At 41.6% G+C, this 130053-nt stretch overlaps 2 protein-coding genes and 1 long non-coding RNA gene across 8 annotated transcripts; 1 reads left to right on the forward strand and 2 right to left on the reverse strand.

Moving 5' to 3' along the window:
• Nucleotides 1–847: 847 nt before the first annotated feature.
• Nucleotides 848–12458, reverse strand: LOC146350003 (uncharacterized). Its single transcript, XR_014789152.1, has 4 exons — nt 12372–12458; nt 9972–10119; nt 2403–2481; nt 848–999 (listed from the first exon to the last, which is right to left on the reverse strand). It is a non-coding gene; the product is annotated as an uncharacterized LOC146350003 (long non-coding RNA).
• A 2461-nt stretch (nt 12459–14919) lies between these two features.
• On the forward strand, nt 14920–44261 carry TAB3 (TGF-beta activated kinase 1 (MAP3K7) binding protein 3). Of its 3 annotated transcripts, none has more exons than XM_084843972.1 (7): nt 14920–15052; nt 24182–24369; nt 25718–27176; nt 36812–36972; nt 38146–38239; nt 38754–38837; nt 42812–44261. In XM_084843972.1, the coding sequence occupies exons 2-7, from the start codon at nt 24268–24270 to the stop codon at nt 42958–42960; spliced, it is 2049 nt and encodes a 682-aa protein (XP_084700098.1). In that variant the 5' UTR covers nt 14920–15052; nt 24182–24267; the 3' UTR covers nt 42961–44261. The 3 variants fall into 3 exon arrangements, with proteins under 3 accessions (XP_084700098.1, XP_084700096.1, XP_084700097.1); XM_084843970.1 differs by having other exon boundaries at nt 42785–44260; XM_084843971.1 differs by lacking the exon at nt 14920–15052 and adding an exon at nt 23603–23990 and having other exon boundaries at nt 42785–44260.
• A 2309-nt stretch (nt 44262–46570) lies between these two features.
• Nucleotides 46571–113148, reverse strand: LOC146350005 (uncharacterized). Of its 4 annotated transcripts, XM_084843974.1 has the most exons (13): nt 112555–112840; nt 104198–104303; nt 89620–89762; nt 86842–87543; nt 86638–86756; nt 81493–81660; nt 78937–79024; nt 77217–77392; nt 68398–68605; nt 66278–66400; nt 60565–60724; nt 53338–53574; nt 46571–48554 (listed from the first exon to the last, which is right to left on the reverse strand). In XM_084843974.1, exons 4-13 carry the CDS (start codon nt 87497–87499, stop codon nt 48497–48499), a joined length of 1995 nt encoding a protein of 664 aa, XP_084700100.1. In that variant the 5' UTR covers nt 87500–87543; nt 89620–89762; nt 104198–104303; nt 112555–112840; the 3' UTR covers nt 46571–48496. The 4 variants fall into 4 exon arrangements, with proteins under 4 accessions (XP_084700100.1, XP_084700099.1, XP_084700101.1 ...); XM_084843973.1 differs by lacking the exon at nt 89620–89762 and having other exon boundaries at nt 112555–112826; XM_084843975.1 differs by lacking the exons at nt 46571–48554; nt 89620–89762 and having other exon boundaries at nt 52524–53574; nt 112820–113148.
• Nucleotides 113149–130053: the final 16905 nt, after the last annotated feature.

The raw sequence follows: 130053 nt of genomic DNA on the forward strand, positions 1-130053 counted from the left end.
GCAATATCTGGAGGATCACGTTTCCCACCCCTGCTCTAGTCTTTCCTTACTCTTTCTCCGACTTGTAATTCTGTCTGGTGCTATGGGGAAAAGAACAACGGCAAAACCACTACAGGAGCTTACAGGGTTTCCTAGCTGGGTGAGTGTTTATTTGTTGACTGTGGCTCTTTGATTAACAAAAGATAATTACTGGAAGACGAGCAAGTTAAGTTCCACAGTCCTCTTACCTGATTGTATTATATGAGCTGAAGTGTGAAATAAAGGGAAAGAAACTGGAGAGGATGTGTGGCTAATGGTTATAGAACCAATTTTGTAACTAATATTGGGGTTTCCACCTCATAAAATCTAATGGAAACAATGGGGAATGTCTCATTAGCAGCTCCATGAACGCATTTGGAGCTTGCAGTCCAAGAGAGGGATGAATAATTAGACAGAGCCAAGAGTAGACTTTTAGTCTTCTTGTGTTTTATGTGGAAGCAATTTGCTACTCTCTTTAATTTGTTATGGAATATAATTAGAGACTGGTTTAGGGCATGGAAAACAAAAGTGGTCTCCTTGGAGTGCTGTCAGCACTTCAGAATAAGACACTTATGTCCAACCTTATTTATGTTCTCATATATGTGCTATAAAGTCCCAAAATGTCCTGACTTAGCAAAGCATCACACTGTGGCTGAGCAAAATACACCTTGTGTCAGCTATTTATACTCATTTACTTTGACAGAATATTTCAGTGCTATATCATTATACTGTCCACATCTCTGAATTACTGCAGGTGAAATAATTAACAGTGCGAAAATGTTCACCTGCAAACCAAACTTATTATACCTTAAATCCTTAAACATGAAGGTTGCACAATTATGAACGTATTTATTGTTGTTTGAGTAGTCCTCTTCATTAGGTGAGTTTTTGGGGTGGAGTTATTCTTATCTAATTGTTATCGCTCTGGGCCTACTGACGCTCTCTTCCTTTTTGTCCCTGCTGATCGTTTTCGGTTGTAACCTGGAAAGGAGGGAAGGAGATAGCAAAGCAGGACAAATTTAAGAGACTGCAGCTCCATCGTCTATCTATGTCCTGGCTGGCTTCCCTGCTACTTCTGCTCACAGCCTTTGCTAACATAAGACAATATTTTAATCCTGCTCATACCCCTTTTCCTGGTGACCTCCACTTGCACTTCCAATTGGGCCAAACTAAACTGACATGGAGGGAGCAATTCCATGGCCACTAGACAGCAGCTAGACAGTCACAGGATAGCTGGTTTTTCAGGAACCAACCTCAGAGCCTGCACTCTGAGGTTGGTTCCTGGAGAACTGACCTCCACCAACTTCTGTGCTGCCTCGGAGGAAGCGCAGAACAGCCCCATCCTCCACACTCACAAGAGGAGCGCAGAGCGGCTGAAAGGGGTGTTCCGGAGGGGGCTCTTCCGGGCTAGGGAGGGCAGAAATGCCTGTACGATACATCCAATGTGTCGTACAGTAGCCTCTTCTCCTGCTCCACCCTTCCACGGCTAGACAGCTGCAATTGGCTGTCTAGCCAGAAATGCAGGGCAAGAGAAGCATGGAGGGAACGATCCCCTCTGTGCTTCTCCTGCCCTGCTTTGGATAGGTGGTCACCTCCGAGTTCGGAGGTGGCCAACTATCTGAATAAGATTGCACCCTAAATGTATTATTGCATTTAACATGCACATTTCTTAAAAATGCAAATAGCTGCCACCGGGGGTGGGGCAGAATTGGGATCAGGGCAGGTGGGAAGCGGGAGTTTAACCCTTTCCACCCTATGGTTCTCTCCCTCCCACCTCAATGCTGCAACTTACATAGGGAGGATTTACACTATATTATGCTATTTACAGTACTTTTCAAATTAGGAATTAAAATGTGGATGTCTTAACAGTTCAGTGACAGTCCTTTCTCATTTGAAGGTATGAATGACCTCTGATAGAAGAATGCAGAATGCTCTGTGACGTATGGCCAATGTAGTGGTAGAAGTACATAGTTCCACATCACTTTTCTGTGCAGACTCCTTAAATGCTCTGCAAACGTTCCTGCCCAAGTAATGTCATTTTACATAATTTATGCCCCTGTACAATAATGAAGACTTAATGTACAGTCTTCATTAAGATAATGGCCTGGCATAACAGGATCCCAGCTGCTATGGGCACAAAGTGTCTGCTTTAGAGATAATTGTTGATACTGGGCTCTTTGTTAATTACACAAACATATACTTCTCAGTTCAGTTAACCACCCTAACTTTCCCTGCTGCTGTTCTCTCATCCTAAAGTTTTCCTGTTCCAGTCTTGCAGGTCTCTCTTCTGCTGGGAAATCCTTTTTAATTCATTCTACAGCACAGAGTTTCAAAAGATTGTGTGTGCAAAAGTGTTAGCTGGCTCCCATGAAGATTCCACATACAGTTTTCTGGCTGGAGTGTTGTCTGTACTCTATTCCAACAGAGCATGATCAGTAGGACTTCTTGCTCTCTGAAACAAACCTGAGAGATCACAGATATAAGATGGGCAGGAACAGTAAAATGTTGGCTTTTGAAAAATGATAGTTGGGAGAAAAGGAGGGAAAGAGAGGCTGACAAGACTGAGTAAAAGCTCTTGAAAACAGTAGCAGTCAGGGGGCTTGGCTTTTAGGGCGTTCTGGATTGAGTTATAAAATGTGACTGATACATTTCATTCACACCAACTCGCAATTAATTTGTTGGGACTTTCAGTAACAGCTAGAAAGCTTGTAGCTTCCTTGTGGTACCTGAAGCAGCGGGGAAAGTGGGAGCTTAATTGGGGTCTTTCCTTCATAAGCACAGCAGATATGCAAACAAGATATGTAAGTATCTAACGTCACTCAGGGTGCAATCCTGTGCATATTTAGACAGAAAAAAGTCCTACAACTCTCAGCGTTCCCCAGCCAGCATGGTGAAAAAAGTCCAGCAACTCCCAGCTGGCTGGGGAAAGCTGGGAGTTGTAGGATTTTTTTTCTGCCTAAACATGCATAGGATAACCTTGGGCCTCAGTATGTAGATTTTGTTAGAAACAATACAAATACATTGTAAGTATCACAGTTAATCATATAATAATGTATTTTTCATCTTGTGGATAATGAGAAGGGGGGTACTTAGAAGGGGGGGTACTTTCTCATTTTTTCTGTGAAGGGTTGTTCCCCCACAACATACTTTTGTAATTATATATCAAGAGTGAGCAACTTGTGACCCGCCGAGGGGTTGGATTCAGGATCTACCTTTCTCGTGACCTTTGCTCATGGAGGGGTGCTCTGCCCAGTTTGGATTCCCCCATGCCACATCTCACCCCATTCAGCAGGATTTCCTGACTCTCCATGTAGTATTTTCAGGGCCTGGAAGGGCTGCCATAGCAAGGAGTGGATGGGGAAGTCCACTTCCGCCAGCGCAATTGATCCAACTTAATCTGAATCCAAACCCAGATGTTTTGGCCTACAACTCCCACCAGCTCTAGCTAGCATAGCTAATGGTGAGGGATGATGGGAGTTGTAGGCCAAAACAACTCATAGAATCATAGAATCATAGAATAGTAGGGTTGGAAGGGGCCTACAAGGCCATCGAGTCCAACCCCCTGCTCAATGCAGGAATCCAAGTCAGAGCATCCCTGACAAATGGTTGTCCAGCCTCGTCTTAAAGGCCTCCAGTGTGGGAGAGCCCACCACCTCCCCAGGTAATTGGTTCCATTGCCGTATTGCTCTGACACTCAGGAAGTTTTTCCTGATGTTCAGCCGGAATCTGGCTTCCTGTAACTTGAGCCCATTATTCCGTGTCCTGCACTCTGGGATGATCAAGAAGAGATCCTGGCCTTCTTCTCTGTGACAACCTTTCAAGTACTTGAAGAGTGCTATCATATCTCCCCTCAGTCTTCTCTTCTCAAGGCTAAACATGCCCAGTTCTTTCAGTCTCTCTTCATAGGGCTTTGTTTCCAGTCCCCTGATCATCTTTGTTGCCCTCCTTTGAACCCTCTCCAGCTTGTCTGCATCCTTCTTAAAGTGTGGTGCCCAGAACTGGACACAGTACTCCAGATGAGGCCTAACCAGTGCTGAGTAGAGGGGAACTAGTACTTCCCGGGATTTGGAAGCGATGCTTCTATGAATGCAGCCCAAAATAGCATTTGCCTTTTTTGCAGCCACATCACATTGTTGGCTCATATTCAGCTTGTGATCGACGACAATTCCAAGATCCTTCTCGCTCGTAGTGTGGTTGAGCCACGTATCCCCCATCTTGTAACTGTGCATTTGGTTTCTTTTTCCTAGGTGCAGAACTTGGCATTTGTCCCTATTAAATGCCATTCTGTTGTTTTCTGCCCAGCACTCCAGTCTATCCAGATCACTTTGAATTTTGTTTCTGTCTTCCAAAGTATTAGCTATCCCTCCCAATTTTGTGTCATCTGCAAATTTGATCAGCATTCCCTGCACCTCCTCCTCCAAGTCATTAATAAAAATGTTGAAGAGCACTGGGCCCAGGACTGAGCCCTGCGGTACCCCACTCGTTACCTCTCCCCAGCTTGAGAAGGTCCCATTGATAAGCACTCTTTGAGTCTGAACTGAAGGGCCACAAGTAGCTCACCCCTGACATTGTATATGTAAGGGTAGCATGCGATGATACTTAGATTCCACGGATACAATCCGTGGTAGATCTGAAACCATGGTTATTGGTGTGGCAATACAGTGACTGGCATGACTAACTAGTAACTAGTTATGTAGTTATGTGGGACTGCCCAGAGAGCTTCAGCTATTGGGTGGTATAGAAATATCTTAAATAAAATAAAACCTAAGTTGTCGGACTTAAATTAACAATAGTTTTGTGACTGGCTGTTACTTGTAACAACTGGGGTGCTTCCCCCACCCCTTTAAATATATTTGATCTAATTTCAGGCTTCTATAAGGAAAAGGGGAAAATGTGACTATAGATCACTATGTAGATCCTATGACTACTTGGTATGGCAAACCCAGTAGGAGAAACTGTTAAAGAATCTGGCTTGGATCCTGAAAACTGTGAGTGGAAGAAGGCTTATGGAAAGGTAGTATCCCCTCTTCCCTCCTTTAGCCTCTGTACCCCCTAAAAAGCATATTCAGAGGGTTGGAGACTCTCCTGAATGGTGTAGGATGAGATGTGGGGAGTGGGGGAGAATTGGCCAAAATTGGGCAGAACCACAGTGCAAACAACCCTTTCAAGACTCCTCCCCTCACTCACCTCTTCATGCCTGTGGAGTGTCCAGCCTGTCTGATGGCAACTCTGATATCTACCTCCTAAAATGTAATGTCTATGATGAGCTTCTTCTATGCACATCTGCCTACAGTAGCTTGTCATTGCACCTGCTCTTCACTTGTTAAACAAGTCTGAGTAGGCCATGGATGGTAACTGATGCTTAGATAAGGTCAGTACAACTGAACAAATACCAGCTTCTCCATGAAGAATGTTAAGCCCCAGAAACAGTTGTACCAGATGCTGTTCCCAATTAAATCTAAGCAGCAAAACTCGAGGGGGAAAATATTTAACTTATCTCAAATAGGTGACAATTCACCCAGTATGCTTGTTTAAATGTATTTAATGTTCTAAAGCTTGATTTTGCAGTTATTCAGTGGAGTATTATTCTCTAGCTACCTCAAAGTACATATATCCAGCTTGACAAAACAATAGTATATAGATGCTGAGGAAGAGAGCACAACAAACAGATTTTGCTAAAGAGCTCTCTCAAATAATAGACACAGCAGGATTACAGTGTAGAACATCACAAACAGAATACATTTTTGGGCTTAAATCTGATATATTTTCAAAGATACTTGTAGGGAGGATCTCTGTGTGTCAAAGAGGGCATAGTGTCGAGCAGATTAGAACACCTAAAAGGGGTAGACTCTTCCACAGAGGCGCTGTGGGTGACAATACCAGGCTCCAAAACTAATTTAGTGCTAGGAATGTGGTATCATCCCCCCAACTAGAATGCTCAGGGTGATCTTGACATGGAAAACTAAATCAGGGAGACCTTCAAACGAGGAAGTGTTGTAATAATGGGTGACTTCAATTACCCCCACATTGACTGGATAAATGCATATTCCAGTCACAACAAAGAGGTTAAATTTCTCGATGTCCTAAACAACTGTGCATGAACTGTTCATGTCCTAAACATGAACACTTGGTCATGGAAACAGCCAAAGGGGAGGCGACCCTGGATTTAATCCTAAATGGTGTTGCCCAGGTCCTAGTACGAGATGTTAATGTTGTTGAACCAAATGGAAAAAGTGACCACAGTGCTATCAGATTAAATATATATTTAAATGGAAAATTGCCCACGAAGTCCAACACAGTCACATTTGACTTCAAAAAAGGAAACTTGTATAAAATGAGAGAACTGGTGAAAAGGAATTTGAAAGGGGGAGTCAAGAGGGTTAAATCCCTTCAATATGCTTGGAGGTTACTCAACCCCACAATAATAAAAGCTTAGCTGAAATGTATACCACAGGTTAGGAAAGGTAGCACCAAGTCCAAGAGCTCACCGGCATAGTTAACAAGCAGTGTCAAGGGAGCTATTAGAGAAAAGAAGGCTTCTTTCAGAAAACAGAAGTCTTCCCCAAGTGAGGAAAATGAAATGGAGCACAAGTCTGCACAAAGGTGATGGCAAACAGGCAACAAGAGATGCAAAGAAGCATTTTGAAGAGCATATTGCTAACAATATCAAGGCCAACAATAAATAATTCTTTAAATATATCAGAAGCAGAAAACCAGCTAGGGAGGCAGTTGGACTGTTGGATGACAATGGAGTTAAAGGATTACTGAAGGAGGACAAGGAGATTGCAGAGAAGCTGAATGAATTCTTTTCATCAGTCTTCACTGTAGAAGATATAAGACAGATACCTGTGCCTGAACTGATGTTTTCAGGAAGGGAGTCTGAGGAACTGAGGCAAGCGGTGACAAAAGATGAAGTTTTCAACCTTATTGATAAACTGAAAGCAAATAAATCACTGGACCCAAATGGTATCCATCCTAGAGTTCTCAAAGAAGTCAAATATGAAATTGCTGATCTTCTAACAAAAAAATGCAACATGTCCCTAAGATCAGCCTCTGTACCAGAGGACTGGAAGATGGCCAATATAACACCAGTTTTTAAAAAGGGATCCAGGGGGATCTAGGAAGTTACAGGCCTGTTAGCTTAATGTCCGTTCCGGGTAAGTTGGTTGAAAGCATCATTAAAGATAAAATTAGTGAGTATATATAAGGACAAGCCCTGCTGAAAAAGAATCAACATGGCTTTTGCAAAGGTAAGTCCTGTCTCACTGTCCCTTTAGAGTACTATGACAGTGTCAATTAACATGTAGACATTGTTTACTTGGATTTCCAAAAGGCTTTTGACAAAGTCCCTCACCAAAGACTCCTGAAAAAACTTAGCAGTCATGGAATAAGAGGACAGATCCTCTTATGGATCAGTAACTGGTTAAAGAATAGACAGCAGAGAGTAGGAATCAATGGTAAATTCTCCCAATGGAAGGAAGTAAATAGTGGGGTCCCACAGGGATCTGTACTGGGATCAATGCTTTTCAACTTGTTCATAAATGATCTGGAATTAGGAGTGAGCAATGAAGTGGCCAAGTTTGCGGATGACACCAAAACTATTTAGGGTAGTTAAAACAAAAAGGGATTGTGACGAGCTCCAAAAGGATCTCTCCAAACTGGGAGAATGGTCATCCAAATGGCAAATGTGGTTCAAAGTAAAGTGATGCATGTTGGGGCAAAAAATTTCAACTTCAGTTATAACCTGATGGGATCTGAGCTAGCTGTGACCAACCAAGAAAGAGATCTTGGGGTTGTGGTGGACAGCTTGATGAAAATGTCAACCCAATGTGCAGCTGCTGTAAAAAAGGCAAACTCCATGTTAGGCATAATTAGAAAAGGAATTGAGAATATAATGGCCAATATCATGCTGCCTTTATACACATCTATGGTGCAACAACACCTGGAATACTGTGTACAGTTCTGGTCACCATACCTAAAAAAAGATATTGGAGAGCTGGAAGAAGTGCAGAAAAGGGCAACTAAAATGATCAAGGGGCTGGAGCATCTCCCCTATGAGGGAAGGTTACAACAGCTGGGATTGTTTAGCTTGAAAAAAGGAGGGTAAGGGGCGACATCATAGAGGTGTACAAAATTATGCATGGTGTGGAGAATGTGGATAGGGATTTTTCTCCCTCTCTCAAAAACTAGAACGCGGGGTCATCCCATGAAACTGACTGGTGGGAGATTCAGGAAAGATAAAGTACTTCTTCACACAGTCCTTAGTTAAACTATGGAATTTGCAACCTCAAGATGTAGCGATGGCCACCAATTTGGATGGCTTTAAAAGGGGATTAGATAAATACCTGGAGAAGAAGACTATCAATGGCTACTAGCCCTGATAGCTATGTGCTACCTCCAGTACCAGAAACAGTATGCCTATGTACACCAGTTGTTGGGGAACATGGGCAGGAGGATGCTGTTGCACATGTGTCCTGCTTGTGGGTTCCTGGTTGACAGCTGCTTAGTCACTGTGTGAACTGAATGCTGGACTAGATGGACCCTTGGTCTGATGCAGCATAGCTCTTATGTTCTTATGTTTCTATTGCATTACTGGACAAAACAACAATCTCTGCTATGATGCTGGGTGTTTTTTTTGTTTCTGAACTCTGATTCCCATAACATCGGGAGTTTGCTCTCACTTGCTGTCTTAACAAAATCTAATGAGGAGGCCAAGATGCTCTAAGACCATGCTCCCCGCACTGAATTCTCCGTATACTCTTAAACCAAGATCATACTCAAGCAGGTAAAAATGTACTAGCTAAGTTAGAATTACTTTATTGTTATTTGGAATCCTTTCTGTGCAATTGTTCCCATCCCTGGTTCTTCCTGTTTCCCCAAATAAACTCTTTTTTATACTTGAACATTCGGCTGTGTGGTTTTAAAAGGGAATTTCTCACTAAAACCATCCCCATGTGCAGCACGGTACAATTGCAAAGCTACCCCTTGCGTTGTAAGGATTTCCACAAGGTTTTTGTTATATTCTGTTCTGGGCTTTGGGCAAGAAAATTGAAAGCGCCTTTCTTTTTATTTTTTTCCAAAAGCTGGGCTGAACTGAGGGTTCCTTGGCAGAAAGACTTAGAACTCCACGAATGGCTGGTCAGACTACAGTGTGTCAGGACATTCAACCTGACTGCTGACAACCTATCATAATTTTGGGGAGGGAAATTCTTGTAAAGATGGAGTCCACCCGTAAGAAAAGTCATTCCCTCATCCTAGATTTGTAACAGTACCCTTAATTGACACAAAAGTATGTCTTGTGTGATATGGACTGGGCCTAGCTGTCATAAATAGATGAAGTAAACATCTTTCTGGATTGTACCACTTCAGCCCATAGGAAGTGCTTCACATGATCCAATCCTCCTACATGCCAATAATTTACAAAATAAAGTACCAACATAGAAACTAGCATGTAAAGGAGGAGGTTTCTAGCCTTTTTAATGGGGAGGTATTCCACTATGTGAGTCCCAACCTGCAGATGGAGATCATACAGTTCAGAAAGATTACTTCAACTTCTGTTTGTAATTAGGTCCCTGAGTACTTAAACTCTCCTTCAAAATAACCTTATAATGGAACTACACTCATTCTAACATGTTACTTATTATATTTAACTGTTTTGGACTTGCCAATAATATAGTACAGTGTGGCCCCTAGTGAATGGAACAAGTCATTAGTAGGTGAAAATAAGCAGTGAGGTCAGTGTTGGTAAAAGAATGCAGAAGAAGTCTCTTTAGTTCTTAAGCGGTGAGACCATAGCTCAATTATAGGACACATTTTTTGCATATCGAAGGTCACAGTTCCACCCCTGGCATCTCCGTTTAAAAAAGGATTAGGTAGCACAGCTGTGAAAGACCCAGGCTTGAAAGCCACTGCCAGTCAGAGTAGACAATACTGGGACATGGGAGGAGACTGACCTGGTATAAGGCAGCATCTGTTGTCCAATATACCTTTGTACATCCATGCATTTGTTTGCAAAAGGTTCCACACACACTGGGAATGGGTCAGGAATCATAACTTCAAAACTCTACTCCACCTCTATAGCAGAATAGCTGCTTCAGGGGGCTTTGGCAAAAAGTGAGATATAAATTTAAGTATACATGTGTTAATTTGGGACAGTTGCTAATGGTAGGCTTATGGAAGCAATCGTTTCCCATAAGTGGCAATGGTGAAGGGAATATATACACATTTTGTTTTTGCCATGATAAAAAAGTATCACCTCTTTGGATAGAAGAACTTGCATTCACCACACAGGTAATCCATATTTTTAAATTTTGGAGTAAAATTACTGCTCAGGGAATAGATATGAAATTTAGGCCTAGTACCAGTGCCCCCCCCACCCCCCGAGCATTTAATACACTAACTCAGAAGAAACCGTTAAAAGCCAATAAACAGAAACACACAATAGTATTAACTCTATCCCCTTACTGAAACATTAGTGCTATACTAATCTCTCATTGAAATATCCATGATTTGAAATTAGTTTTCCATTGGCATGAATATACTGATATAGCTATTACAAAGCTGATATTCTATACAGCATAGCTGGACACGTTCAAGGCCCCACCCTTCAGGAAGGCCTGTTGCCACAATTAGGTTGCAGGCACAAAAGAAATGCTCTTTTTCCTCCAAGTTAATGATTTTCCCTGTCTTGTCCACATCTATGCATGTGGATCATAAGGTACTTGCTCAATGTCTTCCCTGGCCCCCAGAAGCAGCACTGCTATCATCATCTGTCCCTTAGATGTCTTAAAATTCTCAGTTGCTTAAGCCAGCTGACTCACAGGTTGTTGGTTTAATACAGAGTATAGTAAGTCAGCCAGCTATATAGAGATTTATATTACGTAAATCATACAAACATTTTATAAGCAATATATTTTATTAAGAACTTGGCACTGATGTGTTCTAGACAAAGCAGAATACAAGAACTCCAAATGGCAGCAGAAAACAGATTTCATATATTATATGTAACTTGTTCCATTTATGTTGTTCATTCCCTAATGCACCCCTTAAGTTTTAAACACCGTATTTGTTGTTTTCATATTTCATAGGCCAGAATCCAAATAACTCCATCCATTGACAGAAGGCTTTCATCAGCAGAAGGGTGTGTGTGTGATTTTCAGCTATTCACCCTCCCTCTGGGGTGTCCTCCAGGTCCGGAGCACATTAAGGATGTGTGTGCAAGGGGCTACTGGGTGGGGTGGGGAAATCACTGAAAATTGCATCCCCCTGTTCTTTTGATGAAAGCCTTCTCTCAACCAATAGAATTAGTTGGATTCTGCCCTTAATACATTCAGGCTTGTCAGATTTGCATTCGAAATGTATTATTTTCTATAGAGTATTTATGGGTTTTAAATAGTTTCCCAGGGAATACACAGCATAAATTAGTTTGAGGTGTCAAAATTGCCTCTTTTGGGGGGCTGTCACATCATTCAATTTAAAATAGTTGCTCTCCATTAAAGTTTTAGGACTGACTGAGCATCATCATCAACATTAAGCCCTCAATACTCCTCCCACCAGGAAGCAGAGAGAGGTCTGCCATCTAGTAGAAGTGCACTCTGCATCCTCCGATATTGCTGCAGGGGCCCACAATGAATGATGAATATGTAGTATAAAATTGTCTGTAAGTGATGAATATAGAAAAACGTAAAATTACCATATTATCCGAGACAGAGAGAGAGGAGCAGAAAAATAAAAAGCTTGCCAATGCTGCAAAATGAAAATACAATTTTAGTCGGCAAATGACAAAAGCAGGGGACTATTGGAGGGCACCATAAATCACTTATCAAGAGGGAGGAAAAGACATCCTATGATCTGAGGCACTGGGAAAGGGCACTAGTGTTAGCACTCTTTATCACACGGTTTGGCCTGATGTGGCTGACTTCCTTTCCTTTCCTTTTTAAAACAGCTGTTGCAAGAAGGCTGAGCCGGATCGTGATTATGTGCAGGCCAAGAGAAAGAAAGAAAGCTCTGAGCTCTGCAAGAACTTCCGCGCCGACTGGAGAAAAAGAGAGAGTAAGGGCGCAATCCTATGCATGTTTAGAGAGAGAAAAGTCCTACAACTCTCAGCATTCCCCAGACAGCATGGGTGGCTGGGGAACACCGGTAGTTGTAGGACTTTTTCTGCCTAAACATGCATAGGATTCCGCCTTAAATATACTTTTGCTTTGCTTTCTTTAGAAGAATAAGATCTGCAAATGAACTGAAGCACAGCACGGACAATACAAACCATGAGCCTGAAGGCTGAATTAGATTAAGCTGACAACGAAATAAGAAAAGATGCCTCCATCCCAGCAGCAGGACGTTCAGTCTCTCACCTTTTTCGCATTCCTATCATCCTCTCGGTACCATAGAGTTTCAGGTCTATTCCCCATCCCAAACGCGCTCACAACAGCAACTGCGACATCCACTCACATCCGGGTATCGCAAAGGATGACGGGCATTGTAGTCTCGATAGCGGGCAACGCGCTAGTAACTTGGTCCATCTGAAACTACGATTCCCAGAAATGCCAAGTTCCCCTTCCTTCTATATTGAGCCCGCGTTGACAAAACCCAGGAATAGGCCCGCCGTCCCTTTCTGCCGGACTACTCTGAGTCGCAGGGCCATCGCCAGTCTTTAAACGGCCTCCCAATCGTTCCTCAGCTGCTCGAGCTTTTCCATTATATCTCGCGATATTTTCTCAGCTGGGCGGTGTCATATTGGAGGAGAGCAGCCGGATACAAGGCCGCGGGCCTTAATGATTTTTGACCTGTACTTCCGATTCCTGATTGCATTTCTAAGAATGTTTCCCACAATGCAGGGCAACTTTAGTTAGAATATATGGAAATAAATGTAAAGAACAGAGCAGGCAGCTAGCTAGAGGTTTCCTTACGCCTCCTGCCATAAAACGTGGAAAAAATAAAATCGGTCTTTCTTTTTTCCTGTCAGGATTCATATAATCCGGGGGCGAGGGAAGCTTTTGTGCCTTTAAAGCTACCTGCGTGATTTGGGAAGGTTAGACCTGTTGGATTTCTGCCTGCTGTAAGACTGAACGCACAGGCGCCCTGACTCCACCCCACCCCCTTCAACCTTACGATCCTTTCAGCCGGGGGGGGGGGTGGATGTTTTTAAACCACTGCAGCAAGAGTGAGTTTGTAACTCATGTGCTTTATTTAAAAACCGTTGGGACCGGTAGGTATAACATTTCCCATCACTTAGCAAAGCTAAGATGATTGTTCCATCCACTGCCATGTAACGCCAACCTGTGTGTATGTATATCTATACCTGCCTGACAAGTGAGGATCACACCTCGTGCATCTGATATCGTCCGTTCTACTTCACTAAAGCTTATGCTATATTTTAAAAAAAAGTTAGTCTTTTAAGATGCAACAAAACATAATAGCTTTAAGGAAAATTAAAATAATCAGATAAATGTAAACTAATAAAAAACTAATTTACCAGTAAATATACAACCTCTGTAATCCTCATCATGCAGCTAGTAGTTGAATGCATGTTTGTATAGATAATAATTACTGGTAAATTGATGTTTTATTACTTTACATTTATCTGACTGAGTAAAGTATATTATCCCAGGTATCTCTAAATTTGTGTGTTTTGTTTAACAGGTTCCATATAGGAAGTTTAACACCATGAAAACATTTTTTAGTAGGGGCTGTAATTGCTGCTTATATTTTTTCCACTGAAAAGAACCAGTTTGGCCAAAATGCGTTTGGGACATAGGCACTGAATATTTGCGCAGCCTTTTGATTTGGAAATCAGTGTTGTAACTAGGCATATGTGATATATTGATCAACTCTTAATTGTTTTACATTTTGTGTAGAATATCAGTACTTATATTAACGTTTTGTCATATTTTTTACACACAATTTTCCTTAGACATATTATTTTTTTGTGTGTGTTAGTGGTTAAGGACAGAACCATTTTACTGGTGTTAGTCTTTAGGATGCCACAACTCCCTTAGTTGCTTTTGCTGTAACAGACTAACAGGGCTACCCTCTTAAAATTGTATCACTCTCATTAAATTCCTACCTGTCGTGAGACCTTTTTAAATACACAGGATCTTTGCTGGGAACAAAAGTTATTAATTCCAGGGGTAGGCAACCTGATGTCTTCCTACGACTCCCATGATCCCTTAACATTGGCCATGTTGTCTGTATTTATGGGATTTGTAGTCCAAAACATCTGGAGGGCACTAGATTGCCTATCCCTGGTGCATTCTGTCATGGTTATTATTGTTATTTATAAACCCAGGCTCCCTTTCTATCCTAATTATCTTGAAGCCGTGCAGTAAAAGACTCTGTAACCTTGCCAGCGTTATTTATTTAATCTGATGTATTAATAATACTTGTATACCGGTTGATATGACAAAATTTCCAAGTGGTTGCTTAGGCTGCAATCCTACACCCACTTACCTGAGAGTACGCCCCACTGAACTCAATGGGACTTACTTCTGAGTAGACATATAAAGGATTGCAAAGAGAATTTTGGTCGACCGTTATTGGTCGTTTATGACACCGATTCCTATGTCCTTCTACCACTCTTGCCCCGCACATGGAGGCCCCTCGGAGCGTCAATCGCGGCTCGGAAGTGAAGCGCGCGCAGAACTCGTGGTTATCTTACCAAAACCAAAACCCCTCCGTGGGGAGGCGGAGTAGCGGGCGCCCAGCTAGCCTGGCTCCTCCTTTCGCTTCAGCCAGTTGGGCCTTCGGCAGGCAGGCGGGCCTTCTGCCTGACACGGGGCGGGCTGTGCAGGCTGGATCCCGGAAGCGCTTTACGGCCCTGTCTAGCGCGCTGGCCCGCCCCTTCCCTCCACTCCCCCCCCACGCGCTCGCCGGCACCACCCGGAGACGCCCCCCTCGCCTCGCGTAGACGGGAAGGGGGGCCCGCCCCACCCCCACGGAGCGAGGCGGGCTGGCCGCCTCTGCTTCCCCCGTGCCTGGGGGTCGAGTGGGAGGGAAGCGCGAGATGGTCTTGCTGGAACCGCCCCGCCCGCGAGCGGTGAGAGGGGGAAGGGCCCGGGGTGCCTGTGGGCGTCTGTGGAGGGGTGGAGGGAGGGAGAAGGTTGTTGGCCAAACGTGACAGGCCGGGGGAGGGGGTTGCGTGTGCACGCCGTTAAACGGGACACAGGCGGCTGGGGGAGCGTCTGGGGTTAGAGCGGGCGCGGGGGGGTGGTGGTGGTGACTTTTTGTGGTCTGTAAGGGGCGTTTAGTGGCCGGGGGGTGGGCAGTTGTTGTGGACAGGCGACACAGACGTGGATGAAAATCTTTCATGGGGTGGAAGATATGAATAAGGTTACCCTGACTGGCGCGCGCGCACCCCCCCCACCCGCCCGTATAAACAAATGCAAGATTAAAGATAAACTTTATACTCCCCCACTTTTGTTAACGTTATAAATTTAGCAGGATTGCTGTTCTTCAAGGTACGGTGGCTTTATGAATAAGATGAGGTTTGAAGCAAGGAGGGATAAATTCGGGAGTGATGGTGAATCATTTCTTGAGGCCTGTAGTGGAGGGCCAGTAGTTGTGATGCAACCCCCCTTCCACTTGTGTGCACTCACACACACTGAACCTATTTTGCTTGGATTTCTTTATTCTTGTGCAAATAGATTTGATTCCCTCTGGTTCTGAATTATGAAATTGGAGACAAGGTAAAACATCAAAAAGGGTGTGATGGGTGTGAGTCCTTTTCTCTACGCCTACATGTAAAACTTTTTGACTGTTTTGGATGCATATCCAGGTTGCTTAGATATGCTACACCTATGCATGTATTTGTATAGCTGGGATGTGGGTAGTGCCACAATTATGGTATTGTTACTGTTGTAATGTACAATAGTTGCTTCTTCCTTTGGCATGTCCTAGCACGGTGACTGCAGTATGATGCTGCTTCTTTGGTTTTGGCAGCTGTAGAAATAGAAAATCTGACTGATAGCAAGGCCTTGGCAACGTATTGAAACTTTGTCTTGCTGAATTTTAGATCACTTTTACTTTGATGTGTGTGCATTTAGAGCATATCTTTTCAAAAGAGGTCAGAGTAAAAGCCTATATAGATGATTAAAAAACACAGATATTTTTTAATGCTGTATTTGCACTAGCCTGGATCCAGTGTTACTTGGTTATATTTTGTTCTCCCATAATTAAAGACAGCAGGGTAAACTTGCTGCCTGTGGAATTGGTATTTCACCACAAATCAACATGAAATGGGGGCATTGTGGCAGAATGCAGGTGTCAGGAAGGGGTATTGTCTGCTTGGTATTTGCCTCTTATTTTTATTTTACTTCTTGGTAAAGCCACCTGGTAAATAAGTCAACAAAAATAATTGGCCTATCTCCCCATACATACCTATGCTAGTTATTTGTGGCAGGAACGGGATAACCAAAACTTGTAATGCTCCCATGCCTGGTAACCCAGTAAAAATTCTCATACGCTACAGGCGAATCGTTATTATGTTTAAGGGGCTCTCTCACTGCAGTGATACAGTGGAATACTGCCCAGCCTGTAAAGTAGTAAAATGATGATTTAAAAAACCCTCTATTGCAAAATGTGGTAGGCAGGAGGACTGAAAAGTTATATTACTTGTTGCTTGTAATGTGAGAGTATTGTAGATGATAGCAACACTTGCACAGAACTAGCTGAGTGGGAAAACCTGCATTTTCCCATTGACGGTGTATTAAGTGGTAGGCCGTCTTGAGCGCCATTTTAGCCACTTTGATTGCTATTTCCTTGGCGGAAAGCCTAAATAAATAAATAGGAAAATGTTATTTCCTCAAAACAAAAGCACTATCTGGAGGAGAGAGATCATTAGTCCCCACCACATGTACATTAAAAAAAGAAAATAAAATAATAACTCAACAGTTACAAAGAACAGATGCCTTTGAAAAGAATTGTGTAAATTCAATAGGTCTGTCAATGGCTATTAGCTGCAATAGCTGAACATGGGCCCTTCATGTTCAGAAACAGCTTGCCTCAAATTTCAGCTGTTGGGGACAAACAACAAAATGAAGACTGCCACTATCTCAAACTGCTTGTGTGCTTCTTGGCTGCTTTCAGTGATGGTGCTAGGTTTGATGGGCTGACTCAGCATGGGACCATAAGTAGGCTAATATTTAGCCAGTGCTGTGGCAGATTATGCAAATATATAATTTTGTGTGAGTCTGTGTGTGTGTGCACATATATATATTTCTATCTCGCATGCTGATAGCTTTACTTTAGGCTTTATGCATATATGCATAATATATAATTGATGCTGTGGTACCAAATTAATGAGCCACAAAATTTAGTTCTTAGTGCAGTTAGACAACATACATTGCAATAGAGATCAGTACTGATGATGGTATTGGAAATGTAGCACAAGCTGCAGTTAACTTCTATATTTTGATGGGCTTTGATGGGCCTCTGATGCCATCTGTGCATTTTCTGATGCGAGAATTGAAGTGGAAGCTTTGCATCTTCCTGGGACACACAAAAGATGACAGTAAATAATGGGATGTAGCCTTCATTAAACTGAGTAAGCTTTTAACTAAAGTTTTTCCGCACAAACCATTATATCTTTAGCCCTATGTCTTGTGTGACCTTTTTCGTTTTCATCAGTGTCTGGCAAGCAGAGAAGCCTAACAATCTCTCTACCCAGCTGTTCATAAGCATGCTTTTTCTAGGTTACTTTCTAATTTTCTACTATGGCTCCTTTGTATTAGAAGCATTAGAATACATCTTGATCCATCTTAAATTGCTGTACTTTATTCTTGAGAAGCTGCCTTCTAGTGAATAGTTCAGGGACAAGAAGCATGTAACATGTGGGACTTATATTCTTTAAGAAGCAGGGGACAGCCAGATGAAGATTGGGGGATGAATGGTAAGGGCAGATCCCATTCTAACTTCTGTCCCTGGTGACAGAGACAAGCAAGGGCAGTCATGCTGGCCAAATGAGATGATCTTGTCATGATGTTCCAGTGTCCTGGGTCATATAGAATACTTGGGGTTAGCACAGACATTGCACTACATATATTTATGATTAGCACTTACCATGGTATATTACCTTAGTCAGTAGTTAAGATCCCAAACATATAGGTCCAGTTCAGATGTAACTATAAGATAGGGTTCCAGGGGAACCTTGGCATATCGATTGTGAGCAGCGTGATTGGACATGCTGCCTAATTGCTCCTGCTGCAAGCAGGAACAGCTAAACAAAACATAGGCCATCTGTCCATGGTTTGTTTATTGTTATGTGCAAATTGAGAACTCTGGTTTGTTTCTCCCCCAGCGAGCCAGAATCATAATCCATGGCCAAACTGGGCCTATAGTGAAACAAAACTGTAGCTTACCAATCTAAGCTTTCCCTCTTGAAGATAGGTACAGGGAGATTGTGGGATTTGCTTGTCACCTTGCAAAATCACTTCAGATTATGGCTTCACATCCTGGCTTGCAGCCAATCCTTATCCATGGTTTAGATCAGAGTTGAGAAACTTGTGGCCTTCTGGACATTTTGGCCTACAGCTACCATCAGCCCTGTCCAGCATAGCCAATGGTGAGGCATGGTGATAGTTGTGGCCTTGCACATGTTTTGGCCTAGAAGTTGCTCACCCTTGGGTTATTCAGATATAATTATTAATAATGGTTATATCTGTGTAGGAAGCTTTCTCCTCTTATTCTCCAATTTGCCTGTATCTGCTCTCATTCTTAATGACGAGATGGGAATGAGTTTTGCCCTGTCATTTTTCCAAGCCCTTAATATTCTCTTCTGGGACTCCCCTTCTCCCAATTATAAAATGCAGAATTCAGATGATCCCAAAGTGAGGGATTATGTGATGCTTTAATTGTACACGGAATGGTTGCTTGTGCAAGTGCACCCATGTCTGAAAATCTGACAAATAATGCCAGAACTAAAGTCCAAATGGGTGTATGTCAGGGTGGGCCCAGGCACCCTATATAAAGGGTTACCCCAACCTACCGAGTTATTATTATCTTTGTGCCTCACCATTTAACTATTTACTTTTGTTAGGTTAACAGAAAACAGTAGAAATATTTAGAAAATTAAATTTTACTAGCATGCTCTACAAATGCTTCATTCTTTGACTGTGAGGTGATTTGGATGTAATGGCAAATTGTGGCTTAATTACCCCATGATTTGCTATCCACAAGCAGGAGTCAGCGAGTGTGCTGCCTCCTGCGCACTCTCACATCTGCTTTTAATCAACAATTTACAATTGGCAGAGTCATAGGTTGTGAGCGAGATGTGCAACCCAGAGGTTAGGGGCTAAACAACCCAGCAGTTAACCCAACAACAAACCACACATTACATTTCATGGGAACTGAGTTAATATGCTACATATATTATATATGTTTTCTGACTTATTGTGTAATCTGTGGATGAGATTTTGTGGTTGTGTTATTGGCTCTGGCATGTTTCTAGTTCTTATGACACATGGAACTGGTCTGGATTATGGTAGGTTGATAGCGGTGGCCTCATATCCTCAGAGGGGGCCAACCATCTTGAGTTGGAATTCCATCCCTGAGTCCAGCGTAATTATGTTTATTATAACAAGACTTTTGGTGGATTGATTCAATATTGCAGTATTTGCAAATAACAGTTTCAGAATAATAATAATAATAACAACAACAACAACACATAGAGTGAAAGCAATATATGTCCGCTGTAGTCTGGCATCCATGAAAATCATATGTGAATTCTCTTAATGAAATACAGCTAAAATATGAAAAATCCTTTGCAGCACAATATTTGACTATGAGGTGTCAATATTTTACATATTTCCAAAATGATATTTCATGCTGAAGAAGTCTTCAAATCCCATTGGACCTAAAACTAGCTTGGGGAACTGGAATCTGAATTGCCTGTGCCACAGCCAAGTCTGAAGACTTTACCCTGCTCTTCAGCTGAAAAAGATCCCAATGTGGATCCTTGTGTTCCTCTTTGCATGCCAAGTGTCCAATTTTGTGATGTGCCGCTTAGAAGCAAGGCAGCACTGTGCCTACAAGAATTAGACATGCCAAAAGAAGGGAGTCTGGCTCTTATGGTTTTGTTGCAAAATGCTGTCTTTAGTCACATTAGTGTAATATTATGGGGAACATGGCACCAGCACTCTGGACCCTATGGAATGATTGCTAGTCCCTGTATCTACATTGTTGTCCTGCTTTTATGATGGCCTGTAAGGACCAATTGACACAATTATATTTTTCGATTTACATTGTGGGATTGTTGTTAGAAGTGATCTTAATTGGAAATGCAATATCTGAATTGCTTCTGCATATCAGTTGTATCCTTCTTAATGGTTTTCTGGATCATAATTCAGCATTCACAAATAAGTAGGAAAGCAATTAATGTTTAGTTTCTTTGTGACCTTATAGGAAGTTGATTTTTGTGCATTTGTATCCCCATGTGTTTTATATTTGTAGAAGACTAATGGTGTGTATGTTTTTTGCATACTGCGGAAGCAGATGTACTTGTGAGGGTTCTCCAGTAACAAGATCCTAATTATAATCTTGCCTGAAAAATTCCATGCTTAAAACAAAAGCCGTTTTAAGGCTATACTAACAATTCCTTCTTGATTTTGGAAACCATGTATCTTTTTAATACTCAGAAAATTGCTTGATTGAGAGATCAAGTGTGTGTCAGTGAGAAATGGATATGGTGCATATAATTGTCTGAAAAGAAGCACAGTTCTAATGTTACAGAGGAACATGTGGTATCTTTTATTTGAATTGCACAAATATAGCATTTCTCTTTTTCAGCAAATGACCTATTAAAACTGGAATTTATCTAGGCTAGATCCTTAAATGATTTTGCCCCGCCCCCAAACTCACACAAAGAATGTAGGAGCATCTTCAGTAATATGCAGCCAATGTTTGAGGGCAACTGCTATGCTACTCACTTAGTGGTTGCCCTCAAGGTATTGATCTACATTGGAATGCCAATTGGAATTATGGCCTGCTGAAGGCTCCAGTGGAGTTTTCATACCTACAAAGATTTTCTTTCTCTGTTGACTGGACTGTCAATTGTAAGGGTTGTGATGTGTGTCCCTCCATAGCTAGAAGTGGTTGAACCATGTGTCATACCACAGTGCAGCTGTGGTTGTGCCCATAAATAGTGTTGCAGTAAAGTTTCTCAACCGCATGTCTCCTTGCTGCTTATTATAATGTGTGGTGGGGAAGATGCATATTTGGAAATGCATCGGGAAACATGATTGGCCAAGCTTCATGTTTAAGCATGTTTTTAGTTATATGTTGTACCTCCATGTGTTGTACTTGCTGCAAAGACATGTAATTGGCTCATGGGAACTCATGTGTCCTGTAGTGCGGGGTAGGCAACATGATGATAACCAGATGTTGGACTACAACTCACATAAGCCCCAGTTAGCATGGCCAGTGGTCAGGGATTATGGGACTTATAGTCCAAAACATCTGGATAGCGTCACATTGCCTACCCTTGCTATAATGTGCGAGGTGACCCTTAGAATCATGAGTGTTCAAGGTGTAGGTCACTGTGTGTGGGTGTGGTTGAGTATGATCCAAGCTGTTAAAGGCTTTTAAGGTTAACATGATCACTTTGACAGGCATCTGGCAAGTGCGAATCAGTGTAGTTCTTTCAATATAGGGATTATGCCTTCACGCTATTAATAGTTGAGTTGCAAGTAAACTCAGTGCAATATAATCTTAATGCTCTGTGTTTGTGTAATTTATCACATACCTGTAATTAGCGATAATACTGGTAAGTAATTTGGAGATCTTTCCAAAAGTATGGTTGTACTGTAGGAAAACTGTACTTTTCATAGTTGGAGAGAATATTGTATAGACAGTTAAAAGTGGAGTTTGTGTGAACCAAATGAAAACGAAACGTTATAAAGATGTTTATGATTATATATTAATTATTATATTACATATATTATCTATAGTATGTAAGTCTAGGTTTCATTGTCCTATTCTACAGTTGATCAAACAAATTGTTCTTCAAACTTAACCTTGAAGACATGGAATATAGCAACATGCATAAATGTCAGTGCAACTGTACTAGTGCAGCTAGCGTTTGTATGCCAGTCAATTGATCATCAGTTATTTGACTATGGTCAAATATTCCATGAAGCCAAGAAAGCCACTGTGTGGGTGACAGCTTATCTTTTTTATTTCACTATGGTGCCCCCTAGCCCTGCAGTAGTCAGGGCATACAACCTGAAAGCAAAAATGATCATGCAAGTAGAGGTGAAAAATTATTTGAAGCTGACGATGCTTGAAGAATTGCCAGCATAGCACAGCTGTTTTTAACAAATGGAGTGTTGTTATTTTTAAATGCTGTTTCTGTTTAATTTTCATTTTTTAAGATCTGTAATCTGACCCTTGTGTTCCAGGATAAAAGCCAGAGCAGAGAATTGTTCAATGAATCTCTCACTGATAGGATAGGAACCTTACCTAATTTAGTTAAGTTTTATAATAATGCTTTGCAGTATGTAGAAAAGTAAACTTGATGGTTAATGATTACTGTGAAATTTGTTTTTCAAATTGGCGTTAAGTGTAAGACCTATCACTTTTGTTGTTTAATGAAATTCGTGCTTTAAAAATCTTGACCATTATTTGACAGTATTTGACTGGTCAGTTGACCCCCCAAAATGTAATAGTGAAATACAACACAGTGTTAGTTACACTATTGTGCGAACACACCTGTAGTTCTAAAATTTTAGTGTAAAGAACCTGAGCAGTATGGTTGCCACTTGGAAAGTAGTAGAGAAGAGTCATGGTATGAGGGAAAAAGTAGTGATGTTGTTAGTGCATGTCCTGTCCTCTTTCTGTGGATGAGCTGTCCTCTCCCATCTTGCATGGTGCACAGAAACTTAAAACCACTTTGCTAGTAGGTGTAAAACGCAGTAGGAAACATAATCCACACCTTTCACCACCATGACTAACAAAAAACAAAATGTCCATTGAGAGGAGGAATCTGATTCCTTTCCTCCATGCTATTTGGAGGGTTAATACACATTACAGCAAGAGGACTCAACAAAAAGATAAGCATCACCAAATATGTGCTATTGCTAATAAATACATGAGAGTGTTATATGGTGAAAAGGAAATTAGTGATGGACCTCAGTACTGAAAGTACACAACCACCAAGCATTACAAAATGTTGATACCTACAACAATACCTACAAGCTTGACTTTTTTGTTCAGTCTCAGCCATCGGTGTTCAAGGTACACCTAGTCATTGTTAAATCAGGAATGGTGTGCTGTGAGATTACCACTCCTGACACCATATAGATAGCAACATACTGATTATACTAGCAGTTTATTCTGATTTGGTTGTCCAGTATAGCTTGACTGTTCATTGGTGGATAACAATCTGCATTTGGCCTTCAGCGTGGTACAGGTCATGTGGATCATTTGCAAACTGGCAGGAAGTCAATATATTTTAAAATGGCATATACTGTTTCTAACATGTTCAAAGCACCTTTCAACTGTAGAGAAAGAAAATTAAATAAAAATGAGATAAAAATGAAATATACAATGTTTTAAGTCTTTCAGAAGCATCCCTCTACGGGGAAGTCCCAGAAGCAAGATGAAAAGGGAAGGTTTTACAGCCCTTTCAAAAGCCACGCAAAGAAGATAAATTCCTTAATATAAAATTATCCCATTAGTGTCTCTACAAACAGATCCTATGGTACCATCACTATTTTTCTGTGCAAGTAAATCAGGAAAATAGAAGTTGCCATTCCTGTTGGTTTTGGAGCATGTTAGGAGTGTGATTTACTGCATGCCTCTCTCTCCCTTGTCTCTTGAATAGAGGGGGAATCTTATGGTGAGGATTGTGGTGATGTGCTTTCCCAAAGCTCTCTTGCTAGAAGTATAAGACAGAGCTGGTATATTTTTCAAGGGAGAGCTCTTGTCTGATTTGCTTGAAGATTTTTTTCAAGGATGGAAAGAGAAAGTTCTTTCCCTTTCAGGTATGGTACTTAGAATATGAGTTGTAATTTATTCCTTATGTCCTCTTATATGTTTCAGTATAGCATTGAGCAAAGCGGGGAAGGTACTTATGAAATATAAAATTGGGATATTGGCATATATATGTGTGCAATGTATGTGGTTTTCTAATTTTCTTCCTAAAAGTTTTCTTCATTTTACTATGTATTTATAGAAGATGCTGGAAGCATCAGAAGATCATAACCACTGGGAAGCTTGATTGCTGTTTCCTGAGAATCTTGAGACTAACATCAGTCTGGCATGGCGCAGGGCAACCAGCAACTTGACATGCAGGTACTCCATGACCTTCGGCAACACTTCCCTGAGATTCCAGAAGGTGTGGTGTCTCAGTGCATGCTACAGGTAAGTTTTCAGAGATTCAACAATCATTATTTTTTTACTTTTTAGACTCCAATGTGACAAGCTAGTAGGATCCAAGCATTACTTTATCCTTTTTGTTTCTGAAGGATAAAAGTCCTCTCCTTGTGGTGGGGGAATGAAAACTAATTTATTCTAAACTGTTTATTCCAAATGTTTCACAGCAGTACTTCATTTTACATTGCCACATCTTTAGGAAAAAGTTATTACCTTTTCACACATAAAATCAATTCTGCTAGTATGGGTTGTGCCTGTCCTGTTTAGCTGCACTGGGATTTTTAACCAGACTAAAATGGTGCTAGTGGTGTTGATTTTACTAGTGAAAAAGTAATAACTGTTTCCTAAAGATATGCTAACATTAATGAAATACCACTGTGAAAATATTGCTTGGCAATTGTATAGATGTCTGTCAATGAGTTGTGGAGGGAAGGGATAATGTTTGAATTAAAACAGGTTTTACCTCCTTGTTAAGCTACTAAAGTGAAATTCTCTAGTAGCTGTCAAAGTTCCAATAAGAGGGGGAAGAAATACATTTCTAATCAAGGAGAGTAGAAATACTGTAATTCCTATTTTCTCAGTCACTTATCAGCTTTTATACTATTTATAGTTAAACATTGCTTAATACAGAGTAGAAGGTAAAGAGTTTCCCCAAATACATCACTAATTCCAAGAGTCGGGTCAGAAATTTGAGAAGACTGAAGAAACTGTACATCAAAACACAAATTCAAATACATATTTTGATCCCTCTCTCCCAAATAGGGAAGATAATAATAGGAATAACAAATATAGTGCAAGTAAAAAAGGAAATGCTGTGGTGATGGTAGGTGTGTGAGCCTGAACCTTAAGAACTAGATGCTCCTGCCACTGGATTACTTGAGAATGATAATTTCTAATAATGTCTCGCCCAATTTAGTATACTGGAAGTATTGGAAACTACAATTTCCATGAGTCTCTGAGGCAATGGATGCTCAGGGGCATTGCTCTGGAAAAAAAAAAAAAAAAAGATTTACAATGGATCACAATAAGGTGTTAAGCTTGATGCTGTTGCATACATGCAAAAAAAGACAAATACCTATGAAATGTTCTTCATCTCAAAAGGGTGCTCTTTTTCTTAAAGACCCTTGTTTTATTCATACGTAAATTTATTAGAGTAAAAATCATATGATTATTCAACCAAGACTTTAAGTTGGGTAACAGCTCTGCCTGAAATATAATACCGAAGACTTGTTCGAGGTAGGCTTTTTTATGATTGACATGTATGAATATGGAATTATAGTATAGTTTGTCAAACTCATTTACTTTATAACACTTAACATGTGCTAATTCTTATTAGAACAACAACAACCTCGATGCTTGTTGTCGAGTTCTTGCACAAGAGAGTAACAAGTACCTGTATATGGAGTACCACAGCCCAGATGATCCCCGACTGAACAGGAATCGCCTTCTGCATATTAACCTGGGTATCCATCCTCATGCCAGCTATCATGGAGGGGATGGAGCTCAACTTAATGGTGGTCGTACACTGGTACATAGTTCAAGTGATGGACATATTGATCCACAACGCACAGCAGGTAAACAGCTCATATGCTTAGTTCAAGAACCACATTCTGCTCCAGCTGTTGTGGCAGCTTCTCCCAACTACAATCCATTTTTTATGAATGACCAGAATAGAAATGCAGCTACTCCCCCTCCGCAACCACCTCAGCAACCTTCTTCCATACAACCTGGAATGAATACATCTGCTATGCAAGGTCCTCCTCCTCCTCCTCCATATATGCACATACCTCGGTACAGCACAAATCCTATAACTGTTACAGTGTCGCAAAACCTCCCTTCTGGACAGACTGTGCCCAGAGCTTTACAAATTCTTCCTCCGATTCCAAGCAGTCCTTATGGGAATCCTGGCTCTCTCTACATTAGGCAGACATCTCAAGGTTCTTCAGGACGACAGACTCCTACTCAAAATACACAGTGGCATTCATCGCCACAAGGTCCAGTTCCACATTACAGTCCACATCCATTACCTGTCTATCCACATCAACAAAACTATCAACCTTCTCAGTATTCTCCCAAACAGCCCCAGATTCCTCAGTCACCTTTTCGATCACCACCTGCTTCTCAGTGTCCTTCTCCTTTTGGCTCACCTCAGCATCAAGTTCAGCCTACTCAGTTAGGACATCAAAGTTCCCATGTTTTTATGCCTCCTAGTCCTTCAACTGTTCTACCCCATCCTTATCAACAAACGCCCCAGACGTATCAAAAACCAGGTGGACACTCAGTAGCTTATCTCCCATATGGTGGATCTACCTTATCTAAAGGCTCCATGAACAAGATAGAAATTACCGTTGAGCCACCACAAAGACCAGGGACTGCAATTAATAGGAGCCCTTCGCCTATAAGTAACCAACCATCCCAGCGGAACCAGCACCCATTGTATGCACCTGCTACTCCTCCTTCAAGTTCTCCTTCCAGAAGTATGTCAGGTCAGCCCAAACCTCCTTATAGTGTTAATCCTGTATATATAACATACACGCAACCAGCTGGACCTACAGGTGTACTTACACAGTCCCCCCGGGTAATGGTATCTCAGCCAAATCCAGCAGTTTTTAAAATCACAGTAGGCCGAGCACCAGCTGAGAACCTTTTAAATTTAGTGGACCAAGAAGAGCGTTCTGCAGCACCAGAACCTATCCAGCCCATTTCAGTTGTACCAGGATCTGGAGGTGAAAGAGGAAGCCATAAGTACCAGAGGAGTTCCAGTTCTGGATCGGATGACTATGCTTATACTCAAGGTAAACTTACTGAGAATTACTGAAGCACGCAGTTCAAATACTTTTTAAAAATACCATTTCTTTAGCTTGTGTCCCTAAACTACTAATGATCTCCCAAATTCAAAAGCCAACGTGAAATATCATAGTTTTTTTTAGTATGGATTGGTTAATAACAAATGCATATCATCTTGTCCCATGAGAGAGAAGATTGAAGAAGCATATACTTCTGCAGTTTACTCATTTTGGTTTCTGCAGCAGCAAAGAAGGTGTCAGTGCTTAATGATTGCTGTGTCAGTGTAATGTGGCATGATGTTGCACCACTCTGATGTCATAAATATATTGCGTTGATACGGTGTGGTGGTTATTGCAGAAGGTAGCTGCTGCTGACATACAATGCATCACATAATGCTACAGAAATGGACGGGGTGTGGGACTGGATAGCACTGATGACTTGACTGAATGCCACACTGAAGTAACATCTGGCATTATAGAGCTAACACAGCCCTACATATGTCATATGTAGTAAAGTTCTTGCAGTGGCCTACAGACAGGCTAGTAAGAATTATTTGCTGTAGCATTGCATGCTGCTGAGGCTTTGTCACCACAAATTACTGTGGACTCTCAAAATTAACTTTCAGATGGAAGAAAAGGAAATAATCTGAGGTTAAATAATTTTTTTAATGTGTGTGGTTTACTGTTACTTGTTTCTTGTGTGTTCTTCATGTACACCAGAATGCATCTTCTGAGGAGTTGGATACTGTAGGACAAGCACATAATAGTTGCTTTATTAAAGTGGGTTGTGGAGGAGCAGAACATGCATAATTGTGTTTGATCATCCTCCCCATTCACAGTCAACAAAATAGAGACTAGTAGTTCAAGCTATTATGGCTTTATTATGCTAAAGGCAAGCTTTTCCACAATGCAGATTCAAGGAAGCTCTCAAACTGCCCCAGGCTCTAAACGACTCTTCTAAGATCTCTATTGGGGAAGACAATCTGCAGGGTAGCGAAGTTGTCATCAATTTGCATATGAACACCGATGGTCAAACCTGCCTAAGGGTGATGCCCCTCCCTTAGGATGGCTCCCTTCTACGCTGGCTTCGAGGAGTGGCTATCCTGGCAGAGCATCTTAGCCCTGTCCCTAACTCCACCCACTTTGACTTGTGACATGCTTTGGTGTCTCTCAAGTCGCACCTCTCTTCCTCGGAAACTTGGGTTCTCACGGTGGGGTGGGGAGGCAGCGACTTGTCCTTGGCCATCTGTTTGTCAAGGCCTTTGGACGATTCACTCCCAACACCTGAGGGCTCTGGGGGAGGTTCCTCCCCTGTTCTCTGATCTAGCTGTTTCAGCTCTGATTCAGAATTGCAGTCTTCAGAAATCTCAAGGGGCCTGGGCTCAACCCTGACAATAATAAACCTATTTAACACTTGTAACTGTCTGATAATCTACTTTTCCCCAGGCTGCATAGGAAGGATTTGTTCATTGTAATGTTTGTTACCTAGCAAACAGGAAGGAGACAAATGGATATGTGCTGTAAATAAATTTAGACTAGAAATCAGGATTCTACCTCAGTAGTTGGGTGGCAGCTCCCTGAGGTCTATACAGAAGGGCCCGGTTCAGTCCCTGACATCTCCAGTTAAAAGGGTCAGGAAACCAGTGATGTAAAAGACCTCTGTCTGTGATCCTGGAGAGCTTCTGTCAGACAAACCAGACAAAAAATTATATTTTTATTTTCAACATTTTTATTAATAAAGTTCTCAGGGCAGTTAAAGACTTAAACAGGTTAAAGATAAATAACAAAGTGACAATAAGATATGATGTAGCATAAAAACTAAGAGAATAAAATAATAAAAACTAAAGCAAATGTTAAGTTTCAACAGCTTTAAAAGACTTGGGAAAACAATAAGGCTCTGAAAATATGATAAAGAAAGTGCAAGCCGAGCCCCTTTGGGGAGGGCATTCCATAGCCAGAGTGCCACTACTGAGAAGGCCCTTCCAGGGGACGAGTGGTATAATCCACCCCACGTCCCCTGGGAGCAGGGTAACTGGAGAGGGGCCTTCAAAGTTGATTGAAAGTTCTGGGTTTGTACATATCGGAAGAAGTGATCCTTCAGGAACTGGTAGTAGCTTCAGTACTGGATTAGATTGACACCTATTTAGTTTTGGTAGCAATAGGCCAAGTTAATTTTTTTTTTAACAAAATGTGACATAGTTGATTCTGTAGTCAATCTGCTAAGACTGTGAAAATGTAAGTGTTCTTAATTTTTTTTTTACCCCACTTCTTAAATCTTTATTGGCCTCAGGTTGTACAGCAGCAAGAGATTTTTGCTTGAGCTTCTAAGGAGTTGCTGCCTGGCATATTGAATATCCTTGGATAGATGGACCCACTGGTGGGGCTCATTATAAATTAGAATTTGTATGTCTTCTGTAACAAGCAAGAGGAGCTAGGAGTGCTGATGTATTGTCTTCAACTATAGGAAAGTCTGGACAGCAAGACACTGACTGAGATCCAGACTACATTAGGTGAACTTGGCTCCCATTGAGCTAAATGAGACCCAAGTTGAACTAAGTCTTGAACTAACTTGCTGAATACTGTTGTTGTTGTTGTTCAGTCGTTCAGTCATGTCCGACTCTTCGTGACCTTATGGACCATAGCACGCCAGGCCTTCCTGTCCTGCGCTCTCTCCTGGAGCGTGCTCAAGTTCATATTCATTGCATCCGTGATGCTATCTAGCCATCTCATCCTCTGCCGTCCCCTTCTCCTTTTGCCTTCAGTCTTTCCCAGCATCAGGGTCTTTTCCAGGGAGTTTTCTCTTTGCATTAGGTGGCCAAAATATTTGAGCTTCAGCTTCAGTATCTGTCCTTCCAATGAGCACTCAGGGTTGATTTCCTTTAGGATTGTCTGATTTGACCTCTTTGCAGTCCAGGGGACTCGTAAGAGTCTTCTCCAGCACCACAATTCGAAAGCATCAATTCTTCGGTGCTCAGCCTTCCTTATAGTCCAGCTCTCACAGCCATACATTACTACTGGGAAAACCATAGCTTTGATTATACGAACCTTTGTCGACAAGGTGATGTCTCTGCTTCTTACTATGCTGTCTAGGTTTGCCATAGCTTTTCTCCCAAGGAGCAAGCGTCTTTTAATTTCATGGCTACAGTCACCGTCTGCGGTAATCTTGGAGCCCAAGAAAATGAAATCTGTCACTGCTTCCATTTCTTCCCCTTCTATATGCCAGGAAGTGATGGGGCCAGATGCCATGATCTTCGTTTTTTTAATGTTGAGTTTCAGACCAGCTTTTGCACTCTCCATTTTCACCCTCAACAAGAGGCTCTTTAGATCCTCTTCGCTTTCTGCCATTAGGGTGGTATCATCTGCGTATCGGAGGTTGTTGATAATTCTCCCGGCAGTCTTAATTCTGACCTGTGATTCATCCAACCTTGCGTTTCTCATGATGTACTCTGCATATAAGTTAAATAAGCAGGGCGACAATATACAGACTTGTCGTACTCCTTTCCCAGTTTTAAACCAATCGGCGGTTCCATGTCCACTTCTTACTGTTGCTTCTTGACCCTTGTACAGGTTTCTCAGGAGACAGGTAAGGTGGTCTGGTACTCCCATCTCTTTAAGAATTTGCCACAGTTTGTTGTGATCCACACAATCAAAGGTTTTAGCGTAGTCAATGAAGCAGAAATAGACGTTTTTCTGGAATTCTCTTGCTTTCTCCATGATCCAGCGAATGTTGGCGATTTGATCTCTAGTTCCTCTGCCTCTTTGAAACCCAGCTTGTACTTCCGGTAGTTCTCGGTTCACATACTGCTGAAGCGTAGCATGTAGGATTTTGAGCATCACCTTGCTGGCATGTGAAATGAGAGCAATTGTATGGTAGTTTGAACATTCTTTGGCATTTCCCTTCTTTGGAACTGGAATAAACTGACCTTTTCCAGTCTTGTGGCCACTGTTGAGTGTTCCAAATGTGTTGGCATATTGAGTGCAACACTTTAACAGCATCGTCTTTTAGGATTTTAAATAGCTCAGCTGGAATACTGTCCTCTCCGCTAGCTTTGTTGTTAGTAATGCTTCCTAAGGCCCACTTGACTTCACTCTCTAGGATGTCCAGCTCAAGTTCAGTGACCACACTGTCATGGCTATCAGGGACATTCAGATCTTTCCTGTATAGTTCTTCTGTGTATTCTTTCCACCTTTTCTCATCTGCTTCTGTTAGGTCCCTGCCTTCTTTGTCCTTTATCATGCCCGTCTTTGCACAAAACGGTCCTTTGAGATCTCCGATTTTCTTGAAGAGATCTCTAGTCTTTCTAGTCTTGAAGAGATCTCTAGTCCATTCTGTTGTTTTCCTCAATTTCTTTGTTCATTTAAGAAGGCCTTCTTGTCTCTCCTTGCTATTCTCTGGAACTCTGCATTCAGTTGGGTATATCTTCCCCTTTCTCCCTTGCTTTTCGCTTCCCTTCTTTCCTTCTTTCCTCAGCTACTCGTAAAGCCTCATCAGACAGCCACTTTGCTTTCTTGCATTTCTTTTTCTTTGGGATGGATTGAGTTGCTGCCTCCAGAACAATGTTACAGACCTCCGTCCATAGTTCCTCAGGCACTCTGTCTATCAGGTCTAATCCCTGAAATCTATTCATCACCTCCACTGTATATTCATAAGGGATATGATTTAGGTCATACCTGAATGGTTTAGTGGTTTTCCCGACGTTCTTCAATTTAAGCTGAAATTTTGCAATAAGAAGCTCATGATCTGAGCCACAGTCAGCTCCAGGTCTTGTTTTTACTGACTGTATAGAGCTTCTCCATCTTTGGCTGCAAAGGACACAATCAATCTGATTTCGATATTGACCATCTGGTGATGTCCATGTGTAGAGTTGCCTCTTGTGCTGTTGGAAAAGAGTGTTTGCTATGATCAGCGTGTTCTCTTCGCAAAACTCTATTAGCCTTTGTCCTGTTACATTTTGTACACCAAGGCCATGCCTGCCTGTTATCCCGGTGATTTCTTGACTTCCTACTTTAGCATTCCAATCCCCTATGATGAAGAGGACATCTTTTTTTGGTGTTAGTTCTAGAAGGTGTTGTAGGTCTTCATAGAACCGATCAACCTCAGCTTCTTCAGCCTCAGTGGTTGGGGCATAGACTTGAATTACTGTGATGCTGAATGGTTTGCCTTGGATTCGTACTGAGATCATTCTATCATTTTTGAGATTGTACCCCAGTACTGCTTTTCCCACCCTTTTGTTGACTATGAGTGCTACTCCATTTCTTCAAAAGGATTCTTGCCCACAGTAGTAGATATAATGGTCACCTGAATTAAATTTGCCCATGCTTGTCCATTTTAGTTAGCTGATTCCCAAGATGTCGATGTTCAATCTTGCCATCTCATGCTTGACCACCTCCAGCTTGCCTTGATTCATTGATCTGACATTCCAGGTTCCTAAACAATATTGTTCTTTACAGCATTGGACTTTCTTTTCACCACCAGACACATCCACAGCTGAGTGTCCTTTCGGCTTTGTCCCAGCCGCTTCACTCTTTCTGGCACTACTTGGAAATTCCCTCTGCTCTTCCCCAGTAGTATATTGGACACCTTCCGACCTGAGGGGCTCATCTTCCGGCGTCATCTCTTTTAGCCTTGTGATACGTTCCATGGAGTTTTCTTGGCAAGAATACTGGAGTGGGTTGCCATTTTCTTCTCCAATGGACCACATTTTGTCAGAACTCTCTGCCATGACCTGTCTGTCTTGGGTGGCCCTGCACGGCATAGCTTATGGCTTCAGTGAGTTACACAAGCCCTTTCGTCACAGCAAGGCAGTGATCCATGAAGGGGAATTCTGTAACCTTGTATAAATATGTATATTTATTATACTTGTACCTCATCCTTCTGCCAAAAACTCAGAAAGGCTTACACAGGGTTCCTAATACCAAGCAATGATAATATTTTGAACTATAGACTCGTGTACTGTTTCATAGACAAATGACATATTTTCTGCTTCCAGTTAGCCCCAGAGCTAATGTACTATGTAGTAAAAATAAATAAATAAATAAATAAATCCAAATTCTGTGCCAAAACCCAGTTTTTGTGACTTGCAACAATTATTTCAGTTAAGCCCATTTGCATGATTTCTTTTGTTTTTGGAAAAATTATTCCGCAACTTATGCTAGTTTGCATAGTTTTTTTTCTAGTAGTTATGGGGGAGAACAAGGAGCTGTTCAAAGTATGGAAGTCCTGCTCTCTGACCACCAGAAAACATTTCAGTAAGTTCTCTGGGGTCTGAGATTTCACCAACCATTGCCCCACGTGCCTTTGAACATATCTGTGCAACACTTAAGATGCATTCTCATGTACAGATACTTGGGAATAAGCCCATTGAACACAGTGACCTGGTTTGCACATAATGCCAATTCATGGGTTAAACAACGGATGAATTGGTGGGGCCACACAAGAGCAAGTTAGTGTGCTGCCTCACACCTGGCGACTCACACCTGGTCGCCACTTCCGCTTTGCTAAACAACCCTGAGTTGCTAGTCTTGACGTCCAAAACTGGAACTTTGTGTCATTGAGGGGTAAACAACCCAGAGTTTTAAACTGCCAACAAACTATGAGTTCAAATTCTGGGTTGATTATCTTTCAGCAGCCCAGAGTGTCAGGTTTGGACATCAAGACTAACAACCAAGGAATGGGGCTTTGCAAAGCTGAAGCGGTGAGTGTACGGGAGGCAGTGTGCTCACTTGCACTCGGCCCCAACAACCCATGCGGATTGTTATTACATGCAAACTGGGCCAGTGGGACATAGTCCATTTATAGGATTGCTTTTCTTCATATTTGAAATTTTGGGAAGATGTATTCTGTAAACAATACACATGATGTGGCTTTTCTACAGTCCCTTCAATGATGACAGAAACAAAATTCAAAGTGATCTTGATAGGCTGGAGCACTGGGCAGAAAACAACAGAATGAAATTTAATAGGGATAAATGCCAAATTCTGCACCTAGGAAAAAGAAACCAAATGCACAGTTACAAGATGGGCTATACTTGGCTCAACAATACTACAGGCGAGAAGGATTTTGGAATTGTGGTAGATCACAAGCAGAATATGAGCCAACAATGTGATGTGGCTGCAAAAAAAGCAAATGCTATTTTGGGCTGCATTCATAGAAGCATAGCTTCCAAATCCCGGGAAGTACTAGTTCCCCTCTACTCAGCGCTGGTTAGTTACTCAGCACTCCTCATCTCGAGTACTGTGTCCTGTTCTGGGCACCACACTTTAAGACGGATGCAGACAAACTGAAGAGGGTCAGAGGAGGGCAACAAAGATGATCGGAGGACTGGAAACAAAGCCCTATGAGGAGAGACTGAAAGAACTGGGCATGTTTAGCCTTGAGAAGACTGAGGGGAGATATGATAGCGCTCTTCAAGTACTTGAAAGGTTGTCACAGAGAGGAAGGCCAGGATCTCTTCTCGATCATCCCACAGTGCAGGACATGGAATAACGGGCTCAAGTTACAGGAAGCCAGATTCCGGCTGAACATCAGGAAAAAATTCCTGACTGTTAGAGCAATATGCCAATGAAACCAACTACCTAGGGTAAACAACCTCTAGCGCAACACCAATAGGGTATGCTAGTGTGATGGGTTTCCTCAAAAACCCTTCTGGCTTTGCACTGGAGGTCGCGTATGCTAGTGCTATGTCAATAGTGTAAGTGGCAGTGTTGGATAATGTCCAATGTCTTTAAATTTTTACAAGTATTTCAATAAAAAATCTACATAATGTAACATTTATATCATGTTACGTATCCTTTAATTTCCCCCCTCAAATGTGTCATGTCAAATACTTGTGGTGTATTGGGACAAACAGTTAACATGGGGTACTTTTTTAGCTTTGTTTACTAAATACAAGTAAAATAAACATGAAAAATTAGATCTCTCCAACGCAGGCGTGGGCAACTTGTGACCCTCCAAATGTTTTAGCCTACAGTCCTAGCCAGCATAGCCAGTGGTGAGGGATGATGGGAGTTGTAGGCCAAAATATCTGGAGGGCCACAAGTTGCCCTCCCCTGGTCTAGGGCATCAGAACATTTTCCAATGCAAACTGAAAAATTTCCTAAGCAAATTACCCTATGCAAACTATCCTGATTTGCAATGGAACATTTTCCAATTCAAAATTTTCCAGAATACTCACATCACTGACTAACCTGGATTCTTAGTATAATCTTCCATTGGTTCAGTGTAACACTAATACACAAGAGTCCTTGATTCTTCACATAGCCCTTTCTAAGTAGAAATCTCAACCTACAAGAAACTCAGGTGTGCCTTTCCTCCACACTTGTTACTACTTATGGTAAAAAATGAACTGGGCTATACCATGTGTATTTGATGCAGGGTCTCCGTAGTCCTGCGCTCGCTCTCTCTCTCTCTCTCTCTCTCTCTCTCTCTCTAAGTCTGGGGATAGATTGTAGGACTGGGGCGATCCCACACTGGAACAAATGAGGTATAGCTCATTTTACTTCTGGATTCAGCATTCCTTCTTGCATACTTGTGGAGAAGATACATGTGGATAGATAACAAAGTAGAATGCTGACTAGGGAATGGGTGAAGGATGCCTAAGAAAGAGGCACACAATACCAGGATATATCAAGGCAAAGCACTGAGAAATAATGTACTATATAATTTTGCTGAGGAAGCAAACACAGGAGTGTGACATCACATTTTAGGCAGTCCCCATCCCCTTTTATTGCACATTCCCACAACTTTGCCACCCTTTCTCTCACTCCAGTATGTGATGTATTGTGTCGGTGAATTGTTGGCGTGACTCTAGACTGCTAACTGTGGCATGTACTACCAAATGGGAGCCAGTCCACATTGGAGTCCTTACAAGGGATATAATGTGCAGTGTGTGCATCTGTTGCAGTCCATTGACTGGTCATCTTCGAAATGCCTTTCTAAAGGAGAAAGTGGAATTGTGAAGAAAGTACTAAAAAATGAGGATAGGACTGAACGGTTAAATGAAAGATTAAGGGGTTAGTCAAGAAGAGGTCAATTTTTTCATATGAAAGCTCTGGTAACTAATGAGTCCTCCTCTAATCTCAGTCTCTTGGAGTTTATTAGTTTGATCTTTGAGCACTGATTTTGTAAACTGGAGACAAAACCTGCTTTTCCAAAGAGTGAAAGCAACTTTTCAGAAAGGACTGCATTTTCTATAGTAATTCAATTCATTGTATCAGGTGACTTAATTAATCAGAAGCAATGAAGACTATCTTGTAGTCTAGTGTCTTAAAACGTTTGTCTTTGGATTTTAGTCTTGCCAGTGCACTGTTGATACAATGAGATTGCCATTTCACCCTGAGAAGCTTTCTTCTTGTACAGGTGCCTTTTTATTTTTGAGTGGACAAAGAACAAAAACAAAAAAGAAGCAGTGGCCAGAAATGGTAATATCTTCATGTTACTGTCTAAAATGATTTTTATGGTGGAAGAGCTTTACGTCTTGCAGTTATAATTCCATTGGCATGAAGCATCTCTACACTGATGTTTGACTACATGTTTATGGTCACTTTCTGTTCTTAGAAAGGTCACTTGTATTTGTTGCCCAAGTTACAAGTTTGGTTCCTCAGTTTCGTGCTTTGCATTGACTTTGTTCCCTGTACTACATTAGCCTTGTTATTACACCAACGTGCAAGGATGGAGAGGCTAGCAAAGGAACTGAAGTTTGAAAATGAGGAGCTTGAGAAGCTTAAAGGTGAAGTGAATGGCATGGAACATGATCTTATGCAAAGGCGTCTGAGAAGGGTGAGCTGTACAACCTCGATCCCAACAGTAAGTAATGAGTTTTTACAATATTTATATTAAAATAAAATCTTAGTTTCCCTTTTTGGCGATGACGAGGATTCATCCAGCTTGTTTTAAATCCATCACTTCTATATATAATACATACTGCCAGATTGGTTCAAATAACCAATCCCCTTTTGCAGCCTCAAAATTGCTCCATGTTCTTTCCCAGACCAGAAAGAGTGTGGTAGTGCTACCTCTAGCATTAGTTATAAGTGCACACCTACACTTATAAGTGCACTACCTACAGTATGAAGTCCCCACATCAGCAATATGGTGGTCTGTTCAGCTGGAAATAAGGAACCTTGGTTGGAAAGAACATTCTAAGGCTGAGACAGGAAGTTTACGTTTGTAATCCCGGAACAAGCATTGCTATGGCTGGGAAGACGGATTAGTGTAAGGAATGGGACATCTGACTTGATTTAAATTTTGCAACACTGCAGTCTACAAGTTTTGAGGTTTTCTTTATTGTGTTTTCCAACATCCAAATTATATATGTATGTTGCTAACTTGATAGTTGCTTTCCTTCTGATAAGGAGCATGTGTTTCTTAAACTGGTTTTCATATCCTGAAAACCCATTTTGGGCTCATAACACAAGTGAATCTGTTCTTTGCCTTAAAGTGATGGAATCTTTCATGAGCTTCATCCGGGTGCCCATATGCAAGCTAATTATCACAACAAAGAACTATGCATAATAGCTTTCAGAGAACATCTATGCTAAACTAGTTTGAAATTGAAACTTGTTTAACTATCGTGGTTTACCTCCAAGAGATTCTTGGAAATGTACTACTGTGTGGTGCTGAAACTCCTGCTAGTGATGTCTATAGGGTGGACTGATTTTAAATTAAGGTGATTTAAACCAGCAGTTTATCCTGATTTAAACTACCAAGAAGATAGATTTAAATTATGTTTCCCACATGTAAATTATGTTTTTCCTGAAGAAAAAGTTCATACTAATTGATTTCTATAATAATGAAAACATACTGGGTTTCAACTTAAAACTCTGGTCAATACCTTTTGCACTATGCAGTTACATCTGCATAGAGGTGTGGGGGTCAATTAATTAATAGGTTTCTGTTTGGTTCTATGTCTGTGTGTAGCTTAACAAAAATGGTTGTGCTGACTTTCCTTCCATTGCTATTTTTGGTTCTGTTTACTAGCCTGAGGAGATGACCAGATTGAGAAGTGTGAACAGGCAGCTCCAGATAAATGTTGATTGTACACAGAAAGAAATTGACCTCCTTCAGTCTAGAGGTATATACTTCTAATACATTTCTTTATCAAAGGTATATTTGTTTGGAGCTGTATATTTGGATGTAAGTGGTTTCTTGCATATTACTGACCTATCCTATAATTGCTGCAGAATGATAGATATCCAGTTCTGTTTTCTGTTTGTCAGTTATGCTGTCAGTAATGCTTCTGGATATTTCAGTCTTCAATTCCTAGTAAAAAGAAAGGTAAAATTTAAAACTGAGAACATATTTGCAAAAGCTAATTCTGGCAGTATTTCAAGGAATTGCATTTTGGTGTTAATTTAGGTATTAAAATTGCAATCGATTCTTTGCTATAAACTCACACCTACCAAACAGCAGGACATCTTGGCGGGAAAGTACAAGTGAAGACCTGTGGGAGTGCAGGCTTCACAGTGTAGGCTGTAAAATACCACACGTTGAAAACGTGTATCTTTAAATAAGGCTAGTAACTTCCATAACCCCTTAAATACTTCTCTTGTTCTGATGGGGCATAATTTTCTGTCTTATATTAATAGGGAACTTTGACCCGAAAGCCACGAGTAACTTTTATGATAACATAGAACCTGGTCCTGTTGTGCCACCAAAGCCATGTAAAAAAGGTGAGTCACCAGTTAAACATTCAAGATTTAGTTTCTAAAAACTTAGTGCTGAGGCATTTTTTATGTTGCAAGAATTTTAATGTGCTCTATCCAATATTAGTCTTATTAGCAAAGTTGTTGGATCAAGATATACATTTTGCCTTCCATTATTTATACCCTGTACAAGGTGAGCTAAAAAAAACCCCACTAGGCCAGATCTGTTATGATACAGCAGTAGTAATACTGGCAGTCAGAACAGTCTTAATGTGTTGGGAAACAGTCACTATATTACATTTATGCATGATGTGGAGTCCTGAGAAGCAGCACATTTTTAGTTTTATGATTGAGGTTTCCTGGATAGGTCCTTCCTGATTAGGAGGTTTTTGTACTTACAATCCTTTATGTATCTTAAGGGGTTTCTCTCACACCTGCCATGATTCTTTCAGCTTGTGCAAATTAATATTTGATCCTCTTAATGCTGTAGGTTTAAAATGTAGCCTTCCCCTCCCCAGAGCTGGTGCTTTCTTTTGGTCAGCAGTTTGGGAGAAAACAATAGAACCGTAGCATCTGTGTAAGTGCCCTAATCTTTCCCTTCTCCCCTGCTCCAACATCCTAACTTTTAAAGGTGGCCATCATTCTGTATTTCCAGGCTAAGAAGAACTCTCCATTGGGCTCCTTGAGTAGAACTCCTTGAGTAACATGGAGGGATTAAGGGACACCAGAACAGGAATTAATTGGCAGAGCCCAGGTGGCTAGTTCTAATTAATTTGTGATGAAGCCAAGAATGAATTAATCTTGTTGCTTCTCCTCTCTCTGCCCCCTCCCCCCACCCTTTCTGTTCATTATGGTGCAACAGGTCTTATAGAAATTAGAGTTCACTTAAACTCTTAACATTGTGGCACTGTGGCTCTTTTGGGCAAACTTCAATCTTTGGAGAAAGATAGCACTGCTTGAAAATAAATCCATGAAGTGTAATTGCCAAAAGTCAGCCCTCTGGTTATTTTCAGATGAATGGAGGGTGTACATTTTATAAACTAAGGTACCTTATTGTTGTTGTTCAGTCGTTAAGTCGTGTCCGACTCTTCGTGACCCCATGGACCATAGCACGCCAGGCCTTCCTGTCCTCCGCTGAGTGCTAAAAAGGATATACTGAAGAATGTTGGTGGCTTTCTGCCAAGAATTAGAATCATAGAATGATAGAATAGTAGGGTTGGAAGGGGCCTATAAGACCATCGAGTCCAACCCCCTGCTCAATGCAGGAATCCAGTTCAAAGCATTCCTGACAGATGTCCAGCTTCATCTTGAATGCCTCCAGTGTGGGAGATCCCGCTACCTCCCTAGGTCATTGGTTCCATTGTCATATTGCTGTAACAGTCAGGAAATTTTTCCTGATGTTCAGCCGGAATCTGGCATCCTCTAACTTGAGCCCATTATTCCATGTTCTGCACTCTGGGATGATCGAGAAGAGATCCTGGCCTTCCTCTCTGTGACAACCTTTCAAGTACTTGAACAGCGCTATCATATCTCCCCTCAGTCTTCTCTTCTCAAGACTAAACATACCCAGTTCTTTTAGTCCCTCCTCATAGGGCTTTGTTTCCAGTCCCCCGATCATCTTTGTTGCCCTCCTCTGAACCCTCTCCAGTTTGTCTGCATCCGTCTTGAAATGTGGTGCCCAGACCTAGACATAGTGCTCCAGATGAGGCTTAACCAGTGCTGAGTAGAGGGGAACTAGTACTTCCTGGGATTTGGAAGCTATGCTTCTATGAATGCAGCCCAAAAGAGCATTTGCCTTTTTTGCAGCCACATCACATTATTGGCTCATATTCAGCTTGTGATCTACCACAATTCCAAAATCCTTCTCGCTTGTAGTATTGTTGAGCCAAGTATCGCTCATCTTGTAACTGTGCATTTGGTTTCTTTTTCTTAGGTACAGAATTTGGCATTTATCCCTCTTAAATTTCATTCTGTTTTCTGCCCAGCACTCCAGCCTATCAAGATCACTTTGAATTTTGTTTCTGTCTTCCAGGATATTAGCTATCCCGCCCAATTTTGTGTCATCTGCAAATCTGATAAGGATTCCCTGCACCTCCTCCTCCAAGTCATTCATAAAAATGTCGAAGAGCACTGGGCCCAGGACTGAGCCCTGCGATACCCTGCTCTTTACCTCTCCACAGTTTGAGAAGGTCCGATTGATAAGCGCTCTTTGAGTCTGATTCTGTAGCCAAATGTGGATCCACCTGATCATTGTTTCATCTAGCCCACTTTGAGCTAGTTTGCTCATCAGGATATCATGGGGCACTTTGTCGAAAGCTTTGCTGAAGTTGAGGTATATTATGTCCACAGCATTCCCACAGTCCACAAAGGAGGTTACCTGATCAAAAAATGAGATCAGATTCGTCTGACAGGATTTGTTCTTGACAAATCCATGTTGGCTTCAAGTAATCACGGCATTGTTTTCAAGGTACTTACAAATTAATTGCTTTATAATCTGCTCCAGAATTTTCTCAAGGATTGATGTCAGACTGACAGATCTGTAGTTCCTGATGCCATCCCTGCAATTCTGTGCTACCTGCCTGTACTCTCCCTTTGTAGTTTGGCCTTTCTTCCACTATCTATATGTGTCCTTTTTTTCTGGTCATCTCTAAGCTTTTTGTGAAGCCACATTGGCTTCTTGTGTTGTCTTCCATCTTTTTTTCTTGTTGGAATTGTCATTGTGCCTTTAGAATTTCCTTTTTTAAAAACTCCCACCCATCTTGGACTCCTTTTCTCATTAGAGTTGTTTGCCATGGGACCTTATAATTGTTCTGAGTTTATTAACATTGGCTTTCCTAAAATCCAGGGTACACGTTTGGCTACACTTGGCTTTTGCTTCCTTTAGAACTAAGAACTCAAGTATAACATGGTCACTTTCCCCCAGAGTTCCTGTAACTGCTACTTTATCCACTAATTCATTTCTGTTGGTTAGGATCAAGTCAAGGATAGCCAATCCTCTAGTTCCTTCCTCCGCTTTCTGTAGGAGGAAGTTATCAGCAACACAAGTAGCTGTATTACCTTCAGTAATGTGATAGTACTTTGACAATGTAGTATGCATGTTTAAATGCTGATAGGGTTAGGGTTAGGCTATAGAATACACAGGACACGTGTACATACTTTTCTAACCATTCATTTTGCTAGCATACTAAAAAGTGCTAACTATTGGGGGGGAAATACAGTTAAGTATTTTGTGAGGAAATGAGCATACCTAAAAGAGAGGTGCTATTAAAGCCCCTCTTGATATCCTGGAGCAAAATTTGAATTTGCTGGAAAGCATAGGTCAGCTGAAACAGCAAAGTATCCAATGTCTCTTTGACACGTAGTCAAATTTCTGTGCTTACACCAAAGTCTACTGTGCCAAATTAATTCTGTTGGATTCATGTAAGTGTCAACACAATTGCTTGAAACGTCAAGATAAAATTTTCCTATGGAGTCAAGATGAAAGTAGCATAGCATAGACCTTTTGTAGATGTTATAATAATTGATATAGTAAAAGGGTATGGCAGCTGTAATGTTCTGGACCAAACTTGACATTGAGGTGACCATAGCATTTTTGTGTTTCAAAAAGCTGTCGTGCATAAGAGCTAAGATAGTGCAATAAATTCTGTAAGTAGTGGCGATACACATACAGAAGCTGCCCTAGCCCAACCCATCCTGGCATAGAAGTGTAAGAAGCAATAAATGCTACTCTTTGATGTTAACCTGTACCTTAATAGCCATGTCTGTTGTCAGATTAGACCCCCAAACAATCTGATATGCTTTGTCATGACATAGAATTTAGAACTATAACTGAATTCATGTAACTGAAATATTGTGTCTATCTTAGCCCTCACTGGGAACAAAGGTAAAACAGCATGTGGATAAGAGTCTAATTACAAAATTCTTGAAGCTTCAACATTTTACTATGCATGATTTTTGTGTATTTAAAACTATAGAGTTTAAAAGAAAATCATTCTCTGTAGACCATCGGAACAGTTCCAAGCAAGCTCCACGATCACAGCCAAGAGATGAAGACTTTGAAGGAGCTCCATGGAATTGTGACAGCTGTACTTTTTTGAACCACCCAGCACTGAATCGCTGTGAGCAGTGTGAAATGCCGCGGTATGCCTGAATCCATAAAGGTCTGCTTTGAATTAAAAATGGGCTCTTGAGCACACAGCCATAGAAGGAATATGAGGCACCTTTCAGTCCATCTACTGGGCGTCTGACAGCCAATCATTCTTAAATTATAAGGGAGAAATCCCTCTTCCCGTCATGCTGCACTAAATATTAGTTTGGGAAAAAAATACTCTTATCCCATTCTGGTGAGCAAGGCTGAAAGGACTTCCTAAATCCTAAATGGATTCCCTCCATGAAGAATGTATACAAGAAAGCAGGTGATTGCTGTTCTTCTAGCCCCTATAATTACATTTGCTGGGTAGTAGCCCTTATATATATATATTTTTATAAGCATAGAACTATTACTTTGTAGTGTGAAGTGTTACAGGTATCCAGACAAACTGTGAATTACCAGAGCTGATAATCTGGCCACAGCAAGCTGGAAATGAAAGGCTTCCTGTGCTTCCAGATTGTAAACTACTGAAAAAGAGTGGGGAGGGAATCAAAGAGCAAAAAAGGTATTTGTAAATGCTGCTTTTTTCAGGGTAATTTAAGTCTACACAATTGCTGTCTTGAAATTGTGAATCATGGTGAGGAGGGGGAAGTACTGTATGAGCCTTATTTATAGAGTACAATCAAAGGTGATTTTACAATCCCTTTTGCTTGTACAGCGCTCACCAAGTCATGTTAACACTGGTAATTAAGTAATTATACCATATTACAGAGGAAAAAATAGCTGCATGCTTTTATTAGGCCTTTGTGTTTTAAAGCTAAAAGTAAAGTATGCTTTTATAAATGATGTTCCCTTAACACTGTGCTTGATGACAGTAGAGCAGACGTATGCCAAATCCAGAACTGTTACAAAATCTCTTTGGAAGATTTGAGCTCAGCCATCGTTATGTATAAGAAGTGTTTGCACCCCGTTTTTTAAGCCTTTCAGCTTCCAATTAAGTGAAGAATTCATGTTTACAGCACAGAAGGTACTTTGTGCCCCCATTCTGATTTAGCTGAAAACTAATAATCAATATTAGCTCTTCAATAAAGGTTTATTTGCACATTGTCAATAAATCAGCCTGTATTAACTAATATGAGTGGCGTATCTTGAAATGTTGCACACTGCATTTCCTTTTTGAATTTGGTCAGTTAATGGACATAAAGAATACAAAAAATGGAACTGTACTGGTACTTTTATGGATCTGATTATTATAAAGATGCTTGATTTGAGTGCTTCAGGATGCTGAAATAAAGCACTCTTTTGTGAAGATTTCTTGGTTTTGAAGGAGTCATTCTAAAATAAAATTGTCAAGAACAGTCAGGATGTTTTTTTCTCACTGATAAATATTGGGACAGTGTATTTAGCTTCTTACACACTCAAAATGTGTTACTCTACATCCTTGCAGCTTTTTCATCTTACCCATGTGAATTTTCTCTCATTGCTTGTTATGTATAGATGATACAAGTTTGCCATTCAAAGTGGAATTTATCTGGTGTGATGCTGAAGTCTTGCTTCATACATTTAAGATCTTATACAAGCTAATATCAAGCAGCAAGGAGCACAATGAAAATAAAGGAATCAGTATTGAGATATTTTTGTTTTAAAATCCTGATTTTTACAGTAATAAATATGATGACCTTTGAATATCTGAAAGAAACGTTAAGAATTCTGCTTCCCCTAGACAAAGGTTGATTATGAAATTCTTCTATAAAATGAACAAAAAGAGATGAAATACTTCAGGTGAAGTATTTTGTTTCTTAGTTACCAGTTAAGTAACATCATGTCTTCAGTTGTTCAGTAACATTTGTCATGATTTCCTATTGATGCTTTTGCCTTTTTTTTGAATGCACGTTCTTGTTGGCACTTATTTGTGCTGCTATTGGCAAGGAAATCGTAGTAATCAAGTTAAGAGTAGAAGTAGCATGTTTGAAAGGTATGCACCAGTTTTTCACACCAGTCTGCAGCCTGTCATTTCTGGGTGCACTCCGCCGTTGCATACTTCCTGGAGTCAGGCAACACAATCAAAATTCCTATAGGACCTTTGTATGTGCACGCATCTGTGAACACACAGGGGTTTTCTGTTTTGTTTTGTGAGTAGAGAATGCTCTACACATGTGGATTGACCTATTGTGTGTACACAGTATTCTCTGATTCATAGAAGATAACAGGAAAGCCATATACATCACAGTATGGCACTCTGGATCTGTGGAGTTGTTGTTGTGGAGACCCATTTTCTTTTACTCATATTTTTACCTGCGGAGTAGAAGACAAGGTCACAGTTTATCGTGGGGAAGATAAGATGATAGCTAGTGATCATGTTGATTCAAATAAACTTAGAACTAATAAGTTACTGTCACTTGTTGATTGTGCAAAAATACTGTTGTACATGTTTACTTGTAAATATCCTTTCACACTGTAATACTGATGATAGCAATGAGATTTATTTTAATTTGTACGAATTGTATATGAGTATTCAGTTTCAACTTCCATTTGGAAACCACCTGGAAACCTAAAATGGGTTTAGGTTATGCCAGAGTAAATCCTAACTGCATAAAACGTTCAGTTAATGTGCTAACACCTTATATTGCTTGACATACAAAATGCACTGCAATGTATACAACTTTGGAATGTGCACATCTGTGTGGTGGGATTTTGAGGCCATCATGAATTTTAAAAATGCACTACTTTTTAATAATTGACCTTTCCCTTGCGCATAGTACTTGGGTAACCTATTTGGATGCTACATATTCAAGACTGTCCAGGTTCTCCAAAATACTTCTTTATAAATGCCTATTTTATATTGAACTGCTATTAAGATGCTTCCATTTCACATATAAAATACAAAAGCCCCTCCAAGGTTTGTTCAGTAGAATAGCTTGTGGAAAAAGTAAAAATGTAGCAAACCAGAATTAAATCCTGTACTTGGATATATGATGGAACTATCAAGCTAGCTTGTATACGTAAGAAGGGAGGGGCTTAAGAAGGTAAGAGAAAATGTTTTGTGAAATAGATCAAATTTAAAAGTGTGTGTGTCTGTGGTGTGTATGCATTTTCCTTACGGCAAATGTGTGGAGCAGGTATAATTTTTAAAGAGCTGGTCTCAGTCATGCTACTAAGTCATGTGTTCTCTCAGTTACTGTATTTTCCAGTTATGTACCCTTCCTTTCCCCTGCCCCTTTGATTGTAAACTTCTTTAGAATAACTTGGATTTTGAAATTGGGAAAAAGTTTAAAAATGTTTTAAAGAGAACATGAAAATATTAAATACTCTGAATAATGGGATTATGACCTTGGATAACACAAGAAAAATGTAGTGTAGCTTAAAATGTGAAATCAGTTTATAGTATAGTATGACATATCCAGATGGGTTCTCAGTTCCTCTGTTACCTGCTCAAATGCTATGAGTCTACAGAGAGAGATGAAAATGGGCACATAAATAAATGCATATTATAGCCAACACTGCCTCTGTGTGCTATATCTGTTTTTCCAAATAACTCTTCAAATTTGCTGGGCATCCTTGTTTCTGCTATCAATGGGAGGGCCTCTTGTTTTTTATTGCCCAAAGGTCAATAGAGTTAATGCAATATTTTAAAGTTCTCAAGACCTTTGAACAAGTTTTTTTTTAAATTGTGTTAAGTGATAAAATCAATGTATCTAATCTATATTTTCTGCGTTGTTGAAATCCTGTTTTTTCATTATAAAGCAGAACCATGATCTTTCTAAATCCTGTAAATAGGGTGTTTCTTACAGTCTAGATTGTGTATGCTTTGAATGGAAACTATTATTGCAAGATGAAATGTGTAAAGGCATTAAGAGGCTGTGCACGCATGGTACCTCCAAATGACATATACTGAAAGCTACAGTTGCCTAAAAAAAAAAATCAATAAACTAAGAAAATGTAATGTTCTGCATTTGTTCTCATATGTAGAAGGGAAACTTCTTAAAGTAACTTTCTTGTTTTGCCATCCAGTCTCTCAGCTTAAAATAGGATATTTCCTCGTAATGTACTGCTATATTGAGAGAGAGAGAGAGAGAGAGAATGTATATCTATATAGTACATATTCCTTTTGGTGAGCATTTTATTAAACTTCATCTTGTAAGGAAAAAATGTTTTGCCCTTGTCAGTCTTCAGTGTGAATCCTTGCCAGTCTGTCAAAGACAAAATTCACTATCAGGATATCTTGCACAAATGATGGCTTAATGCTGCTGAAGATTAGATGTTTTTGGATTATGGCTTTAGATGCTAGAGAACTCTTTGAGCTGATGTCCAATATAGAAATATTATAGTAGTTCACACCTGATCATGTTTCTCGATGCCAAAATGGCAGTTATATCATGCTTCTTAGATTGTCCCAGTAAGAATTAATTTGGGTGGCTATACAAGAAAGGGCACCTTATCTTTTCATAACACTTTTAATATTTTGCTTTGTAGTCTTCAGGCTTTCCCATTTCAGTCATGAAGTGCAACTTAACCCAGTACCAGTTGTTTCTAGTTGTTGCAGAGATAACTCTGGCCTTCAGCACGGGTGAGAGCAAGTGAGCCATGGAATCCTGCACTCTTTTCCACCAGCCTATCTCCCTTAAGCATGAATTCCACCCCACCACCCCCTGCCCTAACTATGGTCCCTCCAAAACAGGAATTGAAACCAAGCTTATTTAGCTTTTATACTGTAAGACTTTTATCAGATTCCAGATTTAATTTGATCACTTGTGTGTTAATTTTTGACAGGACTGAGGTAACTTAGATAATGTTAACTCCAGCTTGATGATGTGTGATTATAATGTAATGCAATTATCACCAGCAAATAAATTGTTGTAAAAGTTGTTCGCCATGCAGTAGATTAGGCTAGAGTTTGAAAAAAGGAATTACTAGCTCTGAGTGTGCATACAACACACACCAATGTGTATAGTCTTATGGACTCTGTTTCTCTAGTCTTCAGATGTATCTTAGCTTTAAAGAACACAAATGCATGTACCTTACATTACCTTGACAACTGTATTTCCCTTAGCTTTTTTTGAATGCAGGAATAATCCAGTGCCTCTCCATATGTAGTTTGATTGTTACTATAGGCTACTTCATAGAGAAATTACTGTACATAGATAGCGCAGGGACACACTTGCCTCTGACCACATGGGAGAAAACAATTTCTGCAGTCATTGCTGCATTTTTTAATGGTCACAATCCCAGAATCACTACAGCTATATCGGTGTACTACCTTCTTCATGCATTTTATTCTCCATGTGAATATGTGAGCAGTCATGAGCTTTGAACAGCATACAAGAAGGGAAAAATGGTTCAGAACCAGTTCATTGGGGAGTCTATCCCTGACTTCATTCCAGGTGTTCCCTGTTTGCTTTTACATTTATAGTACAATTATTGTTTTATTTTACAAAAAATAAGATATTAGAAAATGCTTAATTAGACCTTGAAAAAAATAGTAGAAAATACATTGCCTGACTATTGAACAGAGTTCTAGCCATTTTGTTTCTTCTTCTCAGCAGGGGTACAACATGTATGAAGGCTTTAAAAATCCACGTGTTCATCATTCAAAATGTTATTCCCAGGCAATAATGACTTTGCTGAAGCTAACAAAAACTCCTTTGTTAGGTTCACTGGAAAACAAATATTGAAAGTCAGTAAATGTGCACATGGCCTGATGGCATGACTTTTAATGAAATAACATTAATAGACCCATAAGAGGTTACCAACACACTAAAACTAGCATTTGAAGCTTAGACACACACAACCACATTTGGTTAAATGAACAGAAATCTGCTGCTAGACACTGTTTTCCATTTGGATTCTAAAAGGCCATGATTTAAAGACAACTGAGGTCTTTTCCTTTGATAGAAGCCCCTTATTGGAGGGGATATTGTTGGACTCTGCTTAGAAAAGTAACAGCTGCTGCACATCCCCTGTGCAAAGTCCCTATCTGGAAAATTTCTAAAACCATAGATCCATGGGAGTGCTCTGTAGTTATGATGTGTCACACAATTGGTTAAAAACACAGAGTTGGATCCAGAATTATACTGGGTCAACCATTCTGACTGGAGTGGACTTCCCTACCTTATTCCCATGGCAGCCTCTCAGAAATGCAACATAGATTTGGAAGACCCTGCTGAATGGGGGGAGGTGTGTTGAAGGGGGAGGGTCCCGTGTGTTGAAGGGGGGGGAGGGTCCCCCCCAAACTAAGCAGAGGGACCTTCTGCAAACAGAGCCCTTCCTGGTGCAAAAGGTCTGTTCTCATAGATGGTAGAGCCTGGATTCAACCTGAACATTATACTCCAAATTGTAGTGATTGCAACTGAATTTGGTGTGGAGGATCGTTTGGCTAAGAGTACACTGTCAAGATGTTGGAGAAACAGATTTAAATATTGTAGGCAGGTGTTTTTTCTGAATGTTTTCAATCTTTTTTTTTTAATTGATTGGGGAAACATGGTTAAGTTCTGTGCAGAGGTGTAGCCATAGATGTTTTCAAAATTAAATGTGTGCCTTTCATTTTCCTCTTGTCAAATCTGCTGTGTAGTTCTGATTTTCAATTCATATCATTCTCAGTGAAGATACACAGAGATGGTACTTATCCATCACTTTAGTAGTGGTTACCATCCTCTCCAAGGCCTGCAGCCTCCTCACTATTCTCCTGTAACTCGCTAGTTACTTTATTCATAATGTTATTAAAATTATTTTAACAATTCCAGGTTGTGCTGCCACGCTTCTGTTTTTAATTTCAGCATGTACGTAGCAGCTAAAGGAGCAATCCTATGGCTGCTAGACGGCCATAGGATATGCTGTTTTCCAGGAAGGGACCTCGGAGCCCATGCTCCAAGGTCAGTTCCTGGAAAACTTACCTCCCCCCATATCCACGCTGCCTTGGAGGCAGCGCAGAGAAGCCCCATCCTCTGCTTTTGGAAGAGGAGTGCAGAGCGGCTATAAAGGGGCGGGGCTAGGGGCGTTCCAGGGCGGTGAGAGTGGATCTGCGTGTATGACACATCTTGTGTGTCGTACAGCAGCCTCCTCTCTCACTTGCCCCCACCCCACGGCTAGACAGCCAAAAATGTCTGTCTAGCAGAAAAAGCAGGGCAGAAGAGGCGTGGAGGGAATGATCCCCCTGTGCTTCTCCTGCCTTGCTTTGGATAGGTGGTCGCCTCCGAGTTCGGAGGCAGCCACCTATCTAGATAGGATTGCACCCTAAGTTTCAGTAATTTCTTCCCAACCATCTGTACACACTTAAATATAGCAGTGAAGTACACAGACTCCAGAGTGATGGCAGCGGAGAGTATAATAGTAGCAACACGCTCTTCCTTGGAAATAGAATTTTTCTATTTCTAGCTGGCTGGCAGTGTGAGGATAACAGATATGGCTGGACTGGGTGGCTGAGGTTGGAGCAGCCTGTGAAGGGATGGTTTGGGGGATGAGCAAGGGGCAGGCTTTGCCTCTGCTGAATTCCTTCTCTGCACTGGCGTTTTAAAACAAAACAGAACACAACACAGAGGAGCAGCAGTGGAGAGATGCACTGAGGAAAGGTTAAGGAGTGGCATATCCCCTTTTGTGCCATTGTAAATTGTAAATTCCCTAGGGATTAGAGGGTTGGAAAGGATTAGATTTCCATGGCAGGAGAAAGGAGAGGGCAGCTATTTAAAAGTTATTAATATATAGCCAGAGCTGCTTTAAAGTAAAACTGCTTGTCTTAATTATGTTGTTGACAGTGAAAGATGATCTTTTAAAAAATACTTTCCTTAACACCTTATTTTTGAGAGTTCTTGGGGAAATCAAATTCGTAAAGAAGAGCACCTTCATATTGAGGAATTATGTGATGGCTGAAGTTAACTTGAGGAGGTGTAATTCAGTGTATTTCCTCTGGAAATTCTAGGATTTAAAAACTTCTGGTTTAAGAGAGAGAGTTCAGGTTTTTCCAAATTCACTCATGTTCCAAAATGCATGGATGTTGTACACTACGGATCTTGTCTTAACTTGCATGCTATGTATGTAGTACAGACATTGTACTGTCTTGCGATTTGCACTCTCTTACAACTTAGGCTCCATGTACCCACACTATGCTTTTGTCTTGGAGCCCCAATCTTCTTCCTCTGCAGGGGGGAGTTGGGCATCTCACTGCCTACTGACATTCTACTTTTCTAATATGTTTCCATGTGGGTGGGGAAGAATGGCATTCTTGGTTGACAGATGCTGTGGAAGAATGAAGTAAAATGAGGGGGAATTGAATATAGGGCAGCCAGACATGAGGCTAGTGTATGCAGGTGGCAGGGCTCAAGTCCGGTGGTGGTGGGGGGGATAATGTGATCATAAGGAGGATATACCTCTACTCATGGTGTATAAATGGGGAAAGACAAGAGCTGTGTAATCTGGTACAACTGGCTGACACTTGACTTTTGTACGACTTAGCTAAGGGAGAGGTTACTCTCCCCAGTGCGGGTGTTGGAATGAGAGAATAAGAATGGAATAACAGGGAAGGAGCTAGGAAGAAGACGTGGAATGATAAGGAGTGCTCCTATCCCTCCTTCCAGTTACCCAGAAACTACTCATTCCACTGTTTTTGTCATGGCATTCATCTACTATTCCACCTAATTAATTGCTGCTATGCCCACTCCCTGTAGTCTTCACTTCACATATTCACCACCATCTTGTCTTTCCCCCATCCCCAAAATTCAGTTCTATTATATTCTTTCCAATCACTTAATGGGAACTGAAGATGACAATAGGATTTATTTCTCAATCCATTCTTCCAATGGGCATTCCATGTAATTAATTTCAACTTGTAACCAAATTCCTAAAACATTATATAACAGTGACACTAGAACCTACAGTGGATTGGGACTGAAAGGCCAGGGCAAAATGTGGATGCATGGAGAACTAGTTGTATGCAAACACAGTATGTGAAGTGGTACAATATCTTTACTGCTTATATGGCATGCAAGACAAGTCAGGAGCCTTAACTTAAAATGCATGATTTTTGGAACATAAAGTGACATTGAGAAAGCTATAACTCTCTCAAACTTTTTTTAAAATCCTAGTTTAAATATATAATTATATTTAAACTTGACTTTTTCTGTGTATACCTGCTTAAGCTGTCTTTCTATTCTGCCTAATGCGTAAAACTGGTCCAGTTATGGTTACTACTCTGCTATTTTACTTACTTTCGACATCTTAAGTGGACCAATATAGCAACATCAATCAAAATCATATTAGAGTAAGATGTCACTTGTTACCTTAACACTAGACTGTATATTAACAGTATTTCTTACAAAGCCTCCTGACCTCAATGTTTTATGAAATTCAGGGATCAATTAAAGCAATTGCTCTGGCTAAGAAATTTGTCACTACAGGGTCAAGTAGCCAAAATGCAAGGATAAAATTATTGGTGACTTGGATACCTTTACAAATAGGTATTGTAGTTACAGAGCCACTTAGCTCAAGCTTTGTTTTCTCTAGCAAAACTCACTGCAATTTTGTTCTTTGGAATTTTCATAACTTCCACAGGAAAGTCCTATTGGGTAGAGGTTAAAGTGGGCAAGAACATACATGTATGGAATTAGTGGAATACCAGCCAAACATCAAATTCTGGGAATTATTTTACTCACATTCATTGCAAAGCATAGCACCAGTGAAAACTGTGGGAGTTTGATCAAACATTATTTCCATCACCAGTTTTGAGTAAAGCATTTAATACATATAATGCTCTATGAGAGTAATGCTTTTGTAATGTTTAATTACAAGACATTAATGCTTTATCATTCTGAATAAGGAATTCAAGGCATGGTTACTGTTGAATAGAGGTTAATAGAGTTGAAAGAAATCTATGAATTTCAAGACCAAGGTTGGGGATGAATCATGATTTTCCATATACTTCTCCCTCCCTTGCAGTCTAGTTCTTACCATGATGGGATAATGCAATGTACTTGCATTTACATTGACATCATTGTTTAATGCCACGCCACATAAGCAATGGCTAAATTCTGAGAATCTCTTTATCAGTAAAGAGTGAACTTGAGTTGTAGTTAACTGCTGTTTTAATATGCTGTTCCAATTCTAAAGAACATGGCACTAACCCTCATCAGTTATTGATTCATGCTGGTCAATGGCATCTGATTTGGAACTATTGGACTAACCATTTGTACTGGCATATTGATGTAGTGTTGCTTTTTGTGCCATGCTTCTACAGCAGTTGGTCTGTCGTAACCACACTTTTGTTGGCATGCATGTTGTGATGAGTTATTAGTTGTATATCATGCATTTGGTATAGATAAAATGTTCAACATGATGGTGACTAGGACTGTAGAATTTACTTTATTTCCTTTCTCCTTTCCTTGGGAGGAGCTGGAGAGTCAAAAACAGGAGAGCGTAAAAGTACAATATACCAAACAAAGAAAAAATTACCACAGAAAGTAGCGTGTTCCCTGAAAAGTTCCATCATGCCCTCCCATCTGATTGCCTTCCAGCTCTATTCCAAGATAGTCCTCTTCTCTTCCAAACAGCGGTCCCAAATACTTGAGAGTGCCTTTGCTGATTTTCCCTGTTGGATGTGAAAATTTCACTAAGTTTCCAACTTTCAAGTCTGCAACGCTTCTGGGTGCAAATGGTCGTCTTGATGGTGCTGCCTTATTCATATGAACCCTCGGTAAAATAATCATAGAAAATCAATAGCTTTTCTTTGAAAGACACCAGACAGGACTTTTGTACTCCTGCACAACTTTATTCAGATACTTCATAATTACCAAAGAAGCATATGTTTACGGACAGATTAGACTCATGATAAATCTGTGATTGGATCTCCCAGTGTCTTTGTACACAAACAAAATTGGATTGGGCCATGGCGCTGGGATTTAACCCTTCCCCTCTCTGTGCTATTTCCTTGATTTTAAATCACACCCTCTGAAGCTGCATTAGCCACAGAGAAAGAAGACTAGTACCTATAATGTACCCATCCTTTCCCTCTTCTGAGGCTCACAGAAACTCCTGGGAGTTTTGAAGAGAAACACCACAGAGTGGGGATGGAGAAAAGTACAATATGAGTAATTGACTTTTATTCCTCCCTCCATAGCTAGTATGAAGCTAATAGCTTCATTGTGAGAGTTTTACATCAGGAAATGTCACTGTTAGAGCAGGAAATATTAAACTCCCCTCCCACAGTGTGGAGACTTGGATCCGGTGTTGGGGCTCACACAGCTGAACATAAGAAGAGCCAGATCAGACTAAGGGTACATCTAGTCCAGCATTCTGTTCACACAGTGGCCAACCAGCTGTCAACCAGGAACCCACAAGCAGGGCATGAGTGCAACAGCACCCTCCCACCCATGTTCCCCAGCAACTGGTATATATAGGCTCACTGCCTCAGGTACTGGAGGTAGCACATAGCCATCAAGACTAGTAGCCATTGATAGCCTTTTCCTCCGGGAATTTGTCCACCCCCCTTTTAAAGCCATCTGAATTGGTGGCCATCACTACATCCTGTAGCTTCTTTTAGGTGTGTAAAAAGACATGCAATCCTAGAACTTGAAAGTCATGTCTAGCATGGCCCTTACAGACAGCTGTGAGAAACATTTGGTCCGCTTGGATCTGTATGTACTCTAATGCTCTACATTCAAACTGCAACCTTAATCAAGGAGCTATGGTGAGTTCTTTTGTTTTTAAGTCTTTCACATTCTCCTAACAACGTATGGGAATTGATAATTCCCTAGGTTAGGTGAAAACCAACAGCTATTTGGTCTGGCTGGGGAAGGAGACATGTCCTTGCTAGAGTAGTGCAAACCATAAATCTGGCGTTAAATGCCAGTGCAAGATAATTCGTTATGCACAGCAAGCTTTTTCAGGGAGGAAACGAACTCCCAAAGTTCATCCAGTGATGGCTGCCCTACAGATTTTAAAGAAATCAAAACTCTTCCATATTGCCAAATTGGTCTCTGTAGTCCTACCAAAGGAGGCTGAAGATAAGCCAATGGATACTGTTGCATCTGTCTTGATGGAATTTGGAGACACCTCTGCTAATAGAAAAAGGATACTTGGGCAATTATGAAGCCTCAGAGGGCAGGATACAATGAACTGAGCTTCTGAAAAGGCTGTGTATGGTCCAGGTAATTGCCAGGGTTCAACAGATGACCAGACAACAGCACTCCTTGTCTCTGGAGAGAATTGGCTTTGGAAAAAGGATTGGATCACTTCCTGTGAAAAGTGAAAGATCCATTGCACATTTATCTTATTTTCTTCATGCAAGACAACATTGTTGAGGTCTGCAAAGTAATACAGTTCTGGGGAAATGACTTTTTAATGATGGGCCCATTCTGAGTGCTTGCTGATCCAATCTTCTGGGTAACTTCAGGTGTTTGTATTATTTTATTATTATTCAGGTGTCAATTTATGGAAGATGCTTCATCACCCTCTGAAAGGGACATGGTTCTTTGTGGAGCAGGGTTGGGCAACTATTTATTAAATTTTTATACCACCCAATAGCTGAAGCTCTCTGGGTGGTTCACAACCATTAAAAAACAAAATGCAAGATGATAAAATGCAATATAAATGTTTAAAACTACAGTATAATAATAACAATAGAAGCTAGCAGCAGTCGAAAAATTTAAAATACAATACCAGATATAAAACAGCAACTGAAAAAATGAAAATGCCTTGAAAAATATAAAAGTTCTTCACCTGGTGCTGAAAAGAGCACAATGTAGGCACCAAGTGAACCATGCTCGGAAGCCCACTCCACAACCACAATAGAAAAGCTGCTCCTCTTAGTAGCCACTTGTGGCCCTCCAGATCGTTTTGGACTGCAAGTCCCATCAGCCTTACCCAGCATAGCCAATGGTAAAGGATCATGGGAGTCATTGTCCAACAACCTCTGAAGGGCCACACATTGCCCACTCCTGTACTTCTCTGTGGAATACCAAAGATAGTGTCTTACACAATCTTTGTGGTTTAAATGGGTTTATCCTAAGTCAGTGAACAAAATAAAATATCTGCCCCAAATAAGAGAAAGGAATTCCTTCCATGCTGGTCAGACATTTGATTCAAGCAGTTCAGATAAGGTTCCCAGTGGGCTTAGCTTTTGAACTCAGTGATTGAGGAATCTGCAATTGCCCCTGCCAAAAAAACATGTGGCACAAAGGTGAGAAATGGGAAATCTAGGGAAAAAAAGATATTCCCTGCTGTCACTGAAAACATCTGGAGGGACCCAGACGGGGGAAGACTACTCTAAGATACGCAGAGTTGCTCTCCAGTGCTCAATTCGTACCTTTGTTAGGCACTATAGTGAAGTCTGAAGTTTTCCAGACTTCCTATCCTCAGAGAATCCCATCAACATTGATTTATTTGCTTTGGGGTACATTTTAGGATGCCTCCTCATTTCACAAGAGAAATGAGGGATGTCTTAGCATGTCCAAGATTATATTCAAGTCTCATGTTGTGCTTTGCAAAAGGTTGGTAATGGTGGATCTTGATCAAGTTGCATTTCAGGGAAATTTGGCCCTTACTGATCTTCTAATTGAGGAATATTTGATAAACTTTGGAGAATTCTTTTTTTTTTTTTTAGGAACACAGATTGGAAGTGCTTCTAGCACAGCATTGCTCGTGGAAAACCAGATTGCTGCTGTGGCCAGGCTTGCTTTCACATAGATCGGGGTGGTGACATGATCCAGATAAGATTACTGGAATGTGTTCTGTAAGAAGTTGCCTTCTGAAAAGTGCCTAGAAGCACCAAGTGGTAGAAAATGCAGCAAGACTGCTGACAGGAGCCCACCTTTCATACCACATAACACTGGTACTGCACCAACTCCATTGGCTTCCAGTTAGTTTTGATCCCAAAGTACTGTTTTTTACCATTTAAAGCAGGGGTTTAGGGCAGGATATGGCCTTCTCTGTGTTGGACCCAGCAACGGAATTCTTTACTCTGAGACAGTCAGTTGGCTTGTTTTGTGACTGCTCTTAAGGCAGCATGGCAAAACCTTTATTCAGCTGTTTGTTTAGGGTGGGTTGGGTAGAATATAAAATAGTCTGTCATACCTTTTTATCCTGGCTTCCCTAAGACTGCTGCTGGTTATGATGTAGTTTTTAATGTTTTTATCTAAATGAAACATTCTAGTGTTTGTTTTCAACAACTGTTAGCTGCCTTGAGCTTCCAGCCTGGGATATAAAGGTGGTATAAAAAATATTCTAAATATTTTAAAACTACTGGTGCAGGCAAATATGCCTCTTTAGTTGCTGTTGGTAGATATGTTGTGTAGAAGGTTTTGAAATGCTCATTAGGAAATGTAACTTTGAGTAGCGCAATTCTACTTTGTCTTGGGTATGAATTCCCATCCTAGGAATGTACTGTTTTGGAACATATCATGTAAAGTTTGAAAGGCAAGAACTTGGTGCCTATCAGGGAGTTCACAATAGGTTGCATGGATCTCTTGACTAACCGTACCCATTATCTGTTTTAGAATTTCTTAATTTCCTATAGGTTTTTGGCAATTGGGGGTACTGTACATTCTAGACAGAGTATCAATCTGCTTCAAACTCTGTCTCTTTTCTGTATAAAGGGGAAAAAAACTATATATAGGGACCAGCTACTGCCATAGAGAAAAGAAAAGTTAACTCATTAAAGCAGGGTTGGGCAGCATGTGGGCCCCGGGCCCTGCTCCCCCCACAGTGATCCCCCCCCCAGGAAAAAAGTGGCATCTCTGGTAACTATGAACTGCCAAAATGGCAAAATTTAGTTTCTTTGGTGGTTATGGAGCACCAAACGGGTTAAATTTAGCTTGGAAACAATTCAACCATTGTAGCACTCTGTAGCACTACAGAGCACTTGCCACTGAATTTTGGCACCAAACCAGCAATTTCGGCTTTTTTTCAGGTACCTCTCAGATTGCAGCCTGCACTGAAGATCAGGGTGTGTGTGAAAATGTCCCTTGGACCTCTGGACATTGCCCACCCCGCGTTAAAAGGAACATTAGGTATTTATTCTCCCCCGCCCTCCCTAAGATTAAGATAATTATACATTCAGTTTGTCTTGAGGATTTATATTGTAGTGCTTATTTTGATTCTAACTGAGCAATACAGTTGTCAATCTGCTAGTCACTCAATCCAATATTAATTTGTAGTTCCCTTTAGCCTTAGTTTCTGAAGTTGGCTAAGTATTATATCTGTAAGATGAAACAATCCTAGCTGTCACATCTTGGAACACACAAAAGATGATCGTTATCACCGAATGTGCTGGCTGTGATCTATATTACAAAATCAGACAAAGGGGAAGTCAGAACTTGTCCTTCATCTTGTGATGAAGTCCAGCACAGCAATCATGTCTTGATGCTTTCCAGCAGCTTTAGGTAAAGTGACTCTAGCTCTGTGCATTCATATAGTCAGCACAGAGACTGTATCCTGAAATAGTGGGCTATTTTCTTTTAATATGGCTTTAAGTACTGCTTGTATTATGTGAGCAAACCTGACAGTGCAATTTCATTTGCAAATAGCTAAGGCAAAAGCCCAAGTTTTGAGCGGCCAGGATTGCAGGTCTCTTGGAAGCTACGTCAGATACATTATTTTTCCTACATACCATCCAGTGTGGTCTCTACAACATTTTCTTTGCAGCAGAAAATTACACTTATAACACAAATCTAGTCATGTCTCCTCAGATGCAAGTCCCATGCAGGTCTGTAGAACTTATTCCCAGATATGTATATATATATAAGATCACAACCTTAATTATTGCATACAACAGAATCCCTATCTATTATAACAACTGATTCCAACACTTTTATCCTTCCCCTAAGCAGGAGATGGACAACTTTTTTGCCCTGAGGGCCGCATCTGGCATATACTGTGGCCCAGGGGCTGCACATGCATGCATACACATCACTGATCAGAGATAAGAATGGAAGTTTCCTACTTAGTGCTGAAGAAAGCCTCCTCCCACACCAGTGACCCCAGTCCAGCTAATAGCAGTGGACTTCTGATCAGCTGGGCTGTGGGGAAAAGTGGATGCCAGCTGCATAGCCTGTCAGAAATGGATTGTCCTTCCCCCTTCACGTTCAACACCACAAAGAGACAAAGCTTCAGGCTAATGCTACTTTATTTTGCTATAGACTAGCCTTTTTAAAAATGCAGAATCCAGGACTCTCAGACTGCCTCAGGCCCCTAAACAACTAATCTATGATCCCTAATTAGAGGAGACAAACAGGAGGGTAGTGAAGTTGCCAGCAGTTTGGGTATGAACCTCATGGCCAGACTTGCTCCCTGTCCCTAACTTTTCCCACTTGGCTTTGCAACGCGCCCTAGCGTCTCTCAAGTCACGCCACTCTTCTCCTCCTCGGAAACTTGAGTTCTTAAGGTGGAGGGAGGGGGCAGGGACTCAGCCTGGACCACCTGTTTATCAAGGTCTTTGGAAGAATCTCTCCCAGCGTCTTGGCTCACTCAGACATCTCAAGGAGCTTGGACTGATCCCTGACATAACCCACAGCTGAGGGCTGCATGGGGTTGCAGGTTCTGCAAAAGGATTAAATGAGACCCATCAAACACACTGCCTGTCCCCAGGTCTTGGGATATAAGAACTAAGGGCCTCTTCTTGATAGCTGCACTACCTCCATCCTAGCAAGACCCCAATAAGAGACGATACACCTAGCCCCAACTAGATGTAAGTACCTGTTAACAACTTGCCTTGTTGGCATTGTCAAAGTGATTTCCCTCCATTCCCCTTCCCTTGTGTCTTGTCTTCTTAGTTTGTAAGCTGAGGGGCAGGGCCTGTATCTTATATTCATTTATTCACAGTTCCTGCCACCAACATTATATATCAAATTTAAATAGCTGCTTTGGGATATAACTTTTATATGAAAAGCAGGGAAACATAAATAAGCAGTTACCTTACACTGAGTCAGAACGATGGTCCATTTAACTGTCTGCTTTGTCTGACAATGGCTCTGCAAAATCTGAAAGAGGTCTTTCCTAGCTTTGCTACGTGAGACCCTTTTTTAATTGAACCCCTGCTGTCATCAGTCAGGAACCTTCTATATGTGCTTTACTGCTGAGTCACTGTCCCTCCTGCTGCATTGTCAGCCATGTATTTCAACCCACTTGGTTGCTGCACCTGTTTTTCTGGTCCCATTGAGACTATGAAAACCAGCCTATATAAAATTGGTGCGGTTCAATATGTGAGTGCTATGGAGCCTTGAATGGGGTGGATCATGAATTCGATGGCTCTGGACTAAACTGAGACTGTGTCTGGGATATATGAACATTAAACTAAGATGGAGCATATATTAAGAGACCACAGCAGGAGTGTTCAGAGTGTCTAATGACTGCTTTAGCTAAACAAAACTAAAAAATACATTCTGTTAAGAAAAGCACTGGAAACTTAGTTTTATAACAAGTAAATGCTTTTTCATGCAACTTTCCTTAGAATCTCAGTTCTTTATCCATGGACTGAAGCCACTCACCACAGTTTGCTGTATTGCTGGACAGAAACTCTGATCCTTTTTGAGATTACTTCAGATTCTTTTTCAGTGAGAAATACCTATATGTTTGTTATGAATATTTGGGGCGGGCGGAAGTACCATCTTTTAAATAGATGAATTTTGGATGAATTAGATGAATTTAAAATTCATCTAAATAACATAGATGAATTTTATTTCTTACCTGTTTGGAGAATATTTACTGCAAGTGTCCACTTGAGAGAAACAGTGTGAAGTTGAGCTTGAGATGTTTTGCTTAGAGTTCTCATGACTTGTTTGATTGTGTTGACTTATGCAAGGAATGTTGTTGCTGCTCATGTCTGTGTTCTTTTCAGATGCATCATCTTGATAAAACATGAAAAAGAGGTGCTAGAGGAATTTGCACCAGACCCAAATGCAACATTTTGCGTAAAGGTCTCAAACTGAAATAGGTATATATGCTGACAGCCCTTGAGTAAAGAAGGGCCCATTGCCAAACCTTCCACCACTAGGGACTCCCACCCAGAGCTAATCACTCACCTGCCCCTGTACGTCTTTCCCTGGTGGCAGTATGCTTGAATGAGAGCTGAGCTGGTACTCGGTTCCAGTGCATAGCGGCCGCCCATCATATTGGATTACCAACCTGGTGCTGAATCAGACATTTCATTTGGGGTAATCTAACAGAAGGCAGCCACTATGCATTGAAGATGACCAATGGCTCAGCTCCCATTCTAAAGTCGCGCTGGCAGCAGCACATATGCCACTTGCCCAGGAAACCTGTCTGGTCCAGAGTGAGAAGAGTGACTGGCTGTGGCTGTTGTGTCCTGCCACCACGGACTGGAGCAGAGCACTGGCTGGCTCTGCTCCCATTCAAAAGTTCAGCCACTGTTGCCTGCAAGGAAGTGAGCGACTGGTGGCAGTGTTGTGTGGCAGCACGCAACACGCAGCAGCATGGTGTGAGTTGATTGAGACCAGACCAGGGTTGCAGCAGTGCCGGATGGAAGAGCCCCAGTGGAGCTCACTGGCATCATACCAAAGGCTTACTGAAGTCTGGCAGCAGCACTGATTCTGGGAAAACATTTCCCGCACTACTGACCACAGTGAACCAGACCACCACCAATCCTTTATTCCTCTCCCCTGCCTCCTTCTCTTCTTTTAAATATAAATGCTGGCAAATTGCAAATTCTACCATCTGCTCTAATGCAGTCTAGACCAGACTCTAGTTTCCTTCACTTGTCACAGTTCTTAAACCCACTTTGATAATTTGGAGGGGACAGGGAAAGAGAAGGTGATGCTACATCATGTACTGTAGTAGCAGCCACTGGCATGTCTTTTCCTTTAACCTGGTAAGGGCATCAGCTTCTCAGCCCTGAAGATGGCTCAGAAGCTTGAACAAAGTGTAGTAGGGATGCCATGGGCTGTATTGGTGACCCCTAAAGGCCCTGATAAAACCCCTGGACTGAAGGTTTGACTTTCTGGGTTAGGTTTTCTATTAGGGAAGTAATTGGGGTAGAAGAGTTTATAAGCTTATTCATTCAATTCCCACAAATCTTTGAAATCTACCTTTAGAAATATATTGTGACAACTCCAAGGATGAGTCTACTTTTTTTTAAAGGCAAATCTATTCCCAACTCAAGATTTGTCTTCTTTTCAATTTTTTGTTCTGTAGGCCTTTAAGCCCATGAAAAGCCCTTGCATAAAAACAGGTTGCTTATCTGTAACTGTGGCTCTTCAAGTGGTTATCTAGGCTATCACTTATGTGTTCTGCACAGAGCCTTCTTTCAGAACTTTGTAGAGCTAGGCTAGTATGTTTGGTGGACTGCTCACCCCCATGCTCAAGGGGATGTGGTTCCCAACCTCCTGCTTATTGCACACCCCCATGTGAATGATGGTAAGCACCAAGAGCTTTGGTGGTGATGTGGCATGGCGCGTGTCTAAAACATCCCACGAGCATGTACCCAATGCTGGTGGGCAGGTACCCTGAGAGGTGATGTAGAAGTCAAAGCTGGCATTTGGAAGGCTCTACCTCCTTATGATGGTTGGATGACCAGAAGTTCACACCCAAGAAACTTTTCTTGTGACGGTACAAAGATGTCTTGACAGGACAGCTCTACTGCCAGTGAACATGATATAGGGTAACTGGATGAGGACTTGTTCTAAGAGTTAAATTATGACTGCTGGCCTCCTAGGGCCATGCATCAAACAGTGTTGCAAAGCTTCTCCACCCACTTCAGGACACTATCTGCCTTCTTGTTAAAAAGACTTGTACCATGAAAGGGGAGGTCCTTGATCCTGGTTTAATCCCTCCCCCCCATGTAAGCCCATAGGAACGTAATCATACAGGCCTGTGAATTGCTCTGGCCCTGCCATGGCCTTCCATTTGCTGCTTTGCTAGCTGAGCTGCTTCCTCTTGAAATAACTCTGGCTGGTTCGTTCTTATGGCCCAGGAAGCAGTCAAAAAAGGAGAAAGTCTTCTCCCATAATAGATGCTGATATCTGACCTTACAGCGGATAATTGGCAATGTGGAGTGACAGCACAGCAGTTGAGTAGAACCGTAATGTCCAGCTCTCTGCCTTCATGAGACGTTGGTACAGAATAGATTTGCTGGTGTAACTTGGTCAGAGCAGCCTCAACAATGATGGAATTAGGCACAGGCTGTTTAAACAGAAATCCTTAGCCGTCCTCCTGGACTTGTCTTATCCCTGATTCCTTTGCCACTTGCAAAGGTGCTGGTAGCATGGTGATCACCACTGGGGCAGTGCTATCAGTGTGAACCAGCTGAAAGATAGGATCCTTGACAGCAGGTGGCGGCTGCTGTATTTCCTCAGTGTACATGTCTGGGGAGGACATGGATGGCACCACAAAATATATTGACTCTGAGTCAGGCAGATATTCCTCAGTCTCCAGGGAGTGACCTTGCTTTCAGCTGGTTTGGGAAGTGGCAGGGTGCCACCAATGACAGACTGAGACAGCATGGCCCATGTGGTGTCTCAAGCTGGCACTACTACTGGCGTTCCAAAGAAGATGGCAGCAATAATGCTGCAGAGGATGGTACTTTTGGCAAAGTTACTGACTCAAAGGGCATGATCTGCAAGATAGCTGGTCAACATCAAAGGTGCTACAGCCATCGAGCCCAAGGATGTTTCTACTGACAAAGATGTAAGTCCACCCACTGCCAAGGTAAGAGGGCTTGATACCACAGGCAGGATAGATAGCGTGGAGGACACTAACGCCTGAGACAAGGCCAGGATGTTAGATGTAGCAACATTTGTAGCCTTAGAGATTAGTTGAGGCTAAGAAACTATCACCATCACGAACTAATGGTGGTGGTGACATTGGTGGTGCTGGTGGTAAGCATAATGAAGGGGAATCTGCTCCTTCTTCAGTATCTGTGCTGGGATGGAGATTTATCCTAGACCCAATAAATTCTCCCAGTAAATAAGGTGGCGGTACAGAGACAAGTCCTTCGCACCTGAATCTCAACAATGGTTGTAATTATGGTGGTAGTGTTTCCTAAATCAAAGCTATGGTTTTCCCAGTAGCAACGTATGGCTGTGAGAGCTGGACTATAAGGAAGGCTGAGCGCCGAAGAATTGATGCTTTCGAACTGTGGTGCTGGAGAAGACTCTTACAAGTCCCCTGGACTGCAAGGAGGTCAAATCAGTCAATCCTGAAGGAAATCAACCCTGAGTGCTCATTGGAAGGACAGATACTGAAGCTGAAGCTCCAATATTTTGGCCACTTAATGAGAAAACTCCCTGGAAAAGACCCTGATGCTGGGCAGGATCGAAGGCAAAAGGAGAAGGGGATGGCAGAGGATGAGATGGCTAGATAGCATCACCAATGCAATGAATATGAACTTGAGCACAGTCCGGGAGAGAATGGAGGACAGGAAGGCCTGGCATGCTATGGGCCATGGGGTCACAAAGAGTCGGACACGACTTAACGACTGAACAACAACAAAGTATTTCTTAGGTGACTGCGACCTTGGTAAAAATCTCTGGCAGATCAACTCGAATGGGAATTGCACATCAATCGGGCCCAGGGTGAGGCTTTAGCATCTGCTGCAAGCAGAGACTGTTCCCAGAGAAGCACTGTGTATTTCTTTAAGAAAACACTGGCAGTGTTGGCCCAAGTCCACAAAATGTCATTTGCCATTGTACAAAAGACACAAAAGTGTTGCTGTCTGTGGGAGGGAGTTTACTCCTGCAAATGGAACTCTTGTGGAAGGTAGCTGCCTTCAGAGTAGCTTTTTCCAAAGTCCTGAAAAGGGGCATGTGAGACATGTGAGGTAACCAAAACAAATCAAAAAGTAAAATGTAAACACTGAAGTAATAATAAAATAGAGTAACAGTAAGAAAAAGATTAAGACATATTTCCCTCTTTTTTACCTAGTGAGGCTGAGAAGACGCTACCATGGAGAAAGACTTGCTGCTGCGGCATTTGAAAAGTATCTGATCAGGGAAGCAAGGGTGACACCCCCTTGAACATGTGTGCTGAAGGTGGGGGTGGGCAGCCTGCCAAAATGCTAACTAGCTCTAGGGATGTGCGAAAGTCACTTACCTTTTCGAAGGGGTGATTCGTGGGGGGGGGGGGGAGGCGCTCTGCACCTCCCCCCGAAATCCTAACCCGGCCGGCTCCGCTCTGCGGCAACTCCATGGAGCTGCCAGCCAGGTGCATTCGCAGGTGTGCGGAGCCTGTGGATGCAAATGGCAGCGGCTACGGTGGCTGCCATTTGCATTCCTGTTTTTTTGCCATGATAGGCTACATAAATATTTATGTAGCCTATCATGGCAAAAAAACCAGGGGCGCAAATGGCGTAGCGGCTGCCATTTGTTCCCGTCTTTCGCCATGATAGGCTACGTAAATATTTACGTAGCCTATCACGGCAAAAAAACGGGCGCAAAGGGCGGTGGTTACGGCGGCCACCATTTGCATTCCTTTTTTGCTGTGATAGGCTACATAAATATTTATGTAGCCTATCAAGGCCTCCGCAGAGACACAAATGGCGTCCCTGCGTTAGCCGTGATAGGCTACGTAAGTATTTACGTGATAGTTACGTAGTAAATACTTACGTAGCCTATCACGGCAAAAAAGGAATGCAAATGGTGGCCGCCACCCTTTGCGCCCCTGTTTTTTTGCTGTGATAGGCTACGTAAATATTTACGTAGCCTATCACGGCAAAAATGGGGAAGCGAATGGCGGCTGCAGACATGGCCATTTGCAAAGCAGCGCGAATGGCACCAGATAAGTGCTCTGTTTTGCGCGTATTTTGCAGGGGGGTGGGATGGGGGGGCTTCGTTCCGCCACGGATTTTGGGGGGCCGAATGCACTGGCATTCGGCCTCACTGAGATCTGTGGCGGAATCCTCTGACACCCCTACCTAGCTCTGGAAGTTCCAAAATGAGGCTCTGTTCAGGTTCAGAAACCGTATCTGACTGCTAAGAGACCACAAAGACTCTCTTCTCATGACTACTGTGCAAATACTGAAACCAGTATGTTAACCAAGCATTCTTTTCCCAATATGGAGCAAATGCTGGTGCTGTGGTGCGGAGTCTACAATTTCAAGGTACCTAATTGAAACCTATGCAATACAACTGGTGGCTGCATTACTAACAGTGATGGAGCCCAAGCTCGAGAACTCTTCCTGTATTTTGGAGCCATTGAAATCTGCCATGTTTTCTGAGGAGGGGATTTGGCTATGAAGATAATGAATAAAATCAGAATCCACAGTACATCTGGAGTCAGATCATGGCTTTCACTACTCATGTGAATAGAACCTGAAAAAAGCAAGTAAAATAATTTGGCTTATGATGTGGCAGTTCATCCGAATGTATAATATACCCTTAGATTCCTGTATGTTCAATCAAGCCCAAGATGACAGAAAATTTGGGATTGCACATTTGGAGTGACATACCTTTCAAGTCTCTGTTTTCTTTTTCTAGCCCTGCGTCACAGTATCCAGCAATCAGAATTTCTGTAGACTCACTATTTATAGATGATGGGGAAGCATTATTCCTAGAACGTTCTTGCAGTCTTTCTAAATAAAATAAAAGCCTTGTTTATATCCAGTTCTGCTCAGTATTCCATGGGGTCACGAAGAGTCGGACACGACTTAACGAGTGAACAACAACAACAACAACAACATTGAAGCAATATCAAAAAACTCCAAGGCAAATCTTCAGGGCTGGCCTAAGACATTTTGCTGCCTGAGGCAGAGCTGCTTTGCTTGCAACCATTCAAGTCAAAGTGCATCATACCCAAAGCCAGGCAAGTTGTTTTGGTACATGAAGCAGAAAATCCCATAAGCACCTCTCCCATCCCTGACAGTAAAAATACAATAATCACAAATTAAATATCTAACAATATGCTTCCCGTTCATAAAACCCAAAGTGGCCATACCCTGCATAATGGTGGGACTAGCCCTGAAAATCTTACTTTATCATTGTTAATGCAGTCTATTAAAATGTTACTAGCTTTGTCAAGCAGTGAGGCTAACTTTTTAAATGCTGTATTAAAATGCTGTATTTTCAGAATGTGAAACTGGTATGTTTTGTTGTTCAGTGAATGGCTTCCAAGTTAGCTACTTTCTAAGACATATTTTTTTCAAAATGAATGTTCCTCTTTAACTGCTATGCATAGGAAATACACTTTGGCCCTAAAATCCCTGCAACAGAATTGTCTTCCTTATCCTAGATACAACCTTTAAACAGAACTGTAATGAAATCAGCAGTGCTAGATACTCAATGGAAAATGTTCATGTTGAATGGATACACTAGCTGCTGCCAGCAACATTGGTCTTAATCGACTTTTAGGAAAGCTTTTTTTATAGGTACTTGTTGTGAAGTTCTTTTGATTGCAGTAGAAGGCTGCATGCTTGTTTCTGCAGTCACAGACCTCCCCTCTATGCTTACCATCAGCTCTGACTGCATTAATCACCTGTTGAGGACATCTAGACTTGATCAGCAGATACCCCTTCTTAATATTTCAAACTCCAATAAAAATATGTTTAATGGATGTGGGTGAATTTTACTATTGCAGTATTAGTCTTAATATGGCAACATTACCTCCGGGCAAAGGGGTGGCTTATAAATACTAGAAATAATTGCTGAGACTGAATTTGAAGACTTGTTACAGAGAAGATCTTTTTAAAAACAAAATGTACTCTTCCAGAGGGTAATGTGTGCCACACACGGGCAACCCAGGGTGATGAGATTATGGTGCCAATATGTGTGCACATGCAGCACAAAGGCACTGCCTTCATCCAAAGTGGAATGGCAACAGGTCTCCATCTCTCTTCATGCATGGCTTGTTACGCTAGCCACTAAAGCAGGGAGAAGGAACATGTACCCATCCAGATGTCGTTGGACTACAACTCCCATCATCCCTAGCTATTGGCTATGTTTGTGAGGGCCGATGGGATTTGCAGTACAACATCTGGAGGGTCACACATTCCCACCCCCTGCACTAATGTTTATTGTGTTTATTTGGGAGCTTTAAGCATAATTCTAATTGCTTTATATAATTCAGGACAGGGTGGATTTTTCAAGTGGGTCCTTCACAATTGTGGTTGCTGCTTGCCACACAGATTGACATGGAACCAAGCTGTTCCATAGGGATGAAACTTATAAGAAAAATTCCCATTTCAACAAGTTTTCAATAGAAGGAACTGCTTTTAGCAGCATAAGTTTTTCTTTCTGATGAAATGGGAGTTTTCATATGCACTGTATACCTTTGGGATAGTTCAGTTCTATGTCAATCTGATCATGTAGCAACTACAAGTCACTGCACAATGGGATGGGGACCCCGTTGATTCAGTCTTTCCAGCTTATTAGATATATGACTGTGGGGCACATGAAAAACCCATGCAGAAGAATGGGCTCCATGCAGCTCTGCTAGAGTCACTCCTCAAAAGTAACTGATGGCAATGTGGTCCATGTGATATTGCTCAGTGTTTTTGCAAGACCAACATACTGGGTTTCTTACTGAGCATCTTAAGAACCTGAGCAATACACTATAAAATCGCTGATCCTTTACCATCTTGTTTGCCAGTAACTGAATGCATTAGCCGTTTATATTGCCTCTTCACATCCCATAGTTCTTCTTTCAGTCTGTGGTTTTCCTCATTCAAGTGGTGACTGATTTCCCTCAGCCTCCTGGATTCACTCCTTAGTTCACAAATCTCTTCATGCAGGGCCTGTTCATAAGTATCTATAGGACCATGTCTGTTGTGCATCCTGTTGATCTTTAAAGGGCGAAAATTAGTTTAAACTGTGTTTTAATTCTAGATCTCAAGCAGGAAGGAAGCAATAAAGAGTAGAAGTCTATAACAGTATGGGATGCAAGTAAGGCCAAAAGAGAGGTTATTTTATACAACGAAACACACAACTGAAAAAGAAAAGAGAAGGTACAAAACATCCTAAAACAGATAAAGGAGAAAGAAGAATTCCTAAAGAAAAAACCAGGAAAAGCAAGTGTCCTCTGACAGATTAAATTACTCCAACAACAACTGTCGATGTTAACAGTTCAAGATATGCAAACCCCCCTAAATTTTGTAAAACAAAGAAATTTTGAATTTGCTAATAAACCAGGAAGATGGTTGGCCTATAAACTTAGAAAGGGAACAGAAAACAATTGTGAAAATAAGGAAAAGTGAATTAGAATTAACTGATAATGTGGCAATTCAGAAATTCATAATGTGGCAATTTTATCAATATTATTCAAATTTGTATAAAGGATAGGATATCTCCTCAGAATTAATGGATAAATATATTCATAATTTTTTTTACCAAAAATTACTAAGGAACAAAAACAAATGATGAATGGCCCAATAACAGTAAATGAAATGGTGGAAGCAATAAAAAAAAATAAATTGGGAAAAACTCCGGGACCACATGGAATATCAGGATTATATTATAAGAAGTGTGAAGAAGAAATTTTACAACCATTGAAAAATATGATGAACAGTATTTTAGAAAAGGGGGAGATTCCGGAAACATGGAAAACAGCATATATAACATTAATACCTAAGAAGGACGGGATTTAACCTCGACAAAAAACTACAGACCAATCTCATTATTAAACAATGACTATAAGATATTTGCAACAATTTTGGCAGAAAGGCTCAAGAAAATATTGCACGAGTTTGTATATGAGGACCAAAGTGGTTTCTTATGAAGGAGACAGATGAGAGATAATGTAAGAACGGTCTTGAATATGGTGGAATATTTGGAAAAACATCCAGAAAAACAAGCAGCTCTGATCTTTTTAGATGCAGAGGAAGCATTTGATAATCTCAACTGGAAATTTTTAATTAAGACTTTAGAAGAACTGGACTTTGGAGAAAACTTTATAAAATGGGTGGAATCGGTATATACCGATCAAAAGACTCAAATAATTATAAATGAGGATTTGACTAAACCTTGTGAGATACAAAGAGGAACAAGACAAGGTTGCCCATTGTCACCGCTATTGTTTATATTGGTTTTAGAACTATTGAACAGAGATATAAGACAAGATGATCGAATTACAGGAATACAGATTAAAAAGGAGAAATATAAGCTGAGGGCCTTTGCAGAAGATTTGGTGTTTATGTCGGAAGAACCTTTAAAGGGAATTGAAATTTTAATGAAAAAATTAAAAGAATTTGGAGCAGTGGCAGGGTTCAAAGTTAATAAACAGAAAACAAAATTTTAACAAAGAATATCAATGTTCAAGAAAAAAAAGTTGATGGATAAGATTGGCTTCCAAATTGAAAAGAAAGTAAAATATTTGGGAGTCTTTTTGACAAATATGAATTGTATGCTTTTTCAAAATAACTATGTTAAAGTGTGGAATGAAATTAAACAAGACCTATTAAAATGGGAAAAATTACAACTATCACTTTTGGGAAGAATTGCAACCATCAAAATGAATGTATTACCTAGAATGTTATTTTTGTTTCAAATGATACCCATTATTACATAGGATTTACCTTTTAAGCAGTGGCAGAGAGATATAACGAAGTTTATATGGCAACCAAAAAAACCAAGAGTTAAAATAAAAATTTTACAAGATGCAAAGGAAAGAGGTGGCTTGGGATTACCAGATTTTAAAACCTATTTTTCTGCCTGCTGTGGATGAAGGAATGGGTGACGTTGAAAAATAGAAGTCTTTTAGAATTAGAAGGACATGAATTGAGACATGGATGGCATGGTTATTTGTGATATGAAAAAAAAGGTGAATGTAGATTTTAATAATCATTATGTAAGAAGGGCTGTATTTGGAATAAATATGAATTAAGGCTCTATCAAAAACTACCATACTGGATATCTTCACAAGAAGCAATACATAGAAGAGAATTTGATAGCATGCATAAATGGATAAGATATAATGATATACTGGAACTGTCACAAGGGGAATATAAGTTAAAATCAAGGGAAAACGTATTGGAAGAAGGTCATGTAAGTGGTTTTTATATTTGCAGATTAAAGAAAGGTTTAAAATAGATGAGAAAAATGGTAGATTTGAACAAACAGAATCTGAGTTTGAAACAGCATTGTGTACAAATGATGAACACGTTACTGCTAACCTGTATAAATTACTGTTAAGGTATGAGACAGAGGATAAGCAAGTAAAAGATTGTATGATAAAATGGGCACAAAATGTTGATCATAATATATCAATGGAATATATCAATGGAAGAGTGGGAAAGTATGTGGGGAAAAGATTTAAAATTTACTTTATGTACAAGTCTTAAAGAGAATTTTTATAAGATGATGTATTGATGGTATATGTCACTGTTTAAATTGTCTAAAATGTATAAAGGTGTTTCTGGAACATGTTGGAAATGTGAAGATCAGGAGGGAACATTTTATCATTTATGGTGGCCTTGTAAAAAAGCTAAAACGTTTTGGAAACGAATACAGTCTTTAGCTCAAAGAATATTAAAGACTATTATAGAATTAAAGCCAGAAACTTTTTTATTGGGACTAACAGATAAACACGTAAAAGAGAAGGGGGGAACCCTCTTTCTCTACATGACAACGGCTGCAAGGTTATTGTATGCACAAAAGTGGAAGAATGAAACAATACCAACTGTGAGCGAGTGGATCATGAAAATGATGGAACTGGCAGAGATGGCAAAACTGACTATTAAAGAAGGATCAACAACTAAATTTATGTTAGATTGGAAACCTTTTATAGAATTTGTACAAGAAATAGAGAAAAATGATATCTATGTGGAGTTTGAACTTTGAGATGGTTAATTCTCTTTTTTCGTCGTTGTTGTTGTTAAAATTAGGAGAGAAATGAGAATGTCTGTGAACTCAATGTATGATATATAACTAATATAAGAACTAGAAAATAATAATGAGCATTTGTTGTGTAAGGGGAGCCAAAGGTAGATATCTTACAGTCTTAAGAGATATTTTAGTGTATGTGTATTGTGTGTTTATGTTGTTGTTGTGTTTTGTTTTTCTTTTAAAAATAAACATTATTATATAAAAAAGAGAAGTCTATGTATGTATGAAATTAAGCGTAATTTATCATTGCTGAGCTGTAGTAATTATAAAGTTAATAAAGAGATTTGATAGCTTATCTGCATGTAGAGAAAAATTACATGGTACAGCTTACCTGGGACTGTAGACTGTAAGGTGGATTTTCATGTTTGAACACTATCTATCTATCTATCTATCTATCTATCTATCTATCTATCTGTCCACACACACACACACACACACACACACACGCACACACACAGCATGCAAGTAGAAAAGTAGCTAGACTAGAACCTTTTTTTGATATGCTACTTTTCTGCATGCAGCAAATTATTTTTAGTTATTTACAATTAGGATGAGTGGATTTCATAGAATCATAGAATAGTAGAGCTGGAAGGGGCCTAAAAGACCATCGAGTCCAATCCCCTGCTCAATGCAGGAATCCAAGTCAGAGTATCCCTGACAGATGGCTGTCCAGCCTCATCTTGGATGTCTCCACTGTGGGAGAGTCCACTACCTCCCTAGGTCATTGGTTCCATTGTCATATTGCTCTAACAGTTTCTCCTGATGTTCAGCCGGAATCTGGCTTCCTGTAACTTGAGCCCATTATTCCGTGTCCTGCATTCGGGGATGATCAAGAAGAGACCCTGGCCTTCCTCTCTGTGACAACCTTTCAAGTACTTGAACAGCGCTATCTTATCTCCCATCAGTCTTCTCTTCTCAAGGCTAAACATATCCAATTCTTTCAGTCTCTCTTCATAGGGCTTTGTTTCCAGTCCCCTGATCATCTTTGTTGCCCTCTTCTGAACCCTCTCCAGCTTGTCTGCATCCTTCTTAAAGTATGGTGCCCAGAACTGGACACAGTACTCCAGATGAGGCCTAACCAGTGTTGAGTAGAGGGGGACTAGTACTTCCCTGGATTTGGAAGCTATGCTTCTATTAATGCAGCCCAAAATAAAAAAAAAAAAAGCATTTGCCTTTTTTGCAGCCACATCACATTGTTGGCTCATATTCAGCTTGTGATCTACCACAATTCCAAGGTCCTTCTCGCTTGTAGTGTTGTTGAGCCACATATCCCCCATCTTGTAACTGTGCATTTAGTTTCTTTTTCCTAGGTGCAGAACTTGGCATTTATCCCTATTAAATTTCATTCTGTGGGTTTCTGCCCAGCACTCCAGCCTATCAAGATCACTTTGAATTTTGTTTCTGTCTTCCAAAGTATTAGCCATCCCGCCCAAGTTTGTGTCATCTGCAAATTCGATCAGCATTCCCTGCACCTCCTCCTCCAAGTTATTAATAAAAATGTTGAAGAGCACTGGGCCCAGAACTGAGCCCTGCGGTACCCCGCTCGTTACCTCTCCCCAGTTGGAGAAGATCCCATTGATAATCATTCTTTGAGTCCGATTCTGTAGCCAGCTGTGGATCCACCGGATCGTTGTTTCATCTAGCCCACTTTGAGCTAGTTTGCTCATCAGGAAATCATGGGGCACTTTGTCGAAAGCTTTGCTGAAGTCGAGGTATATTATGTCCACAGCATTCCCACAGTCCACAAGGGAGGTTACTTGATGAAAAATGAGATCAGATTCGTCTGGCAGGATTTGTTTTTGACAAATCTATGTTGGCTTTGAGTAATCACTGCCTTGTTTCCAAGGTGCTTCCAGATGGATTGCTTTATCATCTGCTCCAGAATTTTCCCAGGGATTGATGTCAGACCGACTGGTCTGTAGTTCCCAGGTTCCTCCTTTTTACCCTTTTTGAAGATAGGGACAACATTAGCCCTCCTCCAGTCATCTGGCACTTCACCCGTCGTCCATGATATCTTAGAGAATAGGCAGTGGTTCTGAGAGTTCTTGTGCCAGCTCCTTTATTACTCTAGGGTGCAGTTCATCTGGCCCTGGAGATTTGAACTCATTCAAAGTAACTGAGTGTTCCTTGACCATATGCCTATTGATCTCAAGCTGCGATCCTGTCCCTTCAGCCTGTACTTCGCCTTTGCCAGGGGGGTCATAGACCCTCTCTGGGGAGAAGACTGAGCCAAAGTAGGAACTGAGCACTTCTCCCTTTTCTTTGTCATGTTATCATTTTGCCATCCTTATTTAATAGCTGAACCACCATTTCTTTCCTCTGTCTTTTACTATGCACGTAGCTGAAGAAAGCCTTTTTGTTGCTTTTAACATCCCTCGCCAACCTCAGCTTGTTCTCAGCTTTAGCCTTCCTGACACCATCCGTGCAATCCTGTGCTACCTGCCTGTACTCTTCCTTTGTTGCTTGGTCTTCTGTCCACTTCCTATATGTGTCCTTTTTTGTTTTCAGGTAATCTCTAAGCTTTTTGTGAAGCCACATTGGCTTCTTCTGTTGTCTTCCACCTTTTCTTCTTGCTGGAATTGTTTGAATTGTGCCCTGAGAATTTCCTTTTTTAAAAGCTCCCACCCATCTTGGAATCCTTTTCTTGTTAGTGTCACTTGCCATGGGACATTACTGATCATTGTTGTGAGTTGATTAAAATCAGCTTTCCTAAAATTCAGGGTATGCGTTTGGCTACACTCGGCTTTTGCTTCTTTTAGAACCAAGAACTCAAGTATAACATGGTCGCTTTCCCCCAGAGTTTCTGTAACTGCTACTTTATCCACTAAGTCATCTCTGTTGGTTAGGATCAAGTCAAGAATAGCTAATCCTCTAGTTCCTTCCTCTACTTTCTGTAGGAGGAATTTATCCGCCACACAAGTCAGGAATTTCCTGGAGGGGCCATGTTTTGCAGAATGTGTCTCCCAACAAATATCAGGGAAACTGAAATCCCCCATTACTACTACATCATGCTTCCTTGAAACATTGGCTATTTGCTTTTCAAAAGTTTCATCCTCGTCTTCTCCTTGATTGGATGGCCGGTAGTAGACTCCGACCACCAGTTTCCTTTTATTCTTTGCTCCATTTATTTTAACCCAGATGCTCTCGATGGGGCTACCAAGCTCATCATCCTGTATTTCTGTGTAGAGATATGTATTTTTCACATATAGTGCAACCCCACCTCCCTTTCTGTTCCTCCTGTTCTTTTAGAACAAGTTATATCCTTCAATTGCTGTATTCCAGTCATGAGAGTCATCCCACCAAGTCTCAGTTACAACTATCAAGTCATAATTTCCCTCCTGTATTAAGAGTTCAAGTTCGTTCTGTTTGTTTCCCATACTCTGGGCATTAGTATATAGACATCGAAGACCATGTGCTTCATGGTCTGGCTTTCTTCCTACATGTGTCTGAAGACTATTATTGGGCGCTATTAGAGCTGTTTTCTCCATTGCGGTGCATGATTGTTACCCCTAACTTTACGTCTCTCTTCCCTGTAGCATTCAGTTTAAAGCCCTCCTAATGAAGTTCTTCATGCTGTGGCCAAACACATTCTTCCCAGCCTTTGTGAGGTTCAACCCATCCCTTGCCCATCTTCCAGGAAGTATAGCCCGTGGTCCCAGAATCCAAATCTCTCTCGTCGGCACCACCTACATAACCAGTCATTCACCCGGAGTATTTTTCTTTCCCTTTCTATCCCTTTTTTGACTACTAGAAGGATGGATGAGAAAACTATCTGGGCCCCAAAGTTCTTCAGTTTCCTTCCCAAAGCCTCAAAGTCTGACGTGATTTCTTCATAGCTCTGCTTGGTGGTATCATTTGTTCCCACGTGGATGAGAAGAAAGGGATATCTATCAGTGGGCTTTATGAGTGCAGGAAACCCTTCAGTCACATCTCCAATCCATCCTCCCAGGAGACAGCATACCTGAGTCCACGGGTCTTCGTGACATACTTGGGTTTCGATCCCAAGCAGCAAGGAGTCTCCCACTCCTCCTCCTCTTCTTCTTGTTGTAGGCCTTGGTTTCATCGCCTCTGCTTGACTGACCTTCAGTGGATCTATTCTCTCTCTCCCTCTCTCTCTCTTACTAGAACCCTTACTACATTGAGAATTAAAGAGCATGCTACCTCTGAGCACACTGGGGCTAGGAAACTGCAGAGGTATCTGCAGTGGCTATGGAGCACCCAAAGGGTCAAAATTAGCATACTCTCTAATATTCACTCTTTTGGCACGTAGCCGCTATGGATGCCATTTTGAAAAAAATGTCCACAGTGCTTGCGTGTGTGGGGTGGAGTGGAAGTGCAGCCTACAAGGGGAGTCCAGGGGGTAAAAATGGCCCCTGAAGCTCCTGCAGTTAATCATAGAATCATAGAATAGTAGGGTTGGAAGGGGCCTACAAGGCCATCGAGTCCAACCCCCTGCTCAATGCAGGAATCCAAGTCAGAGCATCCCTGACAGATGGCTGTCCAGCCTCAACTTGAACACCTCCAGTGTGGGAGAGCCCACCACCTCCCTAGGTAATTGGTTCCATTGTCGTACTTCTCTAACAGTCAGGAAGTTTTTCCTGATGGTCAGCCGAAATCTGGCTTCCTGTCACTTGAGCCCATTATTCCATGTCCTGCACGCTGGGATGATCAAGAAGAAATCCTGTTCTTCCTCTCTTTGACAACCTTTCAAGTACTTGAAGAGGGCTATCATATCTCCCCTTCTTCTCCCCTGTCTTCTCTTCTCAAGGCTAAACATGCCCAGTTCTTCCAGTCTCTCTTCATAGGGATTTGTTTCCAGTCCCCTCATCATCTTTATTGTCCTCCTCTGAACCCTCTCCAGTTTGTCTGCATCCTTCTTAAAGTGTGGTGCCCAGAACTGGACACAGTACTCCAGATGAGGCCTAACCAATGCTGAGTAGAGGGGAACTAGTTCTTCCCAGGATTTGGAAGCTCTGCTTCTATTAATGCAGCCCAAAATAGCATTGGCCTTTTTTGCAGCCACATCACATTGTTGGCTCATATTCAGCTTGTGATCGACAACAATTCCAAGATCCTTCTCGCTTGAGCCATGTATCCTCCATCTTGTAACTGTGCATTTGGTTTCTTTTTCCTAGGTGCAGAACTTGGCATTTATCCCTATTAAATGTCATTCTTTTGTTTTCTGCCCAGCGTGCCAGTCTATCCAGATCACTTTGAATTTTGTTTCTATCTTCCAAAGTATTAGCTATCCCGCCCAATTCTGTGACATTTGCAAATTTTATCAGCATTGCCTACCCCACTCTAAAATGAGTATGTAAAATGCATAATTATGTGCTACAAATACATAAAGGTAGTAAATAATTCTTAATGTAATGTATATCTCCTTCATTCAAACTGTTATAGGTACCAAACAAATAGTTATTAGTTGTTGAATTATTTTCGGTGTGGTTTCATATATGATGAAATCAGCTTTATTCTCCCCTCCCCACATTTTACTCACTAAAAGAACAGGTTCAAAGCTGCAGTATGAAAGATTAAATTGAAAATTAATTGCTATCCACAGAGATGGCTTACCTTTTTCTTCAAAATAAGGTTTTCTTCTTTGAAGTCTGCTATATTTTGTAGATATTCAGATTTTAAATGAGCCATTTCATTCTTCAGGTTTGAAATCTCCTCATCTGCCTTTGCTACCTCCAAGACAGCAGTGTCGTTGGCTTCCTGAAGATCGCTGATCTGGCTTTTAAGGGTCACTATATATCAACATCGAAACACACACAATAGGCACACAATCCAGCCATGTTTGAGCTCTCTTGGGTCCCATTGTCCTTAAGGCTGCAACCCTATGCACACTTACCTGGATGTGAGTTCAGTGGGGCTTGGACATTGGATAGTGCTGAGAATGTTTTCTCACTGAAATAAAAGGGACTTCAAAATGCTTAGCTTGCAGCTCAATCCTATGTTTGTTTACTCTAAAGTAATGGCCAATGAGGCTTTCTCCCAAGTTCGTAATATGCATATGCTTACAGTCTGGATTGGACTGCGCCTAATATTTGTAGAGGAAGGAAAATGTTACAAAATTAAGGCATGAAGAATTCACTATGGGTCTGAATGCTAGCCATTACACTACATCACTGTGCAAGTAAAAGATATCTGTATGTTAGGGGAAACTGCAGACCATAGGCAATATCTTGAACTTTTTAAGTGGTGGCATTGAGGTAGACATTCTGTGTGTATACCACTGCAATAATCTTGACTAAAATTTCAAAGCAAATTCTTCCAGCTTGAATTAGTTTGCAAAACTTTAGTTTTGTTCACTATTTCCTGAGGTTTTTTAATTACTTCCCCCCTAAAATTTGTAAATATAATGCATTCATCTGATGCTCAACTTCATTGCCTTCAACTGTAAGAGTTAAGAATTTTAAAACTTTCAGAAGTGACAAATTCAAAGAGTTAATTTAAAATCTGAATGTTTGCCAAATTTGTGTAAAATGTGGTTACAGACATTTGTCTTGTCCTAGCTAAAGGACCACAAGGAACACTTCCTCCTGTACCAACCCTGCATTAAGTTAGTCAGACGAGGCTCTTTTCAGAGTTTCATCTGTAGGAGAAGTGCATTATGCATTCATGAAGGAGAGTTTTCTCTAGTGGCACCCAACTCTGGAATGCCCTCCACTGGTGCCAACATTGTACGCTTTTAGGTCAACATGTTTTTATTTGCCCAAGCATTTAAAATTGATTGTATGGTTTTAGCTGGTTGAATAGTTTTCTCTATCATCTCTCAATGTTATTGTTTATGATTAATTTATATTGTAGTTTGAAGTTTTATGTATACTGCCCTGGAACCCATTTTAAAAATAAATAAAGCCCTTGTCTAAGACTGGTAGCTTTTTTGTAAATACCCATAACTGTCCAACAGATCATGGCTCATCATCTTTCATCATGTATGTCATTGCAGAGACACACTGTGGCGATACATCTCTCCAGTATGGTACACATGACAAAGAAGCAGAGAACAGAATGGGTGGTGCTGCAGCATCAGTTAATGTTGGGTTGTCTCTGGCTACCATTACAATTAATAGTGGGATTGTAGCGAACCCTAACATCCATCCTAGGCCCTTGGAGGAGCCGAATTTGGCTTCAAGGTTTCTCCAAATTGCTGTTTTAAATTCATAGAAATTAATAAACAAAGCATCATATGGACTGATACATATAAAAGCAAAGTAGCACATGTTCAAGTGAAAAATTAAAAGCACTGAATGTTGAACAAAACTAAAAAGGTACAGTGTCTTCATACCAATCAGTTGCTGCAGAATTACAGGAGAACTGCATTCAAATTTCAGCAGGCTGAGAGATGACTCCTCTTTGTTAAGAACATCTTTCTCCTACAACATGAATGCATTTGTATCAGTTTATTTTGTTGAGAAAAATGTAGTATGTTTTTGTCTTCACTTTTTCTTGATCTGATTTTTTTAAAAATTGTAATATTATTTTTCTCCTTTCTCTTATTTATAAACTTCCTTTCTCACTCTGTTATGCTTTCTGTGGTATAAATACATTAAGCTTCTCTGAATTTCTGTCCTGTATAGTGATTGCAGCCCTGACTAAGAGTCTGCAACAGTTTACCCACTGAACTATTTTTATCCTTTTGAGTTCTTGCCATTGCCATCTGTCTTGTGCGTACAACCTAGATTATCTACTTTGGAAGGATTTCAGTTTACTTGACTTACAACTCTTTTCTTCCAGAAGTAGAGTCGTACAAATATACAGTTTCATCAATCAATTATACCAATTTTCCAGTACAGGCTGACAAAGCCTACTGACAAGAAGGGAAGAAGGGAAATAATGGATAACCACAAACATTTTTGCTAATTGGTTATAATTGGTATAGGTCACTTTACTCCTGCAGCTATCAGGTGCTTATTTAAAAAAGGAGTCTTATCCTTTCCCTTTTGTTTTTTGTACTTAACAGCATGGCTGAGCTAAGGACATCAGCAGCAAAGATGTTAAACTTGTGGCTGAAACTGAGACCAGGCTGTGTGGGTACTTCATTTGCCCAAGGGAATATTTAAGTTACTTCTTCAAGAGGCAGCCCATCGTGGTACTCAAAAAGCTCCCTCAATAGAACAGCTAACTTTCTAGTGTAGCACCCTATAAAGTTGGCTTCCAGAATTGGGCATCCATGGGCACTGCAGAGATCACCTTTGAGACCATGAGGCCTTCAATCCCAAGATTTTTTTTAAAAAAAATGTTTTTGCATATGCTCAAGTTGAAATTAAAATAAATGCACTGAATGCTGAATAACATTCAATTAACAATTAACAAGGTGTGATACCATAACTACTGCAAGCCAAAATGATGGCCATGGATCCCGCCACCCACCACCTTCTTTTCCTCAGAATGCCTCTGGGCCCTAGGATCCATAGATGTGTTCTGCAATTTTAGGATGGTTTTGTTGATACTCCATGTAAAAATTATGAAGATCCATAAGAATCTGTGCCTTGGATTGATGTTTTTGTGTCAAGGTAGCGCTGGCTAGTGCTGGATCTGTGATTGTTTAAATCATAGCTATTAATGTATGCTTTAATTTGATGGTAGTTTGGGGTGGGTGGGAGCAGGATCTCATGTAAAAATCAATGCAAATTCATGATTAGACTTTTTTCACCCTATCATTTTGTGATTGGCCATGTACACTTTTGTGTACATGTAAATTGGCAGTCATTTTGTGGTGGTACCCGCAGCACTTTCACAAGATCTCAAATGCGCTGCTGGGTCTGAAAAAAATTGGAAACCCTATATATAAGATATGAGGAGCTGTCACCGGAAGGAATTTTTGCTACTTCTCCCAGGTCTAAGTTGGTCTCAAGCAGGGGTCTTTCCCAATCATACTCCTGGACATTCGAACCTGGACCCTTCTACATGCAAAGCATATGCTGTATCACTTGCACATAAGTAACTTCTATAACTTTTATGTAATTAGAAATATGGCCCCTGATTTTTATGTTATGAATTCAGGCTTCTGTCTAGAGTCAGTTGTTCAGTTCTGCCGGGATTGTTATCTGCAAGTCTCTTGAAGCACAGATCTTTGGACAATGTTACATAGAAGATGTAGCTTACTGGCAACAGAAATGCAAAGACCTGTAACATGTGACGCATCCTGAAGTACCTAATCCTAGAGTTGGCAAAGAAATGTTGTTTTGGAGATATTTTTATTAGTAAATTGAAGTCTTCTCTATAAGTCTGTAATAAATAAACAAAAAGGCTTTTGAGTTTATTTTTTACCCTGGGCCACAAGAAGCCTCCAAGGAACCTTAAAAATCACTGCACTGCACTATCTGCTAGTGCCATACTACTGAAATAGGTTGTATTTATGCCCTGCCTTTCTACCAAAAATGGCACTTAAGGAGGCTTCCAGGCACAATTAAAATTGATTAAAAGAATAAAACAATACATTAAAATACAACAAAAATTTAATTACAGAATTAAATAAAAATGTAAAAAGCACCCAACCCAGCAGACCCATTTACAGGCCAAAGGCCTTCTTGAATGAAGCGGTCTTAGCCTACCAGGGGAAGGACAACAGAGAGGGAGTGAACCTAGCTTTCTTTGGGAGGGAGTTCCACAGCCTTGGTGCAACCACCAAAAAGGGCCTCTCTCAGGTCACCACCAAATGCGCCTCTGAAGGTGGCAGTCTCAAAAGAAGGACCTCTCCAGAAGAGTATTCTTCTTGTATTCTCTATTCTTCCTATCTATGTGGACCATTTATCCCAATTGCTATATTTATTTTTAAAAGTGTATCACACAGAACATGATGAAAAAAATGTAGGGTTTTTTTTTAAAGGCAACCCTTTACCTTCCTATAAAGCTTTCCATCATCAGCAAGATGCAGACTCTGTCTCTGCAAGAGTAGTTGGCCTTCAGTCTGCACTTTCTTGATAGGTTGATTAAGGTCCTGTTTGTTCTCAGTTGGAGATTTTAGCAGAAACTCCGACAGCACAGGAGACTCTCCTGTCTTTGTTGGCTAACCAAAAAACAAAAATGTCAGATAATATTTCAAGCATTTGACTTCACTTGTGCTATCAAATGAGAACTAACTATTACACAGTAACGGGCACTGTGACGCATGCTGTTTCCTATTTATTAGGCAGACAGAAAAGCTCTTTTTTAAAGTCTGTTTTAAGCAGAACACAGGGCTTGTGCATTTGTACAAACTAAATACTTCATTTGTACATTACTACTATTATTACAGCATTTATATACTGCATTACAGCTACTTGGTGGCCCTCAAAGTAGATAAGTCAATAAAATACAAAAATAAAACAAATTCAAATTAACAAGCCAATCACGGTAACTACAATGATTCTCTATGCAACAAAGATGGCAAAGAAGCTCAGTTCAGATGCTCAGGTGCTAGATTCAAAGTTGTTACTGCAAATAACACTTGTTGAAAAACATACATTTGCTTTATCGCTATTTGAAATATGAGGAAGTACAATCACCATAGTACAAGTTTCTATCCCCATTAGCTCTGTTTGGGGGGCTAGTTCTTCGCACTCCTTAATAACAATTTTGCTTTCTACTATAAGACCAGGAATGGCACCCTAGTAATGTTTAGTCATTCAAATTGTGCAGTGTGACATAACAGCACTCCAAGTTTCCCAGGCCTGGCTGTGCTTGATTTTCTGAAGTGAAGTGGGGAAACATGAAGGATGGTTTACTATGTCATGTGTTTTCTTTTAATAGATGTTACCTGGGGGAGAAGATGATGTGGGGCTGCTGTTTTTAGTTGCAACCAGTCACCCCCAACTTGTGTGTTAGTACAGCAGCTCTTGGATCAGACTGCAAGAGCCCTAACTGTAGTATTACTGTACACAGGACTCACAGCTTTTCCTGGCAAGCCTCCTTTGTGTCCTCTCCAATGTTGGGGTCCAAGTGTCAGAAAAGCACTGGCTGCAGACCTTTGCACAGCTGCAGGTAGGAAGCTTGTGAGGTCAGATCTCTGAGTGGACTCCTCTCTCAGAGAGAGAGAGATCTAAAAACTCCTTTCACCTCTGGGACACCTTCCTAGAGACCATAGGATTACACCTTAATTGACTTTCTACTAAAGAACAGTTTGTAGCAGATGGAGGCCCCACTTGCACGATCACTGCGGCTTAAACAAGGCATGATGACTTGTTTAAGCTGTGGTGTGTGCCAGGCATAATTTGCCTAATTACCAGCCCAGGCACAGCTTGTTCATGTTGTCTGAACCTGGGCGGCATGGCTTGTTTAAGGGGGAAACAACCTCAAATAACCCATGACCTGTTGTAGGGTTATTTGAGGGTTGTTTCCCCCTCAAGCCACGCCACCTGGGTTTGGACAACAAGCCATGCCAGGGCAGGTGATTAGACAAATGGTGCCTGGCATGAGCTGTGGCTTAAAGAAGCCACTGTGGCTAGTTTGAGCCATGGTGTTTGTGTGAACCAGGCCTCTGTCTGCTACCAACTGCTATTTACTAGAAGGTCAATTAAGGTGTAATCCTATGGTCTCTACAAAGGTGTTCCAGAGATGAACCGGGTCAATGTTAGTAACAGTTGCTGACTGTATAAATGGCACAAAGCTGGAGAATATGTATCCTTACACTGCGATTATAATGTCAATGCCAGGAAAAAGTTCTTAGGGTGTTTCCAGATTAGGCTTTTGTAGTGCAATCATCCTGCCTCATTCATGGAATTTTGCAGGGGGTCCAGAAAAAGTTGTCTTCAATTTGTATGCCCACCTCCTGTTTTCTCACCACATCTTCCCTTTCTGTTACCAGAAAGTCAATTGAAGAGAAAAATAGGGACAGTTGTACAGTGCCTTTAGATTGGTAACTCTAAGAGCCCTCCATCTGGAAGCACTCGTAACTTCATTTTTTTAACCAATATAAAAATGATAGATACATCATGATTTGTGGTTAGGCTTATTTTAAACAAAGCACAGCAAACCATAATAAAGGATACACTTACAACATCAATACAAAACTTACATTCCTCCTCCACCTTTCAAATTGCTGATGTTTGCATATGCTAACCATTTGAAGCTACAGAAACCACAATAGTCACTGGGATTAGTAGAAGCTCAGCGACTATACAGAAATGCAACTTAACAATATCACTGGGAATAATTAAGACCGCTGGAACATAAGTCTATCTAAAATGAGAAAAACAGTAGGTAAAACCATTTTTTGCAAACACTTAACAGGTAGGTACATTGAGACAAAAGTCCCTGAAGCCTGGATCTGGGAAATAAATACTGTAGCTTCTTTTAAAAAGAAAAAAAACCAAACACCACAAGCAGATATAATCGCTGTACAACTTCATATAAGCATAATCATACATTTTATACTTTAAACATTGATTGAAATGTTTTACTGAAGGTTATTTTTAAATAAGCTGCTAGCACAGCGCTATTGTTTTTGATTAGCAAGTGATCATTGTTCTATTCAGATTTTATAAAAAGAAAACCCAGTTTAACTGCACTTTCTCTTTTACCTCCACTATTTTATTTGGCTGGCCAGTGTTCATGCTTCCAGATTCAGCATCCCCAGTAATCCTTCTGTAATGGCAGTGCCCTCCATTTACATCCAGAAAAAGCTTTTGTGTTGGGAATCTAACCACCACCAAGCCAGAAGGCAGGGCTTTGTCAAAATGCGCAGCTTGAACAGCAGCTGCTGAAGTCTGGTTTAACATGTAAAAGGCAAGGAAGACAAGAGGGCCTCTTCTGAGCAAAATACACAAGCCACATTGATCTTTTAAATGCACAAACACACCATCCAGACTTTTAAAGAAGATTTGTGTCTTCCTGTCTGCCTATGATGAAAATGATCTATTATAAACAATCAATCTGGGTAACTAACACCATTCCCCCCCCTTTTTTATCCCATGTGTGGTGGATTTCACTGTATTACTTTTTTAATGACTTAGAACACATTTGCACAGATATCTGGAAGTTGGGGTTGGGGGGGGGGATCATACATGTATCCACTGCATATTTGACCCTCTGCCATACACATGTGCTGGGTTCCCTTTTTCTTTCACCTCCAGATGATCAAGCAGCAGGATGACGATGAGTGCAGAACCAGCATGGGCCATGACACCTAGACAATCAGCTTTGCATTATGAGCTCATGGAGGTCGAAGAGGACATGTTTGCTGTTTTCTCTCTCCCTTGAGGTGCATCTTGTACAACTGATTTACCATTAGCAAGAGGGCAAGGAACTGCCACACATACAAACATTCACACAATACAGTGAGAGTGGTATGTTGCTGGAAATCGGTTTCTGCTCCCTAATGTCCCCTGAGTGCCAGAACAAAATTCTGCCACAAGTGTGATGCTTCTCCATGCCATGTACACCGAGTCTGGGCTGTCAAGCTCTGTTAAGCAGGTCTGGGAAGGTAGGTGCTGGACATGGCCAGGGCTGATAGCACTGATTGTAGGGACTCCGGTAAAGCAGAATCCTTCTGAACTCCCAGTTTACTATATCCAGTCCAGACCCATGTATATTGCAACTGTCTAGACAGTAGGAACCAGTGGTGGGTAATTATCCCAGAGTAATTAACATAAAAGGGATGTAATCTTGTCTACCTAGTACTACAGTTCAAGCCACAACCAAGAAGGCATAACACAACCACCAGCTATGTTTACTTGTTCAGGTCATTTTCCGTAACTACAACTTGTGTATCAATGCTTAAACATAGTTGCTGTTCAGTGTGGTGTCAGATTTTTTAGCCCCCTTTAAAAGTGGATGTTGGGATTTTTTAAAATAAGGATCTACCTTTCCTCTTCCCTCCCCACTCCTTGGGTGTCATGTCTTCTTAGATAAAATGTCTGAGGGCAGGGTCTGTCTTTTTTCCCCCTTCTGATTATATATAAGCCGCTCTGGGAACCTTTTTGGCTGAGAAGTGGGATAAAAATACTTTGAATAAATACAAAATAAATCATTGTGCAATACCTGGGGCTTACTGCAGGCCGATGACAGTGTCTTTGTCATGTTCCCATATAACTCAAGCCCCACCCACTGCTAAGATTGGGGTCTGTGTGGTGTTCTATGCGGTCTAGAGGCAAGCTCCTCTTTATCTTTCTTTCAATGAAGCATTAATTCATAATTATACCTTCCATTTGCCTTAAGAGAGTCATGGATGTCAGACATTTCATCCAGCACAGCAGATATCATTATCCTTCTATGCCAGCTTTTAAATTTTTTTTGAAGTTTTTCATTTTATATAACTGGTGGTGCCCCATCTGTGGAATGCCATCTCCAGAGAGGCTTGCCTGTTGCTTAGGTGAAGTGCCAAGTGAACACCTTTTTATTCTCCCAGGCATTTTAAGGACTGTTTAAGAACTTCAAGATCTATGCACTGTTTCATTTTTGCAGCTGGTTTTATTTTGCTTTTATTATGCACTGTTTTACCCCCTGAAGCTGATTTTATTTTGCGCTATTTTATTACCATTGTTTATCAGGATTTTGTATTTTAGGTTTTTAATTCACCGGTACACTGCCCATAGAACTTCACTAGCTGGTCAGTCTTAAAGAGGAACAAATAAAAACAAACTTTTTCAAACCATTCAAATTATAATGTCACCACCTTTCTTGATATCTCTTTCACTTGCATTACCATTCCATATTCTGATAATTCTAAGCAGGGTTGCCAACCGGTCAGATCCCCCTCCCCCTACAAGCTGGGCTGCTTCTACCCCTTTAAAAGAGGTTTGACATGCAAAAATCAGCTGGTGAAGCTTTTTTCATTCCATTATTTCTTCCCTGACAGCCACAGTTGTTTATTATGAATGCTCTTCACTACCAGCACCATCCCTTTTCAATAATGCCTGTGTGAAAGATTTTGTATTGTTACCAAAATATTTTGGATATTTAATCATTAAGTAAAATGCTGGGCCAATGTAACTAAACCTGCAGTCCAAAAACATATGTAATATCTGAATTCATACTACATTCATGAAAACACAACTTTTTTTTTAACCTCATGAGTATTAGAATTGCTTTCCCAGCCAGCTGATGCTGAAGTATTGTATAAGTTGTTTGATGAAGCAGCAGCTGTCCAAAGCTGGTCAATCAAACCTGGATCTTGTTGATCAATGGCTGTAAAAAGGACACAAAGAAGAACAATATTGCACTGCTGACTCAATCAGCAACTTAAAAGAAGCTAGAAAATTATCCTGGTTACCTGAACTATGTACTTGATTAAATTGCATTTCAACTTCTGGAAGCTTCTCTGTTCTTGGGCCAAGTACAGATATGCACTGTGAACCATCTGAAGGTGGCTTTGGGAGGTTCACATCTCTGGGCCTAGGTGATCCAGTGCGAACTATGGGAAAAGCTGTCCTAGAGTCTAGTGTGTAAGCAATACTTGAATTATAGTCAAGCACATTAGTACATACTTTGAAAGAGGCTTCATCTCCAATTATATCACCTACAACATCTTGGTTATTGTCTGTTGTTGGTTTCTGTCCTCCATCTGTGCTTTCTTGAATGACACCTGAAAGATTTGCCAGTGTGCCCTGTGACTGGCTAGATCTCAAAACTTTCCATTCAAGAGGCAGGAGAGATTGATAAGAAGTTAAAGATAATATATTATCAGCAGAGCCTCCTATCCGATACCTTGAACGCTTCAAAGATTCCTCATCCTGGCTAGGTAAAGTCTGTGAATCCCAATCTGTTATCTGCACCAGTGGATCTCTTGGCTTGTTTCCAGCATCAGTGTGAATACTTTCCTTTGCAGTGGTATCTTGGACATCTCTGGTAGGTGCTAGAGAAGTCTCAAGTTGACATCCCTTCACTAGAAAATCAGGATTTTCTGTGGTTACATTTGATGTTGGATCCATTATGATTGTCAAATTCCATCAACTCTGATTGTCCTTTCTGAATCCTAATAACAGGAATAAAATAAACATCATGTTTAGACACAGCAAACATGAGGAATTTTCCCCTGCTCTTTTGCTGCTGGATTTTCATGCCAACATATTACTAGACAACATGTGTGAAGACGTAGTTCCTCTCTTACTGACCAATTCCAAAAAGATGCTGATTAGGGTGTAGACTCCCTCCCAAAATAGGTTTAGTTGGCCACATCTCTCTTGAGTTTTAGGATGGCTGCAATGACCGTTTTTTATCATTGTGCATTTAGGGAGCAATCCTATGGCCCCTAGACATTGTCTGAGGGGCCATAGGATACTGGGGATTCCCCCCTTTGAGGTCAGAGACAGCGCTCTGACCTCAGAAGGGGGAGTCGGAGATCTGCCCCCCTTCCCAACCCCTTGCAGCTGATGCAGAAAGAACCACTCCAGCTGCCCTCTGAGGTCAGAAAACTGACCTTGGAGAGGAGGAAAGGGGGCATTTTGGTGGGTGGGGAGGGGACCGGATAGGCCAGCATATGAGCTGTCCTGAGCCTCTTCTAGCCTCTTTTCCTTCCTTCCCCCTCTGAAGCACCATCAACTACATGGGCTAAAAAGCCCATTTAGTGAAAAATGCAGGGTGAGAGGACGGAGAGGCAAAGATCAGCTCTGCAGCTCCTCCTGCCCTGCACTGGATGATCGAAAGCCACCAAGTTCAGGGGCTTCTGATCATCAAGAGCACAAGCAATAGAATTGTGCCCTAAATCTGTTTTAACCTTCTGGTGTTGCAGTATATTTTAAAATGATTCAGTTGTCTCATCCTCATCTCATGTTGCTTTGTTAATGATTTACAGAGTGATCCTATGGTAGCTGGGGGGAGGGGGGAATGCTAAGAAATGGATGCTTCATGGAACAGATGCTAAGGACACTGCTGCTGGAGACCAGTGCTTCCTTCCAAAAAGCAAATTACATGTCATAACCAGAGAGGTCATTTAGCGAAGTGGCTCAATAGTATGGGTGCTGGTTTTTTGAACTCATAATTAGGTAGTATCTGAAAATACATTAGCTATCATTAACTATCTCAACTTAAGACACTGTAAATTAACAGAATAGCAGTATTAAAACGTATTTAGTGACATTTAATTTTTTGTGTCTAAAGCAATTATTTCTCAATATACTTTAAGAGCAATTTTTATGAGCATGCAATAACTATTTTTCAAGCTAGTTTGAATGTACATTTGGAAATGTTAATGTAAATTAAAGCAGTTCATGAAACTTATTTATGGACAGCAAAGACATCTCAAGCTACAGTGCATTCTTTATTGTTTGGAGGTATATTTTGAGGTATAATACTCTGGAATAATTTAACACAAGCATTAGGATACTTTCTTGATGGCTGTTTCACACTGAGGTTAACAGTACTGAAGCAAAATAATTCTTGAATATTCAGCCAACTTTGATTATTTTTGTGAAGGAATTTGCAAGGACAAAGAAGCATCTATTCCCCATTGGGATTTCTATCTTGACTTGTTACAGTGAATGCATTATTGTCAGTTTAACTGTGTTTGTGGGAATTGTGGCCTTTTATAAGTACTGCAGTGCTTCATATCCTTTCCCTCTACATGCAAATATGTAAACCTCCTGAAGATGGACTGGCGGGGATCGGGGCGGGTTAGAACATGTCTGTAAAAGGTTAGCTTGTTCCACAAGAAAGAGAGGACTGCTGGCCAGGGTGGAGGAAAACTCTTTCTGAGATGGTTGCTCTGGACTGATATATTGTTCCTGTGTCCTTGGGGATATACAATCCTTATATTATTGGACTTTTTGTATTTGTATATGTGCTTCTGAGCAACTAATACGTTAAACACTCAAAACATGAAGTGATTTACAACGGCTATCCTGTGACATGATTTGGTGTTAGTAGTGCAATTTTTGCAGCCCAAGGTTGAATTGGCAGTATAAGGGGCATTGCCCAGGTGAGCCCAAGAAGTTGTATTATCATACCCAAGAATACAACAGATCTAGTAGGTAGCCTCGTATGTGACTTTATAGTGTTTGGCAGGGGAAGTCAATGGAAAAAAAAGAATAAGAAATCAATGTTGCTGAGGAACCTCAAGGCCAGGCTGTGTCTTCAGAATCCATCCCGAAGACGTCTGCTGTTTATGAACGCAACCACAGGTCACACTCTCTGCTGAATCACCTGAGAGCATGGAGGCTCTGACAAAATGGCTGGTTGTTCAGAAGGAATGAAATCCTATAAAAAGGAAGCATTTTGAAATGGGCAGTTGAAGCAGGAAAACTAGCATCAGAAGGAGTGGGTCAGAGCAGCTGAAGTGATGGCTCAGGTCAAGAGAAGTACTGCTATTCCCTGGAAAACTCTTGAGCAGCAACCATCTTTTCAGATGATATCAGGGCATCATTTGACAGTGTAGGATCAGTGGGTCTTTTATTCTGACAAGTACACTTGGCCCCTTTTACTGAGAAGTCCCAACTGGCCTGTACTAGGATGGATGTGAAAGATGCTCACAACTTCCAAAAGCTAAGAAACCAGTGGAGGCTGGTGGCTCCGATGTCAGTGGGGCTGTGTAGCCATTCTGGGTTTCAGTCAGAACTCTAATGGATCTATCCAAGGTGCTGAACCTATTTTGGGGCTTGGATTCAGCACCTTGGATAGTCCCTTTAAAGTTCTTACTGGTTCTGACTCAAAGTCAGAGTGGTTTCACAGCCTCACTAACATCAGAGTCACCAGCCTCCACTGTAAGAAACACTTTGCTAAGACGTTATATGATCATCCAGAGTATATTGAGTACAGTAAAAACAACTTAGATATAGATATGCAGAATAAACACTTCTTAGAGATGCAGAATAAACACTTCTTAGAGAACAAAGAGCTATTATAACTTCTAGGCTATATTATAATTGTGACTACCTGGGACACGTAGAGCATTTCTGCCTAATAAAACTTAGCAGAACCTAAAAAAAGGGAAATTATCTGGGTAGGTTGAAACTGCTATATGTAAGATGCTGGAAATAGAACAGCGAAAGATGCAAGAAAAGGGTGAGCCTGCTGGAAGTGTGATTCAGCTTGTAAACAAGGCATGCTCACCCAGTGCACAACCTTGCTTAACTGCAAAATGGGCACAATTTTCGCTGCCACAGCAAATTCAGCAGTGAATTTGGCAGTGTTGTGGTATGGCCCTGGGGGGTGGAGATTGTGACCCCCTGATCATTGGAAGTTGCCCAGCCCATTTTAAAAGGATGCTCAAAAATGTTTTCAGCTGCTGACTAGGCCAGGGATTTGCAGACTTCAGGCTTGTGGGATCTATTTTGCTTTTTACTAGAACTCTGTGGTCCACAATCAATACTAGCCCAGTATTGTCGACACTGGCATCTGCTCGTTAGGTTTTCAGGAAGGATTCCTTCCTAGCCCTACCTCAAAATGCTGAGATAGGATCTGGGACCTTCTACATGCAAAGCATGTGCTCTACCCCTGAGCTACGGCCTCTCCAAACAAGACTGAAGTGTCCAATAGTAGCTTGTTGTTGTTGTTCAGTCGTTCAGTCATGTCCGACTCTTCGTGACCCCATGGACCATAGCACGCCAGGCCTTCCTGTCCTGCGCTCTCTCCCGGAGCGTGCTCAAGTTCATATTCATTGCATCCGTGATGCTATCTAGCCATCTCATCCTCTGCCGTCCCCTTCTCCTTTTGCCTTCAGTCTTTCCCAGCATCAGGGTCTTTTCCAGGGAGTTTTCTCTTCGCATTAGGTGGCCAAAATATTGGAGCTTCAGCTTCATTATCTGTCCTTCCAATGAGCACTCAGGGTTGACTTCCTTTAGGATGGACTGATTTGACCTCCTTGCAGTCCAGGGGACTCGTAAGAGTCTTCTCCAGCACCACAGTTCGAAAGCATCGATTCTTCGGCGCTCAGCCTTCCTTATAGTCCAGCTCTCACAGCCATACATTACTACTGGGAAAACCATAGCTTTGATTAGACGGACCTTTGTCGGCAAGGTGATGTCTCTGCTTCTTACTATGCTGTCTAGGTTGGCCATAGCTTTCCTCCCAAGGAGCAAGCGTCTTTTAATTTCATGGCTACAGTCACCGTCTGCGGTGATCTTGGAGCCCAAGAAAGTAAAATCTGTCACTGCTTCCATTTCTTCCCCTTCTATATGCCAGGAAGTGATGGGGCCAGATGCCATGATCTTCGTTTTTTTAATGTGGAGTTTCAAACCAGCTTTTGCACTCTCCTCTTTCACCCTCAACAAGAGGTTCTTTAGATCCTCTTCGCTTTCTGCCATTAGGGTGGTATCGTCTGCATATCGGAGGTTGTTGATAATTCTCCCAGCAATCTTAATTCCGACCTCTGATTCATCCAACCCGGCATTTCTCATGATGTACTCTGCATATAAGTTAAATAAGCAGGGTGACAATATGCAGCCTTGTCGTGCTCCTTTCCCAATTTTGAACCAATTGGTTGTTCCATGTCTGGTTCTTACTGTTGCTTCTTGACCCTCGTACAGGTTTCTCAGGAGACAGGTAAGGTGGTCTGGTACTCCCATCACTTTCAGAATTTGCCACAGTTTGTTGTGATCCACACAATCAAAGGTTTTAGCGTAGTCAATGAAGCAGAAATAGAGGTTTTTCTGGAATTCTCTTGCTTTCTCCATGATGCAGCGAATGTTGGCGATTTGATCTCTAGTTCCTCTGCCTCTTCGAAACCCAGCTTGTACTTCCGGTAGTTCTCGGTTCGCATACTGCTGAAGCCTAGCTTGTAGGATTTTGAGCATCACCTTGCTGGCATGTGAAATGAGCGCAATTGTGCGGTAGTTTGAACACTCTTTGGCATTGCCCTTCTTTGGAATTGGAATGTAAAATGACCTTTTCCAGTCTTGTGGCCACTGTTGAGTGTTCCAGATTTGTTGGCATATTGAATGCAGCACTTTAACAGCATCATCTTTTAGGATTTTAAATAGCTCGGCTGGAATACTGTCATCTCCGCTAGCTTTGTTGTTACTAATGCTTCCTAAGGCCCACTTGACTTCACTCTCTAGGATGTCCGGCTCAAGTTCAGTGACCGCACTATCATGGCTATCAGGGACATTCAGATCTTTCCTGTATAGTTCTTCTGTGTATTCTTGCCACCTCTTCTTAATCTCATCTGCTTCTGTTAGGTCCCTGCCTTCTTTGTCCTTTATCATGCCCGTCTTTGCACAAAACGTTCCCTTGAGATCTCCAATTTTCTTGAAGAGATCTCTAGTCTTTCCCATTCTGTTGTTTTCCTCGATTTCTTTGCATTGTTCATTTAAGAAGGCCTTCTTGTCTCTCCTTGCTATTCTCTGGAACTCTGCATTCAGTTGGGGATATCTTCCCCTTTCTCCCTTGCTTTTCGCTTCCCTTCTTTCGTGAGCTACTTGTAAAGCCTCCTCAGACAGCCACTTGGCTTTCTTGCATTTCTTTTTCTTTGGGATGGATTTCGTTGCTGCCTCCTGAACAATGTTACGGACCTCCGTCCATAGTTCCTCAGGCACTCTGTCTATCAGGTCTAATCCCTGAAATCTATTCCTCACCTCCACTGTATATTCATCAGGGATATGATTTAGGTCATACCTGAACGGTTTAGTGGTTTTCCCGACGTTCTTCAATTTAAGCCGAAATTTTGCAAGAAGCAGCTCATGATCTGAGCCACAGTCAGCTCCAGGTCTTGTTTTTACTGACTGTATGGAGCTTCTCCATCTTTGGCTGCAAAGGACATAATCAATCTGATTTCGATGTTGACCATCTGGTGACGTCCATGTGTAGAGTCGCCTCTTGTGCTGTTGGAAAAGAGTGTTTGCTATGATCAGCATGTTCTCTTGGCAAAACTCTATTAGCTTTTGTCCTGCTTCATTTTGTACACCAAGGCCATGCCTGCCTGTTATCCCGGTGATTTCTTGACTTCCTACTTTAGCATTCCAATCCCCTATGATGAAGAGGACATCTTTTTTTGGTGTTAGTTCTAGAAGGTGTTGTAGGTCTTCATAGAACTGATCAACCTCAGCTTCTTCGGCCTCAGTGGTTGGGGCATAGACTTGAATTACTGTGATGTTGAATGGTTTGCCTTGGATTCGTACTGAGATCATTCTATCATTTTTAAGATTGTACCCCAGTACTGCTTTTCCCACCCTTTTGTTGACTATGAGTGCTACTCCATTTCTTCTAAGGGATTCTTGCCCACAATAGTAGATATGATGGTCACCTGAATTAAATTCGCCCATGCCTGTCCATTTTAGTTCGCTGATTCCCAAGATGTCAATGTTCAATCTTGCCATCTCATGTTTGACCACCTCCAGCTTACCTTGATTCATTGATCTGACATTCCAGGTTCCTAAACAATATTGTTCTTTACAGCATCGGATTTTCTTTTCACCGCCAGACACATCCACAGCTGAGTGTCCTTTCGGCTTTGGCCCAGCCGCTTCACTCTTTCTGGCGCTACTTGGAAATACCCTCTGCTCTTCCCCAGTAGCATATTGGACACCTTCCGACCTGAGGGGCTCATCTTCCGGCGTCATATGTTTTAGCCTTGTGATACGTTCCATGGGGTTTTCTTGGCAAGAATACTGGAGTGGGTTGCCATTTCCTTCTCCAGTGGACCACATTTTGTCAGAACTCTCTGCCATGACCTGTCCATCTTGGGTGGCCCTGCATGGCATAGCTTATGGCTTCACTGAGTTACGCAAGCCCCTTCGCCACAACAAGGCAGTGATCCATGAAGGGGAATAGTAGCTTAGGAATGTGGAAATATGCTAAAAATTAAGGAACAGGGTGCCATGAAGCACATGCTTCGCTGAGCACTCTGTTTTCAGTATAAGAACTAAGCACAGTCCTTCACACAAATATTTCTTCTTCCCCCCAAACTGTATTTCAGCAGCCTGGTTTAGAAAGAAAAATCTGTCTTGTTGTTGCTATTTTTAAACAAACGAGAATAAGATCTGCGAATGACTCAGAGATTTACTTGTAGATCCTGAACTATCTTCTGCCCATCTCCATCTCAGACAATGACCAGGTTCACACAGCCAGGGAGGGAAAATAAGCCACAGTGGCTTATTTTCACTCCCTATGTATGTCGGTCGCAAACTGCCTAATTAGTATAATTACCCACGCCAGGGGCAAGTTGTTGTGACACCAAACCCGGCGATGGTGGCTGGATGGGGTGATTTACAAACCCTAGAGTTTCAAGGTGGTTTGTAAACCATCCCAGCAACTCACTTTTGCTGGGTTAGGATGTCAAGATAACCTGCACCAGGCAAGAGTAATTATGCTAATTAGGAGGCCCACAACCAGCATGCGCAGGGAAGGAAATAACCCACTGTGGCTTAATTTTCCCTCCATGATGGTGCGAACCTGCCCAGTGGGATAGTTCCTTGTCATATTTGATATTTGCTAAACATGAAGTACTTCAGTCTTCAATGGGATTTTCTGCATTTGAGTTGTGTGGGACAAAAAAACGTAGAGGTCAGCTGGCTATTATAAAGGGAAATTAGATGGAGCTGTGAATATTGTACATATATTGTTGAAATAAGATAAACAAATGCCTTTGCTTGCTAAGGACAATATACAGGAAGCCCAAGATAGGACAGTGATCACTCAAGATGGATAATAAGGTGTTAGAGTTACTGTTGTAGCCCACTTCTGAAAACCAGTTGTTTGTGAAATGGCAAAGATAATTTGAAGTACTATGGCATACTTTCTTGTGGAGATTATGCCTCTATCCCACCCCTAGCAGACTTGTCCATCGATTTAAGGGGAGCATAAGTATATAAAGCCCCTCATGAAAAGGAAAAGAGGTTGAGGGTGTAATCCTATGTATGTTTAGATAGAAAAAAGTCCTACAACTCCCAGCATTCCCCAGCCAGCCTGGAGAGCTGGAGGACTTTTTTCTATCTAAACATACATAGCATTGCACCTTTAAATTCTTTTCACAATCCAAAGAGGTAAATCTGGAGCTGAATTCATAAGAGAGATAAAAAGGGGACTTGCAAGACTAATTGGAAGAAATGTTGTGGCTGAATTTGAAGCTTATTTAAAAAACTTTTATTCCCCTCAGCACACTTGAGAGTCTGTGTGTGATACACACACACACACACGGAGAAATTATGGACAATTCTCTTGGATACAAGGACAATTAGATGATCCTAAATTTACAGGGGGAAATGCTGAACAGTGTTTATGTACTTTCTTCAAATTAAGTTCTCAGCTTTGGATGGGCTTTCTATTGATTTCAGCAGAAAAAGTAATAAGGTGCTGGCACATATTTCCATCTCAACTTTTTAATGATTGTTTAGGTTGGTTGTTCCCCTACCACCCACCTTTTCCAATGTAGGGTATTTACTTATAAGTTTTTTAAAGGAAGAAATGTGGCTCATTTTGTCATTTCTTCCTCAAGAGAATGTGTTTTCCCTGGGAATAATTACTAGAATGAAATAAAGATCCAGTTTAAAAACTAGCTGGCTAGTTTTATTTTGTGTAGAACGTTTCAACACAGTGAATTAGCTGAGAATGTGAACGAAAGAAAAATATTGGTACTATATGTCAGAAATCTATCATGCGAGATATTTTTAGAATTGGTTTTAAAAGCTGATTTTCAATTTTACACTGTGTTGAACCTGTTAAAATGGTTGTAGCAATTATTACCAATTTTAAAGCTGAAAGTGCAATGTTTCTCAATGGAATGAGTGTTAGGGGAGAGGAGTCTTATAGCAAAACCTCATCCCAGTTCTAGCATCTATATTTCTAACTGGAAAGAGACAAACTGCAGGGACTCCTCAGAGACAACGATGTATGGAAGCATGAGCCACCTTCTTTCACAAGCAACAACCTATTTTATCAGATACATGAAACTTTTAGTAGGTTTCAATAGTAGTCATAACTAGCTGCTTTGTAATTAATTATGTTATGTTTGAGACAACAGGGACAAAAAGAGAGAGATGTCTCATGTTGTGCTTGTAGCCCCCAAACAAAAACTTACACAAACACCTTTTACATGCAAAAGACATGGTCTCTCTTGTGATTAGGTTTAAGAAAACAATAAACATGGGACAAGGTGTCCCAAATTTCTTATCAACCTCAAAAGAGGCTTTATCTAGATTATCTTGGATCTATGGTAACCAATAACTTGCCCCTTAAGGAGAAGCAAAACACTCTTAGTGGTAAAGGCGACATCACTTTTGGCAGACATAAAACTTGCCTGGAAGAATGCCAAGCAAACACTCAGGACAAAAATGATGATGTATTAAATGTGTGTTCTTAGTACTTTTTCCTATGGAAGTGGGATATGGATCACCTCCAGCTGAAAAGTAGCAGCAGCTCAGAGGTTTTTCTGTTTATACTGCATTCCTAGCAATCCATGCACATATAAGTTCAGACCAACTTACCAGACATCTTGACTCTTGTATAGGGACTAGGCTGGTTTGGAAACTAGCACAGGATTCAAAATGAATGCATATGTCTAAGCACATGCACTAGGGTGATATAGTCAGTCTTAAAAAAAAAGTCTTCCAAGGTCTAATGCAGAGTACAAAGAGCATGGGCCACAGACAGCCCCCCAAGCCCAGTCTGGCAGTCCATCCAAGACCCCCCCTCCTCTGCTGTTGAAAAAAACATGACATCACTGCCACCACGGATAAAATGGGGGGGGGGGAATCACTTTAAAAATGCAAATACTGATAAATGAATATCCCCATCCACCCCCTGTGGTTCAGTTGCTCCCAGGGACACTTTCTGATTATGTAGCTTCAGTGGACGCTCTAGGAAGCACTGCAGGAACTCTTTAAGAGCATCTTCTAGATTATCTCCTCAATGACTGACACTTGTTGGCAGTTACTGCTTACTGCTTCTGTAGTCCAGAGCGAAGCACAGCTTTTCACACTCTTAAAAGAGAAAGACAGTGGTGGAGCAAAAGAGGGGGAATGGGAGTGTGGGGTGTGTGTGTGTGTGTGTGTGTGTGTGAGAAAACATCCTGATTATAAAAAAGGGTGTGTGATAAAATAAAATGTGATAAACTAAAATAAAAATAGATGATAAAAATAGATGGGATGGCTAACATTAAAGAACTTTTGGAATTAAATACAGATTGCCTGATTAGGGTTAGAGATGGATGAGGAAGGAGATGGATGAGGAAGGATAAAATAAATAAAATGGGTAAAATAAAATAATGTTGTTGTTGTTGTTGTTCAGTCGTTCAGTCGTGTCCGACTCTTCGTGACCCCATGGACCATAGCATGCCAGGCCTTCCTGTCCTGCGCACTCTCCCGGAGTGTGCTCAGGTTCATATTCATTGCATCGGTGATGCTATCTAGCCATCTCATCCTCTGCCGTCCCCTTCTCCTTTTGCCTTCAGTCAAAAGGCAAAAATAAAATAATAATAGATTATAAAGATACCCTATGATCAATGGGATAGGACCAAGGTTTATGTCAGGCTTCCTGATCCCCCCCAGCGCACATGCTCTGGCAATCTGACACCGGACACCTGAAAACCAGTGAGATTTCTTTACTGCAGGAAATTCCACAGTAAAAGCTTAATGGTTACACTCTTCAGAAATCATATAGCTGATGGTCAGTAGCTATAGGCTCTATGTAATTCCAGAACACTCCAAAGCTAAACACTACTACCATGACTGAGATCATCATCACCGTGGTTTCCTCATTGCCATCCCCACAGTTATGAACACAAGGGAATGGACTCTGGATTCCTGGACACCTAACCCAGGCAATCCTTACATGGGGTTCCAAAATCCAGACAAGTCATGGGAATGATTCTTGGAATGACCCCTCAGGCAATCAAAGGATAAATTCTTGAAAGGCCTAAACAAAACCACACCCATAGAGAGTCCAACTTTGAACCTTTGGTTGATAACTCCAGGCTACATGGTTGAGGCCTATCAAGATCAAAGGAAGGGTAAACCCAGGCATGCAGGGAATTCCGTGCCACCGCTTTTGCATTGGCAGTGCCGTACTGCATGCGTTCAGGCAGAGGAAAGTCCAAAAGTTGTAGATCAAACCCAACCTGCCAATATGCTGAGCTAATGAAAAAGACACAATCCACAATGAGAGTTCAAGTCTATGAAAAGCCTCACAGTACTTTTCATGGCAAGTCTTTAGCAATCCAAAGTTCCAGTTAAGAGAAAGTCCATGTGCAAAGTGCCTCCAAAAGCCCAGATGATGATAGATCCAAACAGAGAAGGCTTTGAGATGTTCCTAGCAAAGGCTCTTCACCTTTGCATCAGCTTAAAAGGGGAGGCGTGACTGTAAGACACCCCTTCCAGATCCATTGACAGACAAGGGCTTTTAGCCTTTCAGCTAGTCCCTGTTCCAAACAGGGTGTCACTGCTCAGCCCTCCAGCAGTGACACTTCAATCTGGGTGACCCTTTTGCAAACCCCACCCCACCTCTGTCATGTTCTCATGGACAGCTTCCAGCCTCCCTGCCTGCCAAGGCCAGACCAGCAGGTGCACAGGGAGTTGGGTGACTCCCCCTGGCTCTGCTCTGGAAACACTGACAAAGATAAGCTCACACCGATTCTGACATTCCAGAGGCTGAACAGGCCCAAGCCCTTCCAGGCTACTTCTAATCAAATCTTAGCTATAACCTACAAGGCCCACTACAGTGCTGAAGCTGGGCCCTTACAGTTAAAGCCTTCATAGAATCATAGAATAGTAGGGTTGGAAGGGGCCTACAAGGCCATCAAGTCCAACCCCCTGCTCAATGCAGGAATCCAAGTCAAAGCATCCCTGGCAGATGGCTATCCAGCCTCGTCTTGAACGCCTCCAGTGTGGGAGAGCCCACCACCTCCCTAGGTCATTGGTTCCATTGTCGTATTGCTCTAACAGTCAGGAAGTTTTTCCTGATGTTCAGCCGGAATCTGGCTTCCTCTAACTTGAGCCCATTATTCCATGTCCTGCACTCTGGGATGATCGAGAAGAGATGCTGGCCTTCCTCTCTGTGACAACCTTTCAAGTACTTGAAGAGCGCTATCATATCTCCTCTCAGTCTTCTCCTCTCAAGGCTAAACATGCCCAGTTCTTTCAGTCTCTCTTCATAGGGATTTGTTTCCAGTCCCCTCATCATCCTCGTTGCCCTCCTCTGAACCCTCTCCAGTTTGTCTGCATCCTTCTTAGAACCAAGAACTCAAGTATAACATGGTCATTTTCCCCAGAGTTCGTGTAACTGCTACTTTATCCACTAAGTCATCTCTGTTGGTTAGGATCAAGTCAAGGATAGCCAATCCTCTAGTTCCTTCCTCCACTTACTATAGGAACAATTTATCCGCCACACAAGTCAGGAATTTCCTAGAGGGGCTATGTTTTGCAGAATTTGTCTCCCAACAAATATCAGGGAAATTGAAGTCCCCCATTACTATTACATCATGTTTCCTTGAAACCTTGGCTATTTGCTTTTCAACAGTTTCATCTTCGTCTTCTCCTTGATTGGGTGGCCGGTAGTAGACTCCGACCACCAGGTTCCTTTTATTCTTTGCGCCATTTATTTTGATCCAGATGCTCTCAATGGGGCTACCAAGCTCATCCTCCTGTATTTCTGTGCAGAGATACGTATTTTTCACATATAGTGCAACCCTACCTCCCTTTCTCTTCCTCCTGTTCTTTTTGAACAAGTTATATCCTTCAATTGCTGTATTCCAGTCATGAGAGTCATCCCATCAAGTCTCAGTTACACCTATCAAGTCATAATTTCCCTCTTGTATTAAGGTTTCAAGTTCGTTCTGTTTGTTTCCCATACTCTGGGCATTAGTATATAGACATCGAAGACCATGTGCTTCATAGTCTGGCTTTCTTCCTACATGTTTCTAAAGACTATTATTGGGCACTATTAGAGCTGTTCTCTTCGTTGAGGTGCATGAGCCTTCGTCCATTGTTACCCCCAACGTTATATCTCCCTTCCCTGTAGGATTCAGTTTAAAGCCCTCCTGATAAAGTTCTTCATGCTGTGGTCAAACACATTCTTCCCAGACTTTGTGAGGTGCAACCCGTCCCTTGCCAACAGCCCATCTTCCAGGAAGTATAGCCCGTGGTCCCAGAATCCAAATCTCTCGCGCCTGTACCACCTTTGTAGCCAGTCATTCACCCGGAGCATTTTTCTTTCCCTTTCCATCCGTCTTCTGACTACTAGAAGGATGGATGAGAAAACTATCTGGGCCCCAAGTTCTTGAGTTTCCTTCCCAAAGCGTCAAAGTCTGACGTGATTTCTTCGTAGCTCCGCGTGGTGGTATCATTTGTTCCCACATGGATGAGAAGAAAGGGATACCTGTCAGTGGGCTTTATGTGTGCAGGCAACCTTTCAGTCAAGTCTCTAATCCGTCCTCCTGGGAGACAACATACCCCGCGAGTCCACGGGTCTTCGCGACATACTTGGGTTTCAATCCCCTGCAGCAAGGAGTCTCCCACTACTACTCCTCTTGTCCTTGTTGTAGGCCAGGGTTTCATCGCCTCTGCATGACTGGCCTTCAGCCTCTTGCTTACTTTCATGCAAGTTCCCCTGTAATTCTTCCTCTGCAGGCTGTCCTCCAGTCTCATTCTCAAGTACCTGGAATTGGTTCCACAGCTTCACTGCTTCCAGTGGTGCAGAGTTGCATCTAGTTCTTCTTCTCCGAACTGTCACCCTTTTCCAAGGAGTATCCTCTACTGCATTTTTTCCTCACTCAACATTTCCCACTTCTGCCTCAGCTTGCTGTTGCTCTTCAAGCTTCTGGTCTTCACTTTGCTCTGTAGTTCCACCGTTCTGTCCAAGAACTCTTCGTGTTCTCTTATTCCCCGGAGGGTCAACAGTCGCCGCTCCAGTCCTCTTACTTTTTCTTCCAGTAGTGTGATCAGCTTGCACTTGTTGCAGGTGTAGGCCATGTTGTTCTCAGGCAAGAAAACAAACTTTGCACACACCTTGCAGGTCACTACCACTGGAGAGTCTTGTCCTTCCATAGCCTCTTATCCCTTTTTGTGTCTAGCTTTCTGATTGTTCTAGACTAGCCTGTGCCTGCTTCTCTACTCACTAGAGGTTAAAAGCAGAGTCCCACTGGTGTGGAAGTGTGTGTTACAAGACAAATAATTAAAAAATGTTAGGGGCCTCCCCCTTGACCTCCCCTGGCCAACTCCTGTTTGCTCCCCCTGTCCGCTCGCTTTGGTCACTCGCTCTCTGGGAGCTGGCTTGTTTCTGTAGTCCCTGGACCAGCTGGAGCAGCTTCCTCTGCTCTGCGCAGCTGGGAGGCAGGAAACAGCTGTGTGTGATATATATACGTGTGGATGTTCATATATAAATGTGCGTGTGTGGGGCACGCGGCCCACCAGCTAACACCAAATGTGACAGTTAAGGCTGAAAAGATTGTGCACTCCTGGTCTAATGTATGGAGTCTTAATGGCTTATTTAAGCCATGATGAGCTGCAGCACCTGCGGGAACCATCCTAAATATTTAACTTCTGACTGTGGATTGTCATGTTGTACGAACCTGGCCAGCGGAGGTTATGTGAGGCTTAAACAATCCTTGGAGAATCCTAGAACAGGCTGTGGGTTGTTTAACCCTCGCATACCATACACAGGTGGGGTTCACATGACACAACAACTCATGGTCGGGGGTTGAATATTCAGGAGGGCACCTGCAGGTGCTGTGGCTCATTGTAGCTTAAGTAAGGCACAACAAGCCATGGTGTGTTGTGCAAAGCCAGTTAACAGCTTGCCTAAGGCCACCTAGTGCGTTTATAACAAAGGTAAGATTTGAACCAGGGAATACCACAACCTCTGCTAAGTCTCTTAGGGAGCTATGGCATCTAGACAGCATCTGGAGGGGCAGAGGATAGTTTGGATTCCGGATCCAAGGTCGAAGACAGCCTCAGACCCAGGAGTCTGAGCTCCCCATCCCTGCCCCCTCCTGACCTCAGACCCAGGAGTCTGAGCTCCCGGTCCCCACCCCCTCCTCGCCAGTGTGGAGAGAACCGCACTGGCTGCCTCTCTGAGGTCTCAAAGTGACCTCGGAAAGGAAGGAAAGGGGGTGGTTCTGTGGGCAGGGAGGTGATTGGAGAGACCAGCTTACAAAGAATCCTTCGGCCTCCCCAGCCTCCTTCCTTCCTACTCTGCAGAGCTCCCGATAGATGGACGAAAAAGCCCGTCTAGCAAAAATGCAAAGCGGGAGGAGTGCAGAGGTGAAGATTGCCTCTGCACTCCTTCCACTCTATAAAGGATGTCTGTCAGCCTCTGAGTTCAGAGCCTGACCGGCATCCTGATAGGACTGCACCCTTAGCCACTTTGTTATACTGGTAATGCATATGGTTGTGTTGACACCATTGCCAGGTGTAGTTGTCATGTCAGGTGATGCTGAGAGTGGAAACATGCACATGGATTTCTGTTACTGGATCAGAATTAATATTTACCTGGATTCATGTACACAGGGAAAGAATGAGAAGAGGTGGATAGACGTGAAGGGAAAAGGAAAGAACAGTACCAAGAAACTGAACTATGGTAATGGAGGTGGAGAGAAGATGTCAATCAAACCTAGCTAGGAAAGAAATGAGAGTATAAGAGGATTGATCCTTTTCACTGAAAATGATTGCAAGATTTTCAGCAGTTCTCCCAAGGGACAGAGCGGAAGGGATGGTGTAAGAAGGAAGTCGAAGTGAACAGAGAGAACATGACCTGAACAATGGGTATCAGATGTGAAGTGAAAACTTGGGATCCACGGAGGTGGCATGAGGGAGAAAATGATAGGCTGAGGAATCAGAAGGATTATCGGTGTGAACGCTGAAATCCCTAAAGATGAGGGTAACTGAAATCACAAGAACAAGCAAAGCCAAGAATCATAGAAATAAGAGATGCCAACATCAGGGAAGAGTAATAAAAAAGAAGATAGAGTGCACCATTATATATTTAGTAATTTGATGTGTTGAACTACAAAGTAAAGGAGTGTGCAAATGTGTGCATCACATGGTATATTTCACCTCCACTCTTAATAGTTAGAAAGCTTAGATTTGAAGGGCTCCCATTGCAATACCGGCAGCCCTATCCTAAAATGAGATTTCCTTTTTCTAGCTCTGTAGCCATGTGTATGCGGATTCCTGGTAAAATCAGGGCTGGAGTAGGAAGTATTAAACCTCAATGGCCAACCAGTGGCTGATTGGCCACTGTGTGAACAGAATGCTGGACTAGATTGCTCCTTGGTCTGATCTAGCACGGCTCTTCTTATGTTCTGACCTCTCCACTACGGGGGAGGGCAGTAAAAATTAGACTCTACCCCCAAAACTAGAAAAAGGTGTGCATGTGGGGGAGACATAGCTGCTTGCTACATTTTAATGTATCTTAAAATTTGAGCCCTAAGAAATAAGTCCTAAGGGATTCAATGGGGCTTACTCCTAAGTAAGAATGCACAGGATTGTAGCATTGGATCCTGAACAGAAACTCCCATTTAATAAACATTTCAATATAATAAGCATTCAGATCAAACAGTCAATAACATGATAAATGGTGCTATATTTTCATTCCTCAGGTTTTGAAAGATAAGTGACACATGATTACTACCAGTGTTACACCCATTAACAGTTTTGCACAGAACAAATTAATTATGTGAAAAAATGTAATGGGCAAATTGCTCCACAGAAAACTATTTAAGCACACCCTTGAACAATCACATTTGCCAAATTTCACATAGTACTTACCAGAAATGCAGGAGTCTTGAACCTTCAGAGAATGGCCATTCAACACAGCTATTTAATCTTTATTGCAGTGAAATGTCTCAGTTGCAGCAGATGTTGATGAGGCCATCTGGAAGTCATAGTGACAGGACAAATAAGTAAAGTATAGTTCTTTTTTACTGCTCCCTGAAGAGCCTTAACTAAAATGTCCTTCTAATTTAAAAGCATCTGGAGCTATTTATCACAAACAGTTTAACAATGCTACTGGCTGCTATGGGAAAATACAGAACAAAATAGACTAAAAATGGTTGTAGAGCCTACTGCAGAGAATGCAGAACCTAAGTTAACTGTGGTTTCTGGTTTGTTCTTGCACTTACCAGCATGTTGAATATTAAATATCTACAACAGTTATTATAAACTAGCACAGTAACTGACACACACTTACTAAAACAAGCCTTCTGTAATACGTTTGGGGGGTGGAGAGGAGGGTATGCATGTTTGCACTATGTGTACATTAATGTGTGATATTAACTATATGTGATACATTTGTGCAATCTTTCCCCCTTTTTTGAGAGGAAGAACTACACAAATTGTTTGCATCATCTGCTACATTATAGGCATGAAGGGGATTCTTCTGGTAAGTGTATGAACCAGTCCATAGAAAATAGAGGATGTGCTAAAAGCCATAATAAAAGGAAAGAGAGTGAAAGATGTAGCAGACTGAAAGAAACTAAAGAAGCAACAAATACAGGAAAATGCATGGTAAAATATTTGGTATCGTTAGCTTTTGGACTAGTTCCAGAGATTAAGAGATGTGAAAGTGATTTGAGAGAAGCTTCACTTCCTGTAGTGTGCACACACTTTTTATCCTGCTGTTACCTCAAAACAAATAGATTTTGATGTCTTTTTTAATAATTAAAAAAACTACAGAACCGATTTATCAAAGGCAAAGGTGGAATGAGTATAGATGCTATATGCAGTGATTCCTCTTTCAAACCACCTTTCACTCTCTGAAAAAGCTCTCCAGAATAAGAGATGCAAAATCAGGAAAACTGATATAACTAAAAGATGCAATTATGCAAGATTTCAAGTTTCATAGGACTCTTCAATCAGGCAGATGGAAATGGAGATATTCTCAGCTATATACTGTATATGGCAAGGTTATTTATAACGCAAATTATTTTTAATCATTTCACGCAAGCAACGACCTAATCACACCGTTTTTGCTGAGCCAAAGATTGTTGTAATGGCTTACAATTTGTAACCATCATACTTACTATTTTGTGTACATTTGAAAAACAACATACTTTGTGAACACTTAACTCTCCTGTCCACATTAGAAACTTTGGGCAGAATCTAACAGGGCACTTACACCCCCACTGATTCTCTTATGCCCCACCAATTCTGTTGCGCAAATGGCCCACACTGCTTCCGCAATCGCGATTTAGAGCTTCTGGGGCAACACAAAATGAGTGGAAACAAGGGTTTCTGCTTCTTTGGAGGCTTCACCTAGGAAGCACTAATTTTCCCTTGTGTAAGTGATGGGTCCCACTTGCAGAACAAAACTGAATGCACCACTTGTGGAAGGTAATCAGCAGGGGATAAAGGAATCAGCAGGGGTATAAGCGCCCCATTGGATTCTGCCATTTATTTTCCTCCTGTGAAGTGTACTGCAAAATAAGTAAATAATAGTACATCCTTCTTTGGGATGTTAAGGACTCAGAGTTCAGACATTTTAAGAAGTTCTCAAATATTTGAACTCAATGATACTGAATCCCCTCCATTATTTTTGTTAGTATATTAAAAGGAACCTTTAAATCAGGGGTGGAGAATGTATGTCCATCCAGATGCTGGTAAATTGCAACTCCCATAAGACCTAGCCAGCATAGCCAATGTAAGGGATGATGGGAGTTGCAGTCCACCAACATCTGGAGGACCACATGTACCCCATTCCTGCATTAAGTTCTGGAGGTGAGGCTGAGGTACACTAAGTTTTTGAATTAAAAAGCTTCTCTGAGATACAGTCAGGGCCAGAAATATTGGAACAAGGATAACTGTTTTGGCACTTGGCCTCTGTACCACCACACAGAAGTTGAAAAAAAACACACCCAGGTGGGAGCAAAGTCAGGACTTTCAGCTGTAATTCAAGGAGTTTGACAAAAGTGGGGCACTACCCATTCAGGAAGGACAGCCAGTGGCATACACACACACCCATCGTTGGTGGCTCATAAGTAATGGAACAAACCAACATCATTTCAAACTCAAGGATTGCCTTTAATACCTGGATGAAAATCCTTTGCAGTCGATGACTGCCTGAAGTCTGGAACCCATGGACATGACCAAATGCTGAGTTTCCTCCATCGAGATGCTTTGCCGGGCCTTTACTGCAGCTGCCTTCAGCTGCTGCTTGTTTGTCTTTCTGCCTTCAGTCTTGTCTTCAGTAAGTGAAAAGCATGCTCTACTGGGTTGAGATCAGGTGACTGACTTGGCCATTGAAGAACATCCCACTTCTTTGCCTAGAGAAACTCTTGGGTAGCTTTTGCTGTATGTTTGGGGTCATTCTCCATCTGCAATATGAAGCGGCGTCCTATCAGTTTGGCAGCATTCGGCTGAATCTGAGCAGAAAGTATAGCCCTATACACTTCAGAATTCATCCTGCTGCTTTTATCAGCAGTCAGGTCATCAATAAACACCAGTGACCCAGTTCCATTGGCAGCCACACATGCCATGCCATAACACTGCCTCCACTATGTTTGACAGATGATGTGGTAGGCTTTGGATCATGAGCTGTTCCTTTCCTTCTCCATACTTTTCTCTTCCCATCATTCTGGTACAAGTTAATCTTGGTTTCATCAGTCCAAAGAATCTTATTCCAGAACTGGGCAGGCTTTTTTAGGTGTTTGCTGGCAAAGGCTAATCTGGCCTGTCTGTTCTTGAGCGTTACCAGTGGTTTGCACCTTGTTGTGAAGCCTCTGTATTTACATTCAAAAAGCTGTCTCTTGACTGTAGATGTTGACAATGGCATGCCTACCTCCGCAAGAGCATTCTTGCCCTGGCTAGATGTTGTGAAAGGGTTCCTCTTCCCCATGAGCAGAATTCTGCGGTCATCCACTTTAGTTGTCTTCTGTGGTCTGCTAGGCCTTTTGCTGTTGCTGAGCTTGCCAGTTAATTCCTTCTTTTTCAGGACGTTCCAAACTGTTGCATTGGCCACTCTCACTGTTTTTGCTATCTCTCTGATGGGTTTATTTTGTTTCCTCAGCCTAATGATGGCCTCCTTCACTCGCATGGACACCTCTTTGGACCTCATGTTGGGGGTTCCAGTGAACAGCTACCAAATGCAAATGTAACACTCAGAACCACCTCCAGGACTTTTATCTGCTTGATTGGCCATGGGGTACCCAGGAAACAGGCCACACCTGGCCATGCAGCTGCTTGTCAGCCATTCATTCCATTACTTATGGAATGAACCAACGATTGGGGGGGGGGTGTCTGCCCCTGGCTATCCTTCTTGAATGGGTAGTGCCCCACTTTTGTCAAACCCCTTGAATTATAGCTGAAAGTCCTGACTTCGCTCCCATCTGGGTGTGTTTCCTTTCAACTTCAATGTGGTGGTATACAGAGCTCAACTACCAAAACAGTTATCCTTGTTCCAATATTTCTGGCCCTTACTGTACATATTAATAAACTGAAAGCCCCCTGATGTCAAGAACAAGAACATTGGTATACAATTTGTGTGTGTGTGTGTTTTTCTGACCTCAAAATTAAACATTATAGAGATCTGGATTTTTCCAATTACCTGTAGATTAACTATAAAGTTTGTCTTCCATGCTTATTCTATACAGTGATTGGAATATATTCTTCTCCTCTTCATCTATAAGCAGCTATTTATATGTTCCACAATCCGTATTAGGACTGAAAGGTCACAAAATGTGCACAACCTTTTGAGTTCTCCAGAACTCTTCAACACACTAGGTGGCAAACAAAGAAAAAGGGGGGCAGACAGGGAAAAAGTGGCTGATGTTGAAGTCATGGAATTTCAAAAATTGGAATTTGGGGATTTTCTTATGAGCAACATGGCTACCATTGCTGTTTATATATGATATACATCTAAACAGAGTTGAGAATTAACCTTCTTCCCTTCTGTCTAATGTAGACTTATGTGTACCTTAAAAGGTTACACCAGCAGAAGCTTATAGCACAATGCCTGTCTTGTATTTGCAATATATGCCATAAGAAAAGAAAATTAGAACAAAGCCAGGTTAGAAGACTATAACCGAGCTACAGGCTGAGGTGTATTGTGTGTGTGTGCAATTTTGAGAAAATAGTTCTAAAAAATGAATGTATTTGGAGAAAAAGATTAAGTGAAGGTTGATTAAACAGTATCTGATAGCTCAATTTCCCATCTAACATATTGAGCAATGCAGCGAATCAAGGAATTCTCAGCATGCCTCTAGGCTGACTGGATGTTCAGTAAATTATTCAATGCATCAATTAATAATTACACACTGAAACCTTTGCCAACAAAGTAGCACAGATTTGGGGGAAGGATTCACCAAGAAAAAGATAAGTCTTGATTTGGGGCTGGGGTTTTGATTTGGTATATATTTTAGAATCCTACAGCACATAAAGTCATTATCCCAGTTATAGTACCTAAGGCAGCCAGCTAAGCATATTCATATATCTTTTTATGCTTTATTCTTTGAAAATATGAATGGGAGTGGATTATAGATTGATCTAATGAATATTTAAAAATAGAACTTATGTAACAGAATATGAAAATGTAATGCAGTTAAAGATCTTCATTTTCTAAAAATCACTATATGGCCTACAGATGTATCCACTGTAAGTAAGAGACAAAAATTAGATACTTGTTGCTAAGCAAATTGAAGCACTTGTTCTTTAAACAGTAAGCATAATCTACATTCAGTTGGAATAGTTATACAGGAGGTCACAATGCCTTGACTGTTGCATGTTTATTTTCTTCATTTTGGTTTTTCTTCTTCAGTAAGAACATTTTAAAACCACCTTAAACATGTTTAGGTTCTCTTGTACAGTCTGTTAGTGCCTTTCATACAATCCACAGGACAGCTATACATTCTTTCGGTACCTTTCCCATTATTGATTTAAATCCTTTTACATTTAACAACATCTGAAACATTATTACACACCAAGGCTGTAATCCTATACACCAGAGGTGAGCAACATGCAGCCCATGGGCCGCATGTGAACCCAGCCACCTTCAAATTTGCTGGTGTGACACTGACAGTGGCAAAACAAGCAGCGGTTTGCCACCAAGTTTTGGAAGCAAACCAAAATGGTGGCCTAAAAAAACCACTGCACCCCAGTGGTGGGAGGCATTCCAGGTATTTATTCAATTCCATGTCTACCTCCCTACTTGAAAAGTCGATATGCCCTAAGTTGTTCTCTGACAAGGTTAACTAGCAAAATAGCACTATTATTATGGTGTAATAACATCTAGGCAACCCTCCAGAACACAGCTGAACATATGAAGCTGCCTTCTACCAAGTCAGATCACTGGTCCATCTAGCCCCTCCTAAATAGAGTGGGTCTCCTGGGCTTCATACAGAGATTTTTCCTAACCCTGATTTTTTAAAACCAGAGATGCCAGCAACTGAATCTGGGACCATTTGCATGAAATGTGTGTGTTCTGCCACTGAGCTCTTTGCCAGTTAAGCACAGTCAAACAGCCCAATTCTAACTTCCCTCTAACTGAGGTCCCTCTAACTTCAGTGGGATTTATCTCCCATTAAATATGGTTAGAATAGGATTGTAAGGCTGGATTCAGACATAACATGATACTATGGCTTATTTAGCTCAACCATGGTTTGTTTTAATGTGTGAAACCAAACTTGCCCAGAAACTATGGTTTGTGGCCAACAAACCAGGATCTGAAATCACAGTTTGAAGCTGGTTTGCAAACCACAGTTTCTGCTAAATGTGGTGTGCTGTTATGTCTGAATTCATAGACCATTTAACAATCAAAGTTAGTGCCATTGTTCCACCTCAAGAGCTGTTGTATCACAGAGATGAGAGGGAACTCATAAACATCTGAAGCTAAGTCCTGAGCAGGTAGGAAGTCAAAGTAGACAAGCACCTCAAAACCATGGTTTGCCTGGCTGTTTGTACATCTGGAAGTTTGATCTATAGTGTGGGTTCTTCTTCACTATGGTTAGCACAAATCATGGTTTCATGTTATATTTGAACCATGCTCTAGCCTTCAGGTCTAGATAGACTACATTTTTAATATTCTTATAGCTTGAAAAGCTTTGGAGGAGAGCAATATGGTTCCAGGAGAGTGTTCCAGGTACCATAGGATACTTCTACAACACTGCTGCAGAAAGCTGCTGCAGAAAGCCGCTGAGGAAAGAACCATGCTGGCTGCTTTCTGAGGTCTGTAAGGGGGTGTTCCAGTGGGTGGGGAAGGGAGAAGACAGGTCAGATTATGAAGAATAGCCTCTCCAGCCCCAGCAGCCCATAGGATTGTGCCCTAAATTAGCGTGTAACAATAATATTTTCTTATTCTATCTAGTGACCATCCCAAAACTTACAAACAAAAATACATCAGTGTTGTGATGTTGGAATCCTCCTTCAAACTTCTTGCTAATAAGCAAATATAGTCCCATAGAAAGGAATGTAGACAATCCCATTTACTGTAATAAGCTTTGGCATCAACACCATGCAGAAGGTTTAGTGGAAGTGTTCAGTTGGTGCTAATGGATTACTGATTACTGTGAAGTAATCAGGGCTGAGAATAGTAATAAACTCATCAAAATTGTATCTCATCAGTTTGACATTGTTTGCTACTGGGTTGGGACTGGTTTGCTTAATCACTTTTCTTTAATGACCATATTGGATTTTTGCAATCTGAAGGAAACTGACAAATACACTTAAAGCTAGCCAGAAGCCTATATGAGATTGTAAAGACATCATAAATCATGGGCAAACATGACATTTAATATCGTTTGAAATCCAGGGAGTGATGGAAACAGAATGTGGGTACAGCTAAAACAGGAATTGATACCTTTCAGTTAATATTTCTGATTGAAGTCAATAGTAAGACATTGATTTTAATGGGAGTTGGATGGCACCCAGGAATCATGAGTTTTTCACAGAACTCACTTTCCCCTTCTATTTAAGAAAACAAAAATAGCTTCCCTAATTATTCTTTCTGAGATCTACTTCGGAGAATCAAAATAACAGAAAAAGGATTAATGTGTAGCATAATGAAAAATATATCAAAGAAATATGAGAGGCAGCAATGTCATTACCAAACTGTGAATTGGTCTGTGAACTTGATTACAGAAATGTTAAACATTCAGCTATGCATTTTTCACCTTCCTACTACAGTCTTTTGTTTTTCCTTCTACTTTTGTTCCCATCCTCAGGAACACCCCTTATCCCCCCCCCCCGCAATGATTTTGTACAAGGGAAACTTGACCTACATGTAACCCCACAAGTCTCAAAGGAAAACCTAGCAGCCAAACCAAAGCTTTGACACCCAAACTTTAAAAAAGGAAAAATAAGTGTGTGTGTGGGGGGGGGGGGGGAGAACAAACCCATTTCATTTAATACTTGCCAAATGTTTATGGTGCATGGTTATTATGTTGCCAAATGGATTTTATTGCTATAGGCAGTGACCATCCTGCAAGATACACAAGTTTTTTTCACTTGATATATTTTGCACAAGGTTGTTTTTTTCCTCTCTCTTTTAAAGGAAATATACAAAATGCAAGGAGCCACCTTGTGGATAATTTGGTGATCTGATCCACACAGCCTTTTATTATAATTATTACATCAAGTACAGTCTGGAAGCAAAATTAAAAACAAAAAATAAAATAATAAAATAAAACAATCACCTCCCATACAACCAGATATGAAATAGTTAAGACAAGGACAAAAAAAATCATAGTAAACCCTCTGCACATCATTCTTGCGGCTGCTAACAGCTTCTACGTCTGGTGGGGCATTAAAAGCTCGGCTCCCCCACAGCCCCACAACTCCCTGCGCCATAAGTGCTCCGGGAAGATATCAGGAGTGTCACCTACCTGCTTCGCCCCCTCCTCCCGGGAAGCTGTAGCTTTCTAGTGAGGGAAGGGTGGGACTTACTTCCTCTCGCGGCTGGCTTCTCTTTCTTTCGCTCTGCCCTGATCGAGGCGCAGATTAAATAGCGCGGCTGAGAATGGACGCCTCGACCTAAAATCCGGGGCCCATTTACTTGGGAGAAAGCCCACTGCCGGCACTGTGACTTCCGAGTAAATAAGCAGAGGCTTGTGCTATCGGTTCTCCCCCACCTTTTAAAAATTTATTTAACTTTAGGAGGCGGCTGCCAACGCTGTCCTCCCGGCGAGACTCCTACTCACCCGCTGCTCTTCCTCTCCTCCTTCCCCCGCTTCCCATGTTGATGCTCTGCCGCACCGCTGAGCATTTGCAGCACAGGCAGCCAGACACCCAGAGGAGGAGGGAGAATGCGCAGAGCGGGGCTGTTTGCCGGCGGCCCAAAGCAAGTCGGGACTTGCTTCCCTTCAGTATCATGGTTAACCCTCCACCCCCCCCCCCTCGCCCGGTTCCCCCGTATGTCCTCCTCACTTGGGCGGTTGGAAGGAAAGGCCGAGGCAGCTTTTTCACCTGCTGCGGCGACAACACCGCGAGAGCCTCTCACGCTCTCCCGGGGCTGGGCAGGGGCCAAAATAATTCGAGCACCACTGACTTTGTGGCTGGAAACCACCGGCTGCCCCTTGCGCCGCGCCTTCCCGCCTAGAAAGGCTTCTGTGGCGGTAGCTTTGCTCACGCGAACAAACCGATGCGCAGATGCTTCTGTAGAAGAGGTTATTCAGAGAGGTCTCTCGCGTCTGTACTGTTCACTTGATTCTGCGTGATGAAGGCCCTCCTAAGGCTGCCAAGCAAAGACAGAAATCGAAGAACGGTCCGCAGCATGGATGAACCCACGTGTGGATGATGATGCACAGCCGCCATGTTGAATACATTTTAGAAATGGTTACTCAAAATCCACAGAATTCCTGCTTTTCATTTATTGAGTCTATAGTGACTGAAAGACCGCCCCACCCCCTTTACTAACTAAGGTGATGGGGATTTCTTTTCCTTGCCTTTAGCATATTAGGAGATTGAGGGCATTTCTACACCAGCCTAAAATCCTGCATTTAAAACCAGGCTTTCTGCTTTTGTTTTAAATGCAGGATCACCACTGACTCCCTTTACGTGCGCTCTCCGTGTATCTGAGTCTTCCATTATCTTTCATTGATCTCGATCCTCTTGCCGCTTTAAGCCTTTTCACTGAGGAAACTGAAGCAGAACACAATGGGGGCTGTGTTTCCACCAGTGATTTGGTCCAACCTGGCAGCTCGGTGAGGTCTCTGTGTTTCCATGACATCGTAGCCATTCAGCCCCAGCCCCACATTTTATCACTGAACAACCAATTCTTCTGAGACCGGTTATAGTCTGACTTTTCCAGCTCACCATGGCTCCGTTACTGCCCTGCTTCCACAATCGCACTGGGTCTGGTATCATAGTTCTGCCCATGGGGCGTGTAGCCCAGTCTTTGTGGGTGTGTCACTCTGACCTCCGTGACCCAACCCTTCTCTCTCTGTTTTCTGGAAGTTTCATTGCCACTTTGGAGCAGGATGCCAAGGGACAAACTTTTAAAACATTGAAAATAAGCACCAGAACACAGCCCATGGCCCTGGGGGGTGTGTGTCTCTCATTGTGCTGAATGAGGCTTGCCCTCTCAATGACCACAGAAATAACAGAGAAGTCCCTCAATTGACAGGGCACATATCAAAGCCCAATTCCTTAAATGCGATGAAGCGCAATCTCGAGGCTTTGGTCCATTGCCATAGGATGTAACTCATTCACAGCTTCTATACAGAGATCCTGTGAGTTAAAATGGGGGCTGGTTTCAGTCTCTTTCCCACAACAAATCCATTAGTGTCTCCTCAGCAGTAACTCCCATTGAGGAGGATGAGGTCCTCTGGATTAAAATCGGGGCTAGTTTCCCTCTTTGTGTTCTCCCCCCCTTCCCACCACAAGCATATGTGTGTCTACTCAGAAGTAACTCCCATTGTGCTCAATGAGGCTTGCTCCTGAAATGCAGGTGCATCTGGACTTTCAGGGGAAAGGAGAAAGGGAGGGAGAAGGGGGAGCAGAGCTGATTCCCTCTCTTCGCAGCAAAGCTGATTCCTTTTTAAAAATCCAGTACTCCTCCATTAGCTTCTCCTTCCATTGTCCTGGAAGCATGGCCGAGGAGGTGGGAACACAGATGAGGTAATCAGACCCAACCCAGACTCCACTCAGACTCCACCCAGCCATCAAGAAAATGATTAGAGCTCAGTGGAAACAACACAGAACTCCATGCTACAGCGATCATAAGCTGAGACTTTAAGCACAGTGGAAACTAGAAAAGGAGAGGATGCGATTGGGGAAACATTGCAACAAAGTTTCAAACAAAGTGAAGCCGATACCCTGGAAACACACCAGGGTAATTTGATAGCTCATTATCTACAATCTATTTAAAAACAGAACAAAGGGCATTTTGTGCAGGAGGGTCACGGCCGGGTCACAGCATCATGTATAGAGCCTGCAAACCTCTGTGAAGGAGCAATCTCAATCGCATGATAAAAGCTCCTTGTGACGAAGCCCTGAGATTAACTAACTACTCCCCACTTTTTTACAAAAATATTTTATTGGATTTTACTTTAATAACAAAAGGATCAACATCCTATCACATCAAACATAACACAATGATCAACTACTCCCCACTTTTGATCAAGCCTTCACTCTATGTAATAATCTTTCTTTGCCACCACTCCAAAATATCAATGTAATGAGATCAGATGGGTGCAGAATATAGAATGTATTTATTTTCAGCTGAGCCCATACAGTGCTGACTTGTTCTTCTGTATCAGTAATGTTGCAGGTAAACTACAAATGAAAATAGAAACTACTAAGGATACCTGAAATCAAGGGCAGCGAAATCATTTTGGTATTTGAGGTAGAAAATCTAAATTGTATCCTCACTAGGGATGGCGGAGAATTCCGCCATGGATTCCGGGGGGGGGGGCAGATTCTAAGAATCCGCCCCCCCCTGGAGTCTGTGGCGGAACAGACCACCCCACCCCACTGTTAGAAAAAAAAGGAGACTCCATAACCGTTGGCGTCTCAAGTTACGTAAGAGCCCGAGTGGCGGGAAAATATAGGCGGAGCAAAAAGGGAATCATACTGACGCGCTCATGACTAACAGCTTGGTAAGCTGATAGTGACTGTTTATTGGATATTAACTTAGTGAGCCGATGTACTAACTGTTTCATTGGTTACTGGTAAGAACAATAGAAGCGATATGATATAAAGGGCTTTTGCACATGTGTCTCGGGGTCCAGACTGCTCTGCACCCGTTTTGCAAAACATTCAATAAAATAGTGTTGGATCCACTGCTGCCTGCCTGGCATTCTTTTCTTCTAAACCGAAAGCAAGGACTTTTTATCTAACACCACCACCCTGCGAAGTCCGACCCAGCTGGATCCTACCTGGCAGGCTGGCACCGCCAGGTCTGGCTCCGGCCAGGTCCATCCACGGCCGGTCTTCGGACGCAAATGGCATCCAGCCTAGCAGACGCCATTTGCGCCCCTTCCCCTCACCGTGATAGGCTATGTAAAGCTTTATGTAGCCTATCATGGAAGGGGTAGGGACACAAATGGCGTCCGCTAGGCCGGACGCCATTCGTGTCCGGAGACTGGCCGTGGCCAGAAATCCGGCAGCGGCTGGCCCTGGCCAGCGGCTCCACAGACTTGCTGCGGAGCCGGCTGGGGAGGATTCTGGGGGGGGGGAGGGGGAGGACCGGATCGTCTCCCCCCCAACCCCTCCCCAGCAGATGCAAGGTAAGGGGGTTTCGTACCCCCCCAATCCTCACACTTAACAATGGGCACAATCCACAAGGAAATTTTCCTGTGACAACCTAGCTGAATTGAATGGGAACTCCACAAAAGCAGTATGTGGTGGATGTTAGCCTTTGGGCCAGGTCTGTCTGTCTGCCACTCTGCAACTCTTAATGACACCCAACACTACTTTTCACAATAGGGCTACTTTTGCCCATGTCCATTCTTTATTGCTTCCCGCATTTCTCTACTGCTACTATTGTGAACAAAAACATAACATGTTGAAAGCTTGAAATACTGTGGCGGGTAATGGCAGAAATCATGGACCTTCGGCTACCTGGAGGGTCACATCAAGGAGTGGTTGTGGTGTAGAAGGGACTGGGCATTAGTTGAAAGAGAACAGTATGTGTATGTTATAAATCATTCCTTCTATTTCTGAAGATGAGTGCTGGTCCTTATGTAGCCAGAACAGCACCATCCACATAGGCTTGGGGAACCCCAAAGCTTACAGTTATACAAAAAAGAATTAGAAAAAAAAGTACTAAGGGGGTGAGGAACCCCCAAACCCCTCCAATGAGGACTGAGGCCAAAGAATGCTGACTGACTGTTGCGGGGGCGGGGGGGACTTGTAAAATCTTTAAAGGCCTTAAAAATATGGCCTACATTATAGGTCTCCCACCAGATTGCAGCACTTCAGTTTCCACGCTCAAATGAAATAATGGGACAAAGCGTAGTCCTAGTTAAAGTCTTTATTACTTCTCTCCACTTTTAGCTTTTAAACCTATGTTTTTGTCTCAGATTTTATTATTCTTATACTTTAGCTTTTATGTGATTACATTTCCAGCTAAAGTGCTCAATTACTTCACTGACAGATACAAAGACGTTGATAAATCTCAAGTATCCTGGGCTGCCCAATAGAACAGGTGGGAGAACTGTTACATTACTTATTATTTGTTGCCAGGTTTTCTTATACCTTAAGGGGAAAAAATGGAGACTGCCCCTTTAATGATTCATTTAATTGATTCTCACTCTCTCCTTGCATGGGTAACAAAAACAAATTAATAATAAACAAAATTGCCATTTCTGGCCAGCAATATCTGAACTTGTACATAGAGGATATTTGTTTTGGGCTAACTTGTGTCTTTGCTTTTTTAATTAAAAAATTTAATTAAAAGGCTATTAATGGCTACTGGTCATGATGACTATATATTGGGTAGGATCCAACGGTGCCCTACTGCTAGCAGTAAGCACCACTGGTTCCCGGCGCGTGCACAGCTGGCCCCGGCGGTATGTGCATGACCACTACTGCTGCTGGTGGACGTGTAGCACTTCCAGGGGCAAGCCCCCAAATGACCAGAAACAGGTTTCTGGAAGGGGCAGGTCATGCCTTCTGGGAACTTCCATTTCCAGTCATTTGTGTGCTTGCCCCCAGAAGTACTAGATTGTCACTGGTCGTGGTAGTGGGCATGCACATGCTACCTCTGGGGCTGGCTGTGCATACACCGGGAACTGGTGGTGCTTGCTGCTAGTGGAAGGACACAATTGGATCCTACCTATTGCCTCCAGTGTCAGAGGCCGTATTGCCTATGAATGTCAATTGCTGGGGAACATGACTGGGAGGGTGCTGTTGCACTCAAGCGCTGCTTGTGGGCTTCCAAAAACGTGATGCTGGACTAGATAGGCTTTTGCATGGCTCTTAACCTTTGGAAATATGAGAAGTATGATTTGCCATTTGAAAGGGTAGATGAAATTAGATGAATATGGTAAACCACAGAGCATGCCTATTATTTCAGGTAAAGATAGGGAACTTTTACTCATAGCAGCCTGCCTGCACTTTAAGATCAGCAGAGACCCTCCTCATTTCCCACCTTTGAGGGCAATTATGTGGACAAATACGTGAGACAGGGCCTTTTCTGCAGTAGCCCCACATGTCTCTGGAATAAGCTGCCATCAGCAGTCCACCAGGCCCCATCATTGCAAGCTTTTAGGAAGGTCCTGAGAACGTATTACTTTATTTTGGCCTTCCCCGATTATGTTTTATTGGACTGTGTTGTAGCTGCAGTTGTGTGTTGTGGATTTTGGCTTATGCTGCTGTTTGCTGATTTTTAGAATGTTTGCTCTTTTTATTACCGCATTGGTTTTTATTATGTAAATTTTACTGTTGAATGCTGCATTGGGAGAGCTCCTGCCCTGACAGGTGGCCAACAAATACTTTAAGGGTGCAATCCTATGGGGATAGGCAGCCGCCTCCGAACTCGGAGGCGACCACCTATCCAATGCAGGGCAGGAGAAGCATGGAGGGGATCGTTCCCACTGCACTTCTCCTGCACTGCATTTGTAGCTAGACAGCCAATATCGGCTGTCTAGCTGTGGGAGCGGAGTGGGGGGAAGAGGCTGCCGGACGACACATAGGATGTGTTGTACAGGCATTTCCACCTTCCCTGCCATGGAACACCCCCTGGAATGCTCCGTTTTGGCCACTCTACGCTCCTTTTCTGAGCACGGACCTCGGGGCTGTTCCGCGCTGCCTGCGAGGCATCACAGAAGGGGGGAAGGTCGGTTCTCTGGGAACTGACTTCAGAGCACGGGCTCTGAAGTCGGTTCCTGGAAAACCAGATATCCTATGGCCGTCTAGCCACTGACTAGTGGCCATAGGATTGCTCCCTAAATAAAATAAATAACAAATTCCAAGTGTCTGAAAACTAAAAGCCATAATAAATTCATCTTGTGGACTGGAACTGAGCGGAAATGAGGACAGAAATGTATTAACTGTATTAAAAACTGAATCTAATCTATAAACAAATTCAGTTGTGAATTTTGCACAAAGACGGTCAAAATATTTTTGCAGTAGTCATGCCATTAAATTCTAGTATTACAAAATTTGCAGGGTCAATAAAATAATACCTTTATCAGAGTCACCCAATATTCACTATGTAGTATGTTAGCTTCTGAGATGTACAGAACTTTTGTTCCTCAGGCTGCTGCTTAGGATCAATGTCCTAGTAAACATATTATTTTACTGACCCCAAGCATTTTGTTCATGACTAAAATGACAACCAGAATTTAATCTTGCAACAAAATTCAAATGCTGTCATTTCAGACTTCTTAACAAGGTTTTCTAATCTCAAAAAACCAAGGCTTTGTACTTTTGACTCAGCTGATACCCCAGGGTTACTTAATTTAGAAATGTGGAGAATTTGTCAAATTTCAGTTCCCTACAATAATTCATTTCAGGCTTTTCAGCACATCTGTAAATAACGTGCAGTCAATGATATCACCATGTTCAAGCCTATTATTATTACAGTACAGCTGCTGCCTACTGCTGAGAACATATTACCTTCATTTCTCTGAAAACTATGGTAATATATTTTGTTAATCAGTTGCTCAGTGTGAAGTGAATGAATAATACCCATTCTTGCAGAAAGGAGCTTCAGCTGTAACACTATTTTTCTTTAAGTTCCCACTACTGAATTCTATTCCTTCAACTAAATTTGCCAAGAAGGTAAGGCCAAATAGTATTATATAACTAATGGAAGTAAAACATCGGCATTTTCTATTACAGTCACCTTGTTGAAATTTAATTATAAGGCTCCATGAAATCCTTTATTTTTAAGCACAGAAATGAATTTTAATTACAATTTGTGCAGTAGTTTAACCTGAGCTGCTTTAGCACAATTACTTGGTAATTTGATAAATATATGCAATTATAGCATTCTTCTGATGTTAGCACTCATAAATTGTTTGTGTGTACTTTTATCAGGGTCTTTTTTGCACTACTTAAAATGGTTGCTAAGAACAAAAGCAGAGTAATCTGAGCAGGAACATGCCCAAATAGATTTCTTAGGCTTTAGGAGCCACAAGACTTTGTTGTTTTTATCATAAAGCCTGGCACTGCTTTATCTGCTGAGATAGGAAATCCAGCAGTATCCTATGCCCTAAATATATCCTAACATACTTGCCCATAAGACTGAATGGAGTTTCTTTCTGAGAAACTATACATGGACACAATCCAGCCAAAGTTAAGCACTCTTATTGTCTTTCAATCTCACTAAGAAAGATTTAGGGTGCAATCCTATGGGGATAGTTGGCCAACTATCCAATCCAGGATGGGCAAAGCATGGAGGGGATTTTCTCCTCCGCACTCCAGCTGCCCTGCATTTGTGCTGGGCACAAATCTGGGGACCTTGGAGTAGGGGAGGTGCGGGGGAGGCCGGATGGCACATAGGAAGCATTGTACTGACACTTCCATGGTCTCCTCCCTTCCCTGCCCTGGGAATGCCCCTTTTTTGCCTGCTCTGAAGTGCACTTACAAGCACGGAGATGGGGATGAACTGCGCTGCCTACGAGGCGACAGGGGAGAGGCAGGGAGCTCAATTCCCAGAAACCGAAAAATCCTATGGCCATCTAAACACTATAGGATTGCTCCTTTAAGTATGTGTATAACTTTCCTGTAATCAAAGAAATTCAAAAGTGCTTAACTTCAGCTGGATTGTATCCATCTTTCAGAATAATATGTATTAAAATAATACACAAGCAACTGCATGTTACATTTCCTCCAGCCCTAAATATATCCTAACATACTTGCCCATAAGACTGAATGGAGTTTCTTTCTGAGAAACTATACATGGACACAATCCAGCCAAAGTTAAGCACTCCTATTGCCTTTTGATCTCACTAAGATCAAACTGGAAGACCAGTTCCCTCTGGACTTTAATGATCTGTTTAGAATACTAACCTCTTTTCAGAAATGTGTTTTGTGTGTGTGTGTGTGTGTGTGTGTGTGTGTGGCTACCAAGAAAGCCTCCACAACCAAATAATGAAGTGCAGTTCCAGGGTACATGAAAGCCTTCAGAATTGTTTAATTCTTTGGATAAAAACAGCTACGTAGATTCAGGTTAGTGGCCTCTCTAGTGTTGTACCCTGTCATTGACAAGATTTGGAGACATTTTGGATTCCCAATCTCAGACAACATTGTGCAAAAATGCAAAGTACAGATCGTGATCACAGTGTTCAGAAGTTTCTGAATGCGCAGAGGCCAAGGGTAGGGTGACCAGACACAGTTCTCCCCCTACTGCCACATTCATTGACCTCTGAATAGAAATGTAGTATGAGGGAAAATGTACATATACATGCTTCCCTATCCCGAAGACTCTTAAATAATAGAGCAGGAGAGATAGCAGAGGGACAGGAACATAACATAAACTTTTCCAAGCTTTTATAAAAGCATATAGTTATATTATGCAGTCATTTTATTTTAATAATTTTTTGCCATTGTAAACATGGATAGTGTGTTTGTTCTTGGAGGGAGCAATCCTATGGCCACTAGACAGTGGCTAGATGGCCATAGGCTATTTGGTTTTCTGGGAACCAACCTCGGTTCCCGGAGAACTGATCTCCCCTCACTTCCGCGCTGCCTCAGAGGCAGTGTGGAACAGCCCCATCCTCCGCGCTTGCAAGAGGAGTGTGGAGCGGCCGAAAAGGGGCATGTCTGGGGGTGTTCCGGGGTGGGGAGGGTGGAAATGCCTGTACGACACATGTTGTACAGCAGCCTCCTCCCCCGCTCCACCCTCCTACGGCTAGGTAGCCGCAATTGGCTGTCTAGCCGAAAATGCAGGGCAAGAGGAGCGCGGAGGGAACAATCCCCTCTGTGGTTCTCCTACCATGCATTGGATAGGTGGTCGCCTCCAAGTTCGGAGGCGGCTGCCTATCTGAACAGGATTGCGCCCTAAATTATTGTATGGGGATTAGTTCTGTTATGCACTTAAGAATAATGTTTTCAATGCTGAGAACTACTCACAGAAAGGATCTTCCGTGTCTCTTTCTCTCCACGGCAGGCCCCTGACCTGGGCAGCCTGTAGGAGCCTGTTGGATGAGACAGAGGCTGCAAAACTATATGATCGCTTCCAGCTAACCCTACTCCACCTGCTTCTTCCCTGCTTTCCAACTAAGGTAGCCATTTGTGTGAAATAGGCCCCACTGGGAAAATTCACAAGTTAGTATACTTAATAGAAGGCTTGAGAGCTAGTGATCTCAGACACAGGAAATTCAAGGTTTTCACCAAAAAAGTTAAAATTTCTAAATAACAAATATAGGATATGTACCAGGCACCTTTACACAATAAAGCAGAAGATTCAATCATCCTTTCTGGCTCAGGTTTTTGTTTTTTTGTTTTTGAATTCTTGAATTGGCTCTTATTATGCTGAATTGATTTTTTTTGCTGCCAACTTAAAGAGTACATTTTAGAAATTAGGACAAATAAAAAATGGAATCTGGCTATTTTGTTCTTAATAGTCATTTTTGACTATTTTAATGGAAATGGGGTTAGATCCAGGTTTATTCATACTTAAGAACAGGCCCACTGAAATCATTCAGACTTTAGTCATCATTAACGCAAGTCCTATTGATGATTAAGTCTAAGTATGACCAAGTCTACATCCGCTGTATGGTGTTTATTTTATAATCTGCCTAGAGAACTTTTTGAGCCAAATGGTGGCATTTCCATTATAAGTAATTAATTGAAGATGATCTAATTTTAAAGTGCTTCTTGCACACAGAAAATATAACTTGTTGGTCCATCAACAAGAGAAGCAGAACAACCTAGGATTATATCATGCAGTTGTTTATGTTTGTGATAATTTACAAGAAAATGGTAAGTTGCTTATGACATTTACTCAGGGCTAATTCAGGCAATACTGGAAAACACTGTCAAGGAAGCAAAGCACAGTTGTAGCTGCTAGAAATCAACATCTGTGCAAATGATTTTGTGCAAAATACTGTTTGTTCAAATGACAGCATACCCTATGTGGGCTAGGGAAGACTAACTCTCCAGCTGGTCAAATAGCAGTTTTGTTTTAACAAAAACAGTATTTCCTTAACAGCTGTCTGAATGGTTTGGTGACAAAGTTGTCGGTTTCTCCCTGGAAAAACTTTAAGACGTGGGCAGTTTTATTAAACTCTTTTTAGTGTAGGCTAGGTAGGAAGAAAAACACCATTTTAACAACAGTGAGTCATAAATCAAAACAAAGAGTAAAACTCATCTTATCAACAAATGTACCTGTTCACCACATGCCTGTGGTACTCGGCACTAATGCCTATAAATGAGCTAGCACTGTTGAAACGGAGAACCATTTACAATCTCCCTTACATTTTTTTAATGATATATTGCTAGTTCATGCTGTGGACCCTCCTTTTTTAAAAAAAAAGAGAAGGGAGAAATACCAGCAAGGCTACTCTCTCCACTTGCAACAATTTACTACAACTTTTATTTAACTTTGTTGTTGTTGTTGATGGTATCTTTGAAGGCTACGACACCCTCATCTCCAGATGGGGATACTATCTCTACAGATTCCCTACAAATCTGGAACATTTCAGGAGCAATTTGGAATAAGAATAGCTAGCTCGATTAGAGCAAAGGCCTATCTTGATCAGCATCCTGTTCCACAGTGGCCAATCATGGGAAGCATACAGACATGACTGCATTAGCACATTCTTGCCCATGTTCCCTAGAAACTGGTATTCAGAAGCACACTACCTCTAATACTGAAGGCAATATATAGCTATCATAACTTTGTTGTTGTTCAGTTGTTAAGTCGTGTCCGACTCTTCGTGATCCCATGGACCATAGCATGCCAGGCCTTCTTGTCCTCCACTCTCCCAGAGTGTGCTCAAGTTCATATTCATTGCATCAGTGATGCTATCTAGCCATCTCATCCTCTGCCGTCCCCTTCTCCTTTTGCCTTCAATCTTTCCCAGCATCAGGATCTTTTCCAGGGAGTTTTCTCTTCGCATTAGGTGGCCAAAATATTTGAGCTTCAGCTTCAGTATCTGTCCTTCCAATGAGCACTCAGGGTTGATTTCCTTTAGGATTGACTGATTTGACCTCCTTGCAGTCCAGGGGACTTGTAAGAGTCTTCTCCAGCACCACAGTTCGAAAGCATCAATTCTTCGGCGCTCAGCCATCCTTATAGTCCAGCTCTCACAGCCATACATTACTACTGGGAAAACCATAGCTTTGTTTAGACGGACCTTTGTCGACTTCTTACTATGCTGTCTAGGTTTGCCATAGCTTTCCTCCCAAGGAGCAAGCGTCTTTTAATTTCATGGCTACAGTCACCATCTGTGGTGATCTTGGAGCCCAAGAAAATAAATCTGTCACTGCTTCCATTTCTTCCCCTTCTATATGCCAGGAAGTGATGGGGTCAGATGCCATGATCTTAGTTTTTTTCATGTTGAGTTTCAAACCAGCTTTTGCACTCTCCTCTTTCACCCTCAACAAGAGGCTCTTTAGATCCTCTTCGCTTTCTGCCATTAGGGTGGTATCATCTGCGTATCTGAGGTTGTTGATAATTCTCCCAGCAGTCTTAATTCTGACCTGTGATTCATCCAACCCAGCGTTTCTCATGATTATATAAGTTATTATATAATAACTTATATAAGTTAAATAAGCAGGGTGACAATATACAGCCCTGTCGTACTCCTTTCCCAATTTTGAACCAATCGGTTGTTCCATGTCCGGTTTTTGCTGTTGCTTCTTGACCCTCGTTCAGGTTTCTCAGGAGACAGATAAGGTGGTCTGGTACTCCCATCTCATTAAGAATTTGCCAGAGTTTGTTGTGATCCACACAATCAAAGGCTTTAGCGTAGTCAATGAAGCAGAAATAGACGCTTTTCTGGAATTCTCTTGCTTTCTCCATGATCCAGTGAATATTGGCGATTTGATCTCTAGTTCATCTGCCTCTTCGAAACCCAGCTTGTACTTCGGTAGTTCTCAGTTCACATACTGCTGAAGCCTAGCTTGTAGGATTTGGAGCATAACCTTGCTGGCACGTGAAATGAGCATGTGAAATGAGCCATCGTGACTAGTCGCTATCAATAGCCTTATCCTCTATGAATTTGTCTAATCCCCACTTAAAGCTGTCAAAGTTGGTGGCCATCACTACATCTTGTATTTGTTGTTGTTTATCCGTTCAGTCGCTTTCGACTCTTCGTGACTTCATGGACCAGCCCACACCAGAGCTTCCTGTTGACCGTCGCCACCCCAACTCCCCAAGGGCGGGTCTGTCACCTCCAGAATATCATCCATCCATCTTGCCCTTTGTCGGCCCCTTTTCCTTTTGCCTTCCACTTTCCCTAGCATCAGCATCTTCTCCAGGGTATCCTGTCTTCTCATGATGTGGCCAAAGTATTTCAGTTTTGCCTTTAATATCATTCCCTCAAGTGAGCAGTCTGGCTTTATTTCCTAGAGTATGGACTGGTTTGATCTTGCAGCCCAAGGCACTCTCAGAATTTTCCTTCAACACCACAGTTCAAAAGCATCTATCTTCCTTCGCTCAGCTTTCCTCATGGTCCAACTCTCGCAGCCATAAGTTACTACGGGGAATACCATTGTTTTAACTATGCAGACCTTTGTTGTCAGTGTGATGTCTCTGCTCTTAACCATTTTATCAAGACTTGTCATTGCTCTCCTCCCAAGAAGTAAACGTCTTCTGATTTCCTGGCTGCGCCTAGAAAGACAAAGTCTGTCACTGCCTCCACGTTTTCTCCCTCTATTTGCCAGTTATCAATCAAGCTGGTTGCCATAATCTTGGTTTTTTGAGGTTTAACTGCAACCCAGCTTTTGCACTTTCTTCTTTCCCCTTCATCATAAGGTTCCTCAGCTCCTCCATGCTTTCAGCCATCAAAGTGGTATCATCTGCATATCTGAGATCGTTAATGTTTCTTCCAACAATTTTAACTCCAGCCTTGGCTTCTTCAAGCCCAGCATGTTGCATGATGTGTTCTGCGTACAGGTTGAATAGGTAAGGTGAGAGTATACAACCCTGCCGTACTCCTTTCCCAATCTTAAACCAGTCCGTTGCTCCGTAGTCTGTTCTTACCGTTGCTACTTGGTCGTTATACAGATTCCTCAGGAGGCAGACAAGATGACTTGGTATCCCCATACCACCAAGAACTTGCCACAGTTTGTTATGATCCACACAGTCAAAGGCTTTAGAACAATCAATAAAACAGAAATAGATGTTTTTCTGAAACTCCCTGGCTTTCTCCATTATCCAGCGGATATTGGCAATTTGGTCTCTAGTTCCTCTGCCTTTTCTAAACCCAGCTTGTACATCTGGCAATTCTCGTTCCATGAATTGCTGGAGTCTACCTTGCAAGATCTTGAGCATTACCTTACTGGCATGTGAAATAAGTGCCACTGTTCGATAGTTTGAGCATTCTTTAGTGTTTCCCTTTTTTGGTATGGGGATATAAGTTGATCTTTTCCAATCTGATGGCCATTCTTCTGTTTTCCAAATTTGCTGGCATATGGCATGCATCACCTTGACAGGATCATCTTGCAAGATTTTAAACAGTTCAGCTGGGATACCGTCGTCTCCTGCTGCCTTGTTATTAGCAATGCTTCTTAAGGCCCATTCAACCTCACTCTTCAGGATGTCTGGCTCTAACTCACTGACCACACCCCCGATATTATTATCCTTCCTATACAGATCTTCTGTATATTCTTGCCACCTTTTCTTGCTCTCTTCTGCTTCTGTTAGGTCCTTGCCATCTTTGTTTTTGATCATACCCATTTTTGCCTGGAATTTACCTCCGATGATTCTAATTTTCTGGAAGAGGTCTCTTGTCCTTCCTATTCTATTATCTTCTTCTGCTTCCGCGCATTGCTTGTTTAAAAATAATTCCTGATCCCTTCTGGCTAACCTCTGGAATGTTGCATTTAATTGGGCATATCTCCCCCTTTCACTGTTGCCTTTTGCTTTCCTTCTTTCTTGGGCTACTTCCAGTGTCTCAGCACACAGCCATCTTGCCTTCTTGGTTTTCTTTTTCTTTGGGACGTTTTTTGTTGCCGCCTCCTGAACAATGTTGTGAACTTCTGTCCAAAGTTCTTCTGGGACCCTATCTACTAAATCTAGTCCCTTAAATCTATTCTTCGCCTCCATTGCATATTCATTAGGAATATTAGTGAGCTCATATCTAACTGATCTGTGGGTCTTCCCTATTCTCTGCAGTCTGATTCTAAATTCTGCAATAAGAAGTTTGTGATCTGAACTACAGTCAGCTCCAGGTCCTGTTTTTACCGACTGTATAGATATCCGCCACCTTTGGCTACAAAGGATGTAGTCAATCTGATTTCAGTGTCGACCATCTGGTGAAGTCCATGTATAAAGTCATCTTTTAGGTTGTTGGAAGACAATGTTTGTTTTGTCAAGTTGTCTTGACAAAATTCTATCAGCCTATGTCCTGCTTCATTTTGTTCTCCCAGACCATGCTTGCCTGTAATTCCAGGTGTCGTTTGACTACCCACCTTAGCATTCCAGTCTCCTGTAATGAAAATAACATCTGTTTTGGGCGTATTATCCAGTAGTTGCCGCAGATCCTCATAGAACTGATCTACTTCTGCTTCTTCAGCATCTGTGGTTGGGGCGTATATTTGGATCACTGTGTTGTTAAATGGCTTACCCTGAATTCGAATCCAAATCCATTCTTTGGATTGTATCCAAGCATTGCTTTAGCCACTTTATTATTAATTATGAAGGCTACTCCATTTCTTCTGTGGTCCTCTTGTCCACAGTAGTAGATCTGGTGGTCATCTGATGTGAAGTGGCCCATTCCAGTCCATTTCAGTTCACTGACACCCAAAATGTCTATATTTAATCTTGACATCTCCCCAATAACCACATTGTTTGCCCTGGCTCATAGATCTTACATTCCAGGTTCCTATGGTGTGTTGATCTTTAGAACATCGGATTCGTCGTTCACCACCAGCACCATCGGCTGCTAGCCGTCCTTTCGGCTTTGAGCTAGCTGCGTCATCACATCTGGGTCTAGTTGAACTTATCCTCTGTTCCTCCCCAGTAGCATTTTGACCATCTTCCGACCTGGGAGTCCCATCTTCCGATGGTATACCGACATATCTCTGGTTGTTCTGATCCATTTAGTTTTCACGGCAAGAATACTGGGGTGGGTTGCCGTTTCCTTCCCCAGGGATTGTATTTAGTCTGACCTCTCTGCCATGACCTTCCCATCTTGGGTGTCCCTTCACGGTTTAGCTCATGGCGTCATTAAGGTGCTCAAGCTCCAGCACCACAACAAGATAACGATCTCCTTTGCTGGAGACATCTTGTGGTACTGGAATTGAATAGTTTAATTATGCACTATGTAAAGTACTTCCTTTTATCAGCCCTAAATTTCCTATAATTTAACTTCAGTAGAGGACCCCAGAAGAAAATGTTTCCCTGTCCACTTTCTTCACACCACTTTATGTACCCCTATTATGTCTCCCATTACTCACTTTTTTCCAAACCTAAAAAGCCCCAAATGTTGTAATCTTTCATCACAGAGGAGTTAATCCAGCCCCTTTATCCTTTTGGTTGCCCTTTTCAGCACCTTTCCCCAACTCTACAGTATCTTTTCTTGGGTGCAGTGACCAGAACTGTACACTGTATTTCAATTGTGGTTGTACCATAGATGTGTATAAAGGCATTATATCAGTAATTTTATTTTGTATTCCTTTCTTAATGATCCCTAACATGGATTTTGCCTTTTTACATCAAGCCACACACTGGATCAGTGTTTCCATCAAGTTATACACAACCCCAAGATCCCTTTCCTGTTCAGTCACTACCAGCTTAGATCCTATCACTGTATATATGAAGTTAGAATTTTTTGCCCCAGTGTGCATCATTTTACATTTGTTTTCACTGAATGATATTTCTATTTTAACACCTGTTTCTCTAATTTGGAGAGATCCTTTTGGAGCTCTTCACTGTCCTTTTTTTTTATCCACCTTAAATATTTGGTGTTGTCAGCAAACCTGGCCCCTCACCCCTAACTCTAGATTGTTTATGCACTACTCACACTGCTGATCCTTGGGGGACCCCACTGTTTACATACCTCCATTGTAAGAACTGATCATTTATTCATACTCTCTGCTTCCTGTTCTGTAACCAGTTACCTATACATAAGAGTTTTGTTATTATATGAGTGATAAGTTTGTCCAGAAGTCTTTGGTGAGGGATTTTGTCAAACATCTTTTGAAAATCCATGTAAATAAATAATGGCTGCCAGATCTGCCCTATCCTTAGGGCTCTCTCAAAGAACTCTTAGTTAGAGTTCTTTAAAGGTTAGAGAGACAGAAAGGTTAAGAGAGCCATGCTGATGCTTCAGCAAGTCTTGTCCTTCTATATGCTTGATAATTTTATTTGTAATACTGTTTTCTAGCAATTTATCCAGAACAGACCTGACACAACCTGACCGAACAGAGCTAACCGGCCTGTAATTTCCTGGATCCCTTTTAAAAAATTAGTGTTACATCTATGGGAAATGGAGGTGTACTTCCGGTTGGAACCAATGTCGCCCTCGCAGCAGCCCGCAGAGCCTCCATGGGACGCTATCTCAAACTGCTTTTTAAAAGGTTGAAAAACCTTTTAATCTCCCCGCTGGAATTAAAAGGTGGGGCAAGGCAGCAGCTGGATGTGATCTTGGAGAAAAGTACTCTCTGCGAAGAAGCGGGGGGGGGGGGGGGCTGGATTCCGAGACTACCCTCCCAGAGTGTAAACATCACAAAAAGCTGTTTTGAAACTCCTATCTAATAGGAGAAAACAGGGCTGATGTGTTCCATTGTAATATATGGATTAAGAAATATCAACAACATCTGAGGGATGGTTAAAGAAATATCAATATTTGCAAGATTTGTTTGAAGAGAAACACGGCTACAGCAAGGAGAAATAAAGGAATTGCATCACCTCCCACTCCCCCCGTACCCCCATTGGCAAAGGCTCCGACAACCGAAGATATAGGGGAATTATTTACTTTGATAAAAACTTTATCTTCGCAATTTGCTGAGCAATCTAAGAGGTTGGATTCAATCCACAATTCCATCACCGCCCTGCAAGGAGCTGTGGATTTAATTAACACTTCTTGGCAAAAAATGGAGACAACGATTAACGAGCTGCAGGATAGGCTGACAACGAA

The sequence above is a fragment of the Heloderma suspectum genome, chromosome 3 (genome assembly GCF_057233095.1).
Source record: "Heloderma suspectum isolate Gila_16-S chromosome 3, 16-S_ref, whole genome shotgun sequence".
Classification (NCBI taxonomy): Eukaryota; Metazoa; Chordata; class Lepidosauria; order Squamata; family Helodermatidae; genus Heloderma; species Heloderma suspectum.

What these genes read in the sequence shown, in the direction of transcription:
- LOC146350005 (XM_084843974.1), bottom strand. Translation starts at nt 87,499, where the DNA reads ATGGATCCAACATCAAATGTAACCACAGAAAATCCTGATTTTCTAGTG. An exon ending in AGTTACTGGCAAACAAGATG is followed by an intron (nt 66,401 to 68,397) that starts GTAAAGGATCAG and finishes TATTTTATTTAG; the next exon opens with AAAGACTGCAAGAACGTTCT. An exon ending in AGTAAATATTCTCCAAACAG is followed by an intron (nt 53,575 to 60,564) that starts GTAAGAAATAAA and finishes TATTTTACCGAG; the next exon opens with GGTTCATATGAATAAGGCAG.
- TAB3 (XM_084843970.1), top strand. Translation starts at nt 24,268, where the DNA reads ATGGCGCAGGGCAACCAGCAACTTGACATGCAGGTACTCCATGACCTT. An exon ending in TGTCTCAGTGCATGCTACAG is followed by an intron (nt 24,370 to 25,717) that starts GTAAGTTTTCAG and finishes AATTCTTATTAG; the next exon opens with AACAACAACAACCTCGATGC. An exon ending in TGACTATGCTTATACTCAAG is followed by an intron (nt 27,177 to 36,811) that starts GTAAACTTACTG and finishes GTACTACATTAG; the next exon opens with CCTTGTTATTACACCAACGT.